General features: G+C 41.1%; 3 protein-coding genes, 1 long non-coding RNA gene, 1 other non-coding gene and 1 pseudogene across 11 annotated transcripts; 4 read left to right on the top strand and 2 right to left on the bottom strand.

Annotated features, from left to right (window-relative positions):
• Window positions 1-32,049: 32,049 nt before the first annotated feature.
• Window positions 32,050-40,078, top strand: CDKN2AIPNL (CDKN2A interacting protein N-terminal like). Its single transcript, XM_066272500.1, has 3 exons — window positions 32,050-32,343; window positions 33,987-34,086; window positions 39,556-40,078. The coding sequence occupies exons 1-3, from the start codon at window positions 32,105-32,107 to the stop codon at window positions 39,565-39,567; spliced, it is 351 nt and encodes a 116-aa protein (XP_066128597.1). The 5' UTR covers window positions 32,050-32,104; the 3' UTR covers window positions 39,568-40,078.
• Window positions 40,079-43,427: 3,349 nt separating this feature from the next.
• LOC136333394 (uncharacterized) lies at window positions 43,428-49,832 on the top strand. Its single transcript, XR_010731027.1, has 2 exons — window positions 43,428-44,923; window positions 45,339-49,832. It is a non-coding gene; the product is annotated as an uncharacterized lncRNA (long non-coding RNA).
• UBE2B (ubiquitin conjugating enzyme E2 B) lies at window positions 49,798-71,554 on the bottom strand. Of its 4 annotated transcripts, none has more exons than XM_066272482.1 (6): window positions 71,410-71,554; window positions 69,179-69,259; window positions 66,270-66,295; window positions 56,469-56,558; window positions 51,553-51,641; window positions 49,798-50,147 (listed from the first exon to the last, which is right to left on the bottom strand). In XM_066272482.1, the coding sequence occupies exons 1-6, from the start codon at window positions 71,451-71,453 to the stop codon at window positions 50,019-50,021; spliced, it is 459 nt and encodes a 152-aa protein (XP_066128579.1). In that variant the 5' UTR covers window positions 71,454-71,554; the 3' UTR covers window positions 49,798-50,018. The 4 variants fall into 4 exon arrangements, with proteins under 4 accessions (XP_066128579.1, XP_066128578.1, XP_066128581.1 ...); XM_066272481.1 differs by having other exon boundaries at window positions 69,179-69,304; window positions 71,410-71,524; XM_066272484.1 differs by lacking the exon at window positions 56,469-56,558.
• Window positions 71,555-81,543: 9,989 nt separating this feature from the next.
• CDKL3 (cyclin dependent kinase like 3) lies at window positions 81,544-140,012 on the top strand. Of its 4 annotated transcripts, XM_066272480.1 has the most exons (13): window positions 81,638-81,649; window positions 81,846-82,028; window positions 94,132-94,326; window positions 106,950-107,128; window positions 114,905-115,017; window positions 117,090-117,229; window positions 123,671-123,759; window positions 127,251-127,404; window positions 127,509-127,837; window positions 128,962-129,055; window positions 134,640-134,802; window positions 135,623-135,720; window positions 139,953-140,012. In XM_066272480.1, exons 2-13 carry the CDS (start codon window positions 81,864-81,866, stop codon window positions 140,010-140,012), a joined length of 1,779 nt encoding a protein of 592 aa, XP_066128577.1. In that variant the 5' UTR covers window positions 81,638-81,649; window positions 81,846-81,863. The 4 variants fall into 4 exon arrangements, with proteins under 4 accessions (XP_066128575.1, XP_066128574.1, XP_066128576.1 ...); XM_066272478.1 differs by having other exon boundaries at window positions 81,544-82,028; window positions 134,655-134,802; XM_066272477.1 differs by having other exon boundaries at window positions 81,544-82,028.
• Window positions 101,664-101,767, bottom strand: LOC136336958 (U6 spliceosomal RNA). The gene has a single exon (XR_010731691.1). It is a non-coding gene; the product is annotated as a U6 spliceosomal RNA (small nuclear RNA).
• On the top strand, window positions 134,278-134,397 carry LOC136337115 (small nucleolar RNA SNORA8; annotated as a pseudogene).
• Window positions 140,013-144,179: the final 4,167 nt, after the last annotated feature.

Raw genomic sequence — 144,179 nt, 5'->3', positions numbered from 1 at the left:
GGTCCCTTTCCTCCCTCACCCCGACATGCAGTGTTGAATACTACCTCTTCTCATATTCCGTCTGCCCTAGTCCAGGCCATCATTATTGTTTCTCCAAAGGCGTTCACTTCCTCCAAGTTATCACCTCCAATTTATGGTCTATGTAGTAACTACATCATCTCTTTAAAACCCTTCCTTGCCTCCCAGTTGATGTCTTCAACTACACACCTGTACATCCCTTCACACATTAATCTCAGTAACAGTCAATTTCAGTTTCTCCAAAGTCATGCTCCCCCACACTTTCAGGCCTTTGCCCATGATATTCACTCTGCAAGGAATGCTGTTCTCACCTTCACTTGCTACCTTCTGCTTATCTTTCAAGTATCAGTTTAGATGTCAATACCTTGGATCTTCCCTGACTACCTTAAGTTGGGATTAGGTGTTCCCAACGACTGCACCCAGTCCTTTATTAAATAAATTTAAATATTTCTTTAAATTGGAATGGGGTCAAGAGATGTGGTTCTTTGGGTTATTTGGAGAAGATATCTGCCCTCTGCCCCTCAAACTGCTTAGAAACATGGGCTAAAGTCTCTGGAGAAGGAATAGCTAGCAAATCCTGTTTCTTCCCCCCTTAAAATGTCAGCACAGATCCTTTTCTAAGGAGGACGGGGCCCATTGAACCCTTAGGGTGGATTTTTCTCTTGGACCATGCTATAAAGAGCATCACTCAGGGGGTAACGGGGCTCTAGGCTACCCAGCCAGAACATGGGCCAGAAGGCCCAAGTTGGAGAAGGAAAGGCCAGGGTTCAAAGCTCATCTCTCTCCCGTCAACTGAGTGACCATGTCATTAAGGCTGCCAGATTCTTGTTCATCTCAGCTGGGGCTTGTAGTGGGGGTGTGCTAGGCCAAGGCCAAGAGGATTCTCCTCCAGAGGCTGAGTTGCTTTTTTTTTTTTTTTTAGTGAGAGAGACAGGGACAGATAGGAAGGGAGAGAGATGAGAAGCATCAACTCATAGTTGTAACACTTGGCACCTTAGTTGTTCATTAATTGCTTTCTCATATGTGCCTTGGCCCGGGGGCGGGGGTCAGCCGAGCCCGTAACTCCTTGCTCAAACCAGCAACCCCTTGCTCAAGTTGGTGAGCCCATGCTCAAGCCAATGACCTCAGGTTTTTGAACCTGGGTCCTCAGTATCCCAGGCTGATGCTCTATCCAGAGCCATCATCTGGTCAGGCAAAGTCAGGTTGCTTTTTAAACTTGAGTTTCTGGCTCTTAAGTGAATAGCATGAATATTCCCATACAAATTATAAATGCCTTCCTGGGCCCTGGCTGGTATGCTCAGTGGATAGAGCGTTAGCCCAGTCTATGAATGTCCTAGGTTCAATTCCCAGTCAGGGCACACAAGAGAAGCAACCATCTGCTCCTCTCTCACCTCTCTGTTCCTCCTCTCCTTCCGTACATAGTGGATCAGTTGGTTCAAGTGTTGGCCCCTGAGGGAGGATGGCTTGGTTGCCAAGTGTAGCAACCTCAGGTGCTAAAGATAGCTCAGTTGATTTGAGCATTGGCCACAGATTGGGGTTGCTGGGTAGATTCCAGTCTGGGCACATGCAGAAGTTTGTCTCACTATCTCCCCTTCTCTCACTAAAAAAGAAAAAAAAATCTTTGAAAGAAATCAAGGGTCCTACAGACTGAATCTTGAGAATTTTCTTTCAAAGTCAACCTGTTACCACTCTCTGGAAACTTCTACCAAATCTGCTTTTTCCAACCCTCACCCTGCTACCACCATGCCAAGTGGTTATGGTCCCGCTCATGGTGGGTAAAATGGGTATCCATGTGCATGCCTGATTATTAACTGGGGTGAGTTCTAGGGAAAAGAGAGTTGGGATGATACACATTCATTTTACTATGTATGTTTCTGTAATATGGGAATGTTTTTATGATCATGTAAGATTCTTGTAATTAAAGATGCAAATCTAAGTAAAAAGCTCCATCCCTTAGGCCATGGGTTCAGAGGGCAGAGGGTGACAAGGAAGACTTAATAGGTGAGATAGTCCTGGAGCTAGGCCTGGTCAGAAGGGCAGTGTCTACAGCAGCAGCAAGAGGGCACTGACATTAGGTAAAGGCAAGGTCCAGGGTCCAAGGTTGGCAGAGTTTTGTGGGTAGAAGTATAAAAAGGATGGAGGAGCGTAAACAAAACCAGTGAGAGGTGTTAATACTGTAGTGGGTAGAGACCTGAATGCCAGACCAAGGAGTGTGTAATTAAGAAAATTACAGAGCCAAAGGGATGTGACCTGTGCTAGGCCTTGGGGTTGAGAGAGGCCAGACTGCCAGGAGGTGATTGCACATCCCAGTGAGATGAGCAGTAAGTAGTCAGGGGAAAGGAATTCTGGGATGAGTGAGTTGGGCTGGCCAGGACATTGATACTGAGGGCAGGGCTTACCCTCTACCTGTACCACAAACTCTCCCATAGCCTTGCTATGGCACTGGCAGCTCTGTGCCAGAGGCTCCTGGTCCACCTGAAGCTGGAAACAGGGTGACATCCCAGTATGGCTCTGGTTCAGTCCCACTTTGACTCAGAGAGGAGGTGCCCACTATACCTACTGGGGTCTTTGGTTCCTTTTGCTTTCACAGAAAAACTCTAAAGCTACTGTTTGGTTTGGGATCACCTGGTGATTTATTTGCATATCGCATTGTCCTGGGTCCCAGAGAAGCAAACTTGTGCGCTACAAAAATAGTGATGAAGGTCTGTCAATATGAGCCAGATGATGCTTCTTTCGTTGTAGTGCTTGTTGCAAGAGCAGGATGGGTGCTTTGGCATAAGTGGGGGTTGCCATGGACTCTGGAAAGGACTAGAGACCTGAGGGACTGGATCTGACTACAAGGTGGGGAGGCCAGAGTGTCCTACACAGTGTACCTTCCAGCCCTGCCTTCTGCTTCATCAGAAACTGTGAGGGACAATCATACCCAAGGGCCTACATGGAGAAGGACTGGGACTTGAGCCGGTTATTCAAGACCAGAGACTATTTCTACCCTTCCTCATTAAGGTACTTCCACTATCTGCTGCAGAGTTTGTTGGATTTCCATTTATCTTTGATGCTCTGCAGCAAGGGAGAATCTTTTTTCCCCTCTGACTCCTGAGTTGCTTGGTGGGAAGAGATCAAGGCCATACTCCACCCTGAACAGGCCCAGAAACTTCAGAGTACAGGAAATGCATCAGGCAAACAAACTCCCTTCCTCTGCCTCCGGAAGCCTCACAGCTCAGAACTCTGGGGCCTGCTGTTCCCTCTGCCCAGATGCGCTTCTTCACCTGGCTCCATTGTCATCGAGGAACACCCATCCTTCTTGCAGGTATCAGCTCTTCTGTAAAGCTTCCCTTTCCATTCCACTCTCACATGCCATTATTTCTGTCCCCTGTACTTAATCCACCACTGCATGTTGCACCCTCAGTTCTTTTGCTTTAATTATCTCTGCTCTGTGTCCCCAGGGGGTAGTCTAGGGTCTGTCCCAGTGAGCAGGTGTTCACTGAGCTTTGGTGCAACAGAGCCACAAAGCAGAGTCTGAGCTTTTCCAAGCCAATTTCAGGCTACTTCAGAATACTGTGCCCCTCCTTACCCCCTACCAGCCACTGTTAGCCCCTAGGGACCTCACCCTCTGCCCAGGGTTGGAGACCAATCTCAGCCACACCAAAAGGTGTCTCATTTTGAAAGGATCCTCAAAGTCTGTGAAGGTCTCCCAATTTCTCAATGAACTTGGGACTGAGACCAAGACAGAGTGGCGAAGGCTGGGAGCTTTGCTGATCCCTTCGTCGCTCTGGAAATGGGCCCTTGTGCAGCAGCAATGTATTAATGATTGACAATCTCATGCAATAAAGAGCAGGGGATATGGCCCAAGTGAGTGAGCATGTTGCCTGCCCAGGGTGTCCTGACAACCCCATCTGGAGATGAACAGGTGGGGACTCAGTTCCTAGGATATCATCCAGCCTGGGCCATGGGCAGGGTGTGTGAGACCAGCCAGGCAGATAGGCAACCCCAGCCACCTTCCATGAAGCAGTACTTCTGAGTCCTCAGTCTGCTCTCTTCCGCTCTCATGATAAGGATTCACATCCTAGCAGGCTGTGGCAGCAAAGAGAAAGCTCGCTCCTTCCACAAAGCCATAGCAGTACCAGCTGTCCCCTTGGGTGCCCTGGCCCTAGTCTTCTTGTTTCACATTTTGCATTCTTCCAGGATAACAGTGTCTCTTCTCACTGGTCACCTGGCCAAGCCCGAGCCTTGCCGTCCTTCTGCTAGGGCATCTTTTTTGTGTACTTCTGAAGCCTTAGAATTCTCTAGCTAGCTAATCGCTCATCTGCTCCACCAGGCGCCAGTGCCCAACACTACCCTCCCTACCCCTCACCACCAGCTTGAGTCAGCACACAGCTGGCTGCTCAAGCCCTGGCTCTGGTCTCTAAGAGGTCTCTGGCAAATCTGCAGTTCAGCTCTAAAAACTTCCGTATTTGGTCTCTTCACTTCATTGATTAGGAATCATATAATCTCTTAAAAACACAGCTGCTAGAGTTGCCCATCTGTGCTTCTGCACTGAATCATTAAATTGGGCAACCTAGCATTTATTTAAACCCACAGGTCTGGGTGCAGAATGAAGCTGCCTTCACGATGCCTCCTGTGATAGTCTTCTCATTTTCTGGACCATCTTAATTCTTGAGACCATCCTTGATTGGGCTTCTAGAACTAGGTCTGTTTTTAATGCTCATTTGTTCCCTTGAGCTCTCTAAGGACTATTTTCTCTTTACACTGAGATTCACTAATTACAGGGTGAAGTACTAATCTGCACTCCTCCCCTGTCCCTGCCAACACACACACAATTATTTCCCAGACAAGATGGGTCATAAGTTCTTAGCCAGGTCAGTAACCCAAGATAGTTATCTTCTCTGTGCTCCCTTCCCCCACCCCATCCTTTGAAATCTACATGGGAATGTTGTTGATGTGGCAGACTGCCAACTGTCCTCAGTATCTGGTCTGGATGAGCACATCACTATCCAAAATAAATACTAAATTTCCAAGCCTTCTTTCCAGCTAAGTGACTAAGTTCTGATCAATGAGATATAAGTATGATGGTTTATTCAACTTCTAGAAAGTCTGTTTAAAGGGAAAAGGCATGCCCTTCCTTTCTTCTTTGTTCATACTAGTAGTAGGCACCTTCTGTGATGTGATAGCTGGAGTTAGAGCAGCCATCTTGAAACATGAGGATGAAGCCACACTTTGAGGATGGCAGAACCCAACTTCTTAGATGGCCTCCTGTGATTTTTAATTTCTGGTATCCATGTCCTTGTTTAGTTCTCTCCCATATTAAATAGGGCTGACCTGTGAAACCAATAGGATATTGCAGAAATGACAGTGTGACTTCTGAGCATACACCATAAAAGGTATTGTAGCTTCTGCCTTACTCTCTTGGATCATTTGCTCTAGGGTAGTGGAAGCCAGCTGCCATAAGCCACTCAAGCAACCTATGGAGGACTATAGGTGATGAGGAACTATGGCTTCCTGCTGATAGCCAGACCCAACTTGCCAGCACTACTGCAGTCCCAGTCAAGCCTTCAGATGACCACAAATCTGCAACTTCAGGAGAGAGCTTGAGCCAGAACCAGCCGTTAAGTCATTCTGAATTCCTGACATACAGAAAGTATGTCAGGAATAAATGCTTATTGTTGTTTTAAGTCCCTGAATTTTGAAATAATGTTCTATATATATTACAACAGAGGAGAACAACAAAATAGAAGGGGTCTAGCCCTCTGAATTTGTGGAGGGCCATAACAATCCTTGACACTTACTTCATAATTTTTTTTTAAGGAAAAATAAACTCTTACTTTCAGAACTATTATTTTGAGTTCCTGATCACTTCTACTCCCATCCCTGTTTTGGAACCATTCATTCAGAAACTCCTCTAAGACTCACTAGCAAGAAGTGTATTTGGAGGCCATCTCAGTCATTCCTGCTGCCAATGGCAAGTTGAAGCCTAAATCTTCCTAAGGTAATGGGCAGTTAATGTCTAAAAATATCTATAAAAGCAATTTCATAACAAGAACCACAGGCAAGGATCAAGAGACCCTGGCTCTACCCTCTTTGGAAGGATCTCACTTAACACTTTGGTGACTTTATTCAGCTTAGAGACACCATTTCCATATGAGTCTTCCTGGGGTTTCCATGAAGCTCAAACACTTGTAAATAAGTGCTTTGGAGAGTGCCAAGCTGCTTTATCAATTGAAGTTCTCTTGTTAATGGGTCTGGCTGTTTCTGGATGAACTTAGCCTATGTCAACATTTACAGATATCCCTTTCATGGACCAGCTTTGTGGTGTGCATCCTATGTGACTTACTGAGCAAATCCTTAACAGTGGTGAGATGCTCTGCTCAGGTTTGCTAAGCCATGACAGCTAACAGGACTGAGAGATGGCTGTTAGTTTATTCTTTACTCTAAAGCACTTTTTCCTGGTGCCCTGGTTGCAGGACAAGGGCCAGTCCTCTGAGGCTTCCTCTCCACCCACATCCTGCTTTATCACAGACTACAACGTCTGGGCAGACTAACTGGCTAACACAGTTCCTGACTCTCAGCATCACAATTCCTGGATCCGCTTAATGATCCTCATTTTCTTCCACTTGGCTCCTGCCACATTGTGGGATAGTTTTCCTCGGAAATCCTGGCTCATGAATTCTACCAGAGGCCTTGACCTCCTGCTTTCCTAGATTTTTCTAGTCCCCTCTTCACTACTATTATTGAACTTTAACAAAGTTTTTGGAGGTTTTTTTTTTGTATTTTTCTGAAGTGAGAAGTGGGGAAGCAGAGAGACGGACTCCCGCATGCATCTGACTGTGATCCACCTGGCAAGCACACCAGGGGGCGATGCTCTGCCCGTCTGGGGCATTGCTCCATTGCAACTAGAACCATTCTAGCGCCTGAGACAGAGGCCATGGAGCCATTCTCAGTGCCTGGGCCAACCTTGCTCCAATGGAACCTTGGCTGTGGGAAGGGAAGAGAGAGATAGAGAGAAAGGAGAGGGGGAAGAGTGGAGAAGCAGATGGGTGCTTCTGCTGTGTGCCGCCTGGGAATCGAACCTAGGACTTCCACATGCCAGACCACCGCTCTACCACTGAGCGAACCAGCCAGGGCTTAACAAAAATTTTCTATCCCTAGAGGCTTCAATTGTTTACCCAGCCTGGCCTATCTGAATAATCTGAATAACCATCAATTTTCTGATACCCTATATTAGTTAAGGTAATGCTAGATGCCATAACAAACAAATTCTAGAATGTGTATTGACTCAACTAACACAGTTTGTTTCTTGTTCACAAAAACCCAAAATGGTCATTCCTGATCAGTGGTATCTGTTTCTAAGTGATGATTCAGTAACCACGATTCCTCTACCTTGTGGCTCTGCCATCTCCAACATGTGGTTTCCAAGAGGGCATCAAACTTAGAAGGGGAAAGGAAGGGTGCAGAAGGCACATCTGCATCTTAACTATCTTGGGCTGGAAATGATACATGTCATCCCTGATCAACATTCCATTGGCAAGAATGAGTCACTTGGCTCCAGCCAGGTAACTTAGTTGGTTAGAGTGTCATCCTGATACTCCAAGGTTGTGGGTTCAATCCTTGGCCAGGGTACACAAAAGAATCAACCGATGAGTGTATAAATAAGTGGAACAACAAACTGATGTTTTTTTTTCTCTCTCTCTCTTCCTTCCCCTCTCTCTAAAATCAATCAATAAAAATTTAAAAAACAAAAAACAAGCCATTCACCTTTCAGATGTAATAGGTATGAGAGGAGGAGGTATACTGGGCAATGGTAGCCTCAACTTTATTCTATAGAAGGGTAGGACTATTTATTTTGCTGAACAGTTAGCTCTCTCTGCTATATACCCTACTCTTCCTTCTGCCTCTTAGCAAGACCACAGCCTCGGCACTATGGGCCAACCTGCCTTCCTGGCATCTATGTTCTGGAGAAAAGCCAAGGTGGACGGATTCATGCCAATGCAGATTTATGACCCCCAAAGTCAACAGTGCCCTGTACTGCTAGGCCTAGGCCAGATTCTCTCCTATTTCCTGTATCAAGGGTTCTAAACATCCCCTCCTTGCCCTTAGCCTCTCCACCACCTGCATTCTCAGCAAGTGAGAATTTTTAGGGCCAAAGGGCACAATGCCCCTCCACTTCTTCCCTTGCTCTCTCTTCCATGCCCACATTCACTTCAGCTTCCTTTCATCTGCTTCACAGCCCCAACAGCTATGATGGTGACACCCTGACCACATGGTCATCCAGGATGAAATCCCGAGGATTATCATTGTTTCATTTCTCAGCTTAAATCTTGGCCAAAACATTTCTTGAATCAATCCCTTCCATCTCTTTCTTAAGCTCAGATCACTCCTTGCTCAGATGCCTGTAACCACCTCATTGGGTCTTTTTTTTTTTTTTTTTTTTGGTGTGTGTGTGTGTGTGTGTGACAGAGACAGAGACAGTCAGAGGGAAAGATAGGGACAGACAGACAGGAAGTGAGAGAGATGAGAAGCATCAATTCTTCATTGTGGCATTTTAGTTGTTCATTGACTGCTTTTTCATATATGCCTTGACCGGGGGGCTACAGCAGACTGAATGACCCCTTGCTTGAGCCAGCAACCTTGGGCTCAAACCAGATGAGCCCGCACTCAAGCTGGCGACCTCCAGGTTTTGAACCTGTGTCCTCCACATCCCAGTCCAACGCTCTATCCACTGTGCCACTGCCTGGTCAGGCTCATTGGGTCTTTGTGTTTCTACTCTGTTCCCTTCTAACCTGTTTTCCACAGGCAGCCAGAGTGACTGTTTTATGGTACAACTCTGACCAAGGACTCACTTTCTTAAGTCAAATATGGACTTCCCTCTGAGGCTACCAAGACCTCATGTGACTGGCCCCACTCGTCTCTTCAGCCAGCCCTTCACCTCCCTTGACATTCCAGCAATAACAGACATTCCTCGGTATGTGACCTGTGGATCCCTGATGCCATATTGGGGTCACAGGTGGGTGTCCCTCTTTGGTGCTGCCAGAATATCCTTTGTTTTCCTTTGTCTGTGCCTACCACATTCTTCTGTAAAGCTCTTTTTGTATGTCTGCCTCCCAGCACCTCAAGGGCAGAAGCTAGCTCTCTGTATCTCCGTGCATGGAACAGTCCTAAGCCAGAGGTGGATTTAACAGACACGTGCCCTGGGCCCCAACTTCTGAAGGGCCTCGCAAAACCCTAGCTTTACACTTTCTTCTAATGACACCAAGTTTGGTTTCATATGTGCAATTTTAACATTAATAGTATATAACATTTTTTATTTATTTAAAAATATGGTTAACATGTATTTTTATTTTCTCTCTTTTTTTTTAAGGGGCCCAATATTTTCTTCTGTGCTCAGGGCCTCAACCAACCTTAATCCGCCTCTGTCCTTAGCACACAGTAGGTACACACTATATGCTCAGTGAGTGAATAAAGATAATGAGAAAGTACCTGTTCAATATGAAAAATTTTCATTTAAACACTTGCCTTATGCTGAAGAAACATTTCCTTTGTAGGACAGCCAAACTATATACACCACTCACCAAAATTAGGGGATCAGGGAATGTGCAGATACTCCAGTACTTTCAGGCTTTTGTATAGTGCATTTTCACCAATGAAATAAAAGTTGATTTTGCATCTCATTTGCATAATCAACTTTCTTTGATTTGTCATTTGCTTTTCTGATGTTCTTGTTTAATAAAAAAAAAAAATTAAAATTTTTTCATCACTTCATATACTTTTTGAAACATCCCCTAATGTTTGTGAGCAGTATATATATACACATATATACATATATATATATACACATTTATTTATATTTATCTGTAAAATCTGATCCTTTGTCTGAGAGCCTCCCCATCAAATAATCATGAGTGGCCATTTACACAAAACCTCTTCTCCCAAAACACTTTGCCCAGAGGTGCCAAGCTCTTGTGTCCTGTCAATCTGTGGGCTCATTTCCCAGCACATGACTAGCCTTGGCAGTAGACTCCCACCCATCCATGCCTCTCTCTGGACCCCCCTAGCAGCCCAAGGAGGCAAGACAAAAAGGAGCATTGCCTCCCATTGCTAAGATAAGAAAACGTGTTCACAGGAGATGAGTTGATTGTCAAAGGATAAGTCAGGTATTTGTTCTTTTCCACTGTATCATAGACCACTCTGTCCCTGCCTTCTGGAGCTGACATCATGCCTAATGGTGCCAACACAGACTCTGGGGTCTGTGGGAAACTGCCTCAGACCAGGAAGGTTGCGATGCTATCCCAACATTGTAGGTCATAATACTATACATTTTGCATGTCAGCTATTCTCTCAGGTGGGGAATTACTGGAACAGACACTCACCCAAACTTATTCAAGCATAAAGGAGGATGCTCATGGAATCCAAATTCATGAAGACATCCAGAAACTAGAACCTCATTAGACAACCCCTTTGTCTTTTGTGCAGAACCACAAAGAATCACTGTAGTTCTAATCTGTTACCCTTTCACAAAACTCTTGAACATTTTTGATAAGACCCAACATGACTGCCATCGCTGAGTCAGCCTGACTCACAACTCCAGGCCCACCACCATAGAAGCAGAATGTCAGAGCCTTGGGAGCACCTGGCTGGTTCTACCAGGTGAGGCTTTGAGCCCCAGCCCATCACCTGGGACATGAGTTGAGGGGTTGAGTTGGCTGTTCTGAACAGGGCAGAAGGGATTATGATGGAAATCCTAGGAGGGATGTAGGTAAAGATCCAAATACAAGTATATGAAAAAACTGTGTGATGTTGAAATTTTGGGGGTGTGCTGAATAACTTACCCATCAGGGTTATCTCTGCCTTTTGTTGTCTTTGACTAGACATTTCTCAACTCTAAAGATGGAAGGTAAGTTGTAAAAACTTGAGAGTAATAAAAATAATTCCTGTTTACAGAAATGCAAATTGTGAAATACAAATGACCATTATTGCCTTGTGGAAATGAACTAGTTTTGCACCCATTTCTAAAAATCACTTCTGTATTCCTTATCTGACTATCATATGTCCTACTTTGAGTTCTCCTTTGAATTGGTTGTAATATTTTAATAGTTCTCTCATTAATTAATAAGTTGAAGCTTTAACACATGTTAATTTTATGTCTTAGGAGGGGTGTGATTACATTCTTTTTTTAAAATTGATCATTAACTATAGATAAAGCCTATATGATCACAAACACATTTTAGAAATATTAGTGATGCAGAAATTTTTTTTTAAAAGGATTCACAAGAAACTATAAGGGTTACTTCTGGGGAAAAAAAGGAAAGGTGGCATTTACTTTTCATTTTATATCTTTTGGTAGGTTAAAAGAATTTCAGGCCCTGGCCAGCTGGCTCGGTGGATAGAACATTGGCCTGGCTTGAGGATGTTCCAGGTTCAATCCCTGGTTAGGACACACATGAGAAGCAACCATCTGCTTCTCTCCCCCTCCCTCCTCCTTTCTCTCAGCCAGTGTCTTGATTGTGTTGAGTGTCAGCCCCAGGTGCTGAGGATAGCTCGGTTGGTCAAGTGTTGGCCTCAGGCACTGAAGGCAGCTCGGGTGCATCAGCCCAAGATGGCAGTTGCCGGGTGGATCCTGGTCAGGGTACATGCAAGAGTCTGTATCACTATCTCCCCTCCTCTCAGTTTAAAAAAAAAGCATTTCAGTGAAAGTTGTCCATGCAAAGGTTTAAGGGTCATTTGTATTCCTTTTCATACTTTTCTATATTTAGAAAATAGCATTCATTTTAAGTTGTACTTATGGTTGCTTAGACTTTCCTGACTCTGTGTGTGTCTGTGTGTGTGTATGCGGTGGGTGTAATAAAATTTTAAAAAGCTGATACACGGTCATTAAATTTTGTAAATTTTAAGGGGAAAAGCAAACCAAATAGGTAAAACTACATTTTTATCTATTGCTCAAAGCCAGCCACGGGCAACCAGGAGGTGCTTATGACAGGCTACCTGCCCCCAGGGAATGGCATAAGGTTCAGGCCTCACCCATAGGCCAAATGGTTCGAGACACCCACCACACCCACTGTGTCAGGAACTGCCCAAGTGAGGGGCCTTCCTCATTGTTCAAGACCTGCTGCCTCTCCACCCTCCGGCACCCCTGGCAGCCCAACTTAGGAAACTGATGGAATAGCATGCCAGAATGGGAACATGCTTTCCTCCTGGCCCTCCTCCCCGACAACCGGAGAGGCACCTTGCCCTCCCTAGCCTGCGGCTGAAAGGGGAAAGCCACTGCAGAACCACTGCTACACAACAATGTACTTCACATGAGGGTCCCAAATGTGCTCTGCTTTTAAGCTCATGGGTGGCTCAACTACTAGTAATGACCCCCAACACTATATTCTTCTATCTTCCTTAGCCAGCCTATAAACCAGTATTTCTTTAAGTATATGAGGACAGAACCCTCTTTCTAGGAATTCCATCAACCAAGCTTGGACATTTGTCTCTGCTATTTTTTCAATGTGTATATGTGGTGGGGGAGACAACACCAACAGGCAGTGGGACCTTCTCACAGGCCTTTCCTTCCCTGACCTTTAGCATGAGTATGGGCAATCCCTTGCATTTATCACATCTGCAGAAATATGCTTCATTAATGAACTCTGGCCTAGGAGGACTGAGGAAGAAGGAAACCATGAGCTTAGGTGTCCCCTCTCACTCGTGGCACATTCTCAGCAGGCCTAATGAGGCCCTTCCCACTAGGCTCAGAACCACAGCCACCCCTGAATCCTAGGGTGGTGCTGCAGACCCCTCCCCAAGGAGCATACCACTTCTTACAGGCTGCTGTGGAGCAGGAGAGCCTTAGCCTTAGTGCTACTTCTTGGGGAAGTCTGAGCCCAATGTTCTCTGACCTTATCACTTTCTGCCTTAAGTACTTCAGTAGCACCCCCTTTCCTTCAGAATTAAGTCCAAGCTCCATGATGGAGCCTTCAAGTCCCTTGCTTACCAATCTGTCCCCAGCTGTAACTCTGGCACCATCTTCCTATGCCATGTACCCTACTGTCTAACCATTCATTCACCCCATGCATGCTGGAGTCAATGTGTGCATAAGTTTAAAGGCTATTTTCAAAGCCCTCATAGCTGCCCCAATTGCCTCATTTCAGCAGCAGCCTCTTGTATTAATCGGTATCATCAACATTACATTACTATCTATGCAAACGCAGGCATGTTCTGATGCAGGGCTTTACCCTGGCACTCACGCCACTCCAGTAGCTGCACCTGGGTGAACACAGACCACTCCCCAGAGTGGCTCTCTCCACAGGAGCAGCTGCAGATCCCTCCCACCTCCCAAAAGCTCACTGCCATAGAGCATAGGCAGTTGTATTAGGACACCTCACAGCATCTCACTGCCAAAGTGACAGCTACAATTATGTTTTGGTCAACAGCTGGAGATGAGAGAATATGCACAGAGCCAAGACTTCATGAGGCTCCATGAATCAGCAGTATGGGCTACGTGTCCAGCTGGTAGGTCGTCCACCCTTCCCTTGGTCAATGTGCTAGCTACAAACCTCACATTAGCACTAGGGACTGTTAGGTGAAGTCCACCATTAGATGGTGATAGTTGATGCCCCCAGGGCCATCCCAGGTATCAGAGGAACAGAAGGGTCAAGTGCTCAAGCCCGGGCAAGCCCAATACCAAGGGACAGGTGCTTGATGTCCAGGCTAGGACAGGGGCAGGCAAAGCAAAGGGTCATGCTCCCCAGGCAGGGGCGGGGGAGTTCATTACGCTGGGCCTCCTGGTGCAGGGTGTGCTCATAATGGGCAGAAGGTCTCTATCGAGGCCCCAGAGCTCCACCTCCATGAGGAGCTTCAGGGCCACAGGCTGTGACCAGAGTAGGGACCAGGACACCAAAGCAAAACAGCAGCAGCAGAGGCAGCAGCTTCCACTTACTGAGCCCTTTCATGTGCAAGGCACTGTGCTGACCACTTCAAATACATTCCTTCTTTCTATCGTCACCACACCCAGTGAGGTTGATTCTGTTATCATTCCCATTTTAATGGTGAGGAAACTGACTCTCAGAGAGAAGTTTCATGCAGGCGGTGCAGCTGGACAGTGTGGAGATAGAAGCTGAGCCCAGACAATCTGGCTCCATAGCTCAGCTGGTTTATGCCTCATAATCCTGGTTTGGTCCTTTCAATGCACTCTTGGAAGCTAAGAGACCTCCAGAACATTCTTACAGGGTGAGTTGAGTTGGGGCCTCCAAGTAGACTTTGGCCTAGAAGCCAAGATGCTACCAGGAAAATAAATAACTGCAATTTCAGGTGACAGGTTCTGAGCTATGGAATTGGTGGGAGGGGCTACCAGGATTTCCTCATTGTACACTTTTGCATGTTCAGCAGAACTAACCTCATCAGTAAACGGCTTCATGGCCAGCATTGCCCCTGGAGAGAGGGCAGGAGCAGGGACTGTTCTTTCTCTATGATCTGTAGGCCCTCTGAGGTCCCAGCACCTGAAGGTGGCCTCCTGAGTCCAGGGCTTGCCTCTTACTCACCGCTGACCTGGGCTCTCACTGAGGCCTCTGGGAGGGGCAGGCTCAGGCTCTTGGGATTCTCCAAGGAGTGCTGCTGCCCTTCTCAGGTTCCTTGTTGGAACAGAACCTGCCTATCCTCACATCCTGCAAACACATGCAGAAAAGGAGGCAGCAGACTAACAACTCTGTGCAATATGCTTCCAAAGTGGGCGTCTGAAAGGCCAGTGGGGCTGGGGTGCAGGCGTTTGTATTCCAAGTGGCTGCTGCCCATGAATCACCAATTTCATTTTGTGCTCTCAGCTCTGCAAAGGCATCATTTCCACCCAGCCTCACTTGGAGCTGGCGGCCAGAGCCTCTTAGTGGGGCTATAAATAGCAGATCATCAACTCACCTCCTCTGAGTTCACAGGCTCTTCAGTTTACTGTGTGTCTTCCTGCTGCCTGCATGTCACTCACTCAGATTTCCAAGTGAGGCCTGGCTAAGGCCCAGCACATGCTCTGGGGGTGGGGGGCTGCAGGGGTTGGGTTCCCAGTGATTTTCAGGGTGACAGTGAGGGCAATGGCAAACTTTTGAAGAGCTCAACATTTAAGATGTCATAATTATAATCACAGGCCTCTGAGCTCCTTTCCAATGAAACACAGCAGCAAAGGATTGTCATTTCTCTAAATCCTAGAAATAAAAAGCAAAGGACTCACCAAACACACACCCAGAGAAAGCCACCCAGAGCGGGTCGCAACAAATGAAAGGTTTCATGCCTTCCAGTGGACTTGTCTCCTCCTAACACTGAATGAAATACTTTATGGCTGTCTGGCTTCAGAAGTGAGATACACTGAATGAAATACTTTCTGGCTCACTGGCTACAGAAATGAGATTGCATTTTTTTAGTATTATTACTCATAGCTACCATTTATGGAGTGCTCCCTGTGTGCCAGGCTCTGTGCCTAGCCTTTGCATGCTGCATCTCATCAAGTCATCACAACAGCCATATTGAGTTAATGCTAGCATCATCAGCTTGCTGTAGGTGAGGAGGCTGTGGTTCCCAGCATCACATGAACAAGGATACAAGACTCTAGAGCCCAAACTCTGAGCTCCTGCAGAACAGGGCTGTGTGTGTCCACATGTATCCATGCATGAGTCCACATGTGTGTGCAGCTGGAGGGATATGAACTGTAGTCTCCAGGACAGATCTGAACACACTCCATGACTATATGCGGGAGGCAGATTCACCTTCCCCCAAGTCCCGGGCCCCTATGGCATACTGAATGTCCCCTGTCACCATCCTCTCTCAAATCTGATCTTCCAGTTCTCCTGTAGGGAGGGCACTAGCCTTCATTTGGCTCTTTCCTGATAACCCCTTACCCCACCCATAGAGCCACCTTTCCCTGTGACAGCCTCCTGGCCCAGCTCAATGATCTTCCTCATGCTTCCTCCCTGCATGCCACAGTCACGTGTTTGAGGTCTGGGCTGTCACAGTAGCCTTCCAGCTCAGTGCTGGGGAATGTTTTAAGAATACAGAGTCTTGCCTGACCAGGCGGTGGCGCAGTGGATAGAGAGTCGGACTGGGATGTGGAGGACCCAGGTTCGAGACCCCGAGGTCGCCAGCTTGAGTACGGGCTCATCTGGTTTGAGCAAGGCTCACCAGCTTGGACCCAAGGTCGCTGGCTTGAGCAAGGGGTCACTCAGTCTGCTGTAGCCCCCTGGTCAAGGCACATATGAGAAAGCAATCAATAAACAACTAAGGAGCCGCAACAAAAAATTGATGTTTCTCATCTCTCTCCCTTTCTGTCTGTCCCTATCTGTTCCTTTCTCTGACTGTCTCTGTCACCACACACACACACACACACACACACACACACACACACACACAGATTCTTGATTCCCTCCCCAAACCACTTGAAACAAAATTTTGTAGAGTAGAGGCCAGGGTCTAGATTTTTAAAAAGCTTTTCCAATGATCTTGGTAGTCAGGATTAAGAACCACTTTGTCTAACTGGCCTCCTAGATTATAGCCTCTCTCTCTGCCTTAAACCCTCTCACCCACAGCTATCAGCTTAATTTTCTTCATCTCATGTCAGTCTCCTGCTTAAGATCCGTGGGTAGCTTCCCACTGTCTGCAGGAAAGTACAAAGTCCTTAGTGTGGAATTCAAGGCCCTCTCCATCCTGGTTCACTGCTAACCTCTTACCCCACCCCACAGAACCACCTTTCCCTGTGACAGCCTCCTGGCCCTGCTCTCTCTCCTTAGCTTTTCTGGACTTTACATGTCAGCTGAGAACAGCAGAGCACAGAATGAGCAGTGATCTCTCCTTAAGACTTTGAGCTCTTCAGTAAGAGGAATGAGGAATTATAGTTAAAATGCCCTTCTTCATATAAGAGCCACATGTGCAGCTTTAAATGAAGAGGGTTTTGTGTGGCCTGCAGATGAAAGGAGATCCGCCTGCAGATATAACACAATAGCAGTAATGTGTAAACACAGGAGAGCAGGAGAGGCAGGGCTCATGATTAATTCAAAGGAGATGGTATTTCGGCATTTATTCAAGCCCAGAAGACAGAGCAGGTTTGGTAAGCACTGGGGCCAGGACCACATTTCAAAGTGCCTCTCATGCTTCTCTGTCCCCCATTCTTAGAAGAAAGCAGAGAATCATACTTGGATCTTGTTCAAAGGTCAAGAGCGTTTTACTAATATAATTAAACAACATGTGTGTTTGGACTTTGCTCTATTTCCCATAAAGAAACACCTACTTCATAATAAAATAAAAAGTGACTATGTTGACTGACAGCATGAGAATGGGGCCTGGAAATTGTTCCCAAGTGCTTCAGAGTGAAAACAGACCCGAAAGAACCTCTGGTTATATGTGACAGAGGAGCCTCTCATGAGTCTCTGTCTGCTCCCTCCCCAAATGCTACCAAAACAATAATAAGAGTAAAAAGAGTTGCAAATCCACAAAGTCTATGAGAAAAGGAGATAGCAGCAGATGAAGGATGTTAGCTCACTTTTGGATGGTGGGAACCCGAGGAAGCAGTGGTGAGTCACATGGCGGCATGGGGGATGCTGAAGGCCTGATGCCTGCAGAGGGGCTGCTGGTGAGAAGGTGAGAAGCAGGCCAGCTGCAGGGAGAGGGAGGGCAGAGCTGCTAACGGGAGAACAGGTGGAGCTTGCATGAGAGCACAGTCCTGCGGGCAGTGGAGTGGCTGCTCCTTGCCCACTCCGCAGACTTAAGCTGCTCTTTGGAGAATTTGGATCAGCACATGAGGCACTGTGGAGGGTGGGTATGAAGTGCAGAACTGACAATATGGGGACCAAATGGAAATCTAGATACTAACAGGTTAAGTCCCAGCTCCTTTTCTTTACCCTGCTTCTAGGCAACCTGGCAGGCAGGCACACCTATTACCCTGAGGTGAAGACTAAGGAATCCTTTTCTGTAGGAACTGAGAAGACTCAAGAGGAAGACCTACTAATACAGACAGTTGGGACCTCCACTGGAAGAGCCAGTTCATGACCAACCACCCCTACAGGGAAGTCCACCATTAGAAATACTCCACCCAAGCATGCTGACCACCCAATAACCTCTTTAGCACAAAATTCTTAAATATGAGCAGAAAGTCAAGCTCCCCAGGCTTTTAAAGCAAGCCTCAAACATGAGAGACAGGCATGGGGAGAAGGAGGGGAGTGGGAAGGGAGAAGAAATGCATTAAGTTCAAGGAGGAGAAAAAAGCTTTAAAAATGCTATAACATCTTTAGGGAGAGAAAATAAGATTTATATCTCAAGGTTCATTATCATGAAATTTCAGAAGATAAGGAATAAGAAAAAAAAAAAAAGACCCTAAAAGAACCCAGGAAGGAAAAACAGGTGAATTGAAAGGCTCAGCAATCACAAAGGCACCTGACTTCTCAGCATCAGCACTGGATGCTCAGAGATAATGGAGCAGAATTCCAAGTAAAAATTTTTATGGCTTAGAAATCTAAACCCAAACTATTAAGAGAAATGGTAAACTAGAAGATGCTTCAGACATGGAAGATCACAAGTCATTTGCCTCTCATGCTCCCTTTTTCAGGAAACTCTCCATTTAAACAAGAGAATAATCCAATAATAAGGAAGACATGCCCAGGAGAGGTCAGAGGGATGCCCAAGATGATGGCAATGGAGCCCCTGGATGACAGTAGGCCAGGAGACCTGGGCATCAGAGTCCCCTCTGAATCAGAGAATAGAAAACTTTAGGACAAAGATGGGCCATATGGATTACCTGACAGGGGTGCCTACATGGGAAGTTATGTTGAGGGGCTATTAGAGGGTTGTGAAAATTAATGTTTATCAAAAACTGAAGCAATTAATACCTACAGAAAACCTATGACACATAAGTTGTAAATGAGTAAACATGGCTGACCAGGTGGTGGCGCAGTGTATAGACCGTTGGACTGGGATATGAAAGACCCAGGTTTGAAAACAGAGGTCGCCAGCTTGTGTGTGGGCTCACCAGCTTGAGCTCAGGGTGGCTGGCTTGAGCGTGGGATCATAGACATGAATGACCCCCATGGTCACTGGCTTAAGCCCAAAGGTTGCTGGCTTGAAGCCCATGGTCACTGGCTTGAGCCCATGGTTGCTGGCTTGAGCAAGGGGTCACTCGCTCTGCTGTAGCCCCTGATCAAGGCACATATGAAAAAGCAATCAATGAACAACTAAGGTGCCACAACAAAGAATTGATGCTTCTCATCTCTCTCCCTTCCTGTTGTTCTGTCCCAATCTGTCCCTCTCTCTGACTCTCTCTGTCTCTGTCACACACACACACACACACACACACAGAAAAAGAATAAACATAACACCAAACCAAAAAAATTATATAACCATAATAATGTAAAAACAGATAATTGATTTAACAAAAGACTAAGAAGCAGGTTGGGGAGCTGGGAGAAGGGAAGGAGGATGCAGGTGGTGGTGGCTAAAGAAACAAACCCTCATCTTCCATAATTGCAAGAAAATGGGTAATGTCAAAAGCTGACAAATCAATAATTACCTGGCAGGAGAGATACCATGATACGATGGTGGTTTTCCAGGGCAAAGTTTATCCATTGCACTTGGGATGACTGCATAGTTTGTGATAGTGGGGGACTGCGTTCGCACTAAAATAAATTAAAAAACTAATAATAAATAAATAAATAAATAAAAAGAAATAAAGTGACAAATCAACAAATTAGCTCTATTGGCAATTACTTTAAAATTTAGGGAAGAAGGTTAAAACTGGGAAAGACAGCTGAAAGAGTTTAACTGGGTTACTCTGGGATTAGACGGTGGGGTGGTATTGGGTGGGAAGGTGACTACTGTTTTTCATCATATGCCTTTTAGTAATATTTGGCTTTTAAATTTGTGTGTGTATACATTGTTTTCATTAAAATATAAAAAAAGATCATTAAAAGGAAAATTAATAGAAAATTTCTTAAAATGACAAAAACAAATTTTTTTCCTTTTTGAATTTATTGGTGACATGGTTAACAAAATTACACAGGTTTCAGGTGCACAATTCCACAACACATCTCTGTATATTGTATTGTGTGTTCACCACCTCCAGTCAAGTCTCTGTCCATCACCATTTATTCCCCCATCCCCTCCTCCACTCTCCCACCAAGCCCCACTACCCCACCCCCAGACAGCCGTCAGCCTACTTACTATGTATGAGTCTGTCTCTGTTCTGTCTGTTAATTCATTTTGTTCATTAGATCACACATATGAGTAAAATCATATGGTACTTGTCTTTCTCTGGCTGTCTTATTTTACTTAGCATAATGCTCTGCAGGTCCATTCATGCTGTCACAAAGATGTCTTTTTTTTTTACAGCTGAGTAGTATTTCTTTGTGTAAATGTACCACAACATTTTTATCCAGTTATCTACTGATGGGCTGCTTCCAAATCTTGGCTATTATAAATAATGCTGCAATTAACATAGGGGTGCATATATTTTTTTGAATTAGTGTTTTGGGTTTCTTTGGATAAATACCCAAAAGTGAAATTACCATGTTGACAAGAACAATTTTTTAAAATTATTTTTTATTTTTTTAGTGAGAAAGACAAACAGGAAGAGAGGGAGATGAGAAGCATCAGCTTATAGTTGTAGCACATAGTTGTTCATTAATTGCTTTCTCATATGTGCCTTGACTGGTAGGCTCAAGATGAGCCAGTAACCCCTTGCTCAAGCCAGCAACCTTTGGACTCAAGCCAGAGACCATGGGATAATGACGATGATCCCACGCTCAAGCCAGCAACCCCGCGCTCAAACTGGTGAGCCTGCACTCATGCCAGATGAGCCCCTGCTCAAGCCGGCAACCTCGGTTTTAGAACCTGGGACCTCAGCTTCCCAGGTTGACACTCTATTCATTGCGCCACCATTAGTCAAGGGAACAAATTTTTTTAAGTGTTAGATATTCATTAGTTACAGCTCTGAATTATTTCTTTCCTGTTGGTATTTATTTCCATTTAGTCATTCACTTGTTTGTTTATTCATTTATTTTCTTTCAAAGTCTTAAATGTTTATTGGAAAATGTGTTAGGGTTAACAGAGAATACATTTGGGATATACTAACACCAAACAATTATTTATTAACCTTTATATTTTTTTGTTAACTCTGGCACCCTAAAATATGGACTTTCCCTTTATTAACCCCAGAGGCTAGGCTTGTGGCTAACGAGATAAAGGAACCAGAACATTCTTCTGCAATTAATATTCACAGTGTGGGAGATGTGTAGAAGCTGACAAAACTTCCTAGTCAGATGCTGAGTAGGAATTTGGTATCTAGTCAAGACATGTATGACATGGTGCCAACCAGTTCCTTGCCAGTCTCAGTGAGCCCAAAAGTACATTTAAAGGAGTGCTGTTCTTGCCCTGTGGCTGGAAGCAGTCCATCCAAGAGCCCAAGGCTTAGGTCTCATCCTTCCATCCATCCTTCTGGGCTCAGGAACTGTGCCCAAGGCTCCTGCAGGGGGTAGGTGGGCTGCATTTTCTCTCCTGGGAGATGGCCCAGCAGGATCATAAGGGACCTCAATTTAGGTAAATTCAGGAGTGGGACCACACCCATTTCACCACTTCTTGCTTTTTACTGAAAAACTATCTCTTTAAGCAAATTTACATGGGTTCCTAATTTTGTCTACAATGAGCTTGCTAAGAGTTTCACTTTCAAAGGAGGATTTTGCTATTGAACTATGTGGGGAGATCCTCTACTACCACTGACAAATGGTAGGAATGTAATCAATTTTTCTTTTTTGTGCTAGGAAAATGATTCTTAGGGTAACAGAATTAAGAAAAACTAAGGATATATGAGTCCTCCTGAAAGTTAAATTCATTTCTGGAATAACAGTATATAATTTGGCAATAGACATACAAAAATATATAAAGAGAAACAACTAAAATCTGGGTATTTGAAAATAAGGATGAACATAAATATCATGTGCTTTTGCTGCTTTCCTATTGATTATTGCTTATGTGAATAGATGTCAACAGGTTTCAGAAATCCAATTGAGATTAAGATTAGCCATAGGGTCTAATTCTACAAAACCAATAGTCAGACTAACAAGAGTTTGCTTTTCCTAAACATTTTCAAGGCTTTCTAAAAGCAAAGAGCTGTGTCCATATATATATATAAAATTGTAAAATATTTTGTTATGTATCTAGTTTAATCATGAATTTATCATAGATGTGAGATGACTAGGGGCTCAGTTCAACGTGAGGGGTATTTTGTATTTTTCAGACAGCTCTAATTGTTTAAAGTTCTTCTATTTAAAGATAAAATCTGACTATATAGCTTTCGCTCTTTGGCCCTATGCCTGCCTTGAAAAGCAGAAAATGAGCCACGTTCTATAACACAGTCCTTCAAAGATCTGAAGACAGTCATAGGGCCTCTCCAACTGTGTCCTCTGCTCTCACATTACCCGGTCTCCAGCTCCCCTCTTCCTTTCCTTCCCTGTGAGCACCTTAGTTCATCATCAATGCTGTGCTTAAAATAAGGCACTCTGACTGAACTCCTCCTGGTATGGCCCGAGGCATACCAAAGAGCGAAGAACTCTAACTTCATGTGATCCTGAGCGCTGAACAGCCATTCAGTTCGGTGAAAGCAGCCACTTCACTGCTGTAAGAACATCAATTTTTAAGGTTTATGGCAGACTTGTCTAATTCAATTAAAAAAACCTTAAGATTACATTTACAACAGGTTAAAACATTCATGCATTTTGATACAGAAATATCTTATATAAATATATATAATGGACTAACAAACAAACTTGCAAAAAGCAGTTGCTAACCTGATGTTAATTTTTACTACCTTTGCACTCAGGAGAAGGGTAACTTTCTGGAGTAGGAAACCTTTGGAGAATGTAATTTCCATTGCCTTGTAATGTTAATTTGAGGCAATTATCATAAGTAGACTAGAAAAGTTTTTGATATTATTTGTCATTGTTAGAGCCCCGTGCTGTTGGTGAGTCAGAACACAGGTGCAGCTTTAGGAGAGGAATATTCAGAATATAGACATTTCTGGCCCTGCCCAAGTAGCTCAGTTGGTTAGAGCAACATCCAGATACACCAAGGTTGTGGGTTCAATCCCAGGTCAGGGTATAGACACGACTCAACCAATGAATGCATAAATAAACAGAACAATAAATTGATTTTCTCTCTCTTCTTCTCTCTTTCCCTCCCTCCCTCTAAAGTCAATCAATAAAAAACTTAAAAAAAAAAGAATATAGACACTTCTTTAATAGCCATGGATCCCAAGGTTTCAAAGATTTTAATGTATACCAGCCTTTCATTGGGAAAATCTTCCTCGCAGATGCTGGAAAGCCAGCTCCAAGAGTTCCAACAGCTCTCTTCACTTGGTATTTTTAGTGCACCTGCATTTTCAGATTTTTCAAGGCAAGATGATAAAGAATAAAACCACTTCTCCAGTCCATTTGGCTATTTTAGAACAGTTTTGTCAGGCATGGAGGGAAAATATGTGGGGTTTTTTTTTCCCTTGACACTTCCAGGACCACTCTGGATTTAGGTTACTTGCTGAGCTTGTTTGTGGGGGCCATGGTTCAATGCTCCTTGAGCCATTTCCAGGGGTATTTTCTCCTGTTGATTGGCTCCCTTTTTCAAAACCAAAATCAGAACAGACCTGAAAGTGCTGGAGAATGGATAAGGCTAGCTGTTTTCCTAGTCCCATGTGTTCATGCCAGGGCCTCTGAGTCAGGGGCTTTGACAGCATCAGCCACAAACTGGAGGCTGACAAAGAGAAGGGAGGTTTCACTCTCAAGAGAGTCAGGGAGGCCTGACCTGTGGTGGCTCAGTGGATAAAGCGTCGACCTGGAAATGCTGAGGTTGCCGGTTGGAAACCTTGGGCTTGCCTGGTCAAGGCACATATGGGAGTTGATGCTTCCAGCTCCTCCCCCCTTCTCTCTCTCTGTCTCTCTTTCCCCACTCTTCCTCTCTGTCTCTCTCCTCTCTAAAAATGAATAAATAAATAAAAATTAAAAAAAAAATAAAACAAATATATAAAAAAAAAAAAAAGAGAGTCAGGGAATTCAAAATTGTGAGAGCAGTTATTGCAGTCTTGCACTACTCACCGACTTTAAAGAGGAAGCCAGCAGCTGGGAGGCATGAAAACTTAGGCCCAAACTTTCTAGAGGTTATTTTGGGAAAACATAGTAAAAGCTTTAGAAGTGTGAAGCTCTTTGAACCAGGAATTCCACTTCTAGGAGATTATCATAAGGAAAATAAAACCTAGATGTCCATAGAAGTTTAACTGAAAGTATAAGTCATAGTGGCATAGTGGCATTGATTAAAACATTTTAGCCTGACCTGACCAGGCAGTGGTGCAGTGGATAGAGCATCAGACTGGGACATTGAGGACCCAGGATCGAAACCCTGAGGTTGCCAGCTTGAGCGTGGGCTCATCAGCTTGAGTGTGGTGTTGCTGGCTTGAATGTGGGAGCATAGACATGATCCCATGGTTGCTAGCTTGAGCCCAAAGGTCACTGGTTTGAAGCCCAAGGTCGCTGGCTTGAGCAAGGGGTCACACATTCTGCTGTAGCCCCCAGTCAAGACACATATGAAAAAACAATCAATGAACAACTAAGGTGCCACAACAAAGAACTGACGCTTCTCATCTCTCTCCCTTCCTGTCAGTCTGTCCCTATCTGTCCCTCTCTCTGTCTCTGTCAAAAAAAATAAATAATTTTTTTTAGCCTGACCAGGCAGTGGCATAGTGGATATAGTGTTGGCCTGGGACACAGAGGTCCCAGATTCAAAGCTCTGAGGTTGCTGGCTTGAGCACTGGCTCACCAGCTTGAGCACAGGATTATTGGCCTAAGCGTGAGATCATAAATATGACCCCATGGTTGCTGGCTTAAGCCCAAGGTTGCTGGCTTGCTCTTCTGGAGCCCCCGGGTCAAGACATATATGAGAAAGTAGTCACTGAACAACTAAGGTGCCACAACTATGAGTTGATGCTTCTTATCTCTCTCCCTTCCTGTCTGTCTGTCCCTATCTGTCCCTCTCTTTGTCTCTCTCTGTCTCTGTCACACATAAACACACACACAAAAAAAAAAAAGAAAAGAAAAGAAAGTCTGCTAAATGATGATGGATGAAGACTTGACTTTGGAGAGTGAACACAAACTATAGTGTACAGAGATGTGTTGTAGAATTGGGCACCTAAAACCTGTATAATTATACTAACCAGTGTCACCTCAATAAAATTCAATTAAAAAAAGAAAAAGAAAAGAATCTACTAATAAAAATCATATTAATAGTTCTATGTAGAAAATCATGAGTATCTTTATAAATACTGAAAATGTACTTGATAAAATTAAATACTTATTCTTGATTTAAAACATTTAGTAAAATGGGAATTAATGGATACATTCTCAAAATGAAAAAATAAGTCTTTTTTTTTTTTAGCAGATAGACAACAGTTTGCTTAACAGAGAAATACTAGAGACACTAATATATAAGATATGTTAGAGCCTGACAAGGCGGTGGTACAGTGGATAGAGCATTGGAGTGGGATGTAGAGGACCCAGGTTCGAAACTCCAAAGTTGCCAGCATGAGCACAGGCTCATCTGGTTTGAGCAAAGCTCACCAGGTTGAGCCCAAGTCACTGGCTTGAGCAAGGAGTCACTTGGTCTGCTGTAGCCCCACGGTCAAGGCATATGAGAAAGCAATCAATGAACAACGAAGAATTGATGTTTCTCATCTCTCTCCCTTCCCCTCTCTCTCTCTCTCTCTCTTTCTCTCTCTCTCTCTCTCTCTCACACACACACACACACAGCAATAGACTAAAATAGCCAAAACAATTTTGTAAAACAAAACAACACAGTTGGAGGACAAATAATCTGATCCTGAGACTTACTATTATTGAGTACCTTTGCTCAGTTGGTTACAGCGCCGTTCTGAAGTGCAGAGGTTGCCAGTTCAATCCCTAATCAGGGCACATACAAGAACAGATCTATGTTCTTGTCTCTTTCTCTCTCTCCCTTGCTCTCTTTCTAAAATCAATCAGTTAAAACAAAACAAAACAAACAAAAAAAGACTTACTATAGAGCTATAGCAGGTTGGCAAACTCTAGCCCATAGACCAAATTTAACCTGTAGTCTGTTTTTGAAAGTTTTACAAGCTAAAAACACTTTTTTTAGATTTTTAAATGGTTGAAAAAAGAAACAAAGAAAAGTATGCAACAGGAATTACATGTAGCCCACCATTACAGAAAAATAATTTACTAACTCCTGAGCTACAGTATTCAAGACAGTATGGTACTGGTAAAAGGATAGATACATAATCAATGGAACAGAACAGACTCCAGAAATGGACTCACACAGATATGGTCAATTGATTTTCAACAAAGGTATCAAGGTAATTAAATGGAAAAAGGATAGTCTTTTTGACAAATTGCACTAGATCAATTAGACAACCAGGATGTGAGGGTGATCTGGCTGCAACATCTGTCACCCCATTGATCTCCAGGGTTGATTCAGCTGATCTGGCTGGCTAGGCTGGTGTCCCCTTCCTCCCTCACCGCTCCATGTGTGTCCCTCCCGAAGCTGCATGCTCAGTCTCGGTCGAAGAGGATGACCTTCCCCGCTAGAGGAGAGGACCGTTCTTCCGTCAAGGGTATACTAGTAGCTGCACTCCCCTGCTAGAACCTCCAAACAAGTCTCAATTAGACAACCATATGCAAAAAAAAGAAAAAAAAAAGAATCTCAACCTATGTTGGGAGACAATTCTCCATGGGCCTCTCATGTATCTTAACATCTTTTTAAAAAATTGATTTTAGAGAGAGAAGATGAAAGAGAGAGCAAGAGAGAGAACCATCAATTTGTTATTCCATCCAGTTATGCATTTATCGTTTGGTTCTTGTATGTGCCCTGACCAGGGATCAAACCCTCAACTTCGGTGTATCGGGACAATGCTCTAATCAACTGAGCTATCAGAGCAAAGCAATGTAGCTTCACATCTTAAGAGCTACATGCTAACTCCCCTTTTGTTCCAGACTATCTTTTCAAGGATGTTTGTCCACAAAACAGTCTGGAGATAGTGTTTACCTCCAGAGCAAAGGGCAAGTTTGTTTACTGTTTAGATAAAAAAAGATAATGCATTGTTCTCAGGCCAAGGTTCTGCAGGTTTGCTGCACTCCTTCATAATAAGATTGATGTTCCCTAAGCTTGAAGTTGCTGAGCTGTGGTACAAACCCTCCATGTGTGCCTGTGGGTACTTCATTCACCTGAGTGTTTTGGTATAGCTCCTGTGGGTCTTGGGGAAAAAAGGGACCCAATGCAAACATGAAGCTCACACAGCTTGCTATGCTGTGATAAGGTTCTTTGTCTCTGACTTAGGAGTCATGTATTTTGCCAGCATCCATTGAAACTGTGGCAGGGCAACTTATTAACTTGCAAGTAGGGTAAAATCTTCCCAATTGAGTAATCAATTAATTGAGAGAGGAAAGGAGAGAGAAACATCAATTTGCTGTTCTACTTATTTATATAAATACATTCATTGGCTGACTCCTGTATGTGCCCTGACCCAGGGTCAAACCTGCAGCCTGGGTGTATTGGGACGATATTCTAAACTGAGCTACCTGGCCAAGGCAAGTAGGGTAAAATCTTATACCTTCCATTGCTCTTGACAATCAATACCTTACATCATATACAAAATTTTACTTGAAATGAATCATAGACCTAAATGGAAAATCTAAAACTATATATAAAACTTCAAGAAGAAAACAGGAAATATTTATGTCATTGGGTTAAACACAGATTTCTTAGATAGGACCAAAAAAGTATGACTCATAAAATAATAAATTGGATTTCATCAAAATAAAAACTTTTGCTTTTCAAAAGACACTGAGGATTGTTAGAGGAGTAAAACTATTTTGTATGTTTACTATAATGTGGACACATGTCCTTATACATTTGTCCAAACCCATAGAATGTACAACACCAAGAGTAAACTATGAACTCTGGATGACAACAATGTGTTAGTGTAACAAATATCCCAGTCTGGTGCGAAAAGTTAATAGTGGGGAAGGCTCTCTGGGGGAAGGGGGGACATATGGAAGCTCTCTGTACTTTCCACCCAATTTTGCTATAAATCTAAAACTGCCCTAAAAAAGTCTATTCTTCTTCTTTAAAAAAAAGCAAGAGATCTGAATAGACATTTCTCCAAAGAAGATATACAAATGGCCAATAAGCATATGAAAGATTGTCAAAATGATTAGTTTAAGAAAATACAAAACAAAAACCACAATGAGATACCACTTTGTAGCCACTAAGATGGCTCTAGTCAAAAAAGGGAGAAAGGCCCTGGCTGGTTGGCTCAGTGGTAGAGCGTCGGCCTGGCATGCAGGAGTCCCGGGTTCGATTCCCAGCCAGAGCACACAGGAGAAGTGCCCATCTGCTTCTCCACCCCTCTCCCTCTCCTTCCTCTCTGTCTCTCTCTTCCCCTCCCACAGCCAGGGCTCCATTGGAGCAAAGGTGGGCCGGGCGCTGAGGATGGCCCTATGGCCTCTGCCTCAGGCTCTAGAATGGCTCTGGTTGCAAAGAGCAATGCCCCAGATGGGCAGAGCATCGCCCCCTGGTGGGCATGCCGGGTGGATCCCAGTCGGGCGCATGTGGGAGTCTGTCTGACTGCCTCCCCGTTTCCAGCTTCAGAAAAAATACAAAAAAAAAAAAAAAAAAAAGGGAGAAATACTGTGTTGACAAGGATGTATAGATATTAGAGTCTTCATGTATTGCTGGTGGGAATGCAGAATGGTGTAGATTAGTACATGAAGATTATAGAGTTTATAATCATTGGGTCTATAATCTTCATCCAACATTGGGTGGTTAATACTTTTGCAGAGGGGCATAAAATGTCTGGTGGACCAGCACCAGTCCAGGAATCAGCGGTTGAAAAACATTGGTGTAGGCACTGTGGAAAACAATCTATAAGTTCCTTAAAAAGTTAAAATACACCCAGTAATCCACTTTATAACCAAGAAAATTGAAAATATATGTCCACACTGTAATTTGTATGTGAATGTTCATAGCAGTATTATTTAAATAGTCAAAATGTAAAAACAACCTGAATGTCCAGCAAATCATGAACGAACAAAACAAGGTATATCCACACAATGAAATGTTATTCAACCATAAAAAAGAATGAAGTATTGTCATAGATAAACTTTGGAAAGTATATACCTAAAAGAGCCATTCATAAAAGACCACATATTATGATGCCACTTATGTTAAATGTGCACAGTAGAAAATCTATAGAGATAAAAAGTAGATCAGTTGTTGCCAGGAGTTGGAGGAAAGGGGAGCAATTGCTAATGGGTATGAGATTTCTTTTAGAGGGTGATGAAAGTGTGCTATCTTTAATTTTGTTGATGATTGAGCAAATCTGTTAATACATTAAAATGATTGAATTAAAAACTTTAAATGGGAAAATGTTATGGTTTGTGAATTGTCTCTCAATAAAGTTTTTTTTTTTAAAGATAAGGTATGGTCCTGGCTGGTTTGCACAGTGGATAGAGCGTCAGTCCAGTGTGCTGACATCCCAGGTTCAATCCCCGGTCAGGGAACACACCAGAAGCAACCATCTGCTTCTCTGCCCCTCCCTCTCCCTCTTTTCTCTCTCGTCCTCTCTTGCTGCCAGTGGCTTAATTGGTTTGAGCAATGGCCCCAGGTGCTGAGGATAGCTCTGATGGATCATTCCAGTATCAGCCCCAGAGGGGGTTGCCAGGAGGATCCCAGTCAGGGTGCATGTGGGAGTCTATCTCCCCTCCTCTCACTTAAAAAAAAGAGGATAAGGTAGGAAAACTGATTCTTCTCTATGGAAGTAAGTACTCTGAAAATCAGAATCATAGAAACAAGTTAGAAACAATAAACTGGTTAGTAACTGGATTTGCCACAGGGTCCTGTAAAATTAATACTAACATTTTTAAATTACCTCACATTGAAAAAATTTTTTTCTGTTCACATTTTGAAAGTATAAGGTCAATAAATTCATATCATAAAAAAAAGGATACCTATTTGTGCACTTTTGGGTTCTTAAAACCTACATGCATGTCTGAGTATGTTTGCATGTAGGTACATATATGCATGTATCCCAGTGCTTTTCAAACAGCAATCTGCAGACCAATGCCAGTCCACCAGAAATTTTGTGTTGGTCCACAAAAGAGTTCATCACCCAGGCATTGTATGAAGATATAGACCCAACGTTCTTAGTCTAATTCAGGGTGATTTCTGCCTTTGCAGTCCCTGAAATAATTCTCCTCTATTTTCACCAGAACCCTAGTGTAAAAGGTTTAAATCCACTGACATCACTGTCAAAGATGATCCCTTAGCTTTTTCACACCCTATTGGCCCAGTTAGCTGAGTAGCTGCAGCTGCTATCACAGAGCCCAGGTTCCTAGTTCTGGGCCAACCTCTCCACCTTACAATCAGGTGACAAAGAATTTGGTTCAGCAAACCCTTATTTTTTTTCTCTCCAATTTTTATTTATTTATTTATTTATTCATTTTAGAGAGGAGAGGAGAGACGGGGGGGGGGGGGGGGGGGGAGAGGAGCTGGAAGCATCAACTCCCATGTGTACCTTGACCAGGCAAGCCCAGGGTTTCGAACTGGCGACCTCAGCATTTCCAGGTTGACGCTTTATTCACTGCACTACCACAGGTCAGGCCAACCCTTATTAATGTTAAAGGTTCTTCAAAGTTTGCTCAGTCACAGATGGATTCAATTACCCAGGGACTTGACTCTGAATATCTGGAGAAGGGCCTGGGAATCTGCTGTTTTAACAAGCCCAGCAGGAGATGTGATCTGCACTTAGTTTGGGGGGCCCAGCTCTGGGCACCTACTCCACCTTGCTGTGGAGAAGCCGAGTCAGTCTTTGGCTTCACAGCCCCGTTCACCCTCTCCCTGCTCACCAAGGTGAGTAGCATGCTTCCTTATGGTTAACCACAATGAGATGTCACTGAACCTGGTGCTGGGTCTGCAGGCAGAGTCTGTTCATCAGATTGCCTGGTCATTTCCATTCCGTATGGGGTTTCTGTCCCACCAGAAGCTGCATAAGTAGCAGACAGCACATAGCTGGCTCTGCCCCTAGGTCCCACTCACAACACAGAACCTTCACTGGAGCCCTGGATCCTGGATTTTAGGGCGGGCTCTGAACCCCACCCCACATTGTATAGGGGACATTGGGAAAGCCTATTAGGTCAATAACCTCTCAAGGATCTAGATCCTCTTAGGCTCTAGACCCCAGTCCCTACCATGGCCTACCATCCCTGTCCATCTCCATGGCCTCACCTCCACCGCCCCTGCTCTAGGGCCCTGTCACAGCTCCTGCGGCTCTCCTCCCAGGCCAGGCTCTCTCTTGCACGGCCTGCTCCTCTTTGTGTAGTTAACTCCTGTCTGTCCCGCAGCTTCCAGCATCATTTCCTTGACCCCAGGTCTGGGTCAGGTCCCTTGCTTACAGCACTTGGGGCCTCTTCCTTATTAAAATATGTCAACGTTGAACATTTTCACTTGAGCATTTAGGTATTTCACTAATGTCTGCCTCCCTCAGTAGGTGGTCAAGTTCATTACTGCAGGGCTCTGCGTCTGCTCACATTGCATGCCCAGCACCTGGCAAAGGGCCTGGCAAGTATTTAACTGGACGGATCACTCGCTGGAGGAAGGCGGGGAGGGTGTGGAGGCCTCTGGGACTTACAGACAGCAGCGGAATGGTTACACATGCAAGTCCTCAGAACAGAGGAAATGCGTCTGCGGGCCGGCGGTGCCCAAGGAACGCTCAGGACAAAAACACAGTACAGCTCTGGCTGGCATCAGCTGCCGAGTGAGAGAAAGGGCCACCCGGTCCCTGTGCTTGGGGACCTCCGTTTCCCTACCGGTTCCTCACGGAGTCCACCGAGAACCGCCCCTGAGGCCAGCAGCCACCGGCTGCGCAGCTTTGAGGAGCCAGGCCGGTCAGGCCACCAAGCCCGGCGAGGGCGCTCCAGGTGGGTCCTCCGGAGCAGTCGCGTATCGCCTGCGCCCCTCTAGCCGCCGGGAGGTGGCGCAGTGCGTGTCGGGAAGGCGGCGGGCGGGTCTGGCCCTCGCGGCGTTTGGCGCCATGGTGGGTGGCGAGGCGGCCGCAGCGGTGGAGGAGCTGATTTCTGGGGTACGGCAGGCGACCGAATTCGCCGAGCAGTTCCGCTCCTATTCGGAAAGCGAGAAGCAATGGAAGGCCCGCATGGAATTTATCCTGCGCCACCTGCCCGATTACCGCGACCCACCCGACGGCGGCGGCCGCCTGGACCAGCTGCTGTCCCTCTCCATGGTCTGGGCCAACCACCTCTTCCTGGGTTGCAGGTGCGGACCCCTGTCGGCCGGCTGACCCCGTCCCCTGCCTTACGACCCGCAGTCCTCGCCCGCTCTCCGCCTCAACCTCCAAAAGCTCAGGCCAGGCCTACCTACGTCTGTTTCTTACCCTTAGCCAGCCCCTTAGATATTTATGACCTCTCTGAGCCTTAGTTTCCTCATTTGAAAAATGAGTTGTGATGGTTACAATACTACGGGATGAAAAGCACTTAGGACCGTCTCCTATATCTGGCAAGAGCTCAATACATGCTGGATTCTAAAATTCCCATTTTGATTTGTATTGCTAGTATTAGTTCAAACCATCACCTTTGCAGAGTGCATTTCAAGTCCATTAGCGCCTTTCACCCACATAGCAAATGCAAAGACTTCCGGAAACTGAGATTCCCCAATTTACATATGAAAAAGTTGAGAGGGGAGGTGATTTATCTCTAGGGTTTGCAGCTTCTGACGGGATGTAATCCGTGGCCTTTGGCTTTGTTTCTACTCCTCAGTCTGCTGGACCCTGAGCCAGAGCCAGGCTTTTCAGCATTGCCGTTCCTCTTTCAAAAAGTTACTGATTTTAGGGAGCAAAACATTGGTTTGTTGTTGTACTTGTTTATATATCCTCTGGTTGATTCTTGTATGTTCCCTGACCAGAGATCGAACCTGTAACCTTGGTGTATTGGGACAATGCTCTAACCTTGTGGTTTTTAACCTTTTTACACTTGGCGACCAGTGAAAATAGAATTATTTTGGGGACTGCTAAGGTGGAAATCACTCTGAGCATAAGCAAGTTCAACTAAAATCATTGTGTCTATAATCTTCCTACAACAGGGTGACTAACTCAAAGACTGGGATGAAATTTCTGGCAGACCAGTCTGTGGACAGGTGTTTGAAAAACATTGCTCTGACGAACTGAGCTACTAGGCCAGGACTGTCTTTCCTCTTATGAAAATAACAGATGCCTTGCATTCCCCTCTACCCACCCAGTCATGAAGGTGACAAATCTGAGACTTCCACACCCTTTTATTTTAGTGTTTCCTGAAAGTATATTTGGATAAAATGCCTCAGTTTAGTCCTGGTTTTTGTGCTCCTTATGGCTATCAACCCTGGTCATTTGGCCCCTCTAGCCCGAAGCCACTTGTTTTGCTTTCACTTGTTGGGGATTATTAGAACAAGGTTTGGGGAAGCAGCACCAGTCACATCCACCCCTTTTCCCTGCCTTCTTGGTGCCCCTGGGAAATACTGGTTAACAGGATCAATGATTCGGCACATGTCAGAAAGTTAAACAAATAATGTTATTTTCATTAGACCAACATTCCATGTGTTCAAAAACAAACTTTCTTGGCCTTCATACCATATTATGAATATGTACTACCAGTACATGAATATGTACAGTGCCTCTATTTTTGTAAATCTTTTATTTTGTAAATAGGAAATTCCTGCTCTATTGGCATTCCTGGAGCCACTTCTGTACCCCAAATGGGAAGAACTGTTAATTAACCTGCAGCTGAGCATGTATTGATTTCTGCTGTAGTATCAAATCAGTCCTCTGAGAATTGAGTTTATAGTCCCTTTGACTGCAGTTTCTTGTTAGCCCATAATGACAAGTAATTCTTCCAAGGTTTTTAACCTTACTACTCTTTATTGTGCAGTTACAACAAAGACCTTTTAGATAAAGTGATGGAAATGGCTGATGGGATTGAAGTGGAAGACCTGCCACAGTTTACTACCAGAAGTGAATTAATGAAAAAGGTAAACAGGATTTCCAAGTGCATTTGAAATAGTATAGAGTTAACATCTATACTGTTTTTATGTGTTTATACTATACTGTGTTTATGGTGATATGTTAGAATATATATTGTTTTCTGAATGCTCATTTACTACCCTAGATATCTTAGCCCTTTCATTTTTATTTCTCTGTAATTGGGATAAACCTTTTCATATCTGGATAACAACTCAGCATAATAAATTATGTATTATTGGTGGAGTAACACAAACTCAGCCTTTTCTGTTACTCTTCAGTGGTCGGAAAACCCTGGCTCGCAAGCCACATGCGGCTCTTTGGCCTCTTGAGTGTGGCTCTTCCACAAAATACTACATACCCTAATTAAGTTAATAACAATGTACCTGCCTATATAGTTTAAGTTTAAAAAATTTGGCTCTCAAAAGAAATTTCAATGTTGTACTGTTGATATTTGGCTCTGTTGACTAATGAGTTTCACAAACACTGCTGAGTCTAGGTACATTGTTTTAAGCTTGTTTACATTTTTTTTAAAGAAGATGTTAGCTAGAGTGCTACAGTTTCTCACTTATTAAAAAATCTCGTTGGTAACATTAACTCATCCTTACTCAACAGATGAGGGCCTGACCAGCCTTGTTTGGCCTCTTTGACTTACTGATAGGAATTTGATGGAGTAATGTCCACACATCATAGTGTTCCCCATTCTGCAGGGCTCAGTCTGATATAAGGCCATGGAATTTTTCACAGTGAGCTATTGCCTGTAAAGCCTTGTTTCTGGATCTTGAGGCTGAGCCATGGAGAGTATGGCAGGAAGAAGCTCAGGTGATAGGGCTGGGCAATCCAGCTGCTTCTCAGAATCCCCCAAGACATGCTTTTTCTCATTTGCCTGAATCTCCCAAAGTTTTTTTCTTTGGCACTTTACCCAGGTCTCTTTTAGAACAGATTGTAAGCTTCTTGAGGTGGTACCTAAAGTTTCAGTCTTAACTCCAGAACGTAGTATAGGCATATCCCAGAGAAGGAGCTCAGAAAATGCTTACAAAATTGACCAAAGCAGTAGAGTAAAAGACTGCTGACTTCTTTTTTAGTTCTACCCTCAGAAACATAGGTAAGGCCTTCCCTCACCCCAGTTGGGTCTTGTTTTTGGAAGGCAGCACATATAAAGAGGTTCCCTTCTGTGTGGGTAACCAGGAACTTACTCAGATCCGCAGCTGCTCAGAGAGTACTTCAGCCCCCAAAAGATGCCCCACTTGATTTCGGACAGTTTTACTATAAAAGTATTCTTTATTTTTTAATCTGAACCTGGAAATCAAAAGCTTCAGGTTGGTGTTCAAGGGTCTATTTTGTTTTTATTTTATTATTAATCATTTTTATAAGGTTTACATATAGAAATTTCTATTTCTTTCTCTTTTAAAAATTTATTTATTGATTTTAGGCAGGAAAGGAGAGAGGGAGAGACAGAAACATTGATCTGTTTCTCTCCAGCAGTTCTCAACCTGTGGGTCGCGACCCACAGGTTGAGAACCGCTGCTCTATGTGCTGTAACGGATCAAACAGGCAACCTTTGAATATCAGAACAATGCTCTAACCAGCTGAGCTACTGGCTGGAGCTTTATTTTGTTTTAAAATCAGCTATTGCCCTGGTTGGATAGCTTGGTGGGTTGGAGCATCATCCCGAAGCACAGAGGTTGCTGGTTTGATCCCCGGTGAGGGCATATACAGGAGCAGATTAATGTTTCTGTCTCTCTCTCCCTCTCTCCCTCTCTCTCTCTCATCAATACAAAAACATTTTAAAATCAAATCAGTTATTAACAGGGGGCTACTGTTTTAGCCAGGAAACTATGTGATTCTCTCATATAGTACTTTAAAAAAATCTCTGGGCAGCCTGACCAGGTGGTGGCGCAGTGGATAGAGCGTCGGACTGGGATGCGGAAGGACCCAGGTTCGAGACCCCGAGGTCGCCAGCTTGAGCGCGGGCTCATCTGGCTTGAGCAAAGAGCTCACCAGCTTGGACCCAAGGTCCCTGGCTCCAGCAGGGGGTTGCTCGGTCTGCTGAAGGCCCACGGTTAAGGCACATGTGAGAAAGCAATCAATGAACAACTAAGAAGTCGCAATGCACAACGAGAAACTGATGATTGATGCTTCTCATCTCTCTCCATTCCTGTCTGTCCCTGTCTATCTCGGCCTCTGTAAAAAAAAAAAAAAAAAAAAAAAAAATCTCTGGGCATTAAGTCCTTTAGTATCCTGGAGCAGTGAGGTTCCTGGGGCCCAGACAGGGGGCAGCTGGAGAGTTGCTGGTTGCCTGAATGCACTGTGTGAGGCAGGGCAGGCAGGGAATGGGGTGCTTTACTTCTTAGCTGCTTGTGGCAGATTCTCTCTGTGATTTTTTGCTCCTAAGAGTTATTCTGCCCTCCTAAGATCTTTCACATCAATTTTATTATAGTATACTTTTCTCTCTCTCTCGTATGTACTTGTACTTTCCAGTCATGCTGGGCCATTAGAAATCAGATCACTTCATGATATTTGGGCTACAGCCCCAGGAGAGACTAAGGAGGTTTTGTAATTGATACGCACATCCCTTCTGTTACCTGTGGACCAGTGTGAAGTATATATGTGTGTGTTGGGGGGGGGGGGTGTCTCTCTAAACTGTTACACATTGTAAAGGGGTTTTGAATCTCAAAAATAGAGGCAACCCCTGCCCTGGAGTGTTCATTTTTGACGCTGTCATTGCACAATATTAGTTTCCAGAGACTAGTTCTCAGGCATGAACCTGGCATCCCTGAAACCAGCTCTGCCATCAGACCAGTCATTGGCACCTACCTACCTGGAAAAGCCTGCAGGAAGCCTATACTTCTGTAACACTTTTGGATTATCTGTGTTTTAACTTACTTCATATACAACTTATGTTTTCTTAGTAACCAAGCCTAATTTTAGACTGTTGATGCCACTAAAAAATGGAACTCAGTTGATCCTGAAAAGTGAGGTACTTAGAGGGTGCATAGAGTAGCCAGCTGTTAAGACTCTTCTAGATAAGTCTATCCTGCCAACAAATCATCTGATCTGTGTGCCATGACAGACCTGTTTGATTTTGAAGGCTGTCCCCTCTCCATTGAATGCCACCGTGAGAGCCCACTGTAAAGAGCCATGGGGACTTTGCAGCAGTTCTTTTGTCTCTTGCCTGAGGCTTTTGCATGTAATAGAGGCTGGCAAACCTTAAACAACGTTGCCAGCCCAGAGACCAAAAAACATTGGCACTGAGCCATACACCTGAAAATGTGTATTGTAGTTCTGCCCAGAATTATTGATTCTTACCTCTAAAATTAGAGTTTAGTTGGGTTTTAAAGCTAGCTAGCAGTAGAGATGAATCACCTGGCATTGTTGATATCTCAGGAATGGATAGTGAAGATGACTTGAGACATACGCTCTTTAAAGTAAAAGTTTAAAAATACTTTATGGCCAGTCTATAGTCTTGATGCAAGTACATCTCTGATATCTGTCCAACCTTTTTTTTTTTCTAACAAAAGAAATGAACACTGGTCTCTGACTGGTGGTGTTTGTCAAACAGTTGCAGTGTATGAGTTTTCTTTTGAAAGAGAGAGATTCGAATATATTGAGTGAACATTCTCAGTTATCTGCCATCGCTAGGCACCTATCAGCAGCCTCTGTGGTTGACCAGCTTTACCCATTAATGAGCAGTAATTAACAAATGAGCAGCAGCTTAGGTGTCATTACTGTGACTGACAGAGTTAATATTTCCAAAGCATTGTCTTATGGAGAGAAAGGAGTGATTGACCAGGAAGCTGTCATTATTGACTAAAAAGAAGAATTTGTCAACTTAATTACTTGTCCATTTTCCCTGAAAGCATTTTTATTCAAGAGGGAAAATGGCAGAATGGAAAGTGACTCTATATGAAAAGTGAAAGAGAAGTTAGAAAAACTAGTGTGTCTGCACTTCGGGAGGTTCTTTATTGTGCATTAAGTCCAGTCTTGGCAAGCTGTAGGGAATGGAGCAGCCACTCCCTTGGTGGGAGATCTGATTCTAAAGTGGCAGGATTTTTTTTAATTGCAGCCTGTCACATTAAATCAGGCTTTGTCTTGCATCACCAAGATGAATGCTCAGTGGAGCTACCTTTTCCCCTTTATCCACGAGAAGCTGGAAAAGCTCTGTCTGTCCCCACAGGCCATTCTGTTGGCTGGTGCCCAGGATGAGTGAGTCACCTGCCAACACCTGTGTCAAAGACCATACTTATAGCATGGTGGCAGCTGTTGTGCTGCTGTAGTCTTGGTCTATCTTACCAGAAATCTAAGAGACAGTTTAGGGAACCTCCTTCCCTTTGGACTGAAGATGGTTTGTGCTGTTACACTCTCCTAAAAGGAGAAAGACTTTTTATATATTGTTTTTGCTGAGGAATTTTGCTTTTTCGTTTCTCAAAAAGACTGGGAGCAATAGGCTTATCTAGGAAATAGGTCATACCTTGAAAACTCTGATTACTAAAAAGACTCTCAAATTGATTCATTCACACTGCTAAATGTTAAGGAAATCCATTCAAATACAAGGTGACAGCCAAAATGATTTCACACCCTGCTTAAAAGTTGTGTAAAATCAAGTTTAAAATTTACCGAAGGTGCTAGAGAGTACCCAGAAAGAATATATCTGCTTCATTTTGCCACTATTTTTTTTTTTTACAGAGACAAGAGAGAGAGAGTCAGAGAGAGGGATAGACAGGGACAGACAGACAGGAACAGAGAGATGAGAAGCATCAATCATGAGTTTTTCGTTGCGCATTGCGACACCTTAGTTGTTCATTGATTGCTCTCTCATATGTGCCTTGACTGCGGGTCTTCAGCAGACCGAGTAACCCCTTGCTCAAGCCAGTGACCTTGGGTCCAAGTTGGTGAGCTTTTGTTCAAACCAGATCAGCCCGCACTCAAGCTGGCGACCTTGGGGTTTTGAACCTGGATCTTCGGCATCCCAGTCTGACGCTCTATCCACTGTGCCACAGCCTGGTCAGGCAATTTTGCCACTATTTGAAGACATACATTTACAGTTTCTAATAGTGTGAAATCCAGAAGTATATATATAACCTTCACATCTGCTAAATATCCTTTCTGAATGTGAAATGTGAGTTACTACCTGGATTCAGCTGATTTAAATTTAGAACAATAAGTGTTTGTGTGGTTCTTTTAGAAACTTTCATTGCAGAGCAGGCCAGGAAAAAAAGTTATATTTTAAGTATTTTTGTTATCACATTAACTTGTGAACATTTATAGATCTCAGACAAAAAAATTTGGGTTCTGGCTTTCAAATGGATGGTATGGTCAGAGTTCTGAATTTTCTGTATGTAGTAAAATATTAATAATTTCTAAGTCTACTTACCATCTGGGTAGTACATAAATACTGCATCACTGTTGTATTTTAATTTATGAATCTGATTCACTGGACTACATAGCTACATAACCTTTTCTTTTTTTTTCCCCCCCAGCATCAAAGCTAAGGCAGAAGATCCATCACATTTTCATTATCAGCTACAGGCTGGAAAGGAGGCTGAGATGAATGTGACCTTAACCACAGAAGCTCTCTTAAGATTCCTGCAGGGTATTACTAACACGTAGGAAAGAGGCAGTTGAAATGAAAGTGGCATTTTAAAAGGTCTCGTTCTGGCAGTGGCTATCATTGTGAAAGTATGCGTGGATATTTATGTATTTATAAATCATACCCTTTTTTATTTTGTTTTTTAATATACAACTTTGTTAAAAATGTGTTTTTTTTTATGTTGATGTAATACTGGAAATGGATTTTACACTTTGGATTTCTCAACAATGTACCTTTAAGTATGATTTTGATTTTGATGAGTGTTTTGGGTTTTTTTTGCCCCACTAAGGCCAACCAGATCCCGTATTTCCCATTTCTATATGAAGTTTACACCGTCCATATACTTCACTGCCACACACACATTTTTTTTAAAGAGATGAATGAGAATCAAACCATAGGCCTCGGTAACCCATCAGCTCATGGAGAGAGGCAGCCTATAAAAAAGCACCTGACCTTATTTTAAAACTGGCAAAAGATTGCAGTTTGGTCCAGGCAGCCAGTTGATCTGTAGATTCTCTAGAAGAATGTACTAACAGAACAGTTTAGGGTGCTCAGTTGACAGTGATACCCTTTCATATCATCTAGGAAATAGCTTTTTGAAACATTCCTTAGAGTCTGTCCTCTACCTTTGCAGGGGAAAGGATTCCCTCTGAACCCTTTCCAGGATCCACGTGGTCCTGTGGCTTACCTATTCCATGGGCACTGGGGGGAATGGCAGTATCACTGCCTTTGATGCTTTGCTATTTGTAGTATGTGCATGAAAATACAGTGTTCCATCGGAAATGAGATTTATATTACCCCATATGTCAGGTAACAGTGTTTCCCTGCTGTACTGCGCTAATGTATCTGCTGGGAACCCTTATGTCTGGAAGGAAACTATCAACTTCTGGTTCTGAGGTCTGTCCTCTAGTTATGTCATCTAGTAATGGCTGTCATTCTTGATCAGTTTAGGGACACCTTTTGGTTCTGTAGGAATTAAACACAAATCTTAAAGGCAAGAGTTTTAGAATTTAAACAGAATTTTGGTCATATGGAAATTGCTTCCTTCAACAAATATTGAATGCACATTAAAAAACTCTCTGCCCTCGTGAACACACACACAAATAGACAAAATCTTTGGGGGAGAAACAATCTCATGGCTCACTTTTCATTAAAATAGCAAGCAATAATGCCTATTTATTATTTTTTTAAAAAATTAGATGATAAGCAAAAAAAGTTTACTGTCCCTTCAAAGTTATAACTCTCAGGGCTAAGGATGGTGTTGGCTGCCCTCATTTGAGTTTGGGTTCTCAAAGTGCCAGCAGTAGAGGCAGAGTCCTTTGCATGTGCTCCTGTCACACATGGAGGTGGGCTTGAAGCCTTGCCTGTGGACAAAAGGACTAGCTCAAGAGGTGGGGTAAATCATTTGAACAGGTGACCTTGGAAATCGAATAGTAGACAGTGAAATTATTAAGCTTCTATTAGATGGAGCTAATTCTTATCTGTTCTAGACCATGTGAACCCGAGTTGTTTTTTTTTTGACAGTGCTGTGAGAAAAAGGTGCTTCTTTAAAATATAACCCTGGTAGTTGTAGCCTATTCCCAGCCTAGGAACAATTAGCTAATGAACAAAAAACAGCCTTGACTATAGTCCCCCCACCTATTTGCTTGAGAGGCAGAAGGATCTTGTTAGGGGCCTGAGCCAAGTCTTGGTGCGCCTCTGGTTTAGTGTAGTAAGGTCAGCCTTGAACTGTGCAGGCCTAAAGCCCATGCTTTGATTTGAATGCTAGCATCAAAATCTCATTCTCTTAGGGCTGCATTTTCTTCTCCCTTTGACATTTGCTTCTATTAAGAATGTTTAACTGAACCTAGTAGATATGAACTGGCAGGTGATTCCTCCTGAGTTATTTCCCTGAGTATAGTAGGATCTGCAAAGTGGGGCTGATGCTACTTTAATCTTTAAGGGTGCTTAATTTTATTTCATATAAATTTTAGTTGAAATAATTCATATCTTCCCAGCTTGGCCTCAAAGGAAAAGTAGGGCAGGAATTAAACTGTGGGAGTTCGCTAAATGCCTGGTACTTTCAGACATTAGTTTCTCCATTGAATCCTCCAATAATCACCCCACCAGACCAGGCTCCATCCCCAGAGCTGCAAAAGGGTATGCCTTTTCTATTCAAGTTGTGGAGCAGGCCCTAACATGTGACTTGATGCCCATTAGGTACTTGGTAGATATGCTGACAATAAAGGGCAGCAGGCACTGAACTATGCAGCACCAAAAGTCAAGCTGTTCTGGAGAAAGGGGCAGAAGCACAACCTCCAGAATGGAGAAAAACAGTCAGCCTTGTCCACAGCTTATGTGTCCACTGTAGTCCTGCCACACCAAGGTGCCTAGGTAGTCCTGTACTACCTGGATCTAGGGGTCTGGGGCTTGCAGAAGCAGTAGGTATGCTCTTTTTTGTGAAAGTGGCCTTTGCTCTAGCACTGGCTGTCTGGCAGGCTTGCCTTGTAGTCTTACCTTGTAAACTGACTAGATAGATTCCTTATCACTCTAGGTGTGAACTTTGGGCCCCAGATACTAAGAACAGTTGGGCTTGGACCATCAGTGACCTATATAGTATCACTTCCTCTTAAACCAGCTGTTTTCAACTTTTCAGGTACTGAGACAGTGACTCATGCTTCCTTGTACTATTGACCAAATTGTTACAATTATATGCTTTTATAATGAAAAAACTAATTTTAAGTGTCTTCCCCCCAAAAATAGAAGTGTCCCTAGTGACATATTCAACAGGCAGCAGAGCCTAGCTAAAGTCAGTCCTGCTCTGTGGGGTGGGCCCCCTGCACAGCTGATCTTCCACAGTGGCTGGGTGTTGATGGTTGGTGGTAGTCAGTGGTCACAGGCAGTCCTTATAGCTGATTGGCCTGGGGTAGATCCCTTCCATTGACATGACAATAGCAATCATTGCTCAACAAGGAGTGTACAGAGCCCATGTAGGGGGTAAGGGGAAGGATGCACTTCAAATGCCCAGCATAGCTAATAGGGGAGGCTGTACCTACAAAACACCTACTAGCCCGACCAGGTGGTGGCACAGTGGATAGAGTGTTGGACCGGGACATGGAGGACCCAGGTTCAAAACCCCGAGGTCACTGGCTTGAGCAAGGGGTCACTCACTCTGCTGTAGCGCCCCAGTCAAGGCATATATGTGAAAGCAATCAATGAACTAAGGAGCCCTAATGAAGAACTGATGCTTCTCATCTCTCTCCCTTCCTGTCTGTCCCTATCTGTCCCACTCTCTGTCTCTGTCACACACACACACACACAAAATTGGAGGCCTGACCTGTGGTGGCGCAATGGATAAAGCATCGACCTGGAACACTGAGGTCACCGGTTTGAAACCCTGCACTTGTATGGTCAAGGCACATATGGGAATGCTTTCTGCTCCTCCCCCCTTTCTCCTCTAAAATGAATAAATTAAAAAAAATAAAAAATCAAAGGACATCCTGATTAGGCAGTGGTGCAGCGGATAGCATGTTGGCCTGGGATGCTGAGGACCCAGGTTCAAAACCCTGAGATAGCCAGCTTGAGTGCAGGTTCATCTGGCTTGAGCGTGGGCTCACTGGCCTGAGCATGGGATCACAGATATGACCCCATGGTCACTGGCTTGAGACCAAGGTCGCTGGCTTGAGCAAGGAGTCATTGACTTGGCTGAAGCGCCCCAGTTAAGGCACATATGAGAAAGCAATCAATGAACAACTAAGGTGCCACAATGAAGAACTGATGGTTTTCATCTTTCTCCCTATCTGTCTGTCCCTGTCCCTCCATCTCCCTCTCTCTCACTAAAAAAAAAAGAATTTAAGGATAAAGAACTTCCTAAACAAGAAAAAGCTAGAGTTCATCACCACCAAACCAGTATTATATAACTTTTTAAAGGGTCTTCAAGAAGAAAAACATGAAAAAATATGAATAAAATGGCAATACATATCAACAATTGAATCTAAAAAACAAAATAAGCAGAACAGAAACAGACAAATACAGAGAACATTTTGATAGTTGTCAGATGGGAGGGGGGCTGGGAAGAAGGGTGAAAAGGTGAAGGGATTAAGAAGTACAAATTGGTTGTTACAGAACAGTCAGGGGGATGTAGAGCATAGGGAATATAGTTAATATTCTAGCTCTGGCCAGATAGCTTGGTTAGAGCATTGTCCCAAAGCACAGAGATTGCCAGTTCAGTCCCCTGTCAGGGCATACAGGAACAGATCGATGTTTCTGTCTCTAAAATCAACTAAAAGAAATACTAATATTCTATTAACTACATATGTTGTCAGATGGGTACGAGATTTATTGGGATGGTCACTTAGCTATATAATGTTTGATCACTGAGATGTACACCTGAAACTAATAATTATATCCACTGTAATTGGAGAGAAAAAAAAAGCATCTCCAGAGATTTGTAGCTTAAGACCCTGTAGGTCTTCTAGCCTACTGGCCTCTTGTGCATGTATTGGCAGAGGCTGTCAGAAAGCAGTTCCCGTTTTTGGCTTTAAGTTCTAATCTTTGGTACTTATGTTACTCTTACAGCCTGATCTCTCAGACTTGATCTTGAGAGGGTGCGATGGTGATTGTGGTCTTAAGCTGCTCTGTGTCAAGAATACCCAGTCCCTGTCAAAGAACCAGCAGGTAAGAGCTAACAAAAGGCAGAGAGGGGAACTTTCTCCCTGAACAGATGGTTTTATCAACGTCACCACCACCAGGTCCTAGTACTGCCCTCACTGATCTTTCTGGCTTGCAAAAGATCCCTGTACCCAACCCTGGGATCAACACTGTCTTTTCCAGTTGATGTTCCAGGGCATCTTCACCTGAAGCCACAGTCTTAAGTGCCTGTGCCTATAACCAGAAGCCTGCTACAGTACAGCAAGGTTACTAATCTAGCTTTTCTAGCCTTTAGCTGAAGATGATGACATGGGCATTCTTTATTTTCTGCCCAGCATGGTTATCAGGCCAAGAAGCTTCCTGTTTCTTGTAGTCTTTGCACTAGCACCAACACAGTAGTATTGAATGTCCAAAATCACTTTTGTAAAGATGTCAGAGGCCAGCCAAAGAACAGCAAGCTTCTCTGCAGATGACATTATCTCGCTCAGGAGTGCTCCTAGTCCAATTAAGCTAGTGGGTTGTGGTATTGGCAAAATGCTGTTTGGAAAGGGGGAAGGGTACAGGGCAACTATAGCCTTTGGGCTTCAGACAGAAAGCACTATGAAAAAGTCTGTTTTAAGTGGTCTTAGGCCCTGGCCGGTTGGCTCAGCGGTAGAGCGTCGGCCTAGCGTGCGGAGGACCCGGGTTCGATTCCGGCCAGGGCACACAGGAGAAGCGCCCATTTGCTTCTCCACCCCTCCGCCGCGCTTTCCCTCTCTGTCTCTCTCTTCCCCTCCCGCAGCCGAGGCTCCATTGGAGCAAAGATGGCCCGGGCGCTGGGGATGGCTCTGTGGCCTCTGCCCCAGGCGCTAGAGTGGCTCTGGTCGCAACAAGGCGACGCCCAGGATGGGCAGAGCATCGCCCCCTGGTGGGCAGAGCATCGCCCCTGGTGGGCGTGCCGGGTGGATCCCGGTCGGGCGCATGCGGGAGTCTGTCTGGCTGTCTCTCCCTGTTTCCAGCTTCAGAAAAATGAAAAAAAAAAAATAATAAATTAAGTGGTCTTAGGTTTGCATCTGACAGCCTTCAAGATACCACAGGCCCTGTCCCCGTCCTGCCCCGCATTCCAGGAAGAATTGACAAATGGGGTTGATGCAGCCCAAGATCCTTTCAGATAGGCTGTGGTCCCCTCTACACAAGCTTCCAACCCAGTGGCACTTTAAGGATCCCAGTGTTCCAGGTAAGACTTGAGGTCAGCCAATCTCCCCCAAAGTCCTCAGAAACATCATACCTATAACGAAGACCATCACCATGTGGAGACCACTGTACCCCTTCAAAGGTTGTTTTCTCTCAGCAGTCTACTCTCTATATACTCAAGTCTTCCCAAACATATTATTCCAGAAGTCACTGATAAACAACTGCATCACGTGGCCAAGCTTTAGCACTCAGTCAATGACAACGAGTTCCTGAAAGTCAGTCTATGCAGTGTTCTCATATATGTATGACTCCTATGCCAAAGAGAAAGCTTGGAGCTCTTCCTTCCAGGGTTCTTGATTTCAAGCAAGGAGCTAATGTTGCTGAAAGTTATGTACCCAAAAAGGTTTGTTAAAAGCACTCTCATACCTTTTTTGACCCAACTAAAAAACGAAAAACTTTAAAACCTCAAGATATTACTGATAAAATTGTTTTAAAAGGATGTAGTGAGGGCCCTGGCCGGTTGGCTCAGTGGTAAGTGTCGGCCTGGCGTGCAGGAGTCCTGGGTTTGATTTCCGGCCAGCGCACACAGAAGCGCCTATCTGCTTCTCCAACCCTCCCCCTATCCTTCCTCTCTGTTTCTCTCTTCCCCTCCCGCAGCCAAGGCTCCATTGGAGCAAAAGTTGGCCCGGGCCCTGAGGATGGCTCCATGGCCTCTGCCTCAGGCACTAAAATGGCTCTGGTTGCAACAGATCAACGCCCCGGATGGGCAGAGTATCACCCCCTGGTGGGCATTTCAGGTGGATCCCAGTCGGGCGCATGCGGGAGACTGTCTGACTGCCTCCCCGTTTCCAACTTCAGAAAAATACAAAAAATAAAAAAGGATGTAGTGAACCCTGATTGGATAGCTGTTGATTAGAGCAGCATCCCCATATACAAAGGTTGCGAGTTCAATCCCTTGTCAGGGCACACAGAGAAACAGATTGAGGCCCTGGCCAGTTGGCTTAGTGGTAGAGCATCGGCCTAGCTTGTGGCTATCCCAGGGCACACAGGAGAAGGGATCCTCTGCTCCACCCCTACTCCTTCGTTCTCTCTTCTCCCCCCACAACCATGGCTCAATTGGTTTGAGCACATAGGTTCAAGGTGCTGAGGATGACCTTTAAAAGCTTTCCAACCATTGACTTTCCTATTAACATACATAATCCTCACATTAACAAGTTCCTTGAGGACTTTGCATTGTTGAATGCAATAGAAATTGTAATAAACACCAAGACTTAAAAATATGGTCTTTCTCAAAATTTGGGGAAATTAAGAGACCAAAATACCTTAGAATATAACGGTAAATTGTGGTATGAACCCCAGAGAGCTTATTTTTTTTAATTGGGGGGGAGGTGCATTTATTGGTGGGGTTGCTTCCAATATGTGCCCTGACCAGAAATCAAACCCACAACCCTGATGTTTTGAGACGATGCTCTAACCCACTGAGCTAACTGGCTAGGGCCCCCAGGGTTCTCTTAAAAGAGTACTAAATGAATAAACTAAGTAGAAAGTTACCTTATTTACTGAGCACAAGACTTGCTAAATATGGGACCTTTAATAGCTTTTTCCTCCCACTGCCTCCTCTACCTATATGAATAAGAATTATTAAGCAGATCTCAAAGTTAACCACAATAACAAAACTTATTTTTTGGGGAGTGGGGTGTGCAGACTCAAAAATATTTCTAGGAAGGGGAAAATTTTTTATCTATTGGTAAGTCATAGTCCTTTATAACAGAGACCTGAAAGTGTTCCTATATTCCGACTTTATACCAGGAAAAAAAAGGTGGAAAATAGTGATCAAAACCTTTTCATTGGATACTAGTCTGTACAAAAACTCTAAATCAACTAAAGTATTTTCATAAATTGGGATGAATATTTTAGTTCAGTAGAATTTCTAAAACTAAACTCAATCCCTTTATCTCTTAAGGGATAGTACAGTGACTGGCTTAAAAGACCAGACTGCCTGGGTTCACATCCCAGCCCTATCACTTACTAGCTGGTTGACCTTGAGTTAAGCCACTTAATCTCTTTGTACCTAGTTTGCTTATCTCTAATAATTACCTCATAGGATTACTGTGAATTTGAAATGTGACATTATGTCAAAGTACTTAGAATAGTGCGTTGCACAGTGTTGTATGTTAGAAGTATTATTACAGAGGAATTGCATCGCAAATGTATTTAAATCTTAACATGAATCCACCTTTATACCTAAATAAATTAATTCTAGCTTCTTGCCATACCATTTATAAAATCTGTGAGGAGTTAAAAGTAAACGTATGACATAACCTTGTAAATTCAAGGTTCAAATCTGGTACTCAAGCAAAGAAATAGAATCTGTTCCAAAGTTGAAGGAAAAAACTGAGGAGTAATTCAGAGGCTGTTCCTAAGAATTTACTCTAGTGGGAATGGGGAGTAGGTATGGGTTTTATGCACGTGTAGAGTTGACTGCTTACAAAGTAAGATGTATTACCCTTGTACTTATCTTATTGATAATTGAAATATTTGTTGTAAATAAGGGAAGGAAAACAGGTTAAGGATGAAAACAGACTTTGAAGCACTGTCCAAATAACATGTAATGAAGTTACATGTTATTAACTTGATTGCTACTGTATGTAATCCGAGAGTCATTCACTGGAGTAAATGTCTATAGGAAGTATAATTTTAGAGCTAAATATAAAAGCATCACTCAAAAGTACCTTTAAATAAAACATCTTTTTTTTCTTTCGGCCATTTTCCCAGTGAGTGAACTCTCCAAGTTCCTAAGACCACTGACTCACTCCCAAATTTACCAACTAATAAATTTTAAAGGGAACCATTAGCACTTATGCTTCCAATGCTAAACTTTACTTAATAGAAGCTGTAGATATTGCCATCTTAAGAGTCTTCCAATAAAGAAACTCTCGCCTGACCAGGCGGTGGCACAGTGGATAGAGCGTCGGACTGGGATGCAGAGGACCCAGGTTCGAGACCCCGAGGTCGCCAACTTGAGCGCGGGCTCATCTGGTTTGAGCAAAAGCCTACCAGCTTGAACCCAAAGTCGCTGGGTCCAGCAAGGGGTTACTCGGTCTGCAAAAGGCCTGCGGTCAAGGCACATATGAGAAAGCAATCAATGAACAACTAAGGTGTTGCAATGCATAATGAAAAACTAATGATTGATGCTTCTCATCTCTCTCTGTCCCTGTCTATCACTCTCTGTCTCTATAATAAATAAATTAATTAAATTAAAAAAATTTATTTAAAAAAAAAGCTCTCAGCTTATTAAGCTAGTGTGAATATGTTAAGAAACACTCGCGGTTACTGAAATAGCTGTTTTAACTACTAGAAGGACTACACAGGTGGTTCAATAGAATTACTTGTATATTTTCCATTTTCTATACTACTCGAAGGCATAGTGTTGTATTAGCCTTCTACAATACTGTGTTTTAAATTTATCCAGTAAACTAAGATGCAGTACAACTTTTATACAATTTAGGAGATTAAAAAGAAGTCTCCACAAGAGAAAGCAACTCAGCAGGCCCTGGTAGTAAAACATTTTTTCAGAATAAACAAGTATGCAATTGCATTAAAAGGCAGTTTCAAATATTTAAATTATACCAAATATCTGCCTTGCTCATGCAATGCAACTAATTCTTATTTGTTGCTAATAGAGGGGTATGGATTTTTGGTAAATATTTATGGTTTTACTTTCTTCATTATCAAAAAATTGTAAAGTGCTATCAAGGAGCAGAACAAGTTGGATCAGCTCTCTGCTCATGGTAAAGGTGCTAATTCCTCATGGTAGGGGTGCAAATTGTGAAATCACAAAATGTAGTTTAACAGTAAGTAGAGCATGATGAAACAGTAACAAGTGGCCTAAATAGAAGTTGAACAAAACAAAACCAATTAGGTCTATAATTGCTCAATTGATACTAATATAGGTGGCATTCAAAATAAAATTTGAGATTATAGTTGTTTTAGAATCAAATTTGAAGAATTTCTTGATAAAATATAGATCCGTTCTTTTGAAATTGAAAATGAAACTATCAGTTGATGGAGAGCTAGAGACTTATTAGCCCCTCCTACACAGGTAAGGAAATAAGTGACAAAGTCTCTTGCACTGAAGTTATGTATTTTAACAGCTTTACATGTAATATTCATATATAAAAAACTTTAAGTGCTTTTCTCCAATTTAAAAATCTAAAGAATTCAAAAATAAGGCATTCAATATTTGAAAAAAGTACATTTACAAAATGTGTATATTCTGTCATGAAAACTCCACACCAACATTATACACTTGGAAAAAAATACAAACAGGATATATTACAAATTTATGTAAGCAATAACTTAGTTCACACCATGCAATAAAAAGTACATTAATCAAGATACACAAGCTTTTGTAGGTTCTAAACGGAAGGGCCTTTTTTTTCTGTAGAATCCTTAAAACCTGTGGCACTTAAAATTTGTTAGCCTTTCTCTACTGAGAGGTAAATTATACACAACAATGATGAAAAAGATTAACAGACCAGTTGTCTATTATTATGAATCATTCCAGCTTTGTTCAACAATGGCTGAAACTCTTTTCTCATATTCTCGTTTGTTTTCCTGATAAAGTTGTGCTGCCTGGCTATTGGCCGGGCTGTTTGGATTTGGTTCATCCAGCAGAGACTAGAAGGAAAGAGAAGAAAAAACAGATTTGCAGTTATTCTTTATATTAACATCAGTCATATAAGCAGCACATAAATTATACAAAATTGCTGAACTGAGTATGTCTTACATATTTTTAGGTCTAAATACTTTTCAGAAATGGTTGATAAATATAGTAAGAAGATTCCTGCAACTAGAAAACTTAAGCTTCTTAAATCACTCAATTACCTTAAGACCTCTAATCATAAATAAACTGGAAATAAGCAGTTTGATTAATATACAACACTTATAAATGGTTTAACAATTAACATTTCCCAAAGTGAAGCTCTCCTATTGTGGTTACTTGGCAAATGTCTGACAATAAGTTAGATAGTTAATCTTGTTTTCTTTAACCAATAAAATATATACATCTAGCAGCAAAGGAATGATATAGGAAAGTTAAAAACTGTTTTATAAGATGACCCAATTAAAGCACAAGTGTAATAGGAAAAGCTTTAAAAAGGTCACAAAGCAAAATGTTACTCCTGCTACTCTCTGAAAGGCAGAAACCACTGGCCGAACCAAAAACACCAAGGCTAGTATGTTCCCAAAGGAAAGTTTATTTTAAAAATGCCTGGGTGCAGGCGGCCTGAGACCAGCAAAGGGAGTCAGCCCCAAGGGAGAGATGGATAGAGGTTATATGGATTTGTCAAAGGGCCTTGGGCAAAGGTGGCTGCAAGATTGCTGCTTCTGTTTGTGGTTGGGAGTGGCGCCACAGTTCCTCAAAATTGTCTGTACCCTTCAATTGTCCTTTATCAGCATCCTGCTGCAATGAAGGGCCTGAGCTGGATTACTGAGTAGGCAAGTGCTTCTACCTCCTTCAGGCCTGCATTGTGCTTAAGAAAGATGGTGGCTGAGTAGCCATTTTACCTATCCCTCTTAAATCCACATAACTAAAACATCATTCCCTCCATCTGTCAGCAAAACTGTCATTCAAGGTCAACTATGAAACATTCTGTCAGAATGCTTTGGCAAATAGTTATACTACTTTTCTTTTTTTTCTGATACAGAATTTCTTGGATGGGGCAACTTACTCAATGCTTCGCTGCACTTGGCAGTTTCTCAAGGTCCCTATGGTTTTTCTAAGCAATCATCTTTCTCTTCTCCCAAGATTTTTCATATATTTCATGGGCACAAATAATACTTGACCTGTGAGAATCTTTGCTTATATACGAATAGGAAAATAATTGTGGATTTGATCTAAGGTAGTTACTAATGAAAAAGCAGACCGTCATCTATCTGAAAATCATGGGGTTTGTCTCAGCTCTGCGACTGGTACCTGGTAATAGGAAGGTTTGTTGGCTCACTTGGTCTTTAGCTTATTCCTAAAGGAGCCACTGGACCCCAGAGTCTTAAAAAATTATGAAGCATCTTATTACACACTTACCTGAATTGATGTTAAAATAGAAGATACATCATATGTTGGACTCCATCGGTTCTGAAGGATATCTAAACATATGCTACCATCAGCATACACTGCAAAGACAACACTAAAACTGGTTACATATTGACTTCATCATATCTAACAATTAAAAGAAATCTTTACAAAAACAATGTTTGCCACAGACAGAAGTTCTGAACTTCAGGCAATAACTAAAGCCCTTCTGTCTTACAAAAGAACCAGTCTTAAATACCAAGGTCTCTTATTTTATACCTTTTCATTAGGATGCAGAGTGAGAGTTAAACTTTTTCAGCAAATCTGTTTAAATTCCATATTTCTAAATATTCTTCTGTGTGTGTGTTTGTGACAGACACAGAAAGAGAGACAGATAGGGACAGACAGGGAGATGAGAAGCATCAATTCTTTGTTGAGGCTCCTTAGTTGTTCTCACTGATTGCTTTCTCATATGTGCCTTGACCAAGGGGCTACAGCAGAGTGAGTGACCCCTTGCTCAAGCCAGTGACCTCGGGGTTTTGAACCTGGGTCCTCTGCGTCCCAGTCCGACGCTCTATCCACTGTGCCACCACCTGGTCAGACTCTTAAGTATTCTTAAATAAAGCTCTTGGGGAAAAAATTTTATTTTAAATTTATTTACTTACTGAATGATTGATTTTAGAGAGGAAGAGGGGGTGAAGTAGGGAGAGAGGAAGAGGAGGGAGGGGACAGAGGGGGAGAGAAAGAGGGATGGAGGAGGGGAGGGGGAGAGATACCTGTTCCTGTATGTGCCCTGACAGGGGATTAAACAGACAACCTTTATGTGTCTGGATGATGTTCCAACCAACCAAGCTATCCAGTCAGGGCAAAAAAGTTGACTTTTTTTTAACACAGCAATTCCACTCCCATAAATTACTTTAAAGAAGAGAGAAAGAAAAAGGAAAAAATCACGGATATGCAAAGTTTTATTTATAGATGTTCACTACAATACTATTTATAAGAGTTAGAAATTGGAAATGTGGAAAATAATTTGACTTTGGGTGATGGGTACAAACATAATCAATAGTTCAAATGCTATAGAAATATTTACCTAAAACCTATATATTTTTATTGGTCAATGTCACCCCTTTAAATGTAATTTTTTTAAATAAAATTTAAAAACACCACTATTATAGCCACCAGAAATGGTATACATCTACCCTATGTTAACTGATGTAGAAAGATACCCATAATACATTACCTTAATAATTTTCCAGTTATTTTTACAGAGTAATTTCATTTTTGTAAAGATTTTCATTTAAGGTATTGGTAGCTGCAAACACATTTGTAAGACTAAATGCTAAAATGTAAGTAGTGGATATTTGTAGATAGAATTATGAATGGTATTATTTTCTTTACCTTTTCTTGTGTTTGTGATTTGTTTTTGCACTGAATATGCATTCCTTTTATAATTTAAAAAATCAAGTAATTAACATGTTTTAGAAGTCTTTAAGACTTAGGAGGATTTCCCCCTCTCTATTGAATTCATTATGTAAAAACACAAACAATGAACATAGATTTTTACCCATCTGCAAGATTATATATCTGTATGATAAATTTCCAGAAGTAGAACTGCTGCTGTGTTGACAAACGGTAAAAGCATTTAAATGTTATAGATACTGCCAAACTGTAGAAAGCTTCATGGAGCAAGCCAGATCACTTTACATAAAAACAGTAATGCAGCTTTTTGGGTGGAGATGAGACAAATTATATTTAAATATTGTCACAGGCCTCAATCCTGGGTCCTATTCCTTCATAGCCTTCACATACCCTCTACGACAATGGTATTCACTCCCATGGCCTCAATTACTATCCATGTGCTAGTTTCCAACTGTTAGCTTTAGATCAGATTCTAAATCTCAGGTTAAAAGAAGCAATGTCGTTGGCCTGGCGTGCAGGAGGCCCGGGTTCGATTCCCGGCCAGGGCACACAGGAGAGGCGCCCATCTGTTTCTCCACCCCTCCCCCTCTCCTTCCTCTCTGTCTCTCTCTTCCCCTCCAGCAGCTAGGCTCCATTGGAGCAAAGATGGCCCAGGGGCTGGGGATGGCTCTGTGGCCTCTGCCTCAGGCGCTAGAATGGCTCTGGACGCAACAGAATGACGCCCCAGAGGGGCAGAACATCGCCCCCTGGTGGGCATGCCGGGTGGATCCCGGTGGGGCGCATGCAGGAGTCTGACTGCCTCCACGTTTCCAGCTTTGGGAAAAAAAAAAAAAAAAAAAAAAAAAGAAGCAATGTCAACTACTTACTGTCAATCCACAAGAACATCACACTTAGCAACCCAAAGAAAAAATCATCACCTCTGTAACTCCCATAAAAGGATTAAATGATTTAAAAGTTTTAAACTAGTTAACTACTTTTGAGAAGCAATCAGAAAGTAAACAAGAAACCAAACACCTATGGATTGATGAATAAACAAAATACATTATTATCCATACAATGGAATATCATTCAGCAATACAGTACAGGTAAAAGGAAAAGAAGTACAGATAAGCATTACAACACAGACGAACCCTGAAAACTATGCATGTTAGCTTAAGTTAGTTACAGAGCAATACACATAGTATATGATTCCATTTATACGAACTCTCCAGAATAGGTAAATCTATAAAAACAGAAAATATCAGTAGCTGCCTGGGATTGGGGGTATTTGGGAGAAGTGGGGAGTGACTGCTAATAGGCATGGGATTTTGGGGGAGGGCAATAAAAGTGTTCTAAAAGTGATTATGGTCATGCTTGCACAACTCAGTGAATATACTAAAAACCATTAAACATATTTAAAATGGGTGAATAGTATGGTATACGGTATAAATATTTCAATAAAAATGTTTAAAAGAAAAATAAACCAGAAAATTAATAAAAAAGCATTGATATCAGAAAAAGGAAAATTATGTTATTAATAAGGATTAAAAATAAATATATTGTTTCCCTATCAAATCCTACACTAATGCACATATCCCCTGTACATTCTATTCTACAGTATCCCACCTTGAATTACAGAGCACCCTTACTACAATTGGGGTTGATTCAATACCAAGTCTAAGTCTGATAAAGCTACAGTGGAATAAATGGTAATTTCCCCCAAAAAGAAACAAAAATTAAAATTAAACCAGCCTTGACTTAAAAAAAAAAAAAAAAAAAAAGGGCAGCTAGAAAGAAAAAGAAAAAGTAATTAAATTTATTATTGGAAGTCAACTAGTTCCAGACACATAAACGTATCTCTCCTGAGTAGGGAGCTCTAACTGCCAATAGCCCACTCACACAGTTTGCAGTACTATAGACTAGATGTACAATAAAGAATTCTGAAAATGTTCCTCCAGAGATTAAGTTAACTGATAGGGAAGATGGCATTTAAATGAGCAAAAGGTTACAAAGAAAAAGAGCTTAATTAAATATTTTGGAAAATAAAGCCTTTCAGACTTTATAAACCAAAAATATATTAAAAGTAAATAACAGCAAGTCAGGGAGAGCAAATATAACTACGAAAGGGTCAGCAATCACTTAAGAAAAATATTAATAAACTTCTAAAAGTGAAAATAGGAACAAGAAAAAAATTAAAAATGGTTTTTGTTTTTTTTAATTCAGAAAGAGGAGGGGAGGCAGAGACAGACTCCTGCATGCACCCCAACTGGGATCCACCAGGCAAGCCCACTAGGGGGCAGTGATTTGCCCATCTAGGGTGTTGCAGAGCGACCAAGCTCTTCTTAGAAAAGGGGGGAGGAGAAGGGAAGAGGAGGGGAAAGGAAGAAAGGGGGAGGGAAAGAAAGAAGTCAGAGGAGGAGGGGTGGAAAAGCAGATGGATGCTTCTCCTGTGTGCCCTGACCAGGAACTGAACCTGGGACATCAACAAGCTGGGCCTATGCTCTACCAGAGCCAACTGCCCAGGGCCTAAAAACTTTATTTTAAAAAGCCTTTAAAACAGAGGTTGGAAACCTATGGCTCGCGAGCCAGATACGGCTCTTTTGATGGCTGCATCTGGCTCACAAATACTTTAATAATAAAAAAAAAACAACGTTAAAAATACAAAAACATTCTCATGTGTTACATTCCATTCATTTCCTCCACTCATGTTCATGGTTGCAGGTGGCTGGAGCCAATCACAGCTGTCCTCCGGGACACCACCAAATTTTTATTGGATAATGCATAATGTACATGGGTCGTTGTATGGCTCTCACGGAATTACATTTTAAAATATGTGGTGTTCATAGCTCTCTCAGCCAAAAAGGTTCCCAACCCCTGCTTTAAAACATACAAGGCCTTGACCCAGTAATCCCATTTCTAAAACCTTATTTAATAAATATTCATGGGTATTTGAGAAGATTTATTTTCGGGAATATTAAAAGTGCTAAAAATCACCAACTGGAGACTAATTAAAATAATGGTAAAGTTGTAACAGAACATTTTGTAGCCACTAAAAATGATGTAAAAAAGTATTTAACAAAGGAAAATGTTCATAATATATAAAAATATTACTGAACCTGATGGGGAAGTGATGCTCATTGCACTATTCCTTTAACTTTTCTATATTTTTGCAAATTTCTTAATAGTAGAAAACATTTTTTAAAAAATTAAACTTAATGTATAAATTACTGATTTGGTACAAGCATTTATTTGTAAAAGCTAAATTTTAAGTGACAAATTCTTTTTTGCATCTTTCACATTTCTACAGGTAAATAGGTATTACTTGAAAATCACAAGTTATCAAAACAAAAGAGCTTTTATCTCAAATTTTGTAGTCTTCATAAGACTACAAAACATGGCCAATACTGACACGGAAGCAGCATCTGGATGGGGGCCTAAGCATGAGAGAAGTATGGGGCAACACCTAAAAGGAAGAAAACGTTTTTCCCCCTCCCCTCTATCATTTGTAAAGTCTAGTAAATTCTACTTACCATTTGGATGAAACATTTTGGATAAAAACCTAACAGTTGGCGGTTTATTTGGATATTCTTCAGAAAATTCTATTACTAGTTTAAAAGTACCTAGATAGAAAACAAACCAAAATAATTATAGTAAAAACAAGTGTAACTTTAAAATCTCTTCATCAAGGAATTCTCAACTCATACTGGTTTTCGCACCACATAAAAATGGGAATTAAGGTTTAGCACATACAATATGCTAATATAGCCTAACCAGTGGTGGCACAGGGGATAGGGCATCAACCTAGGATGCTGAGGTCCCAAGTTTGAAATCCTGAGGTCACCAGCCTGAGCAACGGGTCACTGGCTCGGCTTGAGCCCTACCCTGGTCAAGGCACGTATGAGAAGCAATCAATGAACAACTAAAGTAAAGCAACTACGAGTTGATGCTTCTCATCTCTCTTCCTTCCTGTCTGTTTGTCCATGTCTGCCCCCCACTACTGTTGCTGGGGAAAAAAAACCCCAAACCAAACCAAAGAAGCCTGGATCACTTAGTCGGTGAAAAAATTTGGCCTGACCTGTGGTGGCCCAGTGGATAAAGCGTCGACCTAGAATGCTGAGGTTGCCAGTTCAAAACCCTGAGCTTGCCTGGTAAAGGCACATACAGGAAGCAACTACTATGAGTTGATGCTTCCTGCTCCCCCCCCCCATCTAAAAATCAATAAATAACAAAATTATAAAATAAAAAGAAGTGGCCCTGGCCAGTTGGCTCAGCGGTAGAGCGTCGGCCTGGCGTGCGGGGGACCCGGGTTCGATTCCCGGCCAGGGCACATAGGAGAAGCGCCCATTTGCTTCTCCACCCCCACCCCCTCCTTCCTCTCTGTCTCTCTCTTCCCCTCCCGCAGCCAAGGCTCCATTGGAGCAAAGATGGCCCGGACGCTGGGGATGGCTCCTTGGCCTCTGCCCCAGGCACTAGAGTGGCTCTGGTCAGGCAGAGTGACCCCCCGGAGAGGCAGAGCATCGGCCCCTGGTGGGCGTGCCGGGCGGATCCCGGTGGGGCGCATGTGGGAGTCTGTCTGACTGTCTCTCCCCGTTTCCAGCTTCAGAAAAATACAAAAAAATAAAAATAAAAAATAAATAAATAAAAAGAAGTGAGGTGCCCGAGGACTATGACAAAGGACTCAGATTGGAGGTATAGGAGGTAATGTGAAAGGTTCTGTCTCATTAACAATCCCTTCACTTAAATATGCCAGTAAACATTAGTTTAACTGGCTACTATTGTTGCCTATAGACCAACATATTACATTTTGATTAGCTTGTATCGGTATTTTCTGGTCAACAGAAACACAGGCATTTAAAAAAATTAAGCATTTGTAGCAAAGTAAAGAGACAAGAGAAACATCAATTTGCCCTGGCTGGGTAGCTTGGTTGGTTAGAATATCATCCTGATATGTAGGGTTGCCAGTTCAAGACCTGGTCAGGGCACATACAGAAACAGATAGATGTTTCTGTTTCTCTCTCCTTCCCCTTCCTTTCTAAAATCAATCAATCAACAAAAACAAACAAACATCAACTTGTTTTTCTTACTTATGCATTCATTGGCTTTAGAGATAAAGAGGGAAGAAGAGAGAGAAGTGAGGGAGGGAGAAGGAAGGGGGAAAAGGCAGTGGGGGAGGAGAAACATTGATTTGCTGCTCCACTTATTTAAGCATTCATTGGTTATTTTATGTGCCCTCACTGGGAATGAACCACAACCTTGATACATCAAATGATGCTCTAACCCAGTGGTAGCCAACCTAGTCCCTACTGCCCACTAGTGGGCGTTCTAGCTTTCATGGTGGGCAGTCGTGGAGCAACCAAAGTACAGTGTCCATAAAGTCATGGTGCACTTTTGACCGGTCACAGGAAAGCAACAAAAGACGAGAGAAATGTGAAATCTGCACCAAATAAAAGGAAAACCCTCCCAGTTTCTGTAGGATGATGTGGCAGCATGTGCGCATGCACAGATGATGATGTAACACCGTGTATACAGTGGAGCAGCCCACGGCCATGCCAGTCAAGATGTGGACAGTACAGAGGAAAGTTCAGTGTGTTCTGTGGCTCGCTAAATTTGAATCCGTGACCAAAGTGCAACGTGAATATTGGCGCGTGTTGAGCAGATAAAATATATTATGCTTACTTTGTTAAAAATAGCGCTGCCCACGTGAGGCCATTTCCCAGGTGATATAAATGTGTGTTGAGAATCCTTGTAGCCTGGGGCTTGGTTTTGGGCTTAAGCCTTTCCCACCCTTTTTGATGTGGGGTGGTACAATCCAATCATGCCTCAGAGAAGTGACTTTGTATTAGAGACTTCCCTATTTTGTATATTGGATTAGAGGTTGTGAAGCTACAATATAAAATGGGGGCAGAACGAGAGTTTGCTCTCTTGGTTCCTGGGATGATTAGCATGAGAGAGCAGAGCACAGAGCAGAAAGAGGCCATGTGGCCAGGAGAAGCAGCCAAGATGGCGGAGTATTGAGTGAAAGGCCAGTTTGTGCAGTTTGATGCTGGAGAAGGAAGGAGATGGGGAACAGAGGTGAATAAGTCTGGTGAGCTAGAAACCTTTGATTCTAGGAAACTCGGATAAGTCAGTAGCTTTGTGAGCACTGAATGTGAGTGGGTTTTGGAGCCCAGTGTGTGTTTTTACTTGCCCGCCGGGTGCAAGCTAGAATTAAAGACTATGGCCCACCAGTTTGTGGCTCCGTTGTTTCTTTACCGACTGTCCGAATCCAATGCGAACCTGCATGGGCTGGGCGGCTGTGATGGTGTGCCTGGCTGTGGCTCCTGGCTTTACAGAGCGTTTATAACGAAGCGCCACCACATAGGAATAACGTTACTCGGTGGGATAAGCAGTTGAAGGAAACCGGCAGTTTGGTGGAGAAACCCCATTCTGGTAGGCCATCAGTCAGTGACGAGTCTGTAGAGGCTATACGGGATAGCTACCTAAGGAGCCCTAAAAAATCTGTGCATGAGCCCATATCGAACTGCACTGAATAGGTCTGAAACTGGGAGAGTTTTCCTTTCATTTGGTGCAGATTTCACATTTCTATCATCTCTTTTTTTTTGTTTTCCCTGAAGCTGGAAACGGGGAAGAGACAGTCAGACAGACTCCCGCATGTGCCCGACCGGCACGCCCACCAGGGGCGATGCTCTGCCCCTCCCGGGCGTCGGGGCGTCACTCTGTCGCGACCAGAGCCACTCTAGCACCTGGGGCAGAGGCCAAGGAGCCATGCCCAGCCCCCGGGCCATCTTTGCTGCAGGAGGGGAAGAGAAAGACAGAGAGGAAGGAGAAGGGGAGGGGTGGAGAAGCAAATGGGCGCTTCTCCTGTGTGCTCTGGCTGGGAATCGAACCCGGGACTTCTGCACACCAGGCCGACGCTCTACCACTGAGCCAACCGGCCAGGGCCACATTTCTATCATCTTTTGTTGCTTTCCTGTGACCGGTCAAAAGTGCACCATGACTTTACGACACACTGTATAAATAAAAAGATAGATTTAACTATAGTAAGTTGTTTTATAAAGATTTATTCTGCCAAACAGAGCAAATTCGATGTAAAGTACTTGGTAAGTAATTATTATTATATGCTTTAACTTGCTATAACTCTGCTTTATAAATTTTATAAAGTAAAGTTACTTCCTTACTTTATAAATCACCATTACTATGGAACCAGTGGGCGGTTAGAAAATTTTACTACCAACAGAGATATAAAAGTGGGTGGTAGGTACAAAAAGGCTGACTACCCCTGCTCTAACCAGTGGTCGGCAAACCATAGCTCACGAGCCACATGTGGCTCTTTGGCCCCTTGAGTGTGGCCCTTCCACAAAATACCACGTGCGGGCACTACCTCGATAAGGAATGTACCTACTTACATAGTTTAAAGTTTAAAAAATTTAGCTCTCAAAAGAAATATCAATTGTACTGTTGATATTTGGCTCTGTTGACTAATGAGTTTTCAGGCCACTGCTCTAACCAACTGAGCTACCCAACCAAGGAACCATAGTAAACTTAAAAAAAAAAATGTTGCCCTGGCCAGTTGGCTCAGCGGTAGAGCGTCGGCCTGGCGTGCGGGGGACCCGGGTTCAATTACCGGCCAGGGCACATAGGAGAAGCGCCCATTTGCTTCTCCACCCCCACCCCCTCCTTCCTCTCTGTCTCTCTCTTCCCCTCCCACAGCCAGGGCTCCATTGGAGCAAGGATGGCCCGGGCGCTGGGGATGGCTCCTTGGCCTCTGCACCAGGCGCTAGAGTGGTCGCTGCGGGGCGACGCCCCGGAGGGGCAGAGCATCGCCCCCTGGTGGGCAGAGCGTCACCCCTGGTGGGTGTGCCGGGTGGATCCCGGTCGGGCGCATGTGGGAGTCTGTCTGACTGTCTCTCCCCGTTTCCAGCTTCAGAAAAAAAAAAATTTTAAAAAAAATGTTACCAACTTACTTATTTTTATTTGATTTAGAGAGAGGAAGGGGGAAGAGAGAGAGGAGAAAGAAAGAATGAGAGGGATAGTAAAGGAGAGGGAGAGTGAAGAGAGGGAGAAAGAGGGGAAGAGAAGAGAGGGGGGAAGGAGGGCGGGAGAAAGGGAGAGCAGGAGAGAGAGAGGGAGAGAGAGGGAAGGAGAGGGAGAAACACTGATTTTGTTGTTCCACTTATTCATGCATTTGTTGGTCAACTCTTGTATGTGCCCTGACCAGGGACTGAACCCACAACCTTGGTGCACTGGGATGCTTCGACCAACTGGGCCACCCAGACAGGAGCCTATAGTAAACTTTTAAAAGATCTTTCAACTATAATTCCAAATCAATTTCACAGAAATAACACTATTAGTGACTTTGGGTTTGTCTTCTTAGACTTTTGTGTTTATTCACTATTTGGCAAAGTCCACTAATTTTGAGGAAACTCACCTCAAAGGTGAGTTTGTTGAAGAGGTACTCAACTACAACCCTTGGGCATACGTATTCCTGATGAAATCAATAGTAACCATTCTAGTTGTCTCTACAAGGTTCTTTCCTTATTTCACCAATGCAGTAAAAAAAAAAACCCAAAATATACAAACTATAATTAAAAAATAAAAAATTTAAAACAATCTAAAAACTCCCAAACAACAAAAACCCTTAATTAACCTAAATTCTAAACTCCTGGCTTCAGTTTAACAAGATTAGAGGCATATATTTAGTAAAATATTATATATTTATCTTCTTTACTAGTCATATATTTGGTATGCAAACTCTACATTTTTTTTTGTTGTTGTTATTTGGAAAATTGGGATTAAAGAGGCCAAAGTTATGAGCAAAATTAAAGGTGACATCCATTTCATATTTTGATGTATTAATAGAGGTACTGCCTCACCAGGGGGTGGCGCAGTGGACAGAACGTTGGACTGGGATGTGGAGGACCCAGGTTCAAGACCCCAAGGTCACCAGCTTGAGCATAGGCTCATCTGGTTTGAGCAAGGCTCACCAGCTTGAGCCCAAGGTCGCTGGCTTGAGCAAGGGGGTCACTCAGTCTGCTGTAGCCCTCTGGTCAAGGCACATATGAGAAATCAATCAATGAACAACTAAGGAGCCGCAATGAAGAACTGATGTTTCTCATCTCTCTCCCTTCCTGTCTGTCCATCCCTATCTGTCCCTCTCTCTGACTGTCTCTGACACACACACACACACACACACACACACACACACACACAGAGGTACTAATGAAATGTATAGTTAGTGAAGACAGCCTTATACCTAATTATGTATTGTTAAAGCTTACACTTTATTTTCAATTATGAAAATGTGCCATGTAAAAATTTCAGGTAAACAAAAATATGAAACAGCTATTTTTAGGCTTAATAAATTTTTTTCAGCCTGATCAGGCAGTGGTGCAGTGGATAGAGCACTGGGCTGGGACACTGAGGACCCAGGTTCAAAACCCCAAGGTTACTGGCTTGAGCGTGGGATCACTGGCTCAGCTGGAGCCCCCCAGTAAAGGCACATATGAGAAAGCAAACAATGAACAACTAAGGTGCTGCAAATATAAGTTGATGCTCCTCATCTCTCTCCCTTCCTGTCTGTCCCTTTCTCTCACTAAAAAATAAAAATTTTTTCATATTATGGGGTCTCTGACTCCCAACCACACCAAACTTCCAATGTGAAGTCACAGCATGTGAAGCTAGGAAGAGATGTATGCAACAGCATACCATTTTTTGGTATAAAATATAATTTCACTTTTAAATACTGGCTCTCTAATAACCGGCTTGCAAAAATTCCCAAAACTTTTAACAATTTGTTCTCACAAATTGGTACAAGCTGCCTCCAACTCACCACTGGCTATAACTATCAATATGCGTTGTATTAGAAATTATAACTCAGCAAATCTTAAAATATGTAATAACTATAAATTCATCACACATTTACCCAAGTACACTTAATGAAAAAATAACTATCTTCCCACAAATTAGTAAGAAATGAAGCATTGTTTTTACATTTTTGCAAATCTCTTTAATGATTGAACGAAAGAAAACTGTATTCTCTTAGCTGCTTCTGCATTTATTTATTTATTTTTTACAGGGACAGAGACAGAGTCAGATAGAGGGATAGATAGGGACAGACAGACAGGAACGGAGAGAGATGAGAAGCATCAATCATCAGTTTTTCGTTGCGACACCTTAGTTGTTCATTGATTGCTTTCTCATATGTGCCTTGACCGTGGGCTTTCAGCAGACTGAGCAACCCTCGCTCGAGCCAGTGACCTTAGGTCCATGCTAGCGAGCTTTTTGCTCAAGCCGGATGAGCCCGCACTCAAGCTGGCAACCCCGGGGTCTCGAACCTGGATCCTTCCGCATCCCAGTCCAATGCTCTATCCACTGCGCCACCACCTGGTCAGGCTGCTTCTGCATTTAATCTGTTGTAATATGCTGTTTTGTTTGAGGAAATCAGGCATCACACAATTATGTATATGAAAAAAGGAGTATTTTTTAAAAATGGTTATTGTATTGATTTGAGAAGGGGGGGAGGGAGGAAGAAAGAGAAGTAGAGGAGAGACAGGAGCATTGGTCTGCTCCTATATGTGCCCTGACGGGACTGAACTGGCAATCTCTGTACTTCAGGATGATGCTCTAATCAACTGAGCTATCCAGTCAGGGCAAAACAAGTATTTTCATAGACTTTTCAGATAACTAAATTTTTTTTATATTACACCAAAGAAATGGTAGGTTTTTTTAAAGGTTACTCTGAAACCATATAAACCTTTTGCATCAGATACATTTGGAAAATATTGGTTCACTATTATACACATCTAGCCTGACCTGTGGTGGCACAGTGGATAAAGCGTGGACCTGGAATGCTGAGGTCACCAGTTCGAAACCCTGGGGTTGCCCAATTAAGACACATTCGAGAAGCAACTACTACAAGTTGATGCTTGCTGTTCCTCCCACGTTCTCTCTCCCCCCTCTCTAAAATCAATAAATAAAATCTTAAAAAATCTTGCCTGACCAGGTGGTGGCGCAATAGATAGAGCATAGAGCTGGGACGTGAAGGACCCAGGTTTGAAACTCCGAGGTCGCGCCTTGAGCACAGGCGTGGGCTCAGGCTCACCAGCCTGAGCGTGGGCTCATAGACATGACCCCATGGTCGCCGACTTGAGCCCAAAGGTCCCAAAGGTCACTGGATTGAGCAAGGTGTCACTCGCTCTGCTGTAGCCCCCCCCATCAAGACACATATGAGAAAGCAATCAATGAACAAGAAATCAGCGAACAACTAAGATGCCGTAACGAAGAATTGATGCTTCTCATCTCTCTCTTCCTGTCAGTCCCTATCTATCCCTCTCTCTGTCAAAAAAAAAACAAACAAACCCAAAACATCTTTTAGATGTCACCATATCCCACCACCAAACCCTCCCCCCAAAATCAAAAACCACCTACTGATCTTGTCAATGAAATCTTTTTTTGTGTGTGACAGAGACAGGGACAGACAGCACCACCGCCTGGTCAGGCTTGTCAGTGAAATCTTAAAAGAACTGGGAAGCTGTCATTTTATCAGAAGCAACAAATATTGCAGCTCCTTTCCCTAACATAACAGCTCCTTTAGGTCACTTTTGAGAATATGTCTGTCAAATAAATACTCAAACCTAAATAATCAGTTTGTCTGTTATTCTTTTGAGAAAAAAGTTCTAAGAAAGCAGCAGCAGTTCAAGCTGTGACTCAGACAATGCAGAACTGCTTTTCCTCCAGACAATCCTCAAACTTGGGTACACAAGAGAAGTACTGTATGCATATTTCCCACTTCATCACACAGAATATTAAAAAGGTGTATACTCAAGGGTCAGAATTTAATATTAATAATTTCCACTTTCTCATCAAGACATTTTAAAGTAAAACTGCATTTTTTTTTTTTAATTTAATGATTTTAGAGGAAGAGGGGGAGAGAGACAGGAACATGTCTGTTCCTGTATGTGCCCTGATTGGGTGTCGAACTGGCAACTTCTGCGCTTTGGGACAAAGCTCTAACCAACCCAGCTACCCGGCCAAATTCCAATGACAAACTCAAATGTACAGTTTGGTGCCATTGTCTTGATTTGCACCAAGATGCTAAACTGCTCAGGTCCAGTTTTAGTCATTGATGCTTTTGTAGCATCAGTGCAAATGTCAATACAGTGAAAAAGGCAAAAAATGTCTTAGTATTGGTACGAAGACAGTTTTGATCACATGGAACCCCGGAAAGAGCCTCAGGGACCCTAAGGGGTTTATGGACCACCCTTGAGAACACCTAGGTGTAGAGTAAAAAGCTTAAGTCCTTCAATACCTCTTTAATTTCTAACCCCAATCTAGAGATAACTACTGATTATAATGTGATATACAATCCTTTAACTACACACAAATTTGCATGTATGTACTTAGTAAAAATGTGATACTATAACATATATTATTCTATAACATCCTCATTTGTCCAGATCTACCTCATTTCTTAGCAGGTCTATTAATATTCTGGAGTATAGTTATATTATAATTTTTAACCATTTCCTTTCTTGGCATTCAGGTTATCTCCTTAAAAATTGTGTGCAATCAGTATCTCTATAAATATCCTTGCTGTATTAATGCTAATGCCATTTTGACAAAACAAAACTGTTTAACAATTTTTTTAAATGGTATAATTAGGGAAAATCAAAGTACCTGGTTAAAATCAAGTTGAAAAATTCAACTGTAAATACATATTAGCACTAGTTTTCCAGTTCCGTCTCTTGTTGAAAATACTGAATTTAACACGCAAAATGTTATGAGAAATGCTATTACAGGTGTTGAATGCCAGCTGTTTGTGAAACTACTAGCAGCTATGTATATTTAAGAACAATTTCAACTCAACATCCTATCAATATAGACAACATAGTTAAAAAAAAAATCACAATTACCCTCCTGGTGTTTACCTAGGAACATTGTCAACATGCTACAAGGCCATCATAAACTCTGCTCAATACAGACCCTACCATCTAGGCCAGCGGTTCTCAACCTGTGGGTCGCGACCCTGGCGGGGGTCGAACGACCAAAACACAGGGGTCGCCTAAAGCCATCGGAAAATACAGGTTGAGAACCACTGATCTAGGCTTATGGTTCTATTGGTTCTATAGCCAAATATCAAAATAACAGAGTAAGTGGCAACAAAGGTGATCAAGCTGATCAGAGTCCTGTAAACTATAAATTCTCAACTGCGGTATTTAGTTATAATTTACCTATTAACAAAACAAAAAATAGTTTTAAGTAGCTACAGTGATGTTACAATTTCTTACTTTAAAAACCTCTTAATATCATAGAAAACATGGAGAATGACTTACCATCTTCAAAGGGTGTCCCTTCTGGCCTGAAAACAAGAAGATTTCTGATTAAAAAAGGTTTTTCATTCTTTCATTCTGCTTCTTCCTGATTTTCAAGAGTGGAAAGGATAAACTCAAACAGAAAGGGAGGCTCATTCTGATGTGTGGAGTTTTGAAGATATTATTTAGTATCATCTTAGCCCTAGATTTTTATAGATGTAGGCCTAAAAGGCAACTTTTTTTTTTACAGAGAGAGAGAGAGACAGACAGACAGGAAGGGAAAGAGATGAGAAGTGTCAATCATTTGTTTTTTGTGCAACACCCTAGTTGTTCATTGATTGCTTTCTCATATGTGCCTTGACCGTGGGCCTTCAGCAAACCGAGTAACCCCTTGCTCAAGCCAGCGACCTTGGGTCCAAGCTGGTGAGCTTTGCTCAAACCAGATGAGCCTGCGCTCAAGCTGGCGACCTCGGGGTCTCGAACCTGGGTCCTCCGCATCCCAGTCTGATGCTTTATCCACTGCGCCACCAGCTGGTCAGGCTAAAAGGCAACTTTTATTTTCTAAGTTTTCTTTTTAGGGTGGCTTTACAAAAAAACAAAACCAAAAAAACTTGTCAGAGTTTTAGCTTAAGAAGAATTCAATGGCCTAGGATGGTTGCTCAGTGAATAGAGCATCGGCTCAGCATACGGGTGTCCTGGGTCTGAAACCCGGTCAAGGTACACAGGAGAAGCGATCATTTTTCTCTCTGTTCCCTTTTTCTCCCTCTTCCCCTCCTGCAGCCAGTGCCTCAATTGGTTTAAGTGTGGCCCTGAGTGCTAAGGATAGCTTAGCTGGAGTACGTCAGCCTCAGGCATTAAAAATAGCTCAGTACTCCAGCATCAAGCATCTGCCCCAGATGGGGTTGCCAGGTGGATCCTGGCCTGGGCGCATGCGGGATGCCTCACTATCTCCCCTCCTCTCACCTAAAAATAAATAAATAAAGAATTCAGCTCATAAATACTAAGCAGTCATTTTGTAAATGTGTGTATTCTAAAGAGAAAAATCCTATTTTAATTTACATCACTAAGATGGAAATACTCTATAGCAGTGGTCCCCAACCCCAGGGCCGCAGACCAGTACTGGTCCGTGGGCCATTTGGTACCGGTCCAGAGAGAAAGAATAAATAACTTACATTATTTCCGTTTTATTTATATTTAAGTCTGAACGGTTTTATTTTTTTTAAATGACCAGATTCCCTTTACATCCGTCTAAAACTCATTCTTGACGCTTGTCTCTGTCACGTGATTCATTTATCCGTCCCACCCTAAAGGCTGGTTCGTGAAAATATTTTCTGACATTAAAACGGTCCATGACCCAAAACAGGTTGAAGACCACTGCTCTATAGTTTAAAATAAATACAACACTGAAACAGTGTTCTGCTTTTCAAGAGCAATTTCTCATTCAAATTGGATAGACATAACTTAAGTCATCAAGAAATCTACTTTCTTTTTCTTTTTTTTAGCAAGGAGAGACAGAGAGACAGGCAGAGAGACACAGACAGAAAAGGAGAGATGAGAAGCATCAACTTGTTGAGGTCCTTTAGGTATTCATTGATTGCTTTCTCATATGTGCCTTGCAGGAGACCAAGTAACCCCTTGCTAAAGCCAGCGACCTTGGGTCCAAGCTGGTGAGCTTCGCTCAAACCAGATGAGCCCACGCTAAAGCTGGCGACCTCAAGGTCTCGAACCTGGGTCCTCCGCATCCCAGTCCGACGCTCTATCCACTGCGCTACCGCCTGGTCAGGCAAAAGCAAGTTTCTTTTGTTCAAATCTTTTACTTGCCTCCATAGCGCAATTTCATTTTTCCTAAGCAGCAGCATGAAGCTTATTACTTGCATGGCATATCCATGTTAACAGCCTGAATTTAATATAATCATTTTAGAACTGGCACCATACTGATTTTTCCACTAGTCATAACTAATTCAGAGGCAACTCAGAATCATTTAAGTATTCCCCTTTAAAGTTTTAGTGAAAAACCCTAGTTTAAAAAGAGTGAAAGAACAAAAGATCAAGTCTGGGGAAAAAAAACGAAAGAACAGGCATTAGGAAATTTTAAATTAAAAAAAACAAAAACAAAACCATATATGCAATATATATGTAATATGTAACACTGCTTTTCAAAGATTCCACTCAGCTAAAGGCCTATTTCATTTTATTGAGCTTCCTTTTATTGTGCTTCACAGATGTTGCCTTTCTTAAATAAATAAAATATAAGGCCCTCAATCAGACACACACACACACAATTTGCTTTATTGCAATGGTCTGGAGCCAAACACGCAGTATCTCTGAGGTATGCCTGTATTTCACACTAGGCTGTGAAACATTTTTCATTTTTATCTTGCCACACTGAAGTTCTCAATATTTTTGGTTTCTAGCCCTTTTATATTTCCAATAGAATGCAAGCATAAACACTTGCTTGGTGTATTTTTTACTAAAGAATTTTTCTATTCTCTTTTAGTTTCAAATGGTATTTTCATTAAGTAAAATCAAAATCATTATGAAATTATATGTATTCACACCAAAATGCAAATAAATTTTATGTAACTGCTAAAACTTAAAAAAGTATTGACTTTTTCTGAGAGGGGGAGAGATGAGGGAAGAGGGGTGAGAGATAGAGAAACATCAATTTGTTGTTTCACTTACTCATGCACTCATTGGTGGATTCTTGTACGTACCGTGATTGGGATTGAACCCACAACCTTTGTGTATCAGGATGATGTCTAAGCTGCCTGACCAGGACTTGTAACTGCTAAAACTTTTATGGAAATTTTCTTCCCCTAATTTACCTTGCAGTTTCTGTAAGGTCCCCATTTCACCTCAGCTTCTGTTCCTAGTTGCACATTTTTAAAAATAATCACCACACCTATCAGTTGTTTTACCTTTCAACTTACCCAAATATAACTGCATTCCATTGCATGATGTTGTTTTCAGATGGTGCTCCACTCACACCCACAGGTGGGTCCTCTTGCAATCTAGAAATCCATAGTAGTAATTTTAGAAGTTGAACCTTTGGGTCACTGAAATAGCCAAAGAGAACACCTATAAACTATACTATCTACTTTGATACGCAAACTAAACTTATTTCCTTGTTCCTGTGCTGAGCTGGAATAGACTAACAACAAAAAAAATTTTGACCAGGTCTATGTTAATTAGCTACCTCTCTAAATTATCTAAAATTCCAAAGGGCTTGGGAGGCTTCAAATATCATCAGGGTCAAAATTATCTTTCAAGAACTAATGTATGTGCAAAAAATTTGAGTCCTAACCAGGGCTATTTGTGCAACCTGGTCACCAATTCCTCCCCCACCCCACCCCCAAACCCAAAACTCCTCAGTGTAACCACCACCAAATGACTGAAAACATTCAGTTTGATTAGGAAATGAATTTTAGGCAGGAAAGTTCTTTTATCCCATTTGCTTAAATTAGCAATGGCTTTTAAAGTAATAAAAGGTTCGGTCAAGTTTTCTTTCTCTCAGTCCCTATTTTAAAGGCTCTGCACGAACAGTAAACTCACCTCTCAGGTCAGAAGACTCAATAAATACAAAGCTACCTTCCAACATTTGTCATTGTCCAATTCTTGTAACCAGAAGGCCCTAGGAAAACTACCAAAGGTATAGCATGTGTTCAATTCAGAATAAAGCAGGGAATCTAAGAAACCAGAATAACAATGAACACAAATCGGAAGTTTTATTTGAATTTCACTCATTCGAATTTTAGCTGATCTTAAATTGACTGATTTCAAGCTTTAGGAGACGACTTTCATATGAAACAGGGCATTTCCTTTTAAAGACTCAGTGAAAAATAATAAATTTCTTTATATAAATAATATATACATATAATTATATAATATATAAATACATTTCATCTCTTTATATAAAACGTATGTATAAAGTACATCTGTGCATATGAATAAAAAACATATACGCAGTGATTGTCATGTGGTATACTTTGAAATTAGTCCACATAAAAATTACTCTTTTCAAAAGTCAACCTCAAGAACAGAAACGCTGCTTGACGGCCACCAAAGGTAACCGGCGAGGCGAAATTACGAACATATTCAGACCGAACATATTCAATGATAAAATTGGCCAAAGCCCGAAACAATGGCTTCCGAGCGCCTCACCTCCAACTTCATGTAATGGCGAAGTTGAAAGGTTACTTCCTGAAGACTAATCTAAATTTTTATACTAGATATTCTGTCTCAATCACGGCAGGTCTCCTCCAAAAAGAGAAAGAGAGAAAGAGAAATTGAAAGAGAGAAAAAGAGTGAGCGAGAGAGAGAGAAGGGAAAAAGAATGTGCAGATCGCAATGCTGTTTTCTGTTACTTATCCCCGTACCTTCAAGTAAAAGGTTAAACAAATGAAAAAAGTCACCTCCTCGTCACCAACCCCCACACCTCCTAACAAAACCCTATTTTACAAAAGGAGGCCCAGGGAGTATCAGGTTAGCGGCAGGCTCGGGGAGGCATTTTTCCAGACTCGGGAGACTATAGATAGGGCTTTATCCGCCCGGCTGCCGAGCGGAGTTCCAGAGGCACTGGCAGCCGGCGCTGCCAGCCGAGGCCAGCGCCCAGCCAGCGGTCAAGGTCCTTGCAGGCGGGCGGCGAGAGTCGGGTTTCGGAGGGTGGGTTAACCGCCGCCGGCCCTCGCGCTGCGGACCCCACCCTCACTGCAGGGAGAAAGGGCGCCTTTCGCCCCAGCCCTGCCCTCCGAGGGCACCGCACGACCGTCCGACAAAGCCGATTCGTGGAAAGCAAGGAAGCAGCTTCCCGCAAGGGCTCGCTTTTGGGGGACAGGGACGGGGCACGCAGGGTGCAGGAGCGGGGTGAGGAGCGCCAGGGCGACACGTCAAGTAGCCGGCCCAAGCGGGCAGCGGGGACTCCTAGGAAGCAAAGTTGTCTTTTTACTTTTGGGGGGGAGGAGTATCGAAATTTCTTACGTCGGAGGAGTGAACAAACAAGGATGAGAGAGTGCGGCCGGGGGCTAGAATCGGCCTTCCGCCGCTCTCAGGGCCCACAGCCGGCCCGGGGAGGAAGGCGAAAGGAAGGTGTCCCGGGTTCCCGCCCCATAGGGCCGTAGCTTTGGGGAAACGCCGTCGCCCAGGCGAAGGTGAAGGGCCTTACCGCTTGAAATCCCTCATGAGCCTCCTCCGGGCGGGGGTCGACATGCTGCCAGCTGCCCCGCAGTCAGTCTGAAAGAAAAGAGTCCGCGCAACCCCCACCCCCACCCCCAACCCCCGGCGCGGAGGCCGAATCACAGCCACCGCCACCGAGGCTGCACAAACAACCCAGCAATGACGTCTCCCTCCGCCGCCTCCAGATCCCTCCGCCCGCCGCCACTACCACAGAGGAAGGGGAGAGCAAAAAGGTAGGGGACGTGTGAGAGCTCCCGTGGGAGCCTTGCAGCAAGGCGCTATCTATTTTGGCTTCCTGAACTAATTTGAAGATTAGTGTTCTCTATGTTCAGACTATATATTGCGGATTAAGAGTCCCCGAAACAGAAACACCATCCTTTCTCCTCCCCTTTCGCTAGCTTAGGTCCGACCGAGTGGGGAGAGAAGAACGCAAGCGGGCCAGAGATTTCAGGGAAAGGAGGAGGGATAACGTAAGATCACGTGACTGCTTGCGGTGTTGTCAACAATCCACCCCTGGGGGGGAGGTGGTGAACTAGCTAGCATCACGTGCCCCTATGACGCGATTAGACTAGGTCAAGTCTGAGCGCGTCATCCGAATCTGAGTCTCAGCCAGGTATAAGAAGCAGGTAGTTAGGTTCACTGGGCTGAGGACGGGCATACACCTTTATTAGTTTTTCAAACATTTAGTCCCATGAACAGGGAGGCCGACTCGAAAAGGAAGAGGTGAGAAGCGAAGCTTGTTTTGTTTCTTAACTCTTTAACAAAGGTGAAAATAATTTAAGATTTAAAATCCTCACCGCCTTGGCAGGTTTGCTCAGTGGTTATAGCGTGGGCGCTGAGTGCGCACGTCCCAGGTTTGGTCCCCAGTCAGGACACACATGAGAAGTGATAATATGCTTCTCTTCGCCTCCCTCTCTATTTTCTCTCTCTCTCTTCCCCTCCCGTAGCCAGTGGCTCATTGGTTCCAGTGTTGGCCCAGGCACTGAAGATAGCATGGTTGATTCAAGCATGGGTCCCCGAGAGGGTTCCTGGGTGGATCCCGGTCAGGGTTCATGTGGGAGTATGTCTATCTCCCCTCCTCTCACTTAAAATAAATAAATAAATAAAAATCCTCTCTTCTTGGTTAGTGACTTATCATTCTTGCAAGTGAGGTATTGAATACTGAGGCCCATACAAAATATAGTTCCCTGCAGTGCTTCCTTAGGGCACCAAATAGCCTGTATATGCATTGCTGTGGAGTTTCTAGTGTTGGAAACTCTGGGTAAATATAAAAGAACGTTGTAGCTTGTCCAACGTTGTAGCTTTGTTCACACTCCCTGTGAAATTACAAATTTTATCTTTCCCTCATGAGTCTGCTCTCATTTAAGAATTTTTGTCAGAATCCATGGATTTGGGCCTGACCTGTGGTGGCGCAGTGGAGAAAGCCTCGGTCTGGAATGCTGAGGTCAGCAGTTTGAAACCCTGGGCTTGCCCAGTCAAAGCATATATGGGAGTTGATGCTTCCTGTTCCTCCCCCCTTTCTCTCTCTCTCTCTCTCTCTTGCCTTCTCTCTATCCTTTCTCTCTAAAAATGAATAACTAAGATCTAAAAAAAAAAAAAAAAGTATATGGGACATTTAAAAAAAGAATCCATGGATTTGGCTATGATGGGGTCCCTACTATTGTCTTTTGTCAAGAAATGTGGAGGTGAGATCTCCAGACAGCAGCATATTGATGCGTGACTAGTTGTCATATTGCAGGAATCAAAGGAGGACCAAAACATCAAGACAACTTGATGAAGGCAGTAGGATTTATTAAAGCGGGTAGAGCACGTGGGGATTGTAGCTCCAAAACACGGGCTCCCCAAAGTTGATTTTCTTACAGGTTAAATATCTTTACAATATCTAAGCAATGGGCATGTGATTTCTTTGCTTAAGGTTCCCAGGACTCAAGGAGAGGAGAGGGAAAGTTTCAGTGGGGTCAGCAAGGGGGAAGGAATTTCTAGATCACTTAGATCACTGGCCATAGTTACACACAGATCCTGCTATTCTTGCTTTGTATTGTAACTATGGGATATAGTTAATTTATTACTGGCTGACTCGGTTACCCCTGCTGGCTCCTTTCTCTTGTATTCTTTTCGTTTCTTCTCAGGGAAGAGGGGGCCTGCCCCTCCTTCTTCAGTCAACGCAATCTAAAAACATGATTCAGATCTAGGGGATAGATCATGAAGACATGGGTGGGAATTTTATATCTAGCACCAGAAATGCCCCCACAGTGTGTGTGTGTGGGGGGGGATTCAGAGGTATTGACCCTTGTAGAGGACTCTGAACATTTTCATATCTCTTAGGGTAATTCTTCATCCCAAAGTACAGTGGGAAGATAGAATGAGTACCTTAGCATTGTTCCAAGCTGCCCATAGCTCAGTAGAACCAGACAGAGTTAACTTTCCCTACTTTCCTGGTACTGCCTGTGGAAGAAAAAAAGGTGCCATATACTACACCTGACAAGCTCAGGGGAGCCTGTGTGGTGGGCCTTACAAACTCTGAGACCTAAAGTGGCCACATGGGATGGTCTGAAATGAAAACATCCTAACTAAAAGCAGTTCATGGAGAGTAGTCATGTCCTATTGCCTTTTTGCATCTATGATAACATACCTTTGGAATGTCAGAGTAAAATCCCCTTTTTCCAGACCCTTTGGGGGACAATCTCCCACCAGAGAAGGAGCCTACTGAACCCCTCATTATTTTATTTATTCATTTTAGAGAGGGGGAGAGGGGGAAAGGAGCAGGAAGCATCAACTACCATACGTGCCTTGACGGGGCAAGCTGAGTGTTTCTAACCAGCGACTTCAGCATTCCAGGTCAAAGATTTATCCACTGTGCCACCACAGGTCAGGCTCAGTCTGTTGAGATTTTGCTTCCTGGCATTTGTCATCAATTTGGCTCAAATAAACTCATAAAAATCATGTACATGCTTGAATGTTTCTTATGTTGATACACCCTTTCTTCAAATGCAGAAGTCTATCTCTTGCTTTTAGTAACTGCTTTTGCGATCAAGTTAGCCAGGCCTAACTCTTGATAGGTCCTGCTGTGCACTCCCAAATGTGATTCTCTAAATCAAAAGCTGAATATTCTTATTTTTACTATTTTGCCTTCCTGCCACAGCAATCCTAATTCTCCCCATAGCTAAGGAGGAAGACACACTGGTAGGGCTACATGCAGCAAAATACTAAAGAAAAACATTTTAAAAAATTTGTTATGTCATTTACCTAGCAATTTATAATTGTTTTTGGAAACCCAGTTTATGGTTTTCCAAAGTGAAATAACAACTTTTTTTTTTTTTCCATTTTTCTGAAGCTGGAAACAGGGAGAGACAGTCAGACAGACTCCCGCATGCGCCCGACCGGGATCCACCCGGCACGCCCACCAGGGGCGACGCTCTGCCCACCAGGGGGCGATGCTCTGCCCATCCTGGGCGTCGCCATATTGCGACCAGAGCCACTCTAGCGCCTGGGGCAGAGGCCACAGAGCCATCCCCAGCGCCCGGGCCATCTTTGCTCCAATGGAGCCTTGGCTGCGGGAGGGGAAGAGAGAGACAGAGAGGAAAGCGCGGCGGAGGGGTGGAGAAGCAAATGGGCGCTTCTCCTGTGTGCCCTGGCCGGGAATCGAACCCGGGTCCTCCGCACGCTAGGCCGACGCTCTACCGCTGAGCCAACCAGCCAGGGCCAACAACTTTTGACAAAAATCAGTGAAGGTGTTTCATTAAAGCCTTAGAGCAGTGTACAAGCAAGAATCATTGGCTGTTGTGGTTGTTAGGCCTGCCATAACCTATTTGTAGTGTTAAAAAAACAAACTCAACGGAATAAATTTAAAGTAACACTCTATCCACTGCACTGCCGCCCGGTCAGGGGGGCTTAGAGACATCTTTTTTAAGGTAAAGAGAATGGGAAGGGTTGTCTTTTTTTTTTTTTTTTAATTTTTTTACAGAGACAGATAGTGAGTCAGAGAGAGGGATAGACAGGGACAGACAGACAGGAATGGAGAGAGATGAGAAGCATCAATCATTAGTTTTTCATTGTGCGTTGCAACACCTTAGTTGTTTATTGATTGGTTTCTCATATGTGCCTTGACCGCAGGCCTTCAGCAGACCGAGTAAACCTTTGCTGGAGCCAGCGACCTTGGGTTCAAGCTGGTGAGCTTTCCCTCAAACCAGATGAGCCTGCACTCAAGCTGGCGACCTTGGGGTTTTGAACCCGGGTCCTCTGCATCCCAGTCCAACGCTCTATCCACTGCACCACCGCCTGGTCAAGCGGGTTGTCTTTTTTTGTTGTTGTTGTTTTTTCTTTTTACAGGGACAGAGAGAGAGAGTTAGAGAGAGGGATATATAGGGACAGACAGGAACGGAGAGAGATGAGAAGCATCAATCATCTGTGTGTATTTTTTGTTGCAACACCTTAGTTGTTCATTGATTGCTTTCTCATATGTGCCTTGACCGCGAGCCTTCAGCAGAACAAATGCCCCTTGCTCGAGCCAGTGACCTTGGATCCAAGCTGGTGAGCTTTTTGCTCAAGCCAGATGAGCCCATGCTCAAGCTGGCGACCTCGGGGTCTCGAACCTGAGTCCTTCTGCATCCCATTCCGATGCTCTACCCCAGTGTTTCCCAACCTTTTTTGTGCCATGCCCCACCTTAACCTTTCTAAAATTTTTATGTTCCCCCCTATGTAACATACATAATTTTTAACATTAAAAAATTGATTTGTTCACTTAATAAACATAAATGATAGGTTCTAGGAAGAAATCACTATGAAATTGTTAACAAAACACAGTAAGTAAAATTTCAAAACATATAATGAAAAACAGAAATTTAAATTCCAAATAATTTTAATACAGACTTTTCTATATTAATTTATTATTTTAATTTAGTGTGATCCTTGCGCTTGATGCTTGCTGCACAGAGATTTTATATTAGGTTCCAATTTGGTTAGCTTTAGTCTCAAGTCTCCATGTTGTGTTATATCCAGCCAATTTCTTTTTTTTACCAGTAAATCATTTACAGCACTAAATCCACATTCAGCTAAAAATGAAGATGGAAACGGTAGCAATAGTTTTCTTGCACATTTGGTTGAATTTGGGTATTTGATTTCTGTTTCCTCACCAAGCCATGCCATCGCTACTTTGATATTAAAGCTTTAACTGACTCATCATTTTGCAATTCTGTGAGTTCTTCTTGATACTGCATATTTGATATATCAGACAAATCCACTAACATTGGCTGCATCATCCATGTTGGGAAATCAATTTGTTTTAAATCAGAAAATCTTTCTTTTAAATCAGCCGATAGAATATTCAAATGACTGACAATAACAAGTAAAGCGGTATCAGTTACTTCACATTTTTGGAGCCAATGAAACTGTTTAAAGTTTTTGTTGTTAATATGTTTCTGACATAACTCAATATTGGTAATGAAACCAAATATCTTTGCTTTTGCATTGACAAGTTTTATTTGTTCCTTCAAGTTGCTTATTTAATATATTTAGTTTTTCAAAGATATCGGCTAAATAACTCACAAATACTTTACCATCTATTGTTAACAGATACTTCACTTCAGGTTTGTCGCTTAAAAAATCACTAAGAGTATCAAACAGTTCCATAAATCTTTTCAAACAGTTTCCTTTAGATAGCCATCTTACTTCAGTATGAAGTAGAAGTCTCACATGGTCTTCATTTTGTTCTTCACAAAATAGCTTGAAAAGACGCTCACATTTGGCACTAGCTTTAATAGCATTAACACACTTTATTACTGTATGTAATACTTCATTCAGAACAGGCGAGATGTTTTTAGCTACCAAGTTTTCTCTATGAATAACACAATGCACAAGAATCATTTCTGGATTCACATCTTTCATCAATTTTAAGCAACCATTTTTCTTGCCCATCATATTGGGAGCACCATCTGCAGCACAAGATGTTATATTTTTCATTGGTATATCATTGACATCTAAGTAGTTTTTTAGCTTATTATATATATATATATATATATATATATATATATATATATCTTTGGATGTAGTGCTGCTTTCTAATCTTTTACAGAACAACATTTCTTCAGCAAAATGTCCTTTATCAATATATCTTACATAAGTTATCAATACTGCCTCACTGTCTCTCAAAGTTGATTCATCCATTTGCAAGGAGAATTTTCTTGTTTTCAGCTTTTCAATAAGTTGTTTTTCAATATCCTCACTCATTTCGTCTATTCTTCTGCTAACAGAATTGTTACTGAGTGGCATAGCTTTTACATTTTTGTCATCTTTTTCAAGAACCGTTTTAAGAAATGCTGATATTGACGGTTTTATTAAATTCTCTCCTATAGTGTGATTTTCTCCAGTTTTAGCGATGAATAAAGAAATTTGATAACTAGCCTCAAGAACACGATTATTAGTTGAAGTATGAGCAGTAAATAGAGACTTTAATGTTGTTCTTTTTTCAAAATTTTTCTTTAAAGTTTTAAAGTAACTCAAATCTGAATTAATATGAGCACTATGTTTCGCCTTCATATGCGCCTCAAGATTACCTCGTTTCATTGATTCGTTGGTCAAGCATTGCTGGCATAAAAGACAAGAAGGAATCCGCTCATTGTGAACAGTGGGTATGAACCCAAATTTTAAATATTCCTCTGAATATTGACGAGTTTTTTTCTTGCTTGCACCACTCATTTTACTATGGGCTATAATAAAAATAAGATCAATTAAAAACTAGTGTTAAAATATATTCAATGTGACATAGAGTAAATGTATACTAAAAATTCCTATTTCTTTAAATGTATATAACACATTTACTACACTACCACTGCAAATCAAAAAGTATCTATATTTTTTCCACTTGACAAAATTTTCTGGAAAGTTATGCTTCTAAAATTAAAATTGTCGTGCATGCACTATTATAGCCCCAATAATATTTATAAAATATTATTGCTTTCTAGCCCCGATGCAAGTACTTAATAAAGAGTTTAATATTGATAAAAATAAAATCAAATACCAATTATATCTGTACAATATATATATGTATATTTATTAAATCAACGAACTTTTACAACAGTTTTGACTGACACTTATTTCAAATTAACACCAACTGAATGATGTGAAACACTACAGAAGTTGCGATGGGCCAATTAGGTGAGAATAATTGCATTGTTTAGTGAGTTTTTAAAACGTTCAGGGTTCCCCGTGGCAGACGGCACGCTCCGCGGTGAACCCAGGACGAAGTTTACTTGACGACGCCAATCACCCAGTTGATATTTTAGTCTCATCAAACGAAATTATACTTAATAATTATTTACCACAATTATTTAAGAATTGCATTTTTTGTTAAATTTGGCACCGATATCTAGCATTGCATTTAAATGGCCCGGGGCGAAAGAGTTAAAGTCATGTCAAGTCAATTTTCAAATCGCCCCCCCTTAACTATCAAATTGCCCCCCTGTGGGGCATGGGCCCCAATTGTTGGGAAACACCGCTCTACCCACTGTGCCACCGCCTGGTCAGGCTGAGTAGGGGTTTTATCATGCTAATTGCCTCTTCTGCCTGACCAGGAAGTGGTGCACTGGGTAGGGCGTGGGACTGGGACACAGAGGACCCAGGTTCAAAACCCCAAGGTCGCTGGCTTGAGCATGGCTCATCTAGCTTGAATGTGGGTTCAACAGCTTGAGCGTGGGTTTGTGGGTTGCCGGCTTGAGCATGGGATCATAAACACAACCCCATGGTCGCTGGCTTGAGCTCGAAGGTCACTGGCTTGAAGCCCAAGGTCGCTGGCTTGAGCAAGGCATCACTCCCCTCTGCTGTAGCCCCCCACTCTGCTGTGCCCCCCTCCGTCAAGGCACATATGAGAAAGCAATCATTGAACTAAGGTGCTGCAATGAAGAATTGATGCTTCTCATCACTTTCCCTTCCTGTCTGTCCCTCTCTCTGCCTTTATCTCTCTCACTAAAAAAAAAAAAAAAAAGTGTCCTGACCTGTGGTGGTGTAGAGGATAAAGCGTTCACTTGAAATTCTGAGGTCACCAGTTCAAAACCTGGGCTTGCCTGGTCGAGGCACACAGGAGAAGCAATTGAATTGATGCTTTCTTCCCCCATGCCTTTCTCTCTCTTCTAAAGTAAAATTTAAAAAAAAATTTTTAAGAATTCTGAATATTATCGTGGTAACAAACTAAAGCCATGACCACTTCTTTTCCTCCCACTTCTTTTTCAATATAAACTTTAGCAGCATAGAAACACTTGGGAAGCTTTTAAAATACCAATCCCGTTACCCTATCTCATTTAAATTAGAATCTCTGAGAGTGGGGCCTTTTTAAAAGCTCACCAAATGTAATTTTAATGTATATGATGGAGTGGGATCAATTGAACTAGGATTTATTGGATAATAATGATTTCTTTTTTAAAAAGAGACAGATAGGCAGGAAGGGAAAGAGATGAGAAGCATCAATTTGTAGTTGCCTCATTTTAGTTGTTCATTGATTGCCTCTCATACATGCCTTGAGGGGAAGGGGGACCTCCAGCGGAGCCAGTGACCCCTTGCTCAAGTCAGCGACCTTGGGCTTCAAGCCAGTGACTGTGGGGTCATGTTGATAATCCCACACTCAAGCTGGTGACCTCGTGCTCACGTTGGTGAGCCTGCACTCAAGCCGGTGACCTTGGGGTTTCAAACCTGGGTCCTCATAGTCCCAGGTTGATGCTCTATCTGCTGTGCCATCACTGGTCAGGTGTGTAATAATGTTTTCTCATTTAGGGAAGCATAGTGAGATTTGGCCTTTTAACATTTTACTTCTTTTACAGAAATAAATAAATAAAAGCCCTAGGAAAGACAGCAGGCACTCCCTGGGCACTGCTCCAGCAATATACTTGCTTCTCACTGGAGGCTGGAACACCAGCAGAATCCCATGTCTAGTTTTTAAGCAATTAGATAAGAGCTTTTTTTTTTCTTTTTTCTGTGCCCTTGTATGTCAATCTGTTTTTGGTAGAAACAGTTGAATTATTTGCTTTCCCAAAGACAAGTCTTACAGCTTTGACACATAGTAAGGTTTTTGGGTTTTTTTTTTTGTTGTTGTTTTTTTTAAAGGAGGATTACTACAATCTTGAAAATATTTAAAAGCACAGTGCAGGTGTTCAAGAAATGTTTTTGACTTAAGAAGTGTCTTCTCATTTTAAGAATGAAATGTGGACAGCTGAGGTCAAACTCAGGTCTATGGAATATTAACATAACTTCATAACTTTGAAAACTACTACACTAGACTTGTTTTGAAGGCTCCTTTTACAAGAAGTCTCTGCTACTTAATGACACCAGCCATCCTGTTAGGACCCAGCATAAGCGGTAGGTGTTCTCCGGCCTGGGTGCATATGCCAGCAGGTTGGACAAGCCTCTAGGGTTCCCCTTCCCTAGAGTATTTGCAGGCACTCATGCTGCAGTCAAAATGCTGATTCTGTGTGACCTGTGGTGGTCACTGACCTGGAATGCTGAGGTTACCTGTTGGAAACCCTGGGGTTGCCTGCCCCATCAAGGCACATACCGAAAGCAACTATAGTTGATGTTTCCCGCTCCTCCCTATGGCCTCCTTCTCTTTCTCTTTCTCGCTCTCTCTCTCAACTCTCTCTAAAAATCAATATTTTTTTTCTTAATGCTGACCTTCCCGCATCTTTGAGAGTGGGACCCAACTTAATCCTGGGCGACCACTTATCCCCATACCACGCCCAATGAACTCCCAGTTAGCGTATACCACAAACTCGTTTACCCTTCTTCTCATTTTCTCTTCCGGGTCAGGCCGGCCTATGTTCCGGTCTTGCGCACTAGGTTCCGAGCGCGGCGTCACCGTTGCCATGGTAGTGGTGGTGGCTCTCTAGTGGGGCTAGCTGCCTAAGTAGGGCTGGGACTGCGCGGGGCCCCCCTCCCGCAGGACTACAGAATGGGCTGAGGCGGTGGCTACTGTCGGAACGAGGTCATCTGCCCGGCGAAGGGCGCAACACTGGTCCGAGACCTTAAGACGTGGTTTGAGGAGCGGGCGGGAACTAGGTTTCCTTGGGTCCCGGGGACTGACCTGTGGGGCATCAGCAGTATTGTGAGATCCTCGTTTTAGACGCGGGCATGACAGAAAGTGTGAGGGACACTCCTCTCCCTGAGGATGGATGGTGACTTGTAGTGAAGGAATCTTAAAACAGTGTTGATGGGAATAACGGAGACAGCGGGAGGCTCCCGAAGTTCTGGTGAGGGCTCGAGCTTCACAAGGACATTACTGCCGAGCGGGCAGTTTCCAAAGACAAACGGTGCTTGTGGAAAAAGATTTCCTACATATCTTCCCCATCTTTTGATATTTTGAAGTATGGGTTTATTGTAGAAATGCATTATCCAGCTTGAAAAAATAAAAAATGTTTAACATTTTCTTTCTTTATGTCTATGAAGAAGAAGTCGAGTTTAACAATGGAGATGTATGAAACGCTTGGAAAAGTGGGAGAGGGAAGTTATGGAACAGTCATGAAGTGTAAACATAAGGATACTGGGCAGATAGTGGCCATTAAGATATTTTATGAAAAACCAGAAAAATCTGTCAACAAAATTGCAATGAGAGAAATAAAGTTTCTAAAGGTTTGCTTCTTTTGCCTTAATTGCTCTCTGTAAGTCAAAAGAGAAATTGTTAGGGAAAAAAAATCTGTAAGGAATGTTTCAGTTAACACATGTATTAAGACAGGTAATAGAAATAAGTGTGATACTATACCTTATTGTCTATATTTTGTAATTTTATAATTTATACAAGATAGATATGCTTATGTAGAATGTAACAAAAGCTATGCCAAATATTGTAAAATAATTATTCAGAAATATCCAGGTATAATACTTAATATAAATGTCTGATTTGTGCAAGGTATTGTGTTAGATGTTGAGACTATTGGGTAAAAGATAGCACTTGCTCTTCAGGACTTATTATTTAATCAGAAAGGAGGACATATAAAATAATACTGAATAAAAAAATGTGGCTTATAGCAAATGCCAAATGATTAACACAAAGTCCTATTAGGTAGGAAGTTTTTCTTGGAAGAAGTGGGACATGATTTTGGCTTTAAATGATGTGTAGAATTAACAGAAGAGGGAGAAACTGTTGTACACGAGTTAGCAAAGCAGCATAAGCTCAGAGAAGCTAAAGCAGGACAAAGAGCAGAGTGGAAAAGACAAAAATTTGCTTGTGGCATTCCTAATGGCCATTGTTTTAAACTTGACTGTCTGGTAGTTTGGTTGCTTCCATTTAATTTCATTCTTTTTGGGGGGATTTCTCTTGTTGATTCATTTGGGGCATATTTCTTGCCCATTTTTGTCTATTAGGTAGCTCTACTCTGGCTCTCATTTTTACTGTGAGGTCTTTATGAGGAAAGTGTCCTTTTGGAGTCAGTGGTACAAATCTCCGGACCACCTGAGCTCCTTGCTCTAAAAACATTTCTTGAGGGTTAAAAGTATCCTTCTGTTGTATGTGAGTCTTGAATGCTGTTAACCCTTTCATGGATGGAGTTAACCCTTTGGGTTGGCTGGCCCCAATGGTCAACTTTGATTATATTCATTAGATGGACTGTGGCTCTCCCTTGGGGCATAGTTATTCTCAGTAGGGTCTGGTGCCTGATAGACTTTCCTTCTGGGTCTGCCACTTGTGTGGCTAGATGGGTCTAGCACTGGGGTGGTCTGCAACCCACTGCTGGTTGTGTTGGTTCTAGGTCCCCTTGGGTTCAGGTATGGGTTGATGTCAGGCGTTTGTATCCAGCCATGGGCTACCTATCTGGAGCTACCGTTCTGTTCATTGTTTGTGCCTGTGTTTTCTTGCCTGGATGTGTAGGAGAGGTGTCAATCTGTGTATAAGGGTCGACTTTCTCCTGATTAGAGCTGAAGACAGCTCTGTAAAAGGGCCCTAGCTCCTTAAGATTTGCCTCCACTTTTCAGTTACTCCACCTCCCACTTGTCCCTGCCTCGTCTTCCCATAGAGTCTTCTGTGGAAAGACTGTAGATGGACTCAGACTTGCCCCACCTTACCAAACCCCCAGAGATTATAAGCCTGGTAGGGTATGACAACTGAGGTTGGGGGGGGACAGAATTAGTGGGACCCCCTATGTGGGGGAGATTTCTTAGGCACTTGGTATAGGGAAAGTGGGCCCTACTCCAGAGCCTAATCTCTCAGCCACCGCTAGATACTTCAATTCTGTTTCTCCCCAGAAAGATGAGCAGCAGGTTCAGGTTGGGTAAGAGAAGCAGTTATTTATTTTTGCTACTGCCAGCATGTTGCTGCTGCAGTGCTCTGGCACCTTGCCCACCAGTGAATTTGGGAGCAGAAATAGAAGGGCATCTGACATTGTATTTTGGCATGTTTTTCTATTAGTCATGTTCTAAGGACTGGTTCATGTATTAATACTGATAAGTAGAAAAATTGATATTGTCCCATTGGAGTAAAGGCAAATAATTTTCATAATAGTGTAGTTTTCTAATGAATCCAACATTGAAAGTACATCCCTTAATTTTTAGCCCAATGTATATTTTTGGTAATTTGAAAAAGTTAAATGTTTGAGAGTTGACTGTAATTTAAATCAGTGTATTAAAAAATAGAATAAGCAGCATAAAATATTAAAATGTCAATTGTTCCCTAAATTCATACAGCCATTTTTTATATTTTGAGATTAAGAATGTCTTGGCTGCTTGGCTCAGTGGATACAGCATTGGCCCAGCGTGTGGACGTTTAAGGTTCAATCCCCAGTCAGGGCACACATGAGAAGCGACCATCTGTTTCTCTTCCCCTCCCTCTCCCCCTTCACCCTCTCTTTCCCTCTTGCAGCCTGTGGCTTGCATCACCACCAGGTGCTGAGGATAGCTTGGTTGGTCTGAGTGTCAGCTTCAGGGGCTGAGGATAGCTGGGTTCAGTTGACCGTCGGCCCCAGACTAGGTTGCTGGGTGGATCTGGTTGGGGCACATGAGGAAGTCTGTCTCACTATCTCCCCTCATCTCATTAAAAAAAAGTATTAATACCCATCTAAAGTATTAATACCCATCTAAAAAGGTGTCCTGTTGCTTAATAGAATGATAGACTATTAATTTATTCTGGTAGAATAGAATAGAATAATGCTTATTAGGATAGAAAAAATATACCCATAAATATTGTATATTTATGTAAAGCCCTTATGATGATATAATATATTAGTATTTAATATTAATATATCTGAAAAGTGTCTAGATATTTTGATACTCTGTTATAGTGTGATGAATTTATGATGTCTACTTGAAGCTTAGATTTTTTTTTTTTTTTTTAGAGAGAGAGTTGGCAGACAGACAGACAGGAAGGAAGAGAGATGAGAAGCATCAACTCATAGTTGTGTCACTTTTTAGTTGTTCATTGATTATTTCTCATACGTGCCTTGACCAGCAGGCTCAAGCCAAGCCAGAGACCCCTTGCTCAAGCCAGTGACCTGGGCTCATCAAGCCAGTGACCTTGGGCTTCACACCAGCAACCTTTGGGTTAAAGCCAGCGACCATGGAATCATGTCTATCACGCTCGATCCAGTGACCCTATGCTCAAGCTGATGAGCCTGCACTCTTTAGCCAGTTGAGTTTTCACTCATGCCATTGAGTGACCTAAGAGCTTTGAATCTGGGACCTCATTGTCCCAGGTTAAAGCTCTACTCACTATACCACCACCAGTCAGCTTGGAACTTAGATTTACTCTCAAAAGTTTAGTACCAGATATGCCTGGGTAGTTCAGTTGATTAGAGTGTCATCCCAATACGCCAAGATTATGGTTTCTATCCCTGGTCAGGGCACATACAAGAATCAACCAATGAATGCATAAATAAGTGGAACATGATTTCTCTGATTCAATATATCTGTTTCTCTCCCGTTCTTACTCTAAAATCAATAAATAAATATTTTAAAAAAGAGTTTAGGACCAAACTTAATAATTTATATAAATTCAGATCACGTACTCAGTAGCATTGAAATAGTGCTCATTTGAATACATAAAGACCTTTTAAATTTCAGATGTTAAATTTAACCACAAATCAAGTTAAAAGAAAGACATGTCTTAGCAGTAAACCAAGATGCATTATAGTACATTAACTCTAAACTATTTTAATAAGCAATCAAGTAACTGGAAGTAAAGCAATACATTTCCCTTTGTTCTATAAATATTAATTATGAAATAGATTAACATTTTCTTTTTTTTTAATTTTTTTTTTTTTAGAGCGGAGAGAGAGAGGGAGAGAGAAGACAGAGAGGGAAAGAGAGGAGAGAGAGACAGAGAGAGAGAAGGGGGGAGGAGCTGGAAGCATCAACTCCCATATGTGCCTTGACCAGGCAAGCCCAGGGTTTCGAACCGGCAACCTCAGCATTTCCAGGTCGATGCTTTATCCACTGCGCCACCACAGGTCAGGCCAATTAACATTTTCTTAAAATAGGAATATAAGCAAGTCCGTTGAGAAATTTCTGTTGAAATGCATTGGAGGAAAAGAAGCTGAGAATATTTCTACTTTAAAAAAATGATATAAGTGTTTTAATTTTATTTAGCAAATTAAATTTAATTTTTTTTTATAATTTTATTTTTTTAATGGGGTGACATCAATAAATCAGGATACATATATTCAAAGATAACAAGTCCAGGTTATCTTGTCGTTCAATTATGTTGCATACCCACCATCCAAAGTCAGATTGTCCTCTGTCACCTTCTATCTTGTTTTCTTTGTGCCCCTCTCCACCCCCTATCCCTCTCCCATTCCCCCCTCCCCCCCGTAACCACCACACTCTTATCAATGTCTCTTAGTTTCACTATTATGTCCCATCTACGTATGGAATAATACAGTTCCTGGTTTTTTCTGATTTACTTATTTCGCTTCGTATCATGTTATCAAGATCCCACCATTTTGCTGTAAATGTTCCGATGTCATCATTTCTTATGGCTGAGTAGTATTCCATAGTGTATATGTGCCACATCTTCTTTATCCAGTCATCTATTGATGGGCTTTTTGGTTGTTTCCATGTCCTGGCCACTGTGAACAATGCTGCAATAAACATGGGGCTGCATGTGTCTTTACGTATCAATGTTTCTGAGTTTTGGGGATATATACCCAGTAGAGGGATTGCTGGGTCATAAGGTAGTTCTATTTTCAGTTTTTTGGGGAACCACCATACTTTCTTCCATAATGGTTGTACTACTTTACATTCCCACCAACAGTGTATGAGGGTTCCTTTTTCTCCACAGCCTCTCCAACATTTGCTATTACCTGACTTGCTAATAACAGCTAATCGAACAGGTGTGAGGTGGTATCTCATTGCCGTTTTGATTTGCATTTCTCTAATAGCTAAAGAAGATGAGCATCTTTTCATATATCTGTTGGCCATTTGTATTTCTTCCTGGGAGAAGTGTCTATTCATATCCTCTTCCCATTTTTTTATTGGATTGTTTGTTTGTTTGTTGTTGAGTTTTATGAATTCTTTGTATATTTTGGATATTAGGCCCTTATCTGAGCTGTTGTTTGAAAATATCATTTCCCATTTAGTTGGCTTTCTGTTTATTTTGTTATCAGTTTCTCTTGCTGAGCAAAAACTTCTTAGTCTGATGTAGTCCCATTCATTAATTTTTGCCTTCACTTCTCTTGCCATTGGAGTCAAATTCATAAAATGCTCTTTAAAACCCAGGTCCATGAGTTGAGTACCTATGTCTTCTTCTATGTACTTAATTGTTTCAAGTCTTATGTTTAGATCTTTGATCCATTTTGAGTTAATTTTTGTACAGGGGGAGAGACTGTAGTCCAGTTTCATTCTTTTGCATGTGGCTTTCCAGTTTTCCCAGCACCATTTATTGAAGAGGCTTTCTTTTCTCCATTGTGTATTGTTGGCCCCTTTATCAAAAATTATTTGACTATATATATGTGGTTTTATTTCTGGACTTTCTATTCTGTTCCATTGGTCTGAGTGTCTATTTTTCTGCCAATACCATGCTGTTTTGATTGTCGTGGCCCTATAATAGAGTTTGAAGTCAGGTATTGTTATGCCCCCAGCTTCATTCTTTTTCTTTAGGATTGCTTTGGCTATTCGGGGTTTTTTATAGTTCCATATAAATCTGATGATTTTTTGCTCTATTTCTTTAAAAAATGTCATTGGAAGTTTGATGGGAATTGCATTAAATTTGTATATTGCTTTGGGTAATATAGCCATCTTGATTATATTTATTCTTCCTAGCCAAGAACAAGGTATATTCTCCATCTCATTATATCTTTTTCGATTTCCCTTAACAATGGTTTATAGTTTTCATTATATAAGTCCTTTACATTCTTTGTTATGTTTATTCCTAAGTATTTTATTTTTTTTGTTGCAATCGTGAAGGGGATTATTCTTTTGAGTTCCTTCTCAGTTGTTTCATTGTTGGCATATAGAAAGGCTATTGACTTCTGTATGTTAATTTTGTATCCTGCGACCTTACTGTATTGGCTTATTGTTTCTAGTAGTCTTTTTGTGGATTCTTTGGGGTTTTTGATGTATAGGATCATATCATCTGCAAAAAGTGATACCTTTACTTCTTCTTTTCCGATATGGATGCCTTTTATTTCTTTGTCTTGTCTGATTGCTCTGGCTAGAACCTCTAGTACCACATTAAATAACAGTGGAGAGAGTGGACAACCCTGTCTTGTTCCTGATTTAAGGGGGAAAGCCTTCAGTTTTGTGCCATTTAATATGATGTTAGCTGATGGTTTATCATATATGGCCTTTATCATGTTGAGATATTTTCCTTCTATACCCATTTTGTTGAGAGTCTTAAACATAAAATTGTGTTGTATTTTATCGAAAGCCTTTTCTGCGTCTATTGATAAGATCATGTGGTTTTTGTTCTTTGTTTTGTTGATATGGTGTATTACATTAACCGTTTTACGTATGTTGAACCATCCTTGAGATTCTGGGATGAATCCCACTTGATCATGATGTATTATTTTTTTAATATATTGTTGTATTCGATTTGCTAGTATTTTGTTTAGTATTTTAGCATCTGTATTCATTAGAGATATTGGTCTGTAGTTTTCTTTTTTTGTGCCATCCTTGCCTGGTTTTGGTATGAGGGTTATGTTGGCCTCATAAAATGTGTTTGGAAGTATTGCTTCTTCTTCAATTTTTTGGAAGACTTTGAGTAGAATAGGAACCAAGTCTTCTTTGAATGTTTGATAAAATTCGCTGGTATAGCCGTCAGGGCCTGGACTTTTATTTTTGGGGAGATTTTTAATGGTTTTTTCTATTTCTTCTGTACTGATAGGTCTGTTTAGGCTTTCTGCTTCTTCTTGACTCAGTCTAGGAAGGTTGTATTTTTCTAGGAATTTATCCATTTCTTCTAGGTTGTTGAATTTAGTGGCATAAAGTTTTTCATAGTATTCTACAATAATTCTTTGTATATCTACGGTGTCCGTGGTGATTTCTCCTCTTTCATTTTGGATTTTGTTTATATGAATTCTTTCTCTTTTTTCCTTGGTAAGTCTTGCCAAGGGTTTGTCAATTTTGTTGATCTTTTCAAAGAACCAGCTCCTTGTTCTATTAATTTTTTCTATAGTTTTTCTGTTCTCTAATTCATTTATTTCTGCTCTGATTTTTATTATCTCCTTTCTTCGGCTGGTTTTGGGTTGTCTTTGTTCTTCTTTTTCTAGTTCCTTAAGGTGTGAAGTTAAGTGGTTCACTTGGGCTGTCTCTTGTTTGTTCATATATGCCTGAAGCGATATGAACTTCCCTCTTATCACTGCTTTTGCTGCATCCCATAGATTCTGATATGTCGTATTGTCATTTTCATTAGTCTGTATATATCTTTTGATCTCTGCACTTATTTCTTCTTTGACCCATTCATTTTTAAAAGTATGTTGTTTAGTTTCCACATTTTTGTGGGATTTTTTTCCTCTTTTTTGCAGTTGAATTCTAGTTTCAAGGCTTTATGATCAGAAAATATGCTTGGTACAACTTCGATTTTTCTGAATTTGTTGATGTTGTTTTTGTGGCCCAACATATGGTCAATTCTTGAGAATGATCCATGTACACTGGAGAAAAATGTATACTTAGTCACTTTGGGATGAAATGTCCTATAGATGTCTATCATATTCAGGTGCTCTAGTGTTTTGTTTAAGGCTACTATGTCTTTGTTGATTCTCTGTTTGGATGACCGATCTAGAGCCGTCAGCGGTGTATTGAGGTCTCCAAGTATGATTGTATTTTTGTCAGTTTTTGTTTTAAGATCAATAAGTAGCTGTCTTATATATTTTGGTGCTCCTTGGTTTGGTGCATATATATTAAGAATTGTTATGTCTTCTTGATTCAGTGTCCCTTTAGCCATTATGAAATGGCCATTTTTGTCTCTGAGTACTTTTGCTGTCTTGTAGTCAGCATTATCCGATATGAGTATTGCTACACCTGCTTTTTTTTGGATGTTATTTGCTTGGAGTATTGTTTTCCAGCCTTTCACTTTGAATTTGTTTTTATCCTTGTTACTTAGATGAGTTTCCTGTAGGCAGCATACAGTTGGATTTTCTTTTTTAATCCATTCTGCTACTCTGTGCCTTTTTATTGGTGAGTTTAATCCATTTACATTTAGTGTAATTATTGATACTTGTGAGTTCCCTATTGCCATTTTATATCCTGCTTTCTGTTAGTTTTATGTCTTGTTTGATCCTTCTCTTTCGTTTTTCTATCTTTTGTTTTTATTTGGTTGTATTCCATACATCTTTCCTCTGTTGCTATCTTTTTTATCTCATGTGCTTCTGTGGTGGTTTTTTCAATGGTGGTTACCTTTGAGTAATGAAAAGGGTCCCTACCCTGTTCATTGTAGCAAACTATTTTGTGAGTACTTTTGCACTCCATCGTCCTTTGCTACTGTTAATCTCCATCTTCTCCCCCTCTTTCTTTTTGTTGTTGTCACAGTTTAAATTTGGTTTTATTGTGTTCTTCTTGCAGCTTTTACTTGTGGCTCTGTTTTTTTTTTGTTCTTTGTATCTGATTGGAGAACCCCCTTTAGTAATTCCTAGAGTGGGGGTTTTCTGATGATAAATTCCCTCATCTTTTCTGTATCTGTGAATGTTTTTATTTCTCCTTGGTATTTGAAGGATAGCTTTGATGGGTATAGTATTCGTGGCTGAAAGTTCCTCTCTTTCAGGACTTTTGTGTGTTTTTTTTGTTTTTTTGTTTTTTTAGTTTATTCATTTTTTTAGAAAGGAGAGAGAGAGGGGGAGAGAGAGAGAGGAGAGAGAGAAGGGGGGAGGAGCAGGAAGCATCAACTCCCATATGTGCCTTGACCAGGCAAGCCCAGGGTTTTGAACCGGTGACCTCAGCATTTCCAGGTCGACGCTTTATCCACTGTGCCACCACAGGTCAGGCTCTTTCAGGACTTTAAATATTGGGGTCCACTCTCTTCTAGCTTGTAGAGTTTCTGCTGAGAAATCTGATGATAATCTAATGGGCCTTCCTTTATATGTTGTATTCTTCTTTTCCCTGGCTGCCTTGAGAATTTTTTCTTTGCTGTTGGTTTGTGTCAATTTCATTATGATATGCCTTGGAGTAGGTTTGTTGGGGTTAAGAAAACTTGGAGTTCTGTTTGCTTCTTGAACTTGAGGCTTTAGTTCTTTCCACAGGCTTGGGAAGTTCTCATCTATTATTTGTTTGAGTATGTTCTCCATTCCATTTTCTCTCTCTTCTCCCTCTGATATACCTATTATTCTTATGTTATTCTTTTTGATGGAGTCAGATAATTCTTGTAGGGCTATCTCATTTTTTTTAATTTTTGAGTCTCTTTCTTCTTCTCTCTGTTGTGCCTCAAGTTGCTTGTCTTCTATTTCACTAATCCTCTCTTCTATCTGACCTGTTCTATTAGCTAAGCTTGTTACTTCATTTTTCAGCTCGTGAATTGAGTTTTTCATCTCTGTTTGATTTGTTTTTATAGTTTCAATTTCCTTGGACATATATTCTTTGTGTTCATTGAGTTGTTTTCTGAGCTCCCTAAATTCCTTTCTGTGTTTTCTTGTATATCTTGGAGGATTTTTAGGATTTCTATCTTGAATTCTCTGTCATTTAGCTCCAAGGTTTCCAATATATTAAATTTTTTCTCCATAGATTTTTCCTCATCTAGCTGTGTTACCTCTCTTTCTTTTGTATCCATGATATTCGATTTTCTCTTCCTTAATGGCATCTGAGGGTGGTTTTGTTGATAGTATTAATGAGATTTAATAAAGAATAAAAAGTTTAAAAAAATAAAAATAAAAAAATAAAAAATCGAAAAGAGTTGTTTTTTTTTAAAAAAATTAATAATGAAATAAAGAAAAATAAAATAAAATAAAAATTTTTTAAAAAAGGAAATTATTCCCCCCCTCCTTTTTTCCTCTCCTCTCCTCTCCCCTCTTTCTTGAGAAAATCTTGTGGTGGACTGTGAATTATAACAAACAATGCCTGTGATGGAGGACCTGAATTGGGGAAAAGTAATAAAGGCGCAAAAAAAAAAAAAGAAAAAAAGAAAAAAAAAGAGCGTATGGACCCACAAAAAGCAAATAAGGAAAAAATTTGGGTCAAGAATAAAATGATTTGCTTTTAGGTGTTGGTTGTCTAAGAGTTATGATGAGAGGAATAAGAGGAAAATGGAAAAATGGGGGGACAAATTAAAAAATTACTATTGTATTTAGTGGAACAAAAACTAGATAATATGGAGGGCCAGGGATGGGAGCACTGCTAGTGAGTTAAAAAGGTGAAGTAAAAACCCCCCAAAATGCCACAAACATAGGTTTGAGTCCCAGATAAGATAATTTTTTTGTTATTGAGGTTTGAATGAGAGGAGATGTAAAGGAGAAAGGAAGAAACTAATATATAGGGAGAAAAGAAAGAGAGAGAGAGAAAAAAAGAGGGAACCACTAAAAGAAGAAAAAAGAAAGGAGAGAAAGAGAGAGAGTTAAGGGTTTTGGAGTGCAACCCTCATAGAGAGAAAGGAAGAGAAGAGAAAAATAATGGGAGATGTAACACTTATGGGTAGTGTAGTTCAAGGAGAGGAGAGAGTAAGACTGGTAGAGAGTTAATCGGCCAAATTGGAGGAGGAAAAAAATATATCAAGAATGAAGATAAGAGAAACAAACTAACAAATATAATAAAATGGGATAGGTTATAAAGTCTGCAGATTATTCTTGATTTTGAGAGGTTATCTTCTTGCTTTTTCTTTTCTCTCCCTCTTCCTGGTCGGTGACTCTGTACCCCAGGTTCTGCCCCTTTGGCACGCTCAGGTAGAGGTTTGCAGTTGATAAGTCTCTATGGCAATGTCATGTATTGTGCTTTAGTCTCATTGGCAGTCGAAGCTCATTAGCATTTATAGGCTCCGACAGTGAGAGAGTCTGTGTTCCTGGAGCCTTTCTCCTAGTCTTTCCTTCCTCAATTAGTAGCCTGATAATCCAGCTATGGGGTTGCTGCTGCCTCTGCCTGGATAGTAAGAGGCTCAAAGAGCTGGCAACTCCCCACTCTATTTCCACTCAGCACAGGGCTCTGGGTAAGGCTCAGTCAGTCAGAGCTGCTAGCATAATCAGGCAGGCTTTCCGCCCACTCAAAGACCTCTGGCTCTGCTACTCTGTCCGGTAACACAAGCGGGCACCCACTTCCGGGGCGCTTGGAGGAAACTCTCACTCACTGTCTGCGACCAGGATATCCGGCCAGCAGTCTCACGCTCTGAGTGAAACCCCCAACCGCAGGGAAAAGTTGCAGCATTGGAATTGAGTCTCGCTCCGTCCCCGTGCGTGGCTTTTGCAAGGCGCTGGGGCGGCTCGAGATTCCGCTTTGGCCCACACAAAGGCCCCTGACTCTGCCCCTCTGTGCGATAACACGGGCGCGCACTGCCGAGGCACTCGGAGGAATCGCTCACTCCTTATCTGCGCGCGCAAACCAGGATATGAGGCCGGCCGCGTTTCCCTCTGAGTGAAACACCCTCCAGCACGGAAAATCTCCACCGTTGGAATTAGTTCTCACTCCCTCCCGTGAGTGGCTTTCCCAGGGCGCTGGGGCTGCCCAGAGACTCTGCCCTTGGCCCACAGAAAGGCCTCTGACCCTGCCTCTCCATGGGGCAACACGGGCACCCACTCTCGGGGCCTAGGAAGAAATTCTCGCCCACTAACTGCGCACTGACCAGGAGACTGGGTAAAATGGCCGCTCCGCTTGTCTTTCTTTGTTTGGGTTTGGCGCGAGTGTTAGCTTGTATTGCCCGGGTTGCCACAGGATCAGATTTTCCTCAGCTTGGATCTCCGTGCCACAGCCTGGTTCGGCCGTTTGTGCCGCGGCGGCCTGGATCTATTCACCCCCTTTGCCTGCCTCAGTTTCTATATTCACAGTTACCAGAGAAAGCCGCCCTGTTTAGGTTAGTGAGGAAGGCGGAGCATTTCTTACTCCCTATTTCCTTCGGGGTTTGGTTATATATTTAGCCAATTTTTCACTCAATCATACCTTTGGGTGTATTGCGAAGCATCTGGAAGCTCCAAGTATAGGTTTTTCTGTTTCTGGTTGAAGATCTTGTTGAGTTTTGGGGGAGATTTATCGGTATCGCTTCCTACCCCGCCATTACTCTGACGTCATCTCAATATTTTTAAAACTTCTGTTTAGGAAATTAAATTTAACAGGTATAGCTTTTATATGTACAGATTATTGTGCATGAAATAATTTATTAAAAATCTGTTTCTTTTGTCAATAGCAATTGCATCATGAAAACCTGGTCAATCTGATTGAAGTTTTTAGACAGAAAAAGAAAATTCATTTGGTGTTTGAATTTATTGATCACACAGTGTTAGATGAGTTACAACATTATTGTCATGGATTAGCGAGTAAACGACTTAGAAAATACCTCTTCCAGATCATTCGAGCAATTGAATATCTTCACAATAATAATGTAAGTGCTACAGAATAAGCCCAACTACAGGATGTATGTGAAAGATAAGTGCCCTTTAAACATTGTTCTGTTTTTATGAAGATCGTTAAAATTATTTTTCTGTACTATATCGACATCCTGGAAATGGGATCATTACCTTACAATTTAGTTGTAGAAACAAAAAACATTGAGCACACAATATAATTATAGGGCAGACCAAGTATGGGATGCTAAAGGAGGTATTAAAAATTTGGTATAGAGGAATCAAGAATCAACTGGGGCATCTTATATTAGAGAAAGTACATTAAAAAAAGTATTGCCCTGGCCAGTTGGCTCAGCGGTAGAGCGTCGGCCTAGCGTGCAGGGGACCTGGGTTCGATTCCCGGCCAGGGCACACAGGAGAAGCGCCCATTTGCTTCTCCACCCCTCCGCCGCGCTTTCCCTCTCTGTCTCTCTCTTCCCCTCCCGCAGCCAAGGCTCCATTGGAGCAAAGATGGCCCGGGCGCTGGGGATGGCTCTGTGGTCTCTGCCCCAGGCGCTAGAGTGGCTCTGGTCGCAACATGGCGACGCCCAGGATGGGCAGAGCACCGCCCCCTGGTGGGCAGAGCGTCGCCCCTGGTGGGCGTGCCGGGTGGATCCCGGTCGGGCGCATGCGGGAGTCTGTCTGACTCTCTCCCTGTTTCCAGCTTCAGAAAAATGAAAAGAAAAAAAAAAAAGTATTGAAAGCTAGGCCAGCTCAAAGGAAGGAGGTTTGAAGGTAGCAACAGGAAACTAGGCCAGGGGAATGGCCAGTGAATGTGGATCCTTTAGGGGAAGAAAAGAGAAATAGAGCAACTGAGATAAAGAGACTTGTTTAACTTATGAAAAATCAGGAAAGGAAAAATCAACTCTTCTGATTTTTAGTGTTGCCTTTAGCATTGACTAATAGATACTTTTGTCATCCGCGCAATTTGTGGAGGCAACTAGCACTAACCACTGAATGAGACTGACTGACTGGCTGGCTCACTCAACTAGTGTATGAATCGGGTGCCTCCCCCGGCACTGCCTATCCAGCCGCCTGCCTGTGCAGGTCTCTCGTTGCCCCACCCACCGACCACCCCCATACCTGCGCGCCCTCACGTGGTATTTTGTGGAAGAGCCATACTCAAGGGGCCAAAGAGCTGCATGTGGCTCCTGAGCAGAGGTTTGCTGACCACTGGTCTAGAATGTATTTAACTCAGCAGGTTTTGTTTTTGTTTTTTATTTTTTGTATATATTTTTTTGTATTTTTCCAAAATGAGAAGGGTGGAGAGGCAGACAGATTTCTGCATGCGCCCAACCGGATCCACCTGGCATGCCCACCAGGGGCGATGCTAGGCCCATCTGGTCCATTGCTCCACTTCAATAGGAGCCATTCTAGCACCTGAGGTGGAGGCCATGAGCCATCCTCAGTGCCCGGGCCAACTTTGCTCCAATGGAGCCTTGGCTGCGGGAGGGGAAGAGAGAGAGAGAGAGAGGAAGGAGAGGGGTAGGAGTGGAGAAGCAGATGGGCGCTTCTCCTGTGTGCCCTGGCCAAGAATCGAACCCGGGACTTCCACATGCCAGGCCGACACTAGACCGCTCAGCTAACTGGCCATGGCCACTAGCTCAGCAGGTTTTTATGAAGATATTGCATTCCCATAATGACCTCTACTTTCTGGAATGTTAGATATGTATTCAGGAAATAACAGTAAAAGCCTCAAAATAGTTTTATTAGTAAGTGATATAAGCATAACATCTATATATCTCAGGCTTTTTCAGACATCCTAATTTCTAATTTTCTGTCTTGCTAATAGTATATCACATTTTGCTGCTTTGAAAAATAGGGTTGTGATAACTAGAATTCAGATGGCAATTTCCTTGCTAGCTAGTTTCATGAGGAGGCAGTATGATGCAAAAGTTAAGAGCAATCTTTGGAATCAGACTATCTTAGGTTTTCCCCCCACCAGCTTGTCAGTGGATAACCACACAACTTGTGCAGTTACATCTTGCACAATGAAAAGTGGCAGCCCCATTACTCTGTGGCCCCAGGAAAGTTATCTAACCTCTCTCAACTTCTTTTTCTTTATCTGTGAAATGATAATATAGTACCTCACAGATTTTTTGTAAAGATCTAAGTAGTAGGTAGTAGGTATAAAGTGTTTAGCACTGTATCAGGCTCATTTTGAGTGCTCAATAAATAGTGCTAGTGGAGGGTCAGAAGTAGTCATGTTATCTGTAATTCCAATAGTGCCTTATGTATAGTAGACTTTAAAATGTTTCTTCAATAAAGGGAGACAACAGTATGGGCTAGACTGAAAGTAAGTCTTTAAATAAGAGCACAATTTTGAACGGTAACTAAGATTTCACTAAAAGGGGAGATACATTCAGATGAGGTACTACTGAGGGTAGAGGCAAACCTGGCCAGGGGACTTGGGAGAATGGTGATGAGTGTGCTTACAGAGACCAAGCAGAGGGAGATAAGATTGCACAGTTGCCCTGGGGAAAGGATTTTCAGAGCCTTGAAATTAATCTGAGGTGTTTGGACTTTCTCCTGAGAATACTGGGAAACCAAGGTTTTCAGCATTGCTGTGATAGGATAGAAACAAAACATTATTTTGGCAAGAGTAGAGGATCAGTATGGAGAGAGACAGGGAGGTCAGGCAAGAGGCTTTGTGACAGGCCAGATATGAAGTGAGAAGGCTCAGACCAGCATAGGGTGATGGGAAGGAGAGGAAGGATGACAGTGGGAGAGAATGAAATGACAAGATTTGGGAATGATTTAGGTATGAGAGGGATGCAGACAGAGGGAGAAATCAAAGATGATTCCAAGATTTTAAATATAAGAGCAGTAGAATTATGGTACCATTGACAGTAATTGGTTTTAGAAAGGGGAATTGCTTTTAAATATATTGACATATTTTAAGGGATGATGAGAATTTTTAAATAAAAATAGTGTACAACCAATTGTTTAACATGGCCCAGGAAGTTGTCAGAATTGGATATATAAATTTGGGGATCTTCCTTTTGGAAAGTATGGTTGAAGAGTTAAGGACAGATTACTCTCAAAGGGACAGAGAAAAGGAAAAGGTAGTCCTGAGCACCGAGAATGGAAGATGGTCTGTGAGGGTGTATAGGGCAGGGTGTACAGGGCAGCAAAGAGGCCTGGACAGAAGCACCCTATTCTCTTATTTTCCTGTTCTCATCTAGGACCGAGAATAAAGTTTCCCCTGTCTCTCACTTCACAGAATGTTGTCAAGTTAGTTACCTTTGAGAATTAAGGCAGTGGCTCATTAGAATAAATACTATTATATTTATTATATGTATATTTGAATTCTGGCCTTGATGATTTGACATTATCTTCATGTTAACAAAAATCAAGAAAGGAAAACTTTATTTTCTTAATATTTCCAAATTTAAGATGATTGGGTTTTGTATAACTGAAATGTCTAAGCTATTTTCTACCATTGTACCACATTTCCTCTTAATAAGAATTCATGAAGTTGGATACAGTTCAATACCAGCAAAAGCTTTTTATCTATGGAATATTTGTTACCTTCTTTTATTTAATAATTAAAACGTATTTTCTTTTTTATATTGGTTTCTTGTCAGCACCGGTAGAAATTTAATGTTCCGTTGTAGTGACTACAGAAGTCTAGTTTATTTTTTTTCATTTTGGTTGTTTTTATAATTTAAAGTTTTTATCTAGTTAAATTTAACATTTAAATATGAGCCTCTTTAAAACTATTTTGAAGCAGTCAAGTGTAAATGAAAGTAACTGGCCACTTATGGGGGAGAAATGGTTATTTATTCTCTTCTTTATTATTTCAACAGATATTTATTGAGCATTTTCCGCTAACAAACATTGATTGTACAAGGTGCTGAGGATGCGGCCTTGAGTGAGAGACTTGGTTCCGAACCTTATGGAGCTTATTAAATTTTATCCAGTTTTCAGTAAACTTTATGAATTGTAATTCTTTTTTTTTTTTTTTTTTTTTTTTTTTTTTGTATTTTTCTGAAGCTGGAAACGGGGAGAGACAGACTCCCGCATGCGCCCGACCGGGATCCACCCGGCACACCTACCAGGGGGCGATGCTCTGCCCACCAGGGGGGATGCTCTGCCCCTCCGGGGGCGTCGCTCTGCCTCTACCAGAGCCACTCTAGCGCCTGGGGCAGAGGCCAAGGAGCCATCCCCAGTGCCCTGGCCATCCTTGCTCCAATGGAGCCTTGGCTGCGGAAGGGGAAGAGAGAGACAGAGAGGAAGGAGGGGGTGTGGAGAAACAAATGGGCGCCTCTCCTATGTGCCCTGGCCGGGAATCGAACCCGGGTCCCCTGCACGCCAGGCCGATGCTCTACCACTGAGCCAACTGGCCAGGGCCAATTGTAATTCTGATTAATAACTAAGGACTGTCAGTCTTACCTGGCTCCAACCCTCCTCTACTTCACAAAGCTCTGCTTCCCTAAATTTAGGCTACTTTTCCATATTTTCTTAACTCTGCTTTTGGATTTTAAACTGATAGTCATCCAAACAAGGATTTATTATTTGAATAATGTTAACATTTTAATATTACTTAATATATTTAATGTATTGTTAATATTTTACTATAGTGCTTCCTCTACTTTTTTTCTGAAGTATTTTAAATTATAGCCAACCTGACATTTTATTTCTAAATACATCACCATATATCTCTTTTAAAAAGTATATTTTCCTGTATAACTTCAAAGTCATTATTACATCTGCACAATTAACAATAATTCCCTAACATCATCTAATACTGAATTTATGTTAAAATTTACCCAATTGTTCACCAAAATGTTTTTTTTAGAGCTGATTTACTAAAATCAGTATCCATTCAAGGACTGCACTTTCCATTTGATTTTCAGGGTATATGGAAATTTCCACTCTTGCAGTCTACTTCATACGTCTTTATTCATCCTCTCTCTGGAAGCTTTTGGCTTATTCTGTCATATAGACATTATAATTTAATTGTGTAACATGCAATTGCAGCCTGACCAGGCAGTGGCACAGTGGATAGAGCGTCGGAATGGGATGCGGAGGACCCAGGTTTGAGACGCCGAGGTCGCCAGCTTGAGCGCAGGCTCATCTGGTTTGAGCAAAAGCTCACCAGCTTGGACCCAAGTTCGCTGGGGCTTGAGCAAGGGGTTACTCCATCTGTTGAAGGCCCACGGTCAAGGCACATATGAGAAAGCAATCAATGAACAACTAAGGTGTCGCAAGGAAAAACTAATTATTGACATCTCTCTCCGTTCCTGTCTGTTCCTATCTATCCCTCTCTCTGACTCTCTCTCTCTGTCTCTGTAAAAAACAACAACAATAAAAACCCATTCAACTGGAAAGTTTATTAAAGTGAAACTCTGAATGAATTAGAACCAGGCTCCCTGAGGGTGTTAGAGGATATGGAAATTTGAACTTCCTTCTTAGACGGGTGTTTAAATTCAAGTTCATAGGGCTATATAGAGCAGAGGTATATAAATCAGATTGTTAGGCAGAGTTTTATATAGTTTTGGAGCATTCCACTACAAAGTAAAAAGGAGAATCAAATTTATTGTTTGAATCCAAACAATGATACTATAGTTAACACTATATATAAAATTAACTCAAAATGGATCAAAATCTAAATGTAAGAGCTAAACCTATAAAACTCTTAGAGAAGAAACCTATAAAACTCTTAGAGAAGAAAATCTGTATGACCATGTATTAGACAGTAGTTCTTTAGCTATGACACCAAAAGTAATAAAAAGCAAAGTAGACAAGTTCTTATATTATTATTTATTAATTACTATACTATTTATTACAAACAACTGTAAACTACTTTTGCTCACCCCTGTATATCTGAGGAGCATCTAGTATTTAGAGTATATAGAATACAATTCAACCATAAAAAGACAAATAACCCAATTTAAAAATGGGCAAAGGACAACTTGAATAGAAGTTTCTACAAAGAAAACATACAGATTGTTGATAGCACATGAAATAATGCTCAATATCATTAGTTACATGGAAATGCAAGTCAAAATCACAATGAAATACTGTTCATATGCACAAGGCTGAACATAACTTAGAAAATACAACAAATATTGGCATGGAAGTAGAGAAATTGGAAACCTCATATGCTGCTGCTGATAATGTAAAAAGATGTAGCTGCTATGGAGAACAGTTTGGCAGTTCCTCAAGAAGTTAAATATAGAATTACTATATGACCCAAGAATTCTACTCCTAAGTATTTACCCAAGAGAATTAAAAAACATATGTTCACATAAGAACTTGCACAGGAATGAATGTTCATAGCAGCATTTTCAGAATAGCCAGATAGTGGAGACAACTGAAATGTCTGATGAATAAGATAAATCCTACAATGGAAGTTACTCAGCCACAAGAAGGAATGAAGTACTGACACATGCTACAACATGGATGAACCTTGAAAACATGTTAAATGAAAAGAGTAAGATGCAAAAGACTACATGGTATAAAAGCCATTTAAATGAAATCTCCAGAACAGGCAAATTCATATTTGTATATCTTCTTTGAAGAAATGTCTATTCAAGTCCTTTGCTCATTTTTAAATTGGATTATTTGTCTTTTATTGTTTAGTTGTATTTCATATATTTTGGATTCTGGCTGCTTATAAGATACATGACTTGCAAATATTTTCTCCCATTCGGTGGGTTGTCTTTTTATTTTTTTGATAGTGTTTTATTTAGTTTTATTTATTTATTTATTTTTTCATTTTTCTGAAGCTGGAAACAGGGAGAGACAGTCAGACAGACTCCCGCATGCGCCCGACCAGGATCCACCCGGCACGCCCACCATGGGGTGACGCTCTGCCCACCAGGGGGCGATGCTCTGCCCATCCTGGGCGTCGCCATGTTGCGACCAGAGCCACTCTAGCGCCTGAGGCAGAGGCCACAGAGCCATCCCCAGCGCCCGGGCCATCTTTGCTCCAATGGAGCCTTGGCTGCGGGAGGGGAAGAGAGAGACAGAGAGGAAAGCGCGGCGGAGGGGTGGAGAAGCAAATGGGCGCTTCTCCTGTGTGCCCTGGCCAGGAATCGAACCCGGGTCCTCCGCACGCTAGGCCGACGCTCTACCGCTGAGCGAACCGGCCAGGGCTATTTAGTTTTATTAATATGTGATTTCTCTTTCTTTATTGGTATCCTTAATTCTGTGAAACATTGTCTTCATACTTTTTAAAAATTCTTTACACATGGTTTCCTTTAGCTTCGAACATATTTAAAATAGCTGATTATAGTTTTTGTCTTGTAAGTTCAATGTCTGGGCTTCCTCAGGAAAAGTTTCTTTCTTTCTTTCTTTCTTTCTTTCTTTCTTTCTTTCTTTCTTTTTTTTTAATATGGAACGCTTCACGAATTTGCATGTCATCCTTGTGCAGGGGCCATGCTAATCTCTGTACCGTTCCAATTTTAGTATATGTGCTGCCGAATCGAGCACAGGAAAAAGTTTCTTATTGACTGCTTTTCTTTCCGGTGTATGGGCCATACTTATTTCTTTGAATACCTTTAATGTGGCCACTCTGAAAATGTTTCCTATCTCTCAGGGTTCGTTGCTGTTTGTTTAATTACTTTCCTAAACTAATTCTGTAAGGTCTGTATTCTTTATCATGTGTGATCACTGAAATCTCTGCTCAGTTAGCTTAGTGGCTAAGAAATGATTGGACACAGATTTCCTTAAATACCTGAAACCAATAAATCTCTCAGCCTTATTTACTGAGGGGCTCTCTCTCTGTTCTGCGAAGTGCCTTCAATGTTCAGACAGTTTACAACTCTGCCTTAGCCTTAACCTTTCTGCTATGCAGAGCCAGAAGTGAGAGCTTAGGATCATCTCAGGTCTTTCCTAAGCATGTGCACAGCTCTGCATGTGGCCTTCTTTTCTTTCTTTCTTTTTTTTTTTTTTTTTTGTATTTTTCTGAAGCTGGAAATGGGGAGAGACAGTCAGACAGACTCCCGCATGCGCCCGACCGGGATCCACCCGGCACGCCCACCAGGGGCGACGCTCTGCCCCTCCGAGGCGTGGCTCTGCCGCGACCAGAGCCACTCTAGCGCCTGGGGCAGAGGCCAAGGAGCCATCCCCAGAGCCCGGGCCATCTTTGCTCCAATGGAGCCTTGGCTGCGGGAGGGGAAGAGAGAGACAGAGAGGAAGGAGGGGGGAGTGGAGAAGCAAATGGGCGCTTCTCCTATGTGCCCTGGCCGGGAATCGAACCCAGGTCCCCCGCACACCAGGCCGACGCTCTACCGCTGAGCCAACCGGCCAGGGCCCATGTGGCCTTCTTGATTCTTTGTAATATGTTAGAGCTTTTCAAATCCTTTATGGACATTGCATTTCCAGCCTTTCTAAGTATTTTGGTCAGCTTATTGTTTGTCCTGTTATAGCTCCCTCAGGTGGATATAGTGTTATATAGTAGCTGCTAATTATTCCTAACAAAGGTCCCCAGAGAAAGACTGTTTGTACCGGGCAAGCTCTGGGGTAGGTAAAATAAAGACTAGACTTCTAGTGGAATTTTTCAGAGACCTGCCAGACAAGTCAAATAATAACAGTTACCTGGGAATGGGGCTTTGGAGGAGATACGACCCAGTTTATTTTGCAGGTTGTTTAATAAAGCTACCAGAAGCTGAGGAGAGGGGAATAGAAATAAGGCAAGTTAATAACACTGGGTCATATAATTTGTTTTAATTTTTATAAAGAAACTGCCAAACTTTTCCAAAGTGGCTGTGTACCATTTTACATCCCCACCAACATATTGTAGTTTTTCCACATCCTTTCCAGTATTTTTTTTTTTTTTCATTTTTCCAAAGCTGGAAACGGGGAGGCAGGCAGACTCCCGCATGCACCCGACCAGGATCCATCCAGCATGCCCACCAGGGGGCGATGCTCTGCCCCTCTGGGGCGTTGCTCTGTTGCATCCAGAGCCATCCTAGCGCCTGAGGCAGAGGCCACAGAGCCATCCTCAGCGCCCGGGCCATCTTTGCTCCAATGGAGCCTCAGCTGCGGGAGGGGAAGAGAGGGACAGAGAGGAAGGAGAGGGAGAGTGGTGGAGAAGCAGATGGGCGCTTCTCCTGTGTGCCCTGGCCAGGAATCGAACCCGGGACTCCCGCATGCCAGGCCAATGCTCTACCACTGAGCCAACCGGCCAGGGCCATCTTTCCAGTATTTTTATTGTCTTTTTGATTATAGTTATTCTAATCAGTGTGAAATGGTATCTTTTTTTTATGAGAGGTTAAACTGTCTTTATTCACAGATGACATAACAATGTAAAAAGTCTATGGAGGCCCTGGCCGGTTGGCTCAGTGGTAGAGTGTCGGCCTGGCGTGCAGAGGACCTGGGTTCGATTCCCGGCCAGGGCACATAGGAGAAGTGCCTATTTGCTTCTCCACCCTACCCCCCTCCTTCCTCTCTGTCTCTCTCTTCCCCTCCGGCAGCCAAGGCTCCATTGGAGCAAAGTTGGCCCAGGCGCTGGGGATGGCTCCTTGGCCTCTGCCCCAGGTGCTAGAGTGGCTCTGGTCGCGGCAGAGCGACGCCCCGGAGGGGCAGAGTATCGCCCCCTGGTGGGCAGGGCGTCGCCCCTGGTGGGCGTGCCGGGTGGATCCCGGTCGGGCGCATGCGGGAGTCTGTCTGACTGTCTCTCCCTGTTTCCAGCTTCAGAAAAATACAAAAAAAAAAATCAAAAAAAATCTATGGAATCTATAACAAAGTTTACCAAACTAATTTGTAAGTTTATCAAGATTGTAGGAGACAAATCAATATATCAAAATTAATTGTATTTCTATGAATTAGCAACAAGCTATCAGATATTGGAATTAAAAATACCATTACAGCAGCATAAAAAATGAAACAGGGAAAATCTGACAAAAGATGTACAAGACCTATACTCTGAACACGGTTAAACATTGATGAGAGAGGTGAAAGACCTAAGCAAATAGAAATACTCTGTTTAGGGAGGCCTCAATGTGATAGTGGAAGACCATGAGGATATTGTCAGAATATAGAATTTTAAAAGTTAGGATGCAGACAGTGCTTAGTTCTCAAGGATAATAAGATTCTGCAGGTAGTCATGGTGTTAATTGTTGAAAAGAGTGAGAATATTAGGGTATCAACTGGATGGATCTTTGTGTCTATGTTTAGAGCACGGACAAGGAGGGTGATGGATGTGTGCAGGGCAGAATGTGTGAAGTGGTATCTTAATGTGCTTCTTCATGTCTGTTTTTGTTCACATTATATCCTCAGATTTTGGTATAGTGACTGGTATATACTAATCACTCAATAAAAGTTATGCAAGTAAAAATAGATCAATGTAGTTGTATAGATGTCATCTTTAATATGACTCATTAACCTAAGTCAATTTTTTGGCCATTTGTGGAGGGAAACTGAAGCAGAACAAAAGCTAATCCCAAAGACAGAGCAGTAAACTATATAAACAAGGAAAGATCCCAGATTTTGGTCACTGAGATATTTTCACATATTTTCCAGTCATGATAACATACTTCATTCATCTGATAAAGTTTCTTTTTTTCAAGATTTTATTTATTGATTTTTATAGAGAGGAGAGAGAGAGAAAGAGAGAAGGGAGGAGTGGGAAGCATCAACTTGTAGTAATTGCTTCCTGTATGTGCCTTGACTGGGCAAGCTTGGGTTTTTGAACCAGCAACCTCAGCATTCCAGATTGACACTTTATCCACTGTGCCACCACAGGCCAGACCTCACCTGATAAAGTTTTTTGTTTTTGTTTTTTTTAATTTATTTATTGATTTTAGAGAGGTGAAAGAGAGAGAGAGAAGGAGATAGGAACAGGAAGCCTCAACCCATAGCAGTTGCTTCTTATATGTGCCTTGACAGGGCAAGCTGGGTTGTTGAACCAGCAATCTCAGCATTCTAGGTCAATGCTTAATCCACTGCGCCACCACAGGTCAGGCTTACCTGGTAGTTTTAACATGCCTTCTTTGTTTTAGGCACTGTACTGGGCACTGGGATATAGCTGAAATAAGACACACATACATCTTGCCCTCATGGTGCTTAAAGTCAGTGGGAATTACAAAGATGTAAATAGACAATTAATATGACAAATACTGGGATGGAGAAGGGCAGAATGATGTGAGAAGAAATAGAAGGAACATTTAATACAAGCATCTGAGCTGAGACCTGAGGAAATAGTTGGCCAGGCAGTTGGGATATTACCAATAAATGCACAGATGAGACAAACCCTGGAAAATTGGGAAACTAATGTTCTCTAGGGAAAGAGGTTGAGAAGGTGAGCAGGGTTCAAATCCTACAAGCCTTTACAAGCCATTTTAAGGAGTTTCAAATTTGTCCTTTGGGGTGGGGAATTTTTGAAGGATGTTAAATGGAGAAGTGACAAGATCACCCATGATTTTAAAATAGTACTGTGCTTTCGTGGGGACAGTGTATTGGGGGGGATCAGAGTGAGTGGAGGGAGACCAGTTAGTAGTAATAATTTTCAGTGAGAGAGTTGAGAGGACTTGAACGAGAGAGAGAGAAGTAGATAAGTTAAGAGTATATGGGAGAGAAAAAAAACCCCCAAAAAACGACAAAAAAAGAGTATATGGGAGCTGAGGGAGAAAAATACCTTGGTTTCTGGCTTGAGACATGGTCAATGTTGATTCTATTTATTGAGCTAAAGGACTATGGAGAACAAATAGGTTTGGGGGACATGATGCATTCAGTTTTGAATTTGCTGAGTGGGATTTCTTATGGAATTCCACTCCCAGTGGAAACCAGGAGAAATACCTAGAAACAGAAATTAAGTTTAGAAATTTGGAAGTCGTCAATATATGGAGAGTTACTAAAGTTGTAAAAGTAGATGATATTGAGACAAAGTAGCCAATAGGTGAGAAGAAGCACAAGAAAGTATGATGTTCCCATAACCAAGTGAAGAAAGTGATGGGGAAAAAAAGTAAATGAGATTGCTTAGGAAGCATGATGTATGAGAAGAGAAAGCCCAAGACTAGAACCTCGCATTTAAGGGACAGATAGAGAGAGAACTGCCTCAGAGATAGAAGGAGCCTAGGAGAATTTTAGGTTCCAGAAATCAGGAACAGAGGAGTGCTTGGCAACATTTTTACTCTAAGATATCAAGTAAGATATGTATTGAGGGGCATCTATTGGATATAGTAGCAACAGTTAAATTATTGATGACAATAGCTTGGGCAGTTTAATGGAACACTGACTGCAGCAGAAGGCAGATTACATTATCTTGAGCAGTGAATCTGTGGTCATAAAGTGAAGAATCAGTAACAATGATGATGTCTTCAAGAGGTTTAGCTGTGAAGGAAATGAGAGAAAGGGCAGTACCTGAGATGTGATATGTGCTTAAAGGAAAGTTAAACATTTTTCATTAAGTTCTTTTGATTACTTTTCCTTTTAGGAATGTGATTTACCTTTTTAGTATTATACTTGTTTTCTGGGCTTCCTTAATTTTAAGATGATGAATGGGGTAAAATGGAAAATACGTAAATTAAGCTTTGTTTTGTGTGGTTAATCCTTTGCAAGTGGTAAGAAAATAGCTTTATTGCCTTAGCTAGATTTTCGATATAATTTTTGAGAAATTCTCTAGGTAATGAAAACTCATTTTAATGTATTGCATCTTCTGTTTGTTTTTTAGATCATTCATCGGGATATAAAACCTGAGAATATTTTAGTATCCCAGTCAGGAATTACTAAACTCTGTGATTTCGGATTTGCACGAACACTAGCAGTTCCTGGGGACATCTATACGGACTATGTGGCCACACGCTGGTATAGAGCTCCAGAATTAGTACTAAAAGATACCTCTTATGGAAAGTATGTATATTTTGGGATCTTGCCTGGCCTTGCCTATCCCTCTCTTTTTTTCCCCTCGGAAAGTCTGTCACTACTACTGACACCCTTTGCCTTCTGCATGTGAGTTGGGGTTAAGAAAGAGGCACCTCTGCTTAGGACAGAGAGATTCTATAGGCACCTTCCCTTCTGGTTATTAATGTTCTCATGCTTACCAGCTGGGACTGAGTGGCCCCTACCCCAGGAGGCCTATGCAGACAACCCTCAGGCTTTATCCATGCTTGTTTGAGTGTTCCATCCTTCGTAGTCTCCTCTGCTTATCATTAGCCTCTAAGTTCTGCAAAGATTTTTTTTTTTAATTCTGCAAAGATTTTAAAATCTTTTACCTCAGTATGCCAGTGTCCTTATCATACTGCCAACAAAGATTTTGGCTCTGTTGTACCTTCAAAATTATCAATACATTTCTTTTTTACTCTTTCTTTTCCTTCCTTCCTCCCTCCCTCCCTCCCTCCCTCCCTCCCTCCCTCCCTCCCTCCCTTCCTTCCTTCCCTCCCTCCCTCCCTTCTTCCTTCCTTCCTTCTCCTTTCCTTTCCTTTCTTTCTTGGAGGAGGAGGAGGACCAGGATCCACCTGGCAACCCCATCTAGGGTTGACGCTTGAGTGCCAAGCTATTTTTAGCACCTGAGGCTGATGCATTCCAACAAAGCTATCTTTAGTGCCTGTGGCCACACTTGAACCAAATGAGCAGCTGGCTGTGAAAGGGGAAGAGGGAAAGGAGGGGGAGGGGAGGTGAGGAGAAGCAGATGGTCACTTCTCCTGTGTGCCCTGACCAGGGATCGAACCTGGGACATCCCTACACTGGGCTAATGCTTTATCTACTGAGCCACCAGCCAGGGCCTTTCACTGTTTCTTTTAAACTTTATCCACTGAACCACTGGCCAGGGCCTTTCACTGTTTCTTTTAAACTTGAAGCACTAATACTTGGTTATCACTACTTTTCTTTTGACTTTTGGTTTTGCTTTTGAAGAAGGTTAAAATGTTTTGTTGTTTTTTTCTTTCTATCTCATAGGGTTTAAAATTTATAGCAAAGCCCTGGCCAGTTGGCTCAGTGGTAGAGCAGCGGCCTGGCGTGCAGGAGTCCCAGGTTCGATTCCTGGCCAGGGCACACAGGAGAAGTGCCCATCTGCTTCTCCACCCCTCCCCCTCTCCTTCCTCTCTGTCTCTCTCTTCCCCTCTGGCAGCCAAGTAGCTCTGGTTGCAACAGAGCAACCTCCCCAGATGGGCAGAGCACTGTCCCCTGGTGGGCATGCCGGGTGGATCCCGGTAGGGCACATGCGGCAGTCTGTCTGACTGCCTCCCCGTTTCCAACTTCAGAAAAATAAAAATTAAAAAAAATTTTTATAGCAAAATGACACTAAAACACACAATAATTTGTTTGAAAAGAATATGGATGTGTTCTGAATAGGCGAGTACATACATGAATAATTGCACAAGCATGAAAATAATGTACTACTGAGAGAGGAAGGGACTGGAAACAGAAACATACAGCACATAAAGTTTTATTATACTGTGTACCACAGTGCATTATGGTGCAAGCTGGTACTTGGTTTCCAAACACCACATGTATGATGCATTGAACATTATATCAGTTTGTCCAAACCCTGTTTGTGCAAGCATGAAAAAAATGAACTACAGAGAGAGGGGGTGAGAGTTAAAGCCTGCACATAACCTGGTCAGCTGGAAATGGAAACACACAACAAATAAAGTTTTGTCTTGCCACACATAACAATGCAATACAGTACAATCTGGTGCTTGATTTTCAAACTCCACATATATGATGCATTGAATACTGCATAAGTTTTTCCAAATGCTTTTTGTCTATTGCTCATGATTTGTAAATGCTCTGCACAGTGCAAAAGGTTGTTTGAATGAGCCTACAAATTCCAAAGATATCTAAGACAATTTCAATAGTATTTTCATCCATGGTACAGGCAAATAAGTTGGCCATCAGGGTGGCCAACTCTTCGCAAATCAGCACAAAATTTCTGGTAGCCTGCTGCTGGTCTGCAGACAGGTGGTTGAAAAACACTGGTCTAGACCGTCTCTTCATTAAATTCACGAATCTCTTCCCAATTGCCTTTTATCACATCCTCCACTTTTCTTAAGAGCACCCTTAAATTTGAACTTCACATTGTTGCAAATGAAGTAAATTCCTTTGGAAGAGATTAGGAGCTGTTTGTTTTATAACCTGCTTCTTCCAGACAAAAACTCTAAGCCAGGGTTCTGGAGCTTGGGTGGGGTTAATGGCAGTCTTCTCTCTAAGTGCCATTCTGCTCTAGGAGCCAAAGTGCTCAGTGAGGTGGGGAGGCAGCAGCCTAGAGTCCTCTGACCTTACCTTTCCTGGTGTGGAACTAGTGCTTTCTGGGGTGGGGCAAGGGCATTTGGGGCCCCAGTATTCTCAGTGTGCCACATCCAAGCAAGAGCCATCATTCTATGAGTAGGTGCCAGTTAGACCCTTGAACACACTCACCCTGGACTTTTAGCCTCAGCAAGAGGTAGCTGGAGACAGTATGAGAAATACTGGAGTTCTGCTGCTTCTGGGAACAAAGCCCTTTGACTGGAAGCTAGGGGGAAAGGAAACCCTATGTTCTTGGCTGGAACTGTGTAGGATTGAATCTTTGCCTCACTGAGCTAGAATGAAGGAGGGAGAGAGTGGCTTTGACTCAAATATTAGAGACTCATCTTTCTTTACAAATTATTATAGATTTTCTTGAGTAGATATTTCTTCATTTTCTATTTAATTTTAGGATTATTTCCAGAGGCTTTAATTATTGTGGGTTTTAAAAAAAATAATTTTCACCAGTTTTACTGGTCAGCAGATCTCTTCACTGTATCATGATCAAAGTTCCTCCCCCCATGCTTGTTTTTAAGCTCATCTTACCCCTGCATACAAGGACTTGCTCATATTTCAGATAATGGAGGAGCTTTTTAAGATTAGTGCTGCAATGGCAATCAACTCCATGCATTCTGTCTTCCATTGCTCTTTGAAAGGCCTGCCTATAAAATGCATTACATTTTTGCAAATAATGCCTTACCTTACTTACTAAATCAAACTGTGAAAGTTCAGATCAAGCTGGGGAAAAGCGAACTAATTTCCCCAGGAAATTATAGGAATATTTTTTGGTGCCTCTGTTGGAGATGGAGATGAAGAATAGGAATTTCATACCGTAGGGAAAATGCTTAAAATAATTTACTTCGGACCTGTGGTGGTGCAGTGGATAAAGCGTTGACCTGGAAATGCTGAGGTCACCGGTTCGAAACCCTGGGCTTGCCTGGTCAAGGCACATATGGGAGTTGAGGCTTCCAGCTCCTCCTCCCTTCTCTCTCTGTCTCCCCCCCTCCTCTCTAAAATGAATAAATAATAATAATAATAATAATAATAATAATAATTGATGGTGGTCCTGTAGTCTAGTTAAAAAAAATTTTTTTTAAATAATTTACTTAAAGTTTTGAAGGCTAAAACTTAATTTTACTGTTTCTTACTAAAACTTACAAATTTCCATTACGTTCTTAAAATTTGTGAAATAAGCAAGCTAATATGTTTTTATTATATCTTCCAGTCTGTGTTGTAATGTGGACTTGAAAATTTGTATGCACTACAATTAAGGCATTTATTCTGGCCCTGACCAGTTGGCTCAGTGGATAGAGCGTCAGCCTGGTGTGCGGATGTCCCAGCTTTGATCCCCAGCCAGAGCACACATGTGAAGCAACCATCTGCTTCTCTTCCCCTCCCTTCCCTCTTCTCTCCTTTCCCCCCTCCAGTGGCTTGATTGGTTCCAGTGCTGGCTAGGGTGCTGAGGATGACTCAGTTGATTTGAGCATCGGCCTAGACAGGGGTTGCCAGGTGGATTCTGATTGGGGCACATGCAGGAGTCATGTGCCCCACTATTGCTAGGTAATGATTTTAAAGAATAATGGCCCTGGCTGGTTAGCTCAGTCAGTTAAGAGTGTCCTCTGGAAACAAGGTTGTGTGTTTAATCCCCAGTCAGGGCACACATGGGAAGCAACCAAAAAAAAAAAAAAAAAGCACAACTGAGTAGAACAACAAATGCTTCCCTTTTTCTTTCTCTTTCTCTCTCTCTCTCTAAAAGTCAGTAAAAATTAAGCCCTGGCTGGATAGCTCAGTTGGTTAGAGCATCATCTCGGATCATGGAGGTTGCCAGTCCCTTCCCCAGTCAAGCACAATACAGGAGCAGCTCCATGTCCCTGTCTCTCTTTCTCCCTGCCTCTCTCAAAAACAAACAAAAATGAATAAATGCCTTTTTTTTTTTAAATGTGAGAGGAGAGGAGATAGACTCCCACATGTGCTCCAATCAGGATCCACCCTGTAACCCCTGTCTGGGGCTGATGGTTGAATCAACGGGGCACTGAGTGTAAAAGGAGAAGAGAGAGAGAAGGGTGAGAGGGAGGGGAAGAAAAGCAGATGGTTGCTTCTCATGTGTGCCCTGACTGGGGATTGAACCTTAGACATCCACGTGCCAGGCCAATGCTCTATCCATTGAGCCAACTGACCAGGTCCAGCTATGTATATTTAAGGTTTCTCCATTTTTAAAAATGACTTATGGTTTCTTTTTATTATTAAATAATGTTCCATTATATGTATGTATGACATTTTATTTATTCGTTTACCTAATAAAGGACATCTTGCTTGCTTTCAATTTTTGGCAATTTTGAATAAAGCTTCTATGAACATTCATGTACGGGTTGTTTTTCAACTCATTTGGTAAATACCAAGGAGTGCAATGATGACTGGATTATGTGATAAGACTATGTCTAGCTTTGTTAGAAGCTGTCAAACTGTCTTGCAAAGTGGCTGTATCATTATGCATTTCTATCAGCAGTGAATGAGAGTTGCTTTTTTTTTTGCATGAATATGAGAGAGATAAGAAGCATCAACTCATAGTTGTGCACTTTTAATTGTACATTGATTACTTTCTCATATGTGCCTTGACTGGGGGCTCCAGCCAAGCCAGTGACCACTTGCTCAAGCCAGCAACTTTGGGTTTCAAGCCAGTGACCTTTGGATTCAAGCGAGTGACCATAGGATCAGGTCAGTGATCCCATACTCAAGCCAGATGAGCCCACACTCAAGGCAGTGACCTCAGGATTTTGTACGTGAGCCTGCAGTGTCCCGGTCAATGCTCTGTCCACTGTGTCACCACCTGGTCAGGCTGTATATGTTCTTGGTGTTGTGCCTGTTCAAATATTTTGCCCAATTTTTAATTTGATTGTTTTCTTATTGTTTAGTTTTAGGAGTACTATCTATATATATAGATATATAGATATATAGATATAGATATATAGATATAGATATAGATATATAGATATATGTGACACAAGTCATTTATTATGTACATGTTTTATAAATTTCTCAAACTCTGTAACAGGGTTTTTTATAGAGCAGAAGTTTTTAATTTTAATTATTTACCAATTTTTTTTTTCTTTTGTGGCTTATGCTTTTGGTATGGTAACTAAAAACTCATTGCTAAAATCAAGGCAATCTAGATTTTTTCTTGTATTATTGTCTAGATGTTTTATAGTTCTGTATATTACAGTTAGGTCTATGATCCATTTTGAGTTAATTTTTGTGAAAGGTTTAAGGTCTAGATCTAAGTTCTTTTCTTTTTTCTTTTTGCATATGGATGTTCTGGTGTTCCAGTATCACTTGTTGAAAAAGCTTTCCTTTCTCTACTGAATTGTGTTTGCTCCTTTGTCAAATATTAGTTGAGTATATTTGTGTGAGTTTTTTCTGCACTCTATTCTATTCTCTTAATCTGTATTTGTCTATTCTTTTTTACCAGTGCTACACTGGCTTGATTTCTGTATCTTTAGAGCAGGGGTCGGGAAACTTTTTGGCTGAGAGAGCCAGGAACGCCACATATTTTAAAATGTAATTTCGTGAGAGCCATACAACAACCTATGTACATTATGCATTATCCAATAAAAATTTGGTATTGTCCCGGAGGACAGTTGTGATTGGCTCCAGCCATTCACAACCATGTACATGAGTGGTAGGAAATGAATGGATTGTAATACATGAGAATGTTTTATATTTTTAACATTATTATTTTTTTATTAAAGATTTGTCTGCGAGCCAGATGCAGCCATCAAAAGAGCCACATCTGGCTCGTGAGCCATAGGTTCCCAACCCCTGCTTAGAGTAAGTCTTGAAATCAAGTAGTATCTTCTGTCTTCTTCTGACTTTGTTATTCTTCAACATTGTGTTGGCTGTTCTTAGTCTATTGCCTTTCCATATAAATTTCAGAATCAGTTTATTGATATGCACATTGGAATTTGATCAGGATTGCATTGAATCTGTAGATCAAGTTGAGAAGAACTGACATCTTGACAATACTGAGTCTTCCTATTTATAAACATGAAATATCTCTCCATTTATTTATATCTTCTTTGATCTCTTTAATGAATTTTTTTCTTCAGTTGACAATTTAGCTTAGAGATCACTTTATATTAGCACACATAGATAGACCTATGTTATCCTTTCTGACAACTGAATAATATTTCATTGTGTGGTGTACAAAAATTTATAAGCCATTTCCATATTGGTGGATGATTTGGTTTCCAATATTTTTCTAACAATGTTGCTGTGAAATTTTTATATAATTTGTCTTTGTGCACATGTGCAAGTAGATTTTTGAATAAATTTCTAGGAATAAAGTATTCAGTCAAAAGTATTTGTTTTTATTTTGGTAACTTTTTCTAGTTTTTCCTCCAAGAACTTATATAAGTTTATACTCCCAGAACAGTACATGGGAGTTTTAATTTTCCATAGCCTCACCAGCAGTTATCAAATCTTACAATTTTTAAATCAGTTGTATCAGTAAAAATAGATTTCATTATAGTGTTTATTTATATATTTTTTATGAATGTGATGTTGGGTATCTTTTGACATCTACTTAAAAGCCCCAGTAATATAAACTATCTTTTAAAAAACTGTTATATTGAAAAGAGTTTGAATTATGGATGACTTATAATATGTTAAGATAAATAAATTAGTCTGAGCCAGGCAGTGGTACAGTGGATAGAGTGTCAGACTGGGATGCAGAAGACCCAGGTTTGAAACCCCAAGGTTGCCAGCTTGAGCAAGGGCTCACCAGTTAGATTGCAGGGTCGCTGGCTTGAGTCCAAGGTCGCTACCCTGAGCAAGGAGGGGTCACTCACTCTGCTGTAGCTCGCCCTCCTCCCGTCAAGGCACATATGAGAAAGAAATCAATGAACAACTAAGGTGTCACAGTGAAGAACTGATGCTTCTCATCTCTCTCCCTTCCTGTCTGTCTGTCCCTATCTGTCCCTCTCTCTCTGTCTCTGTCACAAGAAAAAGAAAGAAAAAGATAAATAAACAAATAGACGTAAATGTTTGACATTTTTAATTTTTGCTTTTTTAGTACAGGATCATTTTAGTATTCATTAATTCTAATTCATAAACCAGTTATCATTATGTTCTTCTATAAGTATCTAAAATAATTTTAGAATTATGGTTACTTTTTATCTGGACTGCTACATGAATTCTCATGCAATTTAAATATAATCTATTTAAGGATATTAGTAAAATGTGAGACTAATATATATCCTAAAGTAGGCTTATGATACTACAGTGAAAATTTGTAAATGATACCACCTAACCATTCTTTTTTCTTTGTCTTTAACTTTATTTTTAAAGTTTTTTTTAAAGATATTTTATATATTTCTCCATGAAGAAGTGACTTATTGCTCTCTGTTTCAGACCTGTGGACATCTGGGCACTGGGCTGTGTGGTCATTGAGATGGCCACTGGAAATCCCTTTCTTCCCAGCAGCTCTGATCTGGATTTACTTCATAAAATTGTTTTAAAAGTAGGTAAGTATTACTGAAATATATTAAGTGCCTAAAATAAGTATTTCCAGATCATTTTTGCTTGATTTTCAAATTTAGTTTTCTCATGATGAAGAACAGGGAAGCATACTGATAGATGCCAGTAGATGGATATCTTGAGCTAATTAAGAAAGTAGAAAATTCTTGTCTGTGTTTACAAATAAATATTTTATTTCCCAAGATGCAAATAGCTAAGCCGTATGTTGATGGTCAATAATAAGAAAAATAGTACAATAGAAATCTTCAATTTATCTGAAAGTTCCTTTAAAATTTAGGTTTCTATGAATATTTGCATATCTCAAAGGAGACTTTTAAATGATAGATTTGATTTAGATACTTTTTTAAAAGCACTTAGAGATAGAAAGTCAATTATGTGTTGAGAAAACTCTTTTTTAGTATAGTAGATAACCAAATAGCTAGCTAAGTTATTTAAAAATATATTTGATGGAAGCTGCATTATTTGATTATCTGCTTTGACTACATAAGCATTTTGGTGGATAGCCTTACTCATGGAGTTTCAATGATTTGTTTATATATATATTTATGAATGAGAACCTGGATGAGCCCTTTTTGTGGTGGGGAACTATACATAAACATGTAATTACAGGATCAGAAGGAAAGTACTGTGAACAACTATAAAAACCCTGAAATCGGCCCTGGCCGGTTGGCTCAGCGGTAGAGTGTTGGCCTGGCATGCAGGAGTCCCGGGTTCGATTCCCGGCCAGGGCACACAGGAGAGGCACCCATTTGCTTCTCCACCTCTCCCCCTCTCCTTCCTCTCTATCTCTCTCTTCCCCTCCCGCAGCCAAGGCTCCATTGGAGCAAAGATGGCCTGGGCGCTGGGGATGGCTCTGTGGCCTCTGCCTCAGGCGCTAGAATGGCTCTGGACACAACAAAGCGATGCCCCAGAGGAGCAAAGCATCGCCCCCTGGTGGGCATGCCGGGTGGATCCCGGTCGGGCGCATGCGAGAGTCTGTCTGACTGCCTCCCTGTTTCCAGCTTTGGAAAAATGAAAACAAAAACAAAAACTCTGAAATCTGGATAAATATTGATTAAAAATACAGTTCTGAGCCTTAAAGCATCACGCTTTTTTGTGTCATCTTTAAAGTTTTGGTTGAGATTAATGTTAGAGGGAACCTTAGAGATGATGGGATCAATTTTGTCATTTTATAGATGAGGAAACCAAGATACAGAAAGGGAGATTTACCCCAGGTCACAGAACTAGTTATACAGCAAAATTGGTACTAGAACTTGACTCTCTCCACTCCTATTTATTGTTCTTTCTGTTCTACTACTACTCATTAGCCTTTTTTTTCTTTGTAATATTTCTATTTCTAAGCAATTTTAATATGTTAGCTGTTTTGAGTAAGGCTCTATTGATGAACACTTGCTAGTTAAGCCATTTAGATACCCGTGTGGAAATATGTAAAAGTTTGTATTTGTTTTTCCTGATAGCATTATACATTATATATTATATTTTGGGAAAAGAAATGAACCTGGTTGTTTTGCATTCTTTACTGCCTATGTGCTATCAACAAATTACTGGGGAAACTTCAATTTTTTATGATATATTCAGATATTCCTTGTTCGACTTAAAAAACAATTTTTTTTAAAAGTAAGAGGTAAGGATATAGAGAGACAGACTCCTGCATGAGCCCCAACCAGAATCCACCTGGCAACCCCCATCTGGGGCCAATGCTTGATTCAACTGAGCTATCCTCAATGTCTGAGGCTGACACTTGCACCAACCCAACTATCCTGAGTCTCGGGGGCTGTTGCTTGAACCAATTGAGCCACTGGTTGTGAGAGGAGAGAGAGAAAAGAGGGAAAGGGAGAGGAAGAGAAGCAGATGGTCACTTCTCAAGTATGCCCTGACCGGGGATGGAACCTGGGATGTCTACACACTAGGCTAACGCTTTATCCGCTGAGCAACTGGCCAGGGTCTAAAAATTTTTTAAATGTAATCATCATTCTCTCTTTTTAGTAACAGTACAGACTACATAGCAATTTGATTATACACTAATTTCTTTGTTTCTTATATTTTTTCCTCTTTTCAGGCAATTTGACACCTCATTTCCAGAATATCTTTTCCAAGAGTCCTGTTTTTGCTGGGGTGGTCCTTCCTGAAGTTCAACACACCAAAAGTTCAAGGAAAAAATACCCAAAGCTAAATGGACTCTTGGCAGATATAGTTCATGTATGTAAAGAGATTAAGGGATTATTTCTGGGAATTTTTTTAAAAAAATTATAATACAGTTTTAGGATATTACTTCAATGAAATTCTGAAAAGATTCATAATGTAATGGTATCTTAAAAATTACTATATTCCTGTCTTTGCATTTAACTCTGAGAAAGTAAAATTCATAGGCTATTAGAAATGATAGCTCCCTAGTATAATCCTGTGTATTATTTTTAGTTTACCCCAATTTTAATGATAATTAGGAATAAACTGGAAAAATTCTAGGGACTTAACCTGTTTGGCACCACCTTTTAATAACCTGTCTACCCAAGTTAGGGCTCTGTTCCCTGTGTAGTGTCCTAAGGTATCTATAAGCCACTGGCAACCGCAGTTGCAATATTGTATGAAGACACAGCAGTGCCAAAATACACCTAGAATTGGAGGGGAAAAAACACATTTTATAGCACTTTTAAATTATTTTAAAATTTAAATTTTATTTTAAACTAGGCAATAAATATATCAACGCAGTATAAAATTCAAAAGGTAAGAGACTTTACTGTGAAAACTAACTGTTCCTATTTATTTTCTTTTTTTTGTGGCAGAGACAGAGAGTCAGAGAGAGGGACAGATAGGGACAGACAGACAGGAAGGGAGAGAGATGAGAAACACCAGTTCTTCGTTGCGGTTCCTTAGTTGTTCATTGATTGATTTCTCATATGTGCCTTGACTGGGGGGAGGGGACTATAGCAGATGGAGTGACCTTGGGCTTGCTCGAGCCAGAGACTTTGGGCTCAAACTGGTGAGCCTTGCTCAAACCTGATAAGCCCGCGCTCAAGTTGGCGACCTTGGGGTCTCGAACCTGGGTCCTCTGCATCCCAGCCCAACGCTCTATCCACTGCGCCACTGCCTGGTCAGGCCCTATTTTTTTCTTGATCCAGCCAATTTCCTTTCCCAGCAACAACTAAGGTATCTTATTTCTAATGTATAGTCCTTAAAAAAACTAGTTACCTCAACTTCAAAGCAGGTATAGTGTAGTGTTTATAAGAATTCTGGAATCACATAGACTACATTTAAAGCCTAGCGCTGTCACTAATTAGCTCTGCAACCTTGAGCAAGTCCCTCAATCTCTGTGCCTCAGTTGGAGAATTAAATGAGGCAATGCTGGCAATGTTCTGAGCCCAGGGCCTTGAATAAGCTCTCGACAAATGTTGCTCATGTTAATTGTTGTTGCTGTTATTTACATAAACTTAAACATGATATGTAATATCTAAAAACTATTCTTGAAGGAAAAAATTATTTTATTGGTACCTGGAGGATACTAGAGTTTATTAAGGATCAGATTTGTTTATTACATTTTTAGTTCAGTTTAATTTTCTTTTTTTATTTCATAGTTTTAATTATACAAAGAATATGAGAAAAAGTAGAAAATACATGATAAACAAAAAAGAGAAGTTAAGATTTTCTTAACTCCCATAATCCAGAAAGAAATTACTATTAACATTTTGGTTTATATACTTACAGACTTTTCCCAACCAAATATACGCATAGGAATTTATGCTTTTTAAGTGTTGCCTCTGGGTACAGACCTAATACGTGTAAACCTTTAGCTCTAACACTTTATAGCCATGGGAATTGTGGTACAATGGGAAATATATACAGTCATGTGCTACCTAACATTTTGGTAAACCTCAGATCACATATACAGCGATTCCTTAAGATTGTAATGGAGACCTGTGGTGGCGCAGTGGGTAAAACGTCGACCTGGAAATGCTGAGGTCGCCGGTTCGAAACCCTGGGCTTGCCTGGTCAAGGCACATATGGGAGTTGATGCTTCCAGCTCCTCCCCCCCTTCTCTCTCTCTCTGTCTCTCTCTCTGTCTTCTCTAAAAATGAATAAATAAATTAAAAAAAAAAAAAAAAGATTGTAATGGAGCTGAAAAATTCTTATTTCCTAGAGATGTTGTAGTCATTGTAAGGTCAGATTATAGCACAACTCATTACCTTCATGTTTGTGGTGATGCTGCTATAAACAAACCTACTTAACTACAGTTGTATAAAAGTATAGCACATACAATTAAATACAGGATATAATATTTGATTGTAAATGACTTACTGGTTTACGTAAAAAAAAATTTATGCTTTTTAAAAGGTGTCATACTTTACACACTGCTATGTAACCTGTTTATCTTCACTTAGCATTATAATATTATAAACATATTACCATGTTATGAATATGAAACTATATAATTTTCAATAGTTGCTTTGTTTTTATTGTATGACTATTTTGGACATTTGTTTTCAGGTTTTTTCTCCTCACTATTGGTAAAAGTGTTACAATGAACATCTTTTATATATGCATTATGAACTTATTTTATTATTTGTTTAGGATAAATTCCTAAGTTGTGAACAGTGGGCACAAGGTTTATGTTTTTTAGAATTTTTGATACATTTTGCTGTTTTTTTTAATCTAGAAAGATTTTACTGACTTATACTCAAGTTATCTTAAATTGCATTAGATATAAACTCTCACTCTTAATCTGGCATTAGATATTACAATATTAAAAATATTTGCTAATTTAATAGGCTAGAAATAGTATTTTCTTTTTTGTGTGTGTTACAGAGACAGAGAGAGGGACAAACAGGAAGGGAGAGAGATGAGAAGCATCAATTCTTCATTGTGACATCTTAGTTGTTCGTTGGTTGCTTTCTCATATGTGCCTTGATGGGGGGGTGAGGAGACCACAGCAGAGCGAGCGACCCCTTGCTTAAGCCAACGACCTTGGGCTCAAGCCAGCGACCTTGGGCTTCAAGCCAGCCACCTCTGGGCTCAAGCCAGCCACCTCTGGGCTCAAGCCAGCAACCATGGGGTCATGTCTATGACCCCACACTCAAGCCGGCCACCCCGCACTCACGCCGGATACCTCGGAGTTTTGAACCTGATTTCTTTGCATTCCAGTTTGATGCTCTATCCACTGCGCCACCATTTATAGCCTGGTCAGGCTAGAAATAATATTTTTGAAATTGCACTTCCATCATTAGTGTAAAGGTGGAGGAGCATTATGCTAATAGTATTAATCAGTCATTTGTTTCTCTTATTTTAAGCATCAACCTATTTGTCAATTAGAATATCTTTTTTCATATATATTTATAAAATAACAAGACTGTTAGTCTTTTGTCACATACAGTATGTTGTAAGTGCTTTTTTCAACTTTAACAATCCAACAATTTGGAATGCCAAATTTATCACAGACAGATGCTTATGCATGCTAGAATCTGTTTCTATGTCATTGATTTCTCTCTTCATTTTTGTATAAGTACCATTTTGATTGATTATTATAACCTTGATATATCTTAATATCTGGGTTAGAGCATGTATTTTTTCTGGATTTAAATTTTCTAAACAACTTTATTGTGGTATAATTTATGTACAGTAAACTACACATATGTAAAATGTACAATTTGCTGAGTTTTGATAGATGTATGTATCTATGAAACCACCACCACAAGACACCTAACATTTGCATCACCCCTAAAATGTCTTTGTGTCCTTTTACAATTCATCTTTTTCTCCATTTCTGTCCCCAGACAACCATTGATTTGCTTTCTGTCACTATAGATTGGTTTAGATTTTCTAGAGTAGAATATAAATGTAATCATACAGTATGCACTTTTCTAAGTCTGGCTTCTTTAACCCAGCAGTATGGTTTAGAGGTTCATTTATGTTTTTGAGTGTATTTGTAGTTTGTTCTTTTAATTGCTGAGTATTATCCCATTGTATCACAGTTTTTTAAATCTATTTCCCTGTTTTGGGTTGTTTCCTGTTTTGGGCTAAATAAAATCACTATAAACATTCATGAATAAGTAGATGTATATTTTTATTTCTCTTGGGTAAATATCTAAGAGTGGAATGGTGGGTTTAAGATATGTATATGTTTTATTTATTTATTTATTTATTTATTTATTTATTTTTACAGAGTCAGAGAGAGGGATAGTTAGGGACAGACAGACAGGAACGGAGAGAGATGAGAAGCATCAATCATCAATTTTTCATTGTGGTGCTTTAGTTGTTCATTGATTGCTTTCTCATATGTGCCTTGACCATGGGCCTTCAGCAGACCGACTAACGCCTTGCTCAAACCAGTGACCTTGGGTCCAAGCTGGTGAGCTTTGCTCAAACCAGATGTGTCCACGCTCAAGCTGGCGACCTCAGGGTCTCGAACCTGTGTCCTTTGCATCCCAGTCCGACAAACTTTCCACTGCGTCACTGCCTGGTCAGGCTGTTATGTTTAATTTTTTTTTTCTGAAGTTGGAAATGGGGAGGCAGTCAGATAGACTCCCGCATACGCCGGACCGGGATCTACCTGACATGCCCACCAGGGGGTGATGCTCTTCCCCTCTGGGGTGTTGCTCTGTTGCGACCAGGGCCATTCTAGCACCTGAGGCAGAGGCCATGGAGACATCTCCAGCGCCCGGGCCAACTTTGTTCCAATGGAGCCTTGGCTGCGGGAGGGAAAGAGAGAGACTGAGAGGAAGGAGAGGGGGAGGGGTGGAGAAGCAGATGGGTGCTTCTCCTGTGTGCCCTGGCTGGGAATCGAACCTGGGACTCCTGCACGCCAGGCTGACACTCTACCACTGAGCCAACTGGCCAGGGCTGTATATGTTTAATTTTTAAAGAAACTGTGTCTTTGTTTTTCAAATTATCATATTTTACATTTTCCAAACTAAGGCATGTATTTAAGTTTTCTGAATTATATTATTTACAGATGGACTAATATTTTTGCCTCTAATGGGCTATGACTTGTGCAGACCTTTCAGCATTTTTCTTAGTTTTATTGATAGATTATTATGCTTTAAATAAGCATATATGTTTAGCTAGTTGCAGTTTTAAAGATCTAGGTGCATATCATAAAGTAAATAATGGATTTCATGCCTGACCAGGTGGTGGTGCAGTGGATAGAGCATCAGACTGGGACGCAGAGGGTGCAGGTTTGAGCCCCAAGGTCACTGATTTGAGAACAGGGTTGTTGGCTTGAGTGTGGAATCACAGACATGACCCCATGGTCACTGGCTTGAGCCCAAAAGTCGCTGGCTTGAAGCCCAAGGTCGCTGGCTTGAGCAAGGGGTCACTTGGTCTGCTGTAGCTCCTTGGTCAAGGCACATATGAGAAAGCAATCAATGAACAACTAAGATGCCACAACGAAGAATTGATGCTTCTCATCTCTCTTCCTCTTTGTCTGTCCCTATCTGTCCCCTTCTCTGTCTCTCTCTCTGCCTCTGTTACAAAAGAAAAAAAAATAGAATTCATTCCACTTTTGAGTCAAATTTTTTTTATTGTGGTAAAACATACATAGCATGTAATCTACTCTCTTACCAAATTTTGAAATGTATAGTACAGTATTTTAACCGTATTTATATTATTGTATAGCATATCTCTACAACTTTTTCTGTGAATCTCTTTAAACATTCACATTTTGAAATAAACAGAAGTATAATATTATATGCAATTACTTTTGATTTTCTGGACTTTTAATTCTAGCTCTTTTACTTATAAGATATTATACCAATTACTTGAACTTTTTGGGTCTCAGTGTCCTCATCTGTACAATGAGAATAATAATACCTAACTTATAGGGTTGTTGTTGGGATCAAATAATAGGAAAAGTCTGGATAGAATGTTGTATGGCACTCAGTAAGCATCAATTAAGATTACCTGTTACTATGTTTTGGCTTCTTTTAGAGAAAGAATGAAAATTTTAGACAAATGGTTTTTATTCAAATTTTATCTTTAATATTTTGATTAAAGAAGTGTGTTTTACTTATAATGATAGTTACTTAATTGTATATGGATTCATTATGTGGAACTTATTATCCAAAACTCTTCCTTCTGTTATCTGTTTTTGTTTTGTGGGTTTTTTGGTTGTTTCTCTACTTAATTGAAGTACTCCCCAGGTAGGGAAGCAAAAGAGATGTTTAAATAAAGGCTTATTAAAAAATTAGAAGGCTTGTACATTTGTGAAATTGTATTATGCCATAGAAGGAGCACTGGATTAGGAATTAGACAATCTGAGTTAAAATTCTAATTTGGAAAATAATGAATCATGCTTTGAGCTCTGTACAGTAGAAATGATAATCCATGAACTTTCTACCTTCCTGGCTAATAAGAGGGTCCAAAGGAGCTAATTAATTTCTGCTAATTCCAGAAGAAACAGACTGACTTCTTGTTTGGCTAGAATCATAGGATGTTTAACCTGTAATAATATTTTACAAGTACAAATTTCTCAGGGAAATAAGTGGCCAGAACTCACTGTCAGAAATTCCTGAGGTCTAATTCCATTTTTTCAATAATGCTATTAGTTCTGAGTAATTAATTACTCTTATACTTGTCAAATAAATATAACTTTTACCTCATAGAGCCCTATTAAGGGCTTATTTAACCATGGAATTTTTTTTCATTTTTTAGGCTTGTTTACAAATTGATCCTGCTGAGAGAATATCAGCTACTGATCTTTTGCATCATGAATATTTTACTAGAAATGGGTTTATTGAAAAGTAAGCATTTTGAGAGAATGTAGTGTTTTGAATTAAGAAATTTTACTTGAAAAATTAATAAAAATTTTAAAAAATTAAAAAAAAGAAATTTTACTAGCATGAGAATTTTTGCATAGGTTAATGTTACACAACAGAAAAGTTCAACTTAACAAAAACATACTGAGTTCCTGTGCTGACAAGGAATATGGTAGACTTAAAGGTGTCATGATGAAAATTCTTTTTTTTTTTTAATAAATTTTTATTAATGTTAATGGGATGACATTAATAATTCAGGGTACATATATTCAAAGAAAACATGTCTAGGTTATCTTCTCATTAAATTATGTTGCATACCCCTCGCCCAGAGTCAGATTGTCCTCTGTCACCCTCTATCTGGTTTTCTCTGTGTCCCTCCCCCTCCCCCTAAATCTCTCCCTCCCTCCCTCCTGCGTCCTCCCTCCCCCCAGCCATAAGAAATGATGACATTAGATCATTTATAGCAAAATGGTGGGATCTTGATAACATTATACGGAGTGAAATAAGTAAATCAGAAAAAAACAAGAACTACATGATTCCATACATTGGTGGAACATAAAAACGAGACTAAGAGTCATGATGAAAATTCTAATAATAAAAATAATAAATTCATTAGACAGTTGCTATGCCCTAGGATGTGTACTAAATAAGCTCTTTATACACATTTTCTTTTCTTTTTTTTTTCATTTTAGAGAGGAGAGGGAGAAACAGAGAGACAGAGAGAGGAGAGACAGAGAGAGAGAAGGGGGGGAGGAGCTGGAAGCATCAACTCCCATATATGCCTTGACCAGGCAAGCCCAGGGTTTCGAACCAGTGACCTCAGCATTTCCAGGTCAATGCTTTATCCACTGTGCCACCACAGGTCAGGCCTTTTATACACATTTTCAATGGTCATCATTGGCCAGAGATAACAGTAACTAAATAATCAGTAATTTCGGTCTTTTTTCTCATTTGGACCTCTGAATCAGAATAGCCTGGTTTCCTTTCTTGATAGCTTCTCGATCTATATATTAAAATTGAGATTCCAAATTGGGAGTTTATTAAAGACAGGGACCATGCCTCTCACATTAGCCATATATATATATATATGCACACATATTTTTTTTTTTAACCACCATTTTCTATTTGGGCTTTGATAGAAATAGAAAAAGTTTCTTATTTTTTAAAGTATTTTTTTAAGTCTTTATTCATTTTTTAGAGAGGAAAGAGAGAGAGAGAGAAGGAGGGAGGAGCAGGAAGCATCAAGTCCCATATGTGCCTTGAACAGGCAAGCCCATGGTTTTATTGAACTGGTGATCTCAGCATTCCAGGTCTATGCTTTATCCACTGCACCACCACAGGCCAGGCAGAAAAGTTTCTTACTAATTGCAGAATCATTCAGCTGGCCTTTGGAATGTGAGGTCAGAATGGTGGACATTAATTAAAAATGTGATGGAAGTAAGATCAAGCATGGAAAAGTCCAGGAACCGTCACTGAAGAGAGACTAAAATAGAAAAAGGCATAAAAAGGGAATCTCTGAGATTCCCTTCAGGCATTGTAGGAATTTTATCAGAACAAAAGAATGAAAAGATATGTTAAAGTACCATTAATGAAAAGTCCCAGTTGTTGAATAAAAATGTTGTTCTGTATCAATTTTTTTTTAAGTGAAAGGAGTGGAGATAGAGAGACAGACTCCCGCATGAGTCCTGACAGGGATCCACCCAGCAACCCTCCTCTGGGGCTGATGCTCAAACAACCACTCTATCCTCAGTGCCTGGGGCCATTGCTTGAACCAAACTGACTGCAAGAAGGGAAGAGAAAAAGAGAGAAGGGGGAGAGTGAGGGGAAGAGAAACAGATGGTCATTTCTCATGTGTACCCTGAGCAAAGATTGAACCCAGTACAACCGTATGCTGGGCCGACACTCTAAACACTGAACCAATTGGCCAGTGCTTGTACCTACATAGACTAAGTTGATACCTCTGGGGTATTTAGATATTTGGATTTTAATACTATGGGTGAAAGCTCTTGAGTTCCAATTATTGAATACTCAGAAAATGTTTGGAGAAGACCTTTTCCTTTGGTAAGAGGACTCTTCCTTTAGTGAACCTTCTGCAACACGAGGGAATGTTGACAGAAGTACGACATTTTCTTATCAGCCGAAATAATCACTGGTTATTTCCTTCATCTCTTCACATTACCCTTTACCAGACAGATGCCCTGCATAACTGATAGCAACAGCTGCTTCAAGGAGGGGAACTGTGCAACTCAGGGAAAGGGGCGGAAAGGAGACTTTTCAATATAGCCTGTTGAATTTTGAGCCATATGAATGGATTTTATATTCAAAAATGAGTAAATTTTAAAAAAGAAATTAAAATAAAACCAAAGCAACCTCCCTTTGATATTGATGTTCTGCTACATTTTGTATTGCAAATATTTTTCTAGAGTAAGATTTCAGAAGCTATTGTAGTTAGTTCATCTTTTAAGTACTATTACTTTAAAGAACCGTGAAAAGGACAAAGTGGTTGAGTCTTTCTTGAGAAGAATAGTATATTTATCAAAATTTAAAAGCAATATTTGCATTGAGTAAAGTTTGTATCACAAAAGGAATCTAATTCCTATAAGTCTATTTTTAAAAAGTTTTATATAGTAGCCCTGGCCAGATAGCTTGGTTGGTTGGAGGATTGTCCTGAACTGCGGAGGTTGCTGGTTCAATTCCTGGTCAGGGCACATACAGAAACAACTCGATGTTCCCGTCTTTTTCACTCTTTCCCTTTTTCTCTCAATGAAATTAATAAATTAAAAAATTATTTAGCCTGACCAGGTGGTGGCGGAGTGGATAGAGTGTCGGACTGGTTTGTGGAGGACCCAGGTTTGAAACCCTGAGGTCGCCAGCTTGAGTGCAGGCTCATCTGGTTTGAGCAAGGCTCACCAGTTTAAGTCCAAGGTCTCTGGCTTGAGCAAGGGGTCACTCCATCTGCTGTTGCCCTCCACCACCACCCTGTCAAGGCACATATGAGAAAGCAATCAATGAATAACTAAGGTGCCGCAACGAAGAATTGATACTTTTCATCTCTCTCCCTTCCTTTCTGTCTGTCCCTATCTGTTCTTCTCTCTCTCTCTCTCTCTCTCTCTCTCTCTCTCTGTCACACATACACACAAAAATTATTTTAAAAATTTTATATAGTAAGTTCCTATGGCAAAATTGAAAAATGTATCTTTACCAGAAAGCAAGTTGTATTAGGTAAATATTGGGCCGTTTCTTGACACCCGTTTTTTTTTTTTAATTTTTATTGTATTTATTGGAGTGACATTGGTTAATAAAATTGTATAGGATTCAGGTGTACAATTCTATAATACATCATCTGTTGGCATGTATTATGGATTACTTATTTATGCTATGGCTGAAATGTAAATTAATTAAGTGGTCAATTAAAGATAAAATATTCTATCTACATAAATAAAAAGATTATTGGTTGATATTGCTTGTTTTATCAGATTCATACCAGAACTAAGAGCCAAATTACTACAAGAAGCAAAAGTCAATTTATTCATAAAGCCAAAAGAGAATTCTAAAGAAAATGAAATTATAAAAGATGAAAGAAAAACAATTTATACTAATACACAACTAAGTACTTCACTTATAGGAAAGGTAAAAACTGGTTTTCTTTTTAGCCAGTAACTATATTACAGTTAGCTCTCTAATGCTAATAATTACCATTCTTCTTACTCAGCTTTTGAATGTATTTATTCCAGGAAGTGGAAAAAGAGAAAAAGCTCAAAGAAATAAAAGTCAGAGTTCTTAAAGTCAAAGGAGGAAAAGTAGATATTTTAGAACCAAAAAAAACAGAATATGAAAGTGGACATTGTCAACAGGATGCTATTGAAAATGCTCACATTGTGTCTCAAGATACAAAACCTGTAATCAACGAACCACCAAACCCTGCCAATCTCAGCACTACCTCTAATGGCATGAAGAACAATCCACATGCTGGAGGGAGTGTGATAATGCCGCCCATCAACCTGATTAGCAGTAACCTGATGGCTTCCGATCTCAATTCAAATTTCTCTCACTTCAATTCAAGGTGAGTTCTAACAGTAAAGAGACAGAAGGAAATGGGCCTGAGTAATATAAAGTTCCTATATAGTAGTATTTCAAAGAATCAAGTTCATAGTGTCTGTACATAAACGGAATTTGAAGATATATTAAAATTATAATCATACAGTGGGTCATTACTGAGTCCTTCTTATGAATGCTGTAGAAGAAATGAACTTTTCTTGGCTACTCAGATGTTTAATTTTTCACTAATGCCTTTTGGAAAAACATCATTTAAAAATAAAATCCCTCAGAAAAACTCATTTGGAGAGAAAAGGGTAGTATGACCAAAGGTCTGATATTGATATGTCTTGGTATAACAAAGTAAGCTTTATTTCTGTATTATAGCAAATTTTCTAAATGGAGAGAGGATAGTTGAAAAGAACCTTTTATGTCAAATAGTCTTTCAAGGTCAAATATTCTGAAAGGGAAAGAACAGCTAGTTTGGGTTTTAGCTACTGATACAGATTGAGAGAATGATGCATGAGTCTGTTATTCAAGAATAGTGTGATAGACCACAAGGGTCTGTCTCGTAGGGAATCAGGGAATCAGAGCTAGTTCTAAATTTAGGAAAACTACTATGTAGCTAGATGAAGAAGGAGACTAGTTTCAATATCCCAAGCCAACCCTAACAGACTGATTTGGGCTATAAGTTGTGAAACTTAGTGCTCTGCAGAGGTGGGCAAGTGGACATGTCTGTGTCAATCCAAAGGTACAGTAGGTTACAGACAGCAAGAGCTTGATTATTCTTGTGGTGACCCAAAAACCATTGTTGCAATAACCATGGCTGTAAGCCTGCTTTGGACAGCAAACTCAGAAATATAGAAATCCAGTAATTAAGAGATCCAGGTTCAGATCAGAAGAAGAAACCAAGGTTTCCAGCTGATGTAACCCTAATGACATGGTTGTTACCACCAATGTTAGCTATGAGGGCATTGTTCTCTGCTCTGTTTTCACCTCTCAGAGCATCTGGCACTTAAGGACTGACAATTGCATTTTGGCACTCAGTTTTTCAAACAGTAGACTTCCATAGTTAACTTACTCATTGTTAAAGCTAAAACAGAAGCACTTTTGGGGAGTTCTAATAACTTCTCATTTGTTTTAAAATAATAGGTTAACTGAAAGAGCAAAAAAGAGACGTACTTCTTCCCAATCTAGTGGACAAGTTACAGCTAATAGCAGGCAAGAGGATACAGGCCCCACTCAAGTAAGGCAAGAAGCTAATCATTGAAATATGGCCTCTTTCAACATTTATCCCCCTAACTGCCCGCCTTGTCCAATCTTCAACTCTGGGGCTCTAAAATTTTTTAAAATGTGCTTTTAGTTTCTTTTTGTCCCCCTGAGATGAAAATAGGCCATCATTTTCTTAGTGCCTTCATAATGTTAGTCAATATCTTTTAATTTGATTTGTGTATTCAGTGTGTTACTTGGAGGGAGGATGTTAAGATTTTCACTTTAAAAAGTCACAAGACTTTGCCCTGGCTGGGTAGCTCAGCTGGTTGGAGCATCATCCAGAAGCCCCAAGGTTGTGGGTTAGAACCCTGGTTGGGGCACATACAAGAATCACCAATGAATGCATGGGTAAGTGGAACAACAAATTGATGTTTTTCTTTCTCCCTGCCTCTCTCTCTAAAATCAATAAATAAATTTAAGACATTTAAAAGTCATAAGACTTTTTGGTTTATACCTCCAAAAAATGTTTTTAACATCTTTATATATTAAAGCAGTTGCCAAATAACATACATTTTACTTTTCACTAAACAAAATAATCATTGTTCATTTCCTCATTTTTTCTCTCATTTTTTTTACATAGTAAAGTAGCTTATTCAAAATTGAACCACAGTGTTATTTATAATAATAAAAAATTTTAAAACACACATTCAGCCTAACCAGGCAGTGGCGCAGTGGATAGAGCATCGGACTTGGATATGGAGGACCGAGGTTTGAGACCCCGAGGTTGCCAGCTTGAGCGCGGGCTCATCTGGTTTGAGCAAAGGCTCGCCAAGGTTGCTGGCTCCAGCAAGGGGTTACTCGGTCTGCTGAAGGCCCATAGTCAAGGCACATATGAGAAAGCAATCAGTGAACAACTAAGGTGTCGCAATGAAAAACTGATAATTGATGCTTCTCATCTCTCTCCGTTCCTGTCTGTTTGTCCCTATCTATCCCTCTCTCTGACTTTCTCTCTCTCTCTCTGTCTCTGTAAAAAAAAAAAAAAAAAAAAAAAATTCATCCAAGAGTGTGTGACTGGTTAAGTACACGCAGTGTTTTTCAACTGCCCATTTGCTAACTAGTCTGCCAAAAATTTTGTGCCTGTCTGCGAAAGAGATAACCACCCTGATGTTGTATGAGGGTATAGACCCGATGATATTAGTTGACTTTGCTTATGCTCAAGGTGATTTCTGTCTTAGTGGTCTCTGAAACACTTCTCCTATTTTCACTGGTCCCTAAGTATAAAAAGGTTGAAAACCGCTGCATTAGAGTATATCTACAGAGTGGAATACTACTACACATTATATTGTGGAAGCTTAGGAAAGTTTTTTCTTTTTCATTTTCAAACATATAATATTTTATTAGTTTCCATGATTAGACATACAACCTGCAAAGGGATCACCCCAATAAATCCAACACCCGTCTGAAATCATCCACAGTTGATACAATATTACTGACTATATTACTTATGTTGCATTCTACATTCCCACGACCATTCTGCAACCACAGATTTGCAAGTGGTAATCCCTTCATCTCTTTTACCAATCCCCTCAACCCCTGTTCCTTCTGGCAGCTGTCCAAATGCTCTCTGCATCTGAGTCTGCCTCTGTACTGCTTGTTTATGTATATATTTTGTTTTCTAGATTCCACATATAAGCGAAATCATCTGACATTTGCTTTTCTGTCTGACTGATTTTACCTAGCACAAAAACCCTCTAGGTTCATTCATGTTGCTGCAGATGGCAAGATTTCATTCTTTTTATGACCAAATCAAATTCCATTGTATATATGCACCACTTCCTTTTTATCCATTCATCTATTGATGACATATAGGTTGCTTCCATATCTTGGCTATTGTAAATAATGTTCCAGTAAACATATGGAAGTAAATGTCTTTTTGATTTAGTGTTTTGGGTTTCTTCTAATAAATACTTCAGATAAAAACTCATTGGAGTTGCTGGGTCTTTCTTTGTCTCTTGTTATAGCCTGTGTTTTAAAGTCTCTTTCATGTGGTATAAGTATTGGATCCCAGTTTTTTTGTTTTGTTTTATTTCCATTTTCATGAAATATCTTTTTCCATTCCTTTACTTCAATCTGTGTGTGTCTTGTAATCTGAAGTGAGTCTCTTGTAGACAGTATGTATAAGGGTCTTCTTTTGTTATCCATTCCATCACCATATGTCTTTTGATTAGAGCTTTTAATCTGTTTGCCTTTAAAGTAATCATTGATAGATATGTATTAATTGCCATTATTTATATTTTGATATTTTCTTCTTCTTCTTAAAGAAAAACACTTTAACATTTATTGCAACATGGTTTTGTGGTGATGAACTCTTTTAGCTTTTTCTTGTCTCAGAAGCTCTTTATCCATCCTTTCAATTCTAAATGGTAGCTTTGTTGGGTAATGTAATCTTGGTTATAAATCCTTGATTTTCTTTTCCTTTTTTTTAGAGATAGTGAGGGACAGACAGGGACAGACAGGAAGGGAGAGAGATCAGAAGCATCAACTCATAGTTATAGAACTTTAGTTATTCATTGATTGCTTTCTCATACCTGCCTTGACCAGAGGCCTCCAGCTGAACCAGTAACCCTTTGCTCAAGCCAGCGATGTTGGGGTCAAGCCAGTGACCATGGGGTCACGTCTGTGATCCCATGCTCAAGCCCGTGATCTCAGGGTTTTGAACCTGGGTCCTCAGCATCCCAGGTCTACATACACTCTGTCCACTGTGCCACCACCTGATCAGGCAATCCTTGATTTTCATCACTTTGAATATTTCTTGCCAATCTCTCTGGCCTGCAAAATTTCTGTTGAGACATCAGCTGACAGTCTTGTGGGAGCTCCCTTGTAGGTAACTATAACTGCTTTTCTCTTCCTGCCTTTAAGAGTCTTTTTTTTGTCTTTAACCCTTTGCATTTTAATTATGATATGTCTTGGTATGAGTTCTTTGGGTTCATCTTGTTTTGGATTCTCTGTGCTTCCTGGACTTATATGTCTATTTCCTTCACCAGCTTAGGGAAGTTTTTTATCATCATCATATAAATGTTGGTATGCTGCCTGACCAGGTGGTGGCGCAGTGGATAGAACATTCGACTGGGACATGGAGGACCCAGGTTCAAGACCCCGAGGTCGCCAGCTTGAGCGTGGGCTCATCTGGTTTGAGCAAGGTTTACCAGCTTGAACCCAAGATTGGTGGCTTGAGCAAAGGGTCATGGAGCCACAACAAAAAATGTTTCTCATCTCTCTCTCTTCCTGTCTGTCCCTCTCTCTGACTCTCCCAAATAAATAAATAAATAAATAAATAAATAAATAAATAAATAAATGTTGGTATGCTTGAAGTTGTCCCAGAGGCTCTGTACACTATGTTCATTTTTTGGATTCTTTTTTCTTTTTGATATTCTGATTGGGTGTTTTCTGCTTCCTTATATTCCAAATTACTGATTTGATTATCTGCTTCATCTACTCTACTGTTGATATTCTGTAAATTATTCTTCATTTCAGTTAGTATGTACTTCATTTATGACTTGTTCTTTTTTTTTATGGTTTTCATGTCTTTTTTTATGCTGTTGAATTTCTTAGTAAGTTCCTTGCGTATCTTTATAACCACTGTTTTTAAATTGTGCATCTGGTAGTTTGCTTGCCTCCATTTCATTTAATTCTTTTCCTGGAGATTTCTCCTGTTCTTTCACTTGGGACTCATTTCTTTGAATTTGGCTGCTTCCCTCTGTTTGTTTCTACATATTTATATTAGAGAGAGCTGCTCTGTCTCCTGGACGTGGTAGAGTAGCCTTGTATAGTAGGTGTCTTGTAGAGCCCAGTGGTGCAGCCTCCCCAGTGCCCACCCTGAGCTGGGCACTCAGGTGTTGGGCTGCATGGAATGTGTGCACTGTCCTATTGTAGTTGAGCCTTGATTGCTTTTGGCACATCACTGGGAAAGAATGACAGTCAGCTGTGAGGACCAGCTGCAACTACAGGGAGAAGGACTTGCCTCAGTGGGACTTTGATGCTTGTGAGTCTGCCCCTAGAGTGTGTCACTTGTGGAGGTGGTCGGGTTGTAATCTGGTGTGGTCTGAAGCTGTCCACCAGGTTCACTGGTTCTGGGGCCTCCTGGGAGATGCAACACCAGCCATCACCTGTGCCCTGCCTGGATCCAGCTAGCATGAGTGACAGAGAAATCTGTAGTTGAGTGACAGAGAAATCTGTAGTTGGCTCCTACTTGTGTGGGACTTGGAGGTGCAAGGAAGAGGCCAAGCTGTGAAATGAAGCTGGCTGCTGCTAGCGTCAGGCCTGGGGCCACTTAGCAAGAGGTATGGGGCATGCCAAAGCCAGATGCTGTTTGTTTGAGGGATTTTAGGTAAGTGAAAAACTTGAGACAAAGGGGCCATTTGTGTGGAAAAGCCACTGGAAATGTCTTGGGTAGGCCCAGAGGTTGGGTAGGGTGGAGTGGCAGAGAATCACCAGGGCTGGGAGAACAGTGTTGACCAGATTGATGGACACTCAGATGTGGAGCCCCCTTGCTGGCTCTGTGGGGGGAGGGCTCATCAAAGAAACAATGGCCTCTGCAGGCACTTCTGTCTGGGAGAAAGTTGTCTCTCCAGCTCTCGCCTTGATGCCAGGCAACTCAGTTAACCTAGGAAAATTTTTATCATCTACTCTCAAATTAGCAAAAAATGGGTAACATAAAAGGTTTTCCAGAATGCTGGGTTCACAGGTAATTTTTTTCCTTTGGGTTTTCCCAGTGTCCAGAGCACATCATTTTGTAAATAGAAAAAATTTTAATTAAATGAACTGAAGCAATTTGTCCAAAGTCTCAGTGAAATAAATAGGATTAAAAATTAAAAGATTGGGCCCTGGCCGGTTGGCTCAGCAGTAGAGCATCAGCCCAGCATGTGGAAGTCCTGGGTTCGATTCCTGGACAGGGCACACAGGAGAAGCGCCCATCCACTTCTCCACCCTTCCCCCTCTCCTTTCTATCTCTTCTCCTCCCACAGCCAAGGCTCCATTGGAGCAAAGTTGGCCTGGGTGCTGAGGACGACTCCATGGCCTCCACCTCAGGCGATAGAATGGCTCCGATTGCTGTGGAGCAATGCCCCAGAGGGGCTGAGCATCGCCCCCTGGTGGGCATGTCAGGTGGATCCCCATTGGGAGCATGCAAGAATCTGTCTGCACAACCCCCCAACCCCCGCCACTTTTCACTTCGGAAAAATAGAAAAAAAAAATTAAAGGATTGTGGTTTATTCCTGCTGGGTGCTCAAAGGACAGTGCAATATAAGGACAGTATCTGGCATCATTGGTTTTCCTGGCTTTGTGCATGGTAAACTTGGTATTTTTATTGGTACAGTATTTTAAAAAGTTAAGATTGTGGTTCTCATGGTCAAGACTATTACTGTGACAATATTCAATATGCTAAAAAATGTTTGCTTTATAAAACTTTTATTGACTTTAATCTGTTCATATGTTTATTGGTATTTTATTGTACTAGGCATTGTTATGCCTATCTTACACCATCCAAATGGCTAATAATTCTAGGCTAGTTATTCAATAATTACATATTCTACTTCAAATTAACTCGTTTGTTTGTTTAGAGCCAAATGAAGAAGGGTGTATTTAATGAGCGAACAGGTCAAAGTGACCAAATGGCAAATGGAAACAAAAGGAAGCTGAATTTTTCCAGACCTGACAGGAAAGAATTCCATTTCCCAGAATTGCCTTTCATAAAACAGTCAAAGGAGATGAAAAGAATGGAAGGTACACATTGGCTGCATAGCATTACAAATCTCCAGGTGTTTTCTTCTACAAAACGTTTTTTTTTTTTTTTTTGTAATATAACTTGCATTTTATAATGTGATTTAGGTAGAAAATAGTAAATTATGTGAAAAATATTTTCAGCAGATGATAATTTTTTCCCATATTCAAATAAGGAGTGAGATTTAAAGAATAAAAATTTAAAGAAAAGCTAAGAAAAATTTTAAAGGTAAAATTTGTATTAGCTCAGTATGGTTGAAATGTTTAGAACCGTATTTGAAGAAGGTGGTTTTGGTTCAGTGTATGACCTGGAGCAGATCAATGTCCTATGTTTCTCCATGACTATTTGCCCACATAATGTCAGGAATTATATATGTACTTCAGGAATCCAGGGATTAAGTAGATTAATACAGGGATTAAGTAGATTAAGAGTTATAACATGTATTGATTTCTTAAAATGAAACTTTTTTTGGCAGTGAATGTTATGTTTCTTTGAAGAACAGTGACACCTTGTGAAAAGTGAATATAATAGCAAGACCTTTTACAGTTTAAGAGGAATTATTTCATCCACTTACGTTATACTCAGAATTTTAAAAATAAGTGTTTTCTTTTAATGGTAGATTATTTGTGAAGTTATAAAATAAATCATTTATGATTGGTAAATTTTACCATTACAACTCATGATTTGTTCAGTTTCTTTATGATAAAGTGAGAAACTGACTTAAGTGGCTATCAGAATTTGCATTTGAAACTCTTAAAAAGAAAAGTAAAATTTCAATGTAAGAATAACAAGTTGTCATTGTTGTATATATTTTTGCAAAAGTTAAACAGATAAAATTGCTGAAGAGGGAATCAAAGAAGACAGATTCATCTAAAGTACCAACTTTACTTAGTGTGGATCGAAAACAGGAAGAACAAGAGGTAAAACTTTTTTTTTGGTCTATGGCTTTTACTAAGGAATGCTGTTTAGAACCCTTGACTTGGTGTGTAAACTTAGTTATTATCACTGGAAAGTTATATAAAAATTCAAAATTCTGTAATCTTTGAAAGGAACAGCTCTATATTTTCCTAGAATAACCACTATTTTTTAAATTTTGGGGGGAGAAAAGAGTAGTGAATACCAGCCCCTCATTTAAATGTTGAAGTGACTATAATATATGGTACTCAGGGAAAAGAATACAATATATGTGTTATGAGCATTACCTAACATTGGGCAAGTAAACCAATCCAGAAGAAAAGAATAATGGTATAAACATGTGGTTATACTGACCACAAGAACAGATGTATTTGTCTTAAGCCTCTTCCTTCCTGTTTTTTCTCCAATTTGTTCCTGCATCTCTGCTGTCTGCCTGCTGTCTTATTTTCACAAATATTTGTTCTTAGCTATCAGATAATCTTGTTGAATTGTCCCAGCCCCTACACACCAGAGAAAGTTTTGAATTTTATTTGGAAATCTTGAAGTCCTAAACATCCAAATAAATTTTCTCTAAAGGTATTCTTTTAAGATAAGGAGATTGTATTGAGCACCCACTGAATTAAATCTCATAGCTGGCCTATTTTTATGTGGTCACCAACTTCATTATCTTAGTTTCTTCCTTTTTAAATAAAATTGATTGTACTTTTATTCATGATAAAATTACTAAATATCTATCAAGGACATTTGAAGACATTACAAAAATAAAGAAGCTTTGATCTGAAACTATTTAAGAAGGCATTTTAACCAAGTCTACAACATTCAAATAAAACAATTATCAGACACTATTAGATACATGTTCACAGTGACATTTATACTTTATTCTTGGCCTAGAACTTCTTTTTTTTAATTTTTATTTATTTATTCATTATAGAGAGGAGAGAGAGAGAGAGAGAGAGAGAGAGAGAGAGAGAGAGAGAAGGGGGGAGGAGCAGGAAGCATCAACTCCCATATGTACCTTGACCAGGCAAGCCCAGGGTTTTGAACCGGCAACCTCAGCGTTTCCAGGTTGACGCTTTATCCACTGTGCCACCACAGGTCAGGCGGCCTAGAACTTCTTAATAACTCCCCAGTCCACTTTGCAGAAAAGAGAAAAATTCTGGATAGAACAAGAAAGCCATTAATGGTCACCTTTTAGTTCATTATAAAAGTAATAGGTGGCTTTAAACTTGGGTAACTTAGTGGTATCACAGCATGTTAACAGCACACCACTTGCTAATTTTTTGAATGACTAGTGAATTAGGGCTCCTGAGTTGGGCAGGCTAGTACTGTGTTACATGTGTTTATCCCACGGTCCTATGAGAGCCCCTCTGGAGCTACAGTTACATTCCAATGCAAGAAGAAAGGAGCCCTTAAAAAAGTTCTGTCACTTTTTTTTAACAGAGACAGAGTCAGAGAGAGGGATAGATAGGGACAGATAGACAGGAATGGAAAGAGATGAGAAGCACCAATCATTAGTTTTTCGTTGCAACACCATAGTTGTTCATTGACTGCTTTCTCATATGTGCCTTGACCGGGGGCTACAGCAGACCAAGTAACCCCTTGCTCAAGCCAGCGACCTTGGGTCCAAGCTGGTGAGCTTTTGCTCAAACCAGATGAGCCCATGCTCAAGCTGGCAACCTCGGGGTCTCAAACCTGGGTCCTCCTCATCCCAGTCTGATGCTCTATCCACTGTGCCACCACCTGGTCAGGCAAAGTTCTGTCATTTTTAAAATACAAAAGTAAATAGGAAGGAAAAGTTCTTTCTTGCTCATATGGTGTAAAACTCCTGAGGAGATGACATTTTTAAGAGTGACCTTGAAACAGTTGTAGTTATTAGAAATAACCAGAAGTCATCAACAATGGTTGTAGTTGCCTGACCTGTGGTGGCGCAGTGGATAAAGTGTTGACCTGGAACGCTGAGGTCGCCGGTTCGAAACCCTGGGCTTACCTGGTCAAGGCACATATGGGAGTTGATGCTTCCTGCTCCTCCCCCCTTCTCTCTCTGTCTCTCTCCCCTCTCTCTCTCCCTCTCTCCTTTCTAAAATGAATAAATAAAATTTAAAAAAATAAATAAATTGTTTAAAAACAAAAAAAAATGGTTGTAGTTTATATGTACTACCTACCATTCAAACGAGTTTTGATGAGTGACTAAAATTGCATCTAAGACTATTCCAAACGCTTTTAATAAATTAATGTCAGAATTAAGAAAGGTTCCTAAATTTTGAGTTGGTAGTATGTTATTTTAGAGGACAAGAGAATATCACACTTTTAAAAACAAAAGAGGTACCTGACCTGTGGTGGTGTAGTGGAAAAAACATCAACCTGGAATGCTGAGGTCACTGGTTCAAAACCCTGGGTTTGCCCAGTCAAGGCACATACAAGAGTTGATGCTTCTTGCTCCTTCCCCCTTTCTCTCTCTCTGTCTCTCTCTCTAAAATGAATAAAGTCTTAAAAAAAAAGAAAACTATTTAAAAAATAAAATAAAAACATGAGGTAATAGTAACTTATTTGTTTTATTCTTGGCTCTGTCATTGACTTGTTTTTTAGTTACCTAATTAGATCAAGGTACTTTCCAACTGGGCATTAAACTCTTTTAGGCATCTTCAGTGTATATTGAAATAGTACAACATGCATTGAATAGACTCTGATGTAGAGACAAACCCTGAGTTACTGCTAATGAATTTGTTAGGCACGAGATATAAGAGCCCATACAAAAACTACCTTCAGTTCTGTTTCATGATGAGAATGAGGAATAATTTGTTAATAGTCTCCCTGTACCTTATAAAACAACCTCCAGGTGCAAAGTGTAAGAACTTATCTGTGGCTATATTTCCTTAGCCAAAGATTCACTATTCCCTCATTTAAGGTCCTATTTCTATTTACTTTTTTAGAATACAGGAAATGCACAAACTGAAAGGAAGAAGAATCTGCCAGATGTAGAGTAGAAAATGCAGCAGCTGAAAATTTAGGGAATCCCAGAATCACTGTATGGTTTAAAAAATTTTTTTTTAATATTATATGCACAAAAATGCTGACTAGATAATTCTACAGATATATCATAAATTCTGTGTAGTTATGTGTGTATTCAGCTAAATTTGTTTTTTGTTGCTGTTGTGTGATAGAGACAGAGAGAGGGACAGATAGGGACAGACAGACAGGAAGGGAGAAAGATGAGAAGCATCAATTCTTTGTTGCAACTCCTTAATTGTTCATTGATTGCTTTCTCATATGTGCTTTGACTAGGGTGCTACAGCAGAGCAAGTGACCCCTTGCTCAAGTCACCGACCTTGGGCTTAAAGTCAGTGACCTTTGGGCTCAAGCCGGCGACCATGGGGTCATGCCTATGATCCCACCTCAAGCCAGCGACCCTGGCTTAAGCTGGTGAGCCTGCACTCAAGCCGGCAACCCTCAGGGTTTTGAACCTGGGTTCTCTGCGTCCCAGTCCGATGCTCTATCCACTGCACCACCACCTGGTCAGGCTCAGCTAAATTTGTTTTAAAGTTTATTAATCTTTAAATCATTCATGTTTTCTTAATTTAAACATTAATTTATCAAAACTGCCTGACTGGTGTATCCTAATAAAACTGCATCTTATGCCTGACCTGTGGTGGTGCAGTGGACAGAGCGTTGACCTGGAACCCTGAGGTCGCTGGTTTGAGATCCCTGGGCTTGCCTGGTCAAGGCACATATGATTGCTTCTCACTCCCTCTATTTCTACCCCCCCAAAAAAATAAATAAAATAAAATCTTTTAAAAAAACCTACAGCTTACCTTAAATCATATAATTTTATTTGATGATACCTGAATCATGTTTGATTAGTGGTCATTCTTAGCTTTGTTTCAGAACTTTATAATTGTAGAAGAAGTTTCTAAGCATGTAGTAAAGTAAGATCCCAATGTCTGGGAGCACCAAATATTTCTGAGCAAACAAATATACTTGATAGGACAAAACGTGGGCTGAGCATTCCGCACTGAACATTGTGGAAAAGCAATTAAACATATCATGAAGGCTGTGTTTAATAAGGATAGAAATTGAACAAAGCATTAAAGCAAATCCTTTAGCTTAGCCAGCATGTTTATCATTTAGTAGTTTAATAGAATATGTTGTTATGTATAATTTAACATTAATAGGCAAAGTTATGGCAGCATATATTTACGTACGTATCTCTGCTTCTTACTGGCTTGGTTTCTAATTTTAGGGTGGAGATGGCCAATGTGAGGGGAAGAATTTGAAGAAGAACAGATATTATTTGTGGTAGTATCTTTTAAATCTTAGATAAAAACTGGCAAGTCTTCCTTTTTTATTTTATACAATAGAAATGTATCATGAGCTGTTAAGATGGGCATTCATCTGCGTTAGCGTCATCCAAGTTATTTTGTTAGCAAGTCATTCACTGTTATTGTCTTTCTTCTAAGAATTCTGTTGATGTGATGCTCTGGTTTGGAATTAAAGTCATCTCCTGTCTGCCAGCTTCTTTACTTGCCATGATTACTGAGTAGGTAACACATCCTGTCATTGACACACACGGCACTTATATTGATCTCTGCCCTCTGCTAGTCACATAACCTTAAATGTCAATTATTTCCTAGGATGGTCAGGCTTCCTGAAATGAGTTCTTCATGAAATATCTGACCCATTGTTTTAAAAGCTGCTCATTACCATTACATGATTAAACATATGTTCTGCTAACCAGCTATGAAAGTATTTATAGCATTTATAAAATACCTGTAAATTATATAGTATGCAAATGTTAATTTCTTTTATCCTTTTAAACAGCTACCAGCACTCTTCCAGATTTCTAGTTCCATCTCACAGTGCCTTTTATGTGCTATGAACCTTCCTATTTTTCAAATTTATTTGTTGATTTTAGTGAGAGGAATGGAGAGAGAGCTTGACCCCAGGCTTGCCCAGTCAAGGCATATACAAATGCTTCTTGCTCCTGCTATCTGTTCCTGTACGTGCCAGGCATTGAACCTGCAATATCTGTGCTTTGGGACGATGCTCTAACCAGCTGAGCCATCTGGCCAGGGCTGAAAACTTTCTATTTAGTAAAATAAATTATATACAACCCAGAAAAAGTATACTACCAAAATTCTCAAATGTTTCATTCTTCAAAAAACCAGTCAAGTAAGATTATCTGGTGTTGAACCAGGACTTTACCTGGTTTTGCATTTATTAAAAGTAGACATGAGGCCTGACCTGTGGTGGTGCAGTGGATCAAGCGTCGACCTGGAACGCTGAGGTCATCAGTTCGAAACCCTGGGCTTGCCTGGTCAAGACACATATGGGAGTTGATGCTTCCTGCTCCTCCCCCCTTTCTCTCTCTCTATCTCTCTCTCTGTTTCTCTTCTCTAAAAAATGAATAAATAAAAATAAATAAATAAAAATACTTTTTAAAAAAATAGACATGAAAGACAATAGAAAGCATAATTTCTTCATTATAATATTATACTCTCATCAAACGGTTGATTATAATTCAGATCTGTGATTATTATACAGAATATACCTTTCTAACAGACTCCCTGTTGGCTTTAGTACCTAGTCTCCTCCAGGGAAATTGACTTGTTCCCTGTGGTAGGTTTAACAGTTATAAGTCCATTCATTGCCTGTTGAATTTTATATTTATATTTGCTTATCCTTACATCAATATCAAAGGATTATCAACTTTTTTACTTTCTACAAAAATACCTTTTGGAATTTGGGGACTATGTTAAATCTATACATCAATTTGAGGAGAATGGATATCTTTTAAAATTTTTTATTGAATTTATTGATGTGACATTGATTAATAAAATTATATAGATTTCAGGTATACAGTAATAATCATCTGCATATTGTATTGTGTGTTCACCACCAGAGTCAAATCTCCTTCCATCACCATTTATCCCTCCTTGACTTCTACCTCCTCCCCACACCCTTTCCTTCCTTAATCATCATACTGTTGTCAGTACCTATGAGGTTTTTTCCTTTGTGTAATCCCATCACCTTTTTAACCCAACTTCCCAACCCACATTCCCTCTGACAGCTGTCAGCCTGCTCTCTATCTATAAGTCTATTTCTATTCTACTTGTTAGTTCATTTTGTTCATGAGAGTTCACATATGAGTAAAATCATATTATACTTGTCTTTCTCTGACTGGCTTAGCATAATACTCTCCAAGTTCATCCATGCTGTCACAAAAGGTAAGATTTTCTTCTTTTTTATGGCCAAGTAGTATTCCATTGTGAAAATATACCACAGCTTTTTTATCCACTCATCTACTGATAGGCACTTGGGATAGGCACTTGGGATGCTTCTAAATCTTGGCTAATGTAAATAATGCCATGATGAACATAGGGGTGCATATATTCTTTTGAATTAGTGTTTTGGGTTTCTTTGGATATATTCCCAGAAGTGAAATTGCTGGGTCAAAAGGCAGTTCCATCTTTAATTTTTTGAAATAACTCCATACTGCCTTCCACAGTGATGCACGAATCTGCATTCCTACCAACAGTGCACAAGGAGGGTTCCCTTTTCTCCTCATCCCTGAGAATGGATATCTTTTTCTTTCTTTCTTTTTTTTTTTTTTTTTTGTATTTTTCCTAAGTGAGAAGCTGGGGGGGAGGGAGGCAGACCAATAGACAACCACCTGCGCCCGATAGGGATCCACCTGGCATGCCCACCAGTGGGCAATGCTCGGCCCCTCTAGGGTGTTGCTCTGCTGCAATCGAAGCCATTCTAGTGCCTGATGTGGAGGCCATGGAGCCGAGAGGCCTCAGCACTTGGGCCAGCTTTGCTCCAATGGAGCCTTGGCTGTGGGAGGGGAAGAGAGAGACAGAGAGAAAGGAGAGGGGTAAGGGTGGAGAAGCAGATGGGTGCTTCTCCTTTGTGCCCTGGCTGGGAATTGAACCCAGGACTTCCACACGCTGGGCTGATGCTCTACCACTGAGCCAACCGACCAGGGCCGAAAATGGATAACTTAATACAGTTGAGTCTTCTAATCCATGACCTTCCGTTTATTTCGATCTTCTTTAAATTTTTTGTAGTATTGTGTAGCAGTCTTGTACATCATTTACTAAGTTTTTCCCTGTGTGTTCAATTTTTTGATGCTTTTACAAATGGTACTGGATTTTAATATCATTTCCCTGTTTGTTGTTGCAATATAGAAATACAATTTGCCTTTCTATATTGATTTTGTATTCTGAGACCTTGCTAAATTTGCTTATTAGTTCTAGTAGGTTTCCTTCCTTTATTCTTTCATTCATGTATTCCTTTCTTCTCCTCTTCCTCTTCTACCTCCTTCTTCCTTTCCTCCCCCCCTTCTTTCCATTTTTGCCTTTACCTTCTTTTCTGTATATTCCTTAGGATTTCCTATATAGTCACAACATCTGTAGATATAGTTTTAGTTCTTTTTATTTCTTTCTTTTCTTTTTAGTGAGACACGAACAGGGAAAGATAGACAGGAAGGGAGAGAGATGAGATGATCAAGTCATAGTTGTGGCACCTTAGTTGTTCATTGATTGCTTTCTCATATGTGCCTTGACCTGGGGGCTCCAGACAAGCCAGTGACCCTTTGCTCAAGCCACCGACCTTGGGCTCAAGACCATGAGGTCATGTCTATGATCCCACACTCAAGCAGATAAGCCCATGCTCAGGCCAGCAACGTCAGGGTTTGAACCTGGGATCTCAGCGTCCCAGGTTGATGTTCTATCCACTGTGCCACCACTGGTTGGGTCTTCTTTATTTTTTAATTTTATTATTTATTATTGATTTTAATTTGTTGTGTTTACATAGTTACAAGTGTACCCCCGAATATATCTCCCTCCCTACCCCACCTATGTTCTCTTGATTCCCTCTTTGCCCCTTCCTCCCACCACATTCCCCCTTTCCCTCCCTACCCCACCTATGTTCTCTTGATTCCCTCTTTGCCCCTTCCTCCCACCACATTCCCCCTTTCCCTCCCTGATTTACTATCCTGCCCTCTATCTCTCTGTGTTATGTGTATATACTTTCACTAATGTCTTTCCTTTCTTTGATCCCCTCCTCTCATCCCCTTTTCCTCTGCCCGCTTTCCATCTGGACTCTTTGACTCCTCTGCCTCTCTTCTGTTCCTCAGTTCACATTGTTCATTGGCTTCCTCATATAAGTGAGGTCATATGGTATTTTTCTTTCTCTGCCTGGCTTATTTTGCTTAGCATAATAGACTCCAGATCCATCCATGTTGTGCAAAGGGTAAGATTTCCTTCTTTTTCATGGCCACGTAGTATTCCATTGTGTATAGGTACCACAGCTTTTTAATCCACTTGTCTACTGATGGACACTTCGGCTGTTTACATATCTTGGCTATTGTAAACAATGCTGCTATAAACATAGGGGTGCATTTCTTCTTTTGAATTGGTGATTTGTTATTCTTAGGATATATTCCTAGAAGTGGGATAGCTAGGTG

The sequence above is a fragment of the Saccopteryx bilineata genome, chromosome 4 (genome assembly GCF_036850765.1).
Source record: "Saccopteryx bilineata isolate mSacBil1 chromosome 4, mSacBil1_pri_phased_curated, whole genome shotgun sequence".
Lineage (NCBI taxonomy): Eukaryota > Metazoa > Chordata > Mammalia > Chiroptera > Emballonuridae > Saccopteryx > Saccopteryx bilineata.
Note: the sequence above shows the minus strand (reverse complement) of the source record. Positions and strands in the feature narration are given on the sequence as shown.

What these genes read in the sequence shown, in the direction of transcription:
- UBE2B (XM_066272481.1), bottom strand. Translation starts at nt 71,453, where the DNA reads ATGTCGACCCCCGCCCGGAGGAGGCTCATGAGGGATTTCAAGCG. An exon ending in TGGAATGCAGTTATATTTGG is followed by an intron (nt 66,296 to 69,178) that starts GTAAGTTGAAAG and finishes TCTTGTTTTCAG; the next exon opens with GCCAGAAGGGACACCCTTTG. An exon ending in AGGGACACCCTTTGAAGATG is followed by an intron (nt 56,559 to 66,269) that starts GTAAGTCATTCT and finishes TTTTCTATCTAG; the next exon opens with GTACTTTTAAACTAGTAATA.
- CDKN2AIPNL (XM_066272500.1), top strand. Translation starts at nt 32,105, where the DNA reads ATGGTGGGTGGCGAGGCGGCCGCAGCGGTGGAGGAGCTGATTTCTGGG. An exon ending in CACCTCTTCCTGGGTTGCAG is followed by an intron (nt 32,344 to 33,986) that starts GTGCGGACCCCT and finishes TTTATTGTGCAG; the next exon opens with TTACAACAAAGACCTTTTAG.
- CDKL3 (XM_066272477.1), top strand. Translation starts at nt 81,834, where the DNA reads ATGTCTATGAAGAAGAAGTCGAGTTTAACAATGGAGATGTATGAAACG. An exon ending in AGGATACAGGCCCCACTCAA is followed by an intron (nt 129,056 to 134,639) that starts GTAAGGCAAGAA and finishes TTGTTTGTTTAG; the next exon opens with AGCCAAATGAAGAAGGGTGT. An exon ending in GGAGATGAAAAGAATGGAAG is followed by an intron (nt 134,803 to 135,622) that starts GTACACATTGGC and finishes TTTTTGCAAAAG; the next exon opens with TTAAACAGATAAAATTGCTG.